Source organism: Aulostomus chinensis, chromosome 6, assembly GCF_037954235.1.
Source record: "Aulostomus chinensis isolate RoL2024-O1b breed Wild chromosome 6, RoL_Achi_v1.0, whole genome shotgun sequence".
In the NCBI taxonomy this organism is placed as follows: Eukaryota; Metazoa; Chordata; class Actinopteri; order Syngnathiformes; family Aulostomidae; genus Aulostomus; species Aulostomus chinensis.
Window position 1 is genome coordinate 23,023,985 of NC_141325.1, and position 144,179 is coordinate 23,168,163.

General features: G+C 40.1%; 3 protein-coding genes and 1 long non-coding RNA gene across 8 annotated transcripts in view; 3 read left to right on the forward strand and 1 right to left on the reverse strand.

Annotated features, from left to right (window-relative positions):
- Positions 1 to 8,375, forward strand: part of nr6a1a (nuclear receptor subfamily 6, group A, member 1a) — a 91,961-nt gene extending 83,586 nt beyond the window's left edge. For all 3 annotated transcript variants that reach the window (XM_086207075.1, XM_086207076.1, XM_086207077.1), the window contains 4 exons: positions 116 to 370; positions 2,081 to 2,202; positions 2,299 to 2,451; positions 2,975 to 8,375. In XM_086207075.1, coding sequence (XP_086063201.1) covers positions 116 to 370; positions 2,081 to 2,202; positions 2,299 to 2,451; positions 2,975 to 3,105 — 661 coding nt within the window. In that variant the 3' untranslated portion in view covers positions 3,106 to 8,375. The remainder of the gene's footprint in view (positions 1 to 115; positions 371 to 2,080; positions 2,203 to 2,298; positions 2,452 to 2,974) is intronic.
- A 28,652-nt stretch (positions 8,376 to 37,027) lies between these two features.
- On the forward strand, positions 37,028 to 60,040 carry LOC147260472 (nuclear receptor subfamily 5 group A member 2-like). The gene is made up of 7 exons (XM_086207080.1): positions 37,028 to 37,229; positions 38,801 to 38,919; positions 39,269 to 39,410; positions 40,048 to 40,703; positions 52,992 to 53,111; positions 54,467 to 54,614; positions 56,908 to 60,040. The coding sequence occupies exons 1-7, from the start codon at positions 37,136 to 37,138 to the stop codon at positions 57,159 to 57,161; spliced, it is 1,533 nt and encodes a 510-aa protein (XP_086063206.1). The 5' UTR covers positions 37,028 to 37,135; the 3' UTR covers positions 57,162 to 60,040.
- Positions 59,841 to 103,085, reverse strand: adgrd2 (adhesion G protein-coupled receptor D2). 2 transcript variants are annotated; one of them, XM_086207079.1, is made up of 25 exons: positions 102,849 to 103,085; positions 102,553 to 102,610; positions 102,081 to 102,323; positions 101,343 to 101,972; positions 96,677 to 96,799; positions 95,588 to 95,682; positions 94,043 to 94,330; positions 92,489 to 92,600; positions 89,166 to 89,300; positions 88,678 to 88,786; positions 87,549 to 87,654; positions 87,408 to 87,463; positions 87,096 to 87,222; positions 86,768 to 86,871; positions 86,434 to 86,536; positions 85,090 to 85,243; positions 81,209 to 81,342; positions 80,224 to 80,339; positions 74,423 to 74,543; positions 68,578 to 68,619; positions 68,359 to 68,412; positions 68,060 to 68,207; positions 66,535 to 66,593; positions 66,398 to 66,428; positions 59,841 to 64,242 (listed from the first exon to the last, which is right to left on the reverse strand). In XM_086207079.1, the coding sequence occupies exons 1-25, from the start codon at positions 102,891 to 102,893 to the stop codon at positions 64,235 to 64,237; spliced, it is 3,201 nt and encodes a 1,066-aa protein (XP_086063205.1). In that variant the 5' UTR covers positions 102,894 to 103,085; the 3' UTR covers positions 59,841 to 64,234. The 2 variants fall into 2 exon arrangements, with proteins under 2 accessions (XP_086063205.1, XP_086063204.1); XM_086207078.1 differs by having other exon boundaries at positions 96,677 to 96,802.
- A 20,255-nt stretch (positions 103,086 to 123,340) lies between these two features.
- Positions 123,341 to 144,179, forward strand: part of LOC147260474 (uncharacterized) — a 25,185-nt gene continuing 4,346 nt past the window's right edge. Inside the window, exons 1-3 of one of the 2 annotated variants that reach the window (XR_015116296.1) lie at positions 123,341 to 123,561; positions 141,949 to 142,039; positions 143,585 to 143,852. This is a non-coding gene — a long non-coding RNA (uncharacterized LOC147260474). The remainder of the gene's footprint in view (positions 123,562 to 141,948; positions 142,040 to 143,584; positions 143,853 to 144,179) is intronic. The other variant, XR_015116295.1, reaches the window with a different exon arrangement.

The following is a 144,179-nucleotide window of genomic DNA, read 5'->3' on the forward strand; positions in this document are numbered from 1 at the left end:
TTCCTATATGACACATGGACCTATTTTATGTGAAGACACTAAAATAATAGGCACTGGTTAAATGTGAACGGAGAGTATCTCTCACTCTGCTCTGTTGACTGTATGTGTGTCCCAGGTACAAAGTGACACAAGTGGAGCTCTTTGCCCTGCTGTGTCGCCTGGCCGATGAGCTCCTTTTCCGCCAGATCTCCTGGATCAAGAAGCTGCCGTTCTTCTGTGAGCTTTCCATAGAGGACTACACCTGCCTGCTCAGCTCCACCTGGCAGGAGCTCATCCTGCTCTCCTGCCTCACCATTTACAGCGCCCAGATCTTTGGAGACCTGGCTGATGTCACTGCCAAGTACACGCCATCTGACGATGAGTTGCAGGGGTGAGTAGACTACCAGTATGTAGTATTGTGTAGTGCATAATTTTTACTGCAACTCATTTTCCTTGTTATGGATTGATTTTATAACCAAAACTTCAGAAATGAGAGTAGAAAAATAATAGAAAAACAATGCTGAAACAATTACTTGTCCCACCGTCCTCAGAGTCCTGCAAGTATTTTTGTTTGCCAATTCAGCAGTTAGCATTGCCATCAGTTCCCTCTGAAATAAAACAATGGGACTTTTTTACACTATTTTGGATTATATCCAAGTTATGCTCAATGGCAAACGAAAGTGCATTAGACTTGTTCCGGGTAATTTGTTTTTTTAAGCATAAATGCGATTGTTTGAAATGCAAATCTCACATTATTCTACAACACCAAGCCTCTGTGTTTTGTGTGATGATGTTTTGTGAAAGTGAAATGTGAAATTCATGGGGAAGTATTTATTGACATTTTATGCCATCGAACAGAATGTTTAAAAGATCAAGTTTGTTTGACGCGTTCACCTTGTGTCAGGCATTTAATTGAAAACACTGTCAAAAACCCATTGACTTAGGATTGAGACAATGGAAAATGTTCAACAATGCTAACTTTATTTCCATGTTGTAGGACTCATCCTGCTCCACTTTTATTTACAGCAGTAGGAACCTGCACAATACCTAATGGCAGAGAAGGTTAGCCCCTAGCTAGCGGCTAGAGTCAGCTCTTTCCCGCAAGATTTGTGTTTTATAAGGTGATGATGCAGGATATTAGTCTATGGTTTTCAGGTGTGAAATATAACCACAACATTGATGTGATACATTTATGAAGTTTAGGTTTATTTATCCAGGGACCATGTACAAGAACATTAATGTCATTGAAAAAATGAGAGAAGATGTATTTTTACAGATTATAGAGAAATAGCTCACTTCCATCTAAAGTCCCTGGACAAGGTAATATGAATATGTCACATATTAAAGCAAATATTGTTAAAAAAAAATAGTCCTCATGTTGAATGTTGGATTCATCCTCCTTGAATATTGCTAACTAATATTTCACTGCGAATGAAGGCAGATATCAGGACTTAAACTTGCCTAGTCTTTACAGCGATTCTCTGCAAAGGCCATGTGTTCCACTCTTTTAATTCAGTATCTCCAAAAAAGGTTTATTATGTTCTCTGTTACAGTCGGGAATGTATTGTTGGATGGAGGCCAGTGAAGTGCACCATGAAAAAGAGGTCTCCTCAAAACAGAGCTGTGGCTAGCACTGGCTGTCTGGCATGTGATGCTCATGTTCCCACTTGTGGGTGGTAAAGGGAGTGTGTGTGTGTGTGTGTGTGTGTGTGTGTGTGTGTGTGTGTGTGTGTGTGTGTGCGCGCGCGCGTGTATAAATCAGACTGGTATTATCTGACCTCATGACATACATCTTCCTAATATATGGCTCCAATCTGCTGCTGCAGTCAGTTTACTTACAGTTCAGGGGTTTTATTAGTGGATATCTGATATATGGTGGCAACTCTTGTTGTTGTGATGTTCCGCTCTGAAATAAATTTGAATTCTGAGAGGCTTCATTAGTAGAATTTGACTTTTTGCATCTTTTAAAGTCATTCAAAAATACAGTGTTATCAACAAAACTTTGTACTTTAGTTTGAATTTGTGGGCAGCAAACCTGGAAGATCGATTCCATACTCAGAGAATAGAGCTTTAAAAAGGATGGCTGTGTCTTTTTCTTTAGCTTCAGCGAGGATGGCATGGAGGTGATGGAGAGATTGATATATTTGTTCCGTAAGTTCCACCAGCTGAAGATCAGTAATGAGGAATATGCCTGTATGAAAGCCATCAACTTCCTCAATCAAGGTAACAGGACAAGCATTATTTTCACAGAATTCACGTTTTTGTTTTTTTTATTATCTATACTGTATTTCCCACATGTCCTACCATTCCTGCCTGCAGATATTAGAGGACTATCCAACATCTCCCAGCTTGAGCAGCTGAACAAGCGCTACTGGTATGTGTGTCAGGATTACACAGAGTATAAGTACCCACACCAGCCCAAACGCTTCCCTGAGATCATGATGTGTCTGCCGGAGATCCGCTGCATAGCAGGTAAGGCTTGCATGACAAATGCAATGATCGGTACATGAGAGATTAGTAGTTTGCAAATGTTCATTTAATAACAGTGGACTCCATGAGTTTATCTGCTGTGCTTTTGTCACTTTATGTTTACTTGGAGAGAGAAGACGGAACATTTTTTTTTTTTTTTTAATAAACAAAGTTAGAATCAATGAAGCACAGTATGGCTTCACTATCAATCTTATTTTAATCAAAATCGCAAATGCCCAAGAAAATGAAACCATTTTGATCAAAATATCTTAAGTGATTCAGAAAGATGTGTGTGGATCACTGTGTAGGTAGCACAGGTTGATGAGACACAGACATGTCAGATGTATGTCTGGATACACCCTTTATTAACAACAGAGAAAAGTGAAAAGTTTCCATTCATCCAGGCCTTTTTCTTGGTCAAAAAAACAATAAAGGTAAGTTTAGGTAAAGAAAAACAACTTTCCACCAGAAGTATGGGAATAAAGCTAAACTAATCCTGAGCGCCGCATGTTGTGTTTGTTTGTAGGGAAACTGGTAAATGTCCCTCTGGAACAGCTCCCCCTCTTGTTCAAAGCAGTCTTGCACTCCTGCAAATCCAGCCTGACCAGCTACAGGACCGGCCCGTCGCCCTGCGTGACCGCCTCCACCGGAAACTAGAACCCTCCCTGACCTACCCCCCCCACCCCCCCACCCCTTTCCCCCACCCCTGAGGCGAGGGACTGGTCTCTCCTCTTGTGAATGTGACAAGCAGCTAGTTTGTTTTTTTTGTAACTTTTTTCTTTATATATTTATTACACGACAGAGCTGAATGTATGCTGATTTACACTGTGCACATGCTTCTGTACAAAACAAATGCTCGTAGATGCATTGGTCTTTGGAGTTTACAAGTGTGTATCCAGTTTGCTCAATGTGTCAGTGTTGCCATTGTTAGAGCTAGACTTTAAAAGAGTTTATTTTATTCAGACGGAGGCAGATAGACACATGTGATGAGTGTTTCAAGACTACCTCAGGAAGATGTTGTTCAGGTACCTTTTCATGGTGTTCAATGAAGAGTTGCCCAGTCTAAACCCAAATCCCTGTGGATGCTTTGACACCTCAATCAGAGGCTGAATGTGCAAAAGAGCTGCGTAAATCAAAGATAGAAATAAGTGTTTTGTTACACTGAAAATGCAAAATTTAGCTACTTTATCTGCATGGACTCTCAGACATCCTGCTTGTTGGAGGCGGTCTTGTCAATTTAACATTCCATGAGTTAGGGTGACAGTTTTTTGGATCTGTGGGATCTTCATTGAAAAAGGAGCATACGGGTATTTTTTACAATCATAGACTGGGGATGTAAGGCTTTTTTGCAAGGGAAGGGGAGGATAGTTAGGTTTGTTTTTAGTTTTATTGGTTTCTTTTTTGACCAAAGTGTTATGCAATGCTTTTTTCCAACACCCATTGATGGGTAAGGAGCTGATAGCTCAACAAAAAAAAGATTTCTTATCAATGAAGGAACAGGATAAGAAACTAATCAATCTGTGTCAGGGGGGAGACCCTCTGCTGGACAGATGAGCTTACTGCCGGATTTCATTCTAAATGCTGCTAAACCTGCGCACATTCTTGTGCACATCAATGTGCACAGAGCAGGCATGACTCACAATCTTTTCCTTTCTGCTTTTTGTCAGGTGGCTCATTTTTAGGGGCTCCAACTGCCTTTAGTGCCAGGAACTTGGTGCATTGTAGCATGTTCTCGTAAGCGCACTTAAATATGAGATCCCAAATATCAGCAATGTTGTTAAAGTGATTATCTGTTTTGACAGCTAGTGGTCTTCAGTGGTCCTGCCCTACTAGAACCGACAACCACTGAAAGTATGAACAAGAGTCCATGAATGGAAGCTACCGCTTTGCTACATTTGCTGTTGTATAGCATTATATCCTTTAGCTCATCCAGGTCATGTTAATTATTATGTTTCATTGTAGAACAGTAAAATTTACCACAACAGCTTGCAAGATGACATAAATGAGTTACTTTCCCTATTGTACTCTTCTTAGGTCTTGTCGGGTCCAATCAAAATTTTGCACACACCCAAGACCAGAGGCAGTTTCAGTTCCAGCTGACCCAAGGATTCCTAAAAAAAGTGTGTTCAGTGGGGTCAGATTGAGCACAAGACCTCTACAGACCAACATAGATGTCTAGTTTGAAGGCCTGGTCTCAAGTTCAATTCCACTGCTGTCACAAAAGTTAGCAGATAATCACTTTAAGCTGTATAAAGGTGGATTCAGTGTGATTTATTCGAGCCATGTCTCAGTGAATCAAGTTGTAGAGAAATTAGGTGACTTACTTCCGGCTTGCTTGCCCTCTGTGACAGATATGCACATTGTTTTAAAAAGCCATAGAAAATGGTCTTTATGTTTGAAGTATGAGATGATCATTTCAAACTGCTTGAAGTGTCCTCAAGTTTTTAACCGTTTCACGATGTGCAAACCATATGAAATGCAGATGAAATGCAGTCCTTGCAGACGACTCTCTTTTTTGCACACACCGGTGAGGTTCTGTGACCTTGACCTCGACCTCGGCCACTGCCCACCCAGTGTGTTCCTCTCTCTCAGGTCCCTGCCGACCTGTATCTAAACAGGGTAAAGTGAGTGTTATGTATTGCTTTCAGGAGTTACACAGTGACCATACTGATGTACTTGTTGTATTAGTAGACGTAGGTTAAGGGACATAGTAGGTCCTCTATAGAAAAGTGTTTTCTCTTCCACTTTATTTCCTTCCCCCTTCATTCAGTGAAAGTTGCTGTCGTTTGAAGGTTCAACACACAGAGCAGATTTTGGATACTTGTGATTAACAAGGGCAGATGGGAATATTGGTCCCGTGCTGATGCTGCAGCTTCTCACTGCTTTTTTCAACCACTTTGCTGTGTGCAGCCTTAACAACAACATTAGTCCAATGCAGTGTTCCTCCTTCAAAGGTTTCAGATAGCCTCTTTTCATCTTTTGATTTTTATACATTTTCATGTACCTTTGTAGTTATGTGTTGGGTTTTTTTTTCGCGTATTCATTGTCTTTTTTGAGTTAAGACAACCCTTTATTTTTGAAACTTTGAATTCTTTGTTTTTTTTGGACATGATTTAAAAAAAAAAACTCTCATTCCCGTGTGCACAGTGGTTTATGAAATATATTTCTTGGGTAATATCACATTTTATATGGACAATTCTGACATCTTGGGGCCTTGTACGTATTATTTGAATCATGTATTTTAAAGCTGTTGTTGGTTCTAAACTTCGGGGGAAATTTCAGGTTTATCTTTCTCCACAAGTACAATGTGTATCAGTTAAATGGCAGGCTTCGGAGGAACAGCTTCGGCACTAGGTGAAATGGTTGTTTTGCATAAATTACAAAAGGACATACAGTATTTTCTTATTTTCCTTCATATGGAGTTATATTTGTAGGGATTTTTTTTGCGATCAAAGAGGATTGATTTGTAATCAGAAGATTGATTTGACAACAAAACTATCAACGCTGCTCTCGACTTCCTCTCAAATATTTTTTTTTTCCTTTGGAAACTTTTCTAATTATAAGGACAGAAAAAGTAACCACATGCGTTGCGTCAGTGGTATGTTGCCTAATAGATAGAGTTGATTTTGCAATTTCTTTTCTTTTTTAACTTTGGCAACTGTCTCACAAAACAAATGCAAATCAAAAACTAAGCTAATGTTGAGATATGGGACTCAGAGATGGCTCCCTTAATACCAAAATAATGGAGGTGAAATTTACTCCTGATAATAATTAAACATTTGTATTGGAACCACTGGAATACCTGATTAGAATTCCAAACTACCAGTTTGGACTACCTTTCACAACTTTTGTGATTTGTGTGAAGCAACTCTTAAAACCATATCATCTCAGGGCTATTTACTTAAATGAAACATAAATGTGAGGAAAAATCCCCTAAAATATTCAAAAATACCACATTTGATTTCAGATTTAAACTGTAGTCCTGTTCCAGACACAGAGGCCTATCACCTGACCCCAAACAATCTGTGCAATGTAGGATGCATCTGAAGTAGAAACATGCAGGGTGGCCAACAACAAAGTCACAAACAACTCCTCATTTCAAAGTAACTCCAGGAATGCATTGAACATCACAGACTGCTGAGATCTGACCATGGACAAGGATCTGAAGGGGGATTTTTCCTTTAATGTAACAGCAAAGAATAATCTACTAATAATGCTAATCAACCAAAACATGGATAAATACAATAACCTCACCACCGCTACCTTATTTCCACTTCCTGTCATATTTTGATACATATGCGCTGAGGAAAGTGTTCTTTTTTTCTTTGTCTATAATTTTTTAACACGAAAGGAAATGTCATTTGCAATTTCTGTACTGAAACTACCTCTTAATGTCATCATTTTGCTTACTTTCAAATAGGTGATTTTTTTTTTTTTTGTCTTATTTATTGGTTTCATTGCACCAATGTTCTGTTATTTTGTGTCTCTTATTCACTCAGTCACCTCTCGGATTTATACCAAACGTTAACGTTAAATCTGTTGTATCTTTTTTCTCTCTCTTTTTTTTTTTAATGCTTAAACATGTTGCCTCATATTCCTCTCTACCTCAGACTCGCCTGCTGTCTGTCGCTGTCAGCAGCATTTATTTTCTGTGACCTCCAGCTGTAACATACCAAACATCCTTAATGTCTCTTTCTAGGGAAACTTTTCCTTTCCCCAATTTTTTTTTTAACTGTTAAATTAGTGTAATCTTTTATTTCACTTTTTCCCAGTTATCGTGAATACAACACCAAAGATGAAAGAATGACGATGCCGGTGAGCTGATAAAGAATTCACATGATGCGTTCTTATTGCAGTTCACTTTATTGTACTGTGTTGACCTTTTGTGAATATGTCGCGTTATCTTGTGAATGGCTGTTAGCTGTGTAGATTATATTCTCCACATCATGATATGCCAGTGTTTTCTTTATTTTTCATTGTGCTTCATGATTGCTGTTCATTGGGTAGGCGATTCAAGGTAACACAGTGCGTTATGGGACTGCTATCATATCTGACTGTCAATGCTGCTTGTGATCGATTATCAATCGGAGAATGTAACTGTGGTCAGACTGACATCTCCTCCTGTTTACATGCTTTCGCTCACTCATGTGACCCTGGCACTATGGCACGCGACCACAGACAGACTACTGGAGCGTTATCACTGGGTTTGGACTCAAGGAGCTTTGAATGCAAGCAGCTTGCAAGTAAGCAGCTTGTTTGCTTGCTGATAGTGATATTGACTGTTATTACTAATGATAAGCAGTTTTGTTTTGAAATACAATTTATTTACTGACATCAGGAGACATACAGTTAAACCACTCTGAAATGAAAGTGCATATTAGATATTGCTTAAATTGGTGAATATAGATTTCCAATAAATCTAGCACTTTCTGTAGAGGTGTGCATATTTTTCAGTTTTCCAAACTACTGAATGACTATAGCAAACATTCCTGCTGCTTTCAAATAGTAATAAAATAGCTATAGCTATATAAAAACCCACTCGTATTGCCAGCCACTAAATCTGAGTGATGTGACAATGAGACCTTACCAACAGGAATCGCTGCAGAAAAGCAAAAATATTCCCTTTAGGCAAACCAACTACCGCTCATACAGTATGTGTCCAAGCCCAGTTATGAAACACTATCAGAAGCCTGTTGCAGAGGAGCACAAGGTGAAGAGAGTTTTGGGGAAGAAAATAGAAAAAAACATGACATATCTCAGGGAATGAAATAGATTTACATAATGTCATCACTTGTGAACAGACAATTGAAACGGCTTCATGTTTTTCTCTTCAGAAACATCTTGTCTGCTCTTGTTACTTTAACTACCTGTGAAGAATGTGATCCATTACGTGTTAAAAGCATGTTTAGAATGTGTTAGGACTTAAAACCAAATAAATGTGAATGTTATGCAAGTGTATTCAGGGTTGTCCTTGATTCCTCAGTACTTTTTATCAAATGTACTGGCAAAGCGAGGGTGATCATAAAAACCGGATCAGGTGATGTTTTGTTCTGGCTGTCATTCAGAGTTATTAGAGGATATCTGATCAGATTGCATGTTGAGCTAAAAGATAACAAAGGTTGGACCAAGGAAAGGTGCCAGGATTTTAACACATTTGGTCCTTACTTCTTGCTTTGCATACTGGAGTATGTCTGTCTTCCAGAATCATAAAATTTCAAACTGTGGATATTTTCTCGGGAAAGTAATGGCAACATACTGAAATACATTATTAAGGGAAAAAAAATTAAAAACACAGATGGGATTTTTGATTTGTATACTCTTATCGCATTCAGCCCAAGGGCCTTGCTAAGTTGACCACTGATGTAGTCAATTCCTGTATTGAAATCCTGAACTACTGCCACCAGAAACAATTTTGTCCAACTTATAAAGGTAAGAGATTGGTGCAGTGGTAGTGTCTCTCCAACTAAGGAACAGATTTTGTGATACATTGCTAATTCACCATTTAATGTTAACATGTAAATACTAACAAGCTTGCACAGCACACTTGCTAGCCTTCATTCTTGTTTTAGGGTCCTTGTGGTCAGAAAGGTCTACATGCACACTGTCCAGGTCTAGATACTGATATGGAAACAAAATTCTGCTGTTCTTGCTGAAAACAATGACAGACCACAGGGCTCATTTTGGAAGTGTATATTGTAAAGGTTTTGTGTGAATGCATATGTGGTGTGCAATATACACCTTTCATAACATCCCTTCAGTATTCACGGTAGTGTTGGCTATATTAAACGGTTGGGACCAAAAGTTCAAGGGGAAACTGAGTGTGAAAGGAATAGAGAGCGAGGGTACAAAGCCTCAGGGGTTGCTTTAGGGTCAAGAAAAAGGCAGCAAAATACTTAAGTATTTCGACATATGCTGAATATCCCCTTCAGTCGGAACTCCATGCAATAGATTGTTTCAGTACCTTGAGTCAGAGCATGTGTGATGACCACTGTCACTTGACTGATGATGTACAAAGCCTCAGACGTCACTGGTGCTTCACACTTTTTTTTTTCTGTTGAACATCTTTACTCCCCATTGATCTGTATATGCCTCAGAGTCACTTAACAAGGCTGGACTTTGAAGAGAGGAGAGCATTTGATAGACATGACAAGCACTACAGGAGTACAACCACATACTGCCCCTCTCCACTTTCCCCCAGATCACAATCATTCCTCAAAAGACTGGTAAATCTAACTTCCATTTACATCAACCATCTCAGAAAAAGTGTCCATAGTGGATATAGAACCTATAGGTCACAACCAAAGGGAAAGAAAAGTAAATAAATGCAATGGAAGCAAATTCCATCCATCGTCATCTTCCGCTTATTCCTACACATTAAGGGTCGCGGGGGGGCTGGAGCCTATCCCAGCGTCAACGGGCGAGCGGCAGGGTTCACCCTGGACAGGTCGCCAGTCCATCGCAGGGCCAACATACAGAGATGAACAACCATTCACACTCACATTCATACCTACGGTCAGTTTAGAGTATCAGTCAGCCTAGTCCCCAATTGCATGTCTTTGGACTGTGAGAAGAAGCCGGAGTACCCGGAGAGAACCCACACAGACACGGGGAGAACATGCAAACTCCACACAGAAAGATCCCGCGCCCGAGCCAGGACTCGAACCCGTAACCTTCTTGCTGTGAGGCCACAGTGCTAACCACTGCACCACTGTGCAGCCCTTGGAAGCAAATTAAACAACCTTATTTTTTATTTTAATACAATACATTGCAGTAGTGGTAATGTGTACATTCATTATCATATAAATAAAGAAGAAGAACATTAGTGGATTGAAATGAACACTTATGTACTTTTCTTGAAACATGGAGTTGTTGAGCTGGTGCCTCAGTTCACTTGAATAGCAGCCATGACCTCAAGATGCCACCAGATGTCACTGTTCTTACTGAGTATAAAACACAAAGGCTTGAAGTTGGGTTGTTGTTGTTGTTTTTTTTTGGGGGGGGGGGGGATAGAGAGAGAGCAGCCAAAATGAAGTACTGTATATGTAGGTGACAGATAAATATTAAAGGACAATCTGATGGACAGTAATGCCACATCTGCATTGTATCAGATTCATATTCTGTGGCAGTCACAGTCTCTTGTTCTCAGTCCAACTGGCCAAATATGGATGATTTTTGGACCAATGTGCAAGACCACTACAACATGAAAATGAGGGAACAACCTTGGAAGAACAAGAGTAGGCAAGCTTAGTTAAGGCCAGACCTGGATACATACAAATTGGTTTATGTGTTGATTGGTAGTATGCAGCAACACCTGTGTATTTTATCAGTAATACAGCAGTGCCGTTTATGCAATTAACTTTGATTCCACTGATTGCTATGAGTACGCCAGTGATGAAAAAGGGAAATTGCAGAGGGTTGACCCTAAGTTAAAAAAAAAATTCTTAAATTGCTAAATATGTTTTAATGAAAAAAACATGCATTTATGTTGGGTTTCCTGTAGTTGGAGCATAGTAGGAGGAGCAGATTACAGCATTAAATCTGTACCACTTCCACTTTATATTCACTAGTTGGTCAGTGTTCACAATTCCGTACTAACCCCAGGCAGGCAGGCAGGCCCCCAAGCTTGTACCCATCCATCCGTCCGTCCATTCATTTTCTTCCACTTATCCCATTGAGGGTCGCGGGGAGGCTGAAGCCTATCCCAGTAGCTTTTGGGCAAGAGGCGGGGTTCACCCTGGACAGGTCGCCAGTCCATCACAGGGCCAACATACAGAGACAAACAACCATTCACACTGACAGCCACACCTATGATCAATTTAGAGTATCAATTAACCTAGTCCCCAATTGCATGTCTTTGGACAGTGGGAGGAAGCTGGAGTACCCGGAGAGAACCCACGCAGGCACAGGGAGAACATGCAAACTCCACACAGAAAGATCCCACGTCCGAGCCGGGACTCGAACCCGTAACCTTCTTGCTGTGAGGCCACAGTGCTAACCACTGCACCACCGTGCAGTGCCCACGTCACCCAATTGTCTCAAAATCTACCTTGGATGTCTGTGTAGTGGTTAAATATATCAGCTGCAGTGAACAAACCCAGGACCAGACAAAATCAGCTCATCCTCAAAAGGACGTCAGTGACATCAGCATCCACCCTGCTAGTGCCACCTTCAGCTCTAGAGTGAAAATGACAGCTGCGTTTCAGTGATGGGAGTCAGTTAGGTACTAACATGTACACAGGGCCAAAAGTTCAGTCCTACTCTTGGTTCCTTTTTAATTTAGTCACACATCTGTAATGAACCATGATCAGTCTGTAGGTGGGACAAATGTTCAGATGTGAAATCTCACTGCAAGTTATGGATTTTACCTTCAATATGGAACTTTGTCCATTGCCAAAATTATACAACAAGCTAAGCTGTTGTATAATTTTAACTCCCAGGCACGCACGCATGCACGCACGCACACACACACACACACACACACACACACACACACACACACACACACACACACACACGTACACACACGTAATATTGTCAGAGAGTGATGGTTGTCAGCCGGTTGACTGATTGCATCATGAGTACAGCAGGCTGGAGGTTCAGGAGACATCGCTTTATCTACTCAAGGCTGACAGAGTGGCTTTTGACAGGCTGTCCTACCCCCCCCCCCCCAAACCCCCACCCACCCACCCCCAAACAAGCCTCTAATCAGATCAGAGCCAGTCAAGGCTGTGGATCCCCCTGGGTGCAACAACAACACACATGGGCAGGGGTGAGCCATCGGAGGATGGATTTCATACATGATTATATTTAAAAGTTCAGGACCTGAGGTTCTCTATCAGCTGGGCGATAGCCATCTTGCAGGAGAAAAGACATGTTATCATCACAGTGTTTATTTGCTTGGTTTGTTGGTGTTTCTGGCCTCACCTTGGCACGCATCATCAGATGCTGCCCTTCACAAATGCCAACCTCTTCAATGGTCTTATCTCTTGTACCAAATGTCCAACATCCTCTTTCTCTGTGATTAAATAGACTGATGTTTTATACACAGTGATAAGACATAGACTATGTGTCAAAGTCACAGTGAGACCACTGCTTTGATCAGAATAAGTAGTGTCATGATCGATTACTGTACCAGTTAAGGTAGGTGAGCAACAGCAAGTGTGACTTATACCTTTAGGTCAGTGGCCATGTTCACATGGACAGCAATATTCTGATATTAACCTGACTGGGACAATACACCATAGAAGAACATGCCACAGCATTTTCAGGCAGCCTTAACCAAAATAAGGTCATAGTCAAAGGAAGCTATAACCAGAGCAAGATGTGGAGTACTTGCATTATTGAAGTGCACTGTGGACATTTTCACACCGTGATCACACAATAAGTCCTATGATATTTTTGAAGCATTTTTGCAACTCACAGAGTCAAACTTTAAAATCATGATCCAGCTTCAAGTGGGTGTTACAAACCTGGCTTAGTTTTTGGGGGATTATTAGTAAAAAATAAAAAATAAAAACATAAAGAGCAAAACCCTCATGTTGTATGCATCGAAACACGATAGAAAATTTTAGGTCAAATTCCGGAGGGAAACTCTGATTGATGCAATTGACACTGCTCAACACAGGAATGTCTGCCTTACAATTTTTCAATATGATGTGAATTTTCCTGAAAGAACAAGCAGGGGGAAATGCTGCGGGCTCTGCTAGCAGAATTCACCAAACCAATCAGAGCTTGCACAGTTGGTATTTCTTTCTTCTACAAAATAATTTCTTGTCAACTCAGCATATTGTGTAAAAATGTGTTGATTAATGCCAGTATTCATTAAATTGTTTATATAGCTATTGGTCTTTGTTGTAATAGGACCTTATACACTGTGTATTGTATTATTATGCTGGCCAAGAAAGTTGCAATTCCTCATATGTCTATTTAACTCTCTGTCTGACAGCAGGATTACAAAAACAAACAAACACTGCATTACAATTTCTGTTAAACTTTGAACAGTCTATTTATTTGTCCTCACGACCACAATTTTTTCATATATTTCCCAGGAACGTAACCAAATTTGTCTTACATTACACAAAAAAAAGACACATTTTGCTCTATGACCCTCTGAGTATAAAGATCGACCTTTAGCTGCTCCAGACTCTTTACTTTCAGAAGGGATTTGTAATTCCATTAATGTTTGACACAATATGTATACCTCTGATTATAGAAAAAATTGAGGCAATGGGAAATGTCAATAATAAGTAAGAGTTCAACAGGAGTCTCTCACCTTCGTCCCTGTTTCACTCTGTAGAGGCTGCTTTTAGCATCACCATGACAAAATCTAACTGCAGTTTCTCTACCTGATTCAACTCAACATGTCATTTATTTTAATGAAAAAGGAGAGATGGATAGGATTCAAATCAGTTCATCACTGATGTCATCAGTTCCCTTAATCAACAGGATTTTCTTCTGTAATTTGTAGCATTCTCAGCCAGATTTGTATGTCTCCAGATTCGGAAACCAAACACATAAACACATCTGTACCAATCTGGATTGTGAAAAAGAACACTGAGTTAGCCCTGATTCTAAAGTGCCCACAAATACATGAACCTTAACTTAATCAACCAACTTTTGGAACAAATGCTAAAATTAATCTCTGACACGAACATCATTGTAATATTCCCTAGATAGACCATAATATTCAGAATAATTTGAGCATGGTCTTGACCAGGATCTAATGATTGGTCTTCTTGTACACATTGTCACACACAAAGTCCATATGCATAATATAAAGTTGAATCATGTCAAGCAATGAAAACTTTCATTCGAGTTTTCTTACCAGCTAGTACAGTGGGTTGTATGATGACGTCACAAAACATGTCCTGACTGTCAATCAAGATCCTGACTGTCATTTCAATCATACGGTCATTTTGTTAACAAATAAATCAGCTACAGATGCAGCAGGATTGGGTTGTGGCAAGACACTTATGATAGATGTAATGGGGAGTTGACAGAGATATTTATTCGACTAGGTGGCACACCCGTGATGGGTATGTGCTCAGTGTGTAAATAAATACTGCGTGATTGATGAATACCAAATTGTGGTGCTGTTTCATAGATACACAAGTAGTATCTGTGAGTTGAAATATGGCAATGTGCTATAATTTCACTAGAAATTTTGGTGTTGATTCATTGTCCCTGCTTTGTATTGTTAAGTAAGGATCACTGAGTCTATGCCATTTTCTGTTATTTCAGTAAAAGACGTTGTTTACGATGAAGGAAAGTATCGTGTGACTCGTGTAATGGAACAGCTCAAAAATACAATTGTTTCAGCCGAGGGATAAAAACCTGGAGAGGGTTGTTTATAGTATAGTTTGTACCTCATTAGAAAAATACAATCTCTTTGAATGGCAAATATAGTTACAAAGGTCATGTTTTTAACGAGCTTGTATTTAACTCTTAAGCTGACTGTGATTTCAAAGGTATGTACTAATACCGCAAAGGATATAAAACATGTTTAGTTTACATACTTTCAATAGACAATATTTCTACAAATCTGCGTTAAATCCATCATCCAACCCCCTACCAACCCTGCTGTCGTACACAAACACACATTTGTTTGGTTTTGGCCTACTGTATTAACGTCACTCGGGACACGTCAAGGACAGAACTGGCAACGCAGCTCTGCCTAAACTCTTCCTCTCTGGCTTGTCTTGGCTCATGTGCTCAAGAGCGTGCGCTCCACCACGCTCCCGAAGCGTGCCTTCACCAGGTGTGGTCCTCCTCCCTTCACAGACCCCCACCTTGTCCGCCCCTGCTCCCCCCTCTCCCTCTCATCTTATTCCCCTTGACCCTGACACACTGGAACCTAGATGCTGATAACGGGACAACAGGCCCACCATTGCTCACCCCTCGCCAACTGACACACTTCCAGAGGGGGATGACCTTGCTCCTTCACATTTCTCTGATGCCTCTGCTGCCATTTTCTCTGTGCTCCTGAGTTTGCTCTCTCCCTCTAACTCTTTCTGTCTGCTTCCACTCAGTTTTAATTGCCAAGTCATGACATATCCGTGGAAATGAATGTCCGCTTTGCAATTATCACCTGTTTATAAAACCACAGTAATTCATCCCTAGATTTTTTTATTATAAGAACCAAAGAAGCATTTCTTCAATCGTCAATTATTTGGTGTTCAATTTATGTTTTTAATTGATGTAAATGTGGATTCACTTTCTGGCATTTTTTTCGTTCATGTTATAGAAGAAATGTATGCATTTGTAAAATGGTTGTTTTTTTTATCATACAAATAGCATTTAGTAAATATAAGAGGTCCATTGTCTTTTCATACTTACATTACACTTTCCAAATTTCTAGCATCTAGCAATGTATAGCATCTAGCAATACAATAACAACAGTATTAACTCTGGTTCATGTTTGTAGTCATTGCATTTTTAATTACCAAGCATACAAGCTACACAACAGCAGCTTTTGTTTTTCAAATTTGGTGCATTTTAACTAGATTTGATGTGTCATTGTCCTTCTGAAAACAGGATTGAAAAAACAAAGGTCCTAAAGTCTGTCTTTGTTGCTCTATTCATATGCATTTAAGGTGCAAAACAAAAACCAACAAGCGATAGATATGATTCCACACATTGTTTGAAAATGTCATATTGGTTTGTCACTTCTTATATCTTTTCTTTCTCTTATCAACATTTCAATGTGATGCATGTGCTTCATTTCAAGGCCTTGATATACACCACAACATACATGCAGACAGATGGCAAACAATCACAAGCAGGCAGTTGTAGCTCAAAATTTCCACATATGAACTGCCTTAAGTACATTTTCCTAATGTATCCCTGTATACAAGGACATTCACATGCATCACTATTGGGCCGGATATCCTCCACAACATGTAGTTCTGTTCATACATTCGCACTTTCTCTGCATGTATGGCCTGTACGATTGTACATTTTGAGCTGTATGCTTAAGGCTATAAAAATATGAACATTCATCTAGATCATATTTGAAAAATGTATTTTTTTCTGCCTTTATGAGAGAGACAATATAAAAGACAACACGAAAGAAGAGGATAAAACGGTCCCTGGCTTGACAGAAACCTGGAATGTTGTTAATGGTTGGTGCCCAAAAGAAATAGTTCAACAGTTATGCTTTTATCATATCATGTTTTGTCCCTTGTAGCTCTTGACTGTCCACTCTGGCTCAAATAAATACAGATGGTCCACATTCTCATTAAATTCAGCTAAATACTCTTTAATTTAGAATCAGTCATTTGTGGCAGTTTCTCTGTCTCCGATGACCGATTGTCTGACCATCTCAACATGTCAAACCACTGTCCCATCAACATGATAAAGAAAATTAAACTCAAATTAAGGATCCTGTCCTGAAAATACCACTCTGAGCAGTACACAAAAAAAAACTGTAGGTTTAAAGATTTTGATATAGAAAATATTCCCTACACGGTGACCCAACACGCTCAGGCAAATTAACTTGAAAAATCGTCTAGTAAATATTTTTGTGCTGGTTATTTTTGGACTTTGGTTCTCTCACTGTGTGTAAAACAATGTGGCTGTTTTACAGTTAGGGGGGCAAACTTGTCACCCAACAGTTTCTATAGTAAAGCCTGACACAAAAAGGGAATTTCACTGCATCATGTCCATACTGCAAGATTACTCCTGCCTAGTCTCCCTCCTGTGACTCATACAATAAATCTTGAAACATTTGATTCAAGAGCAAATGCTGGAGCCTATCCCAGCAGCATTTGGGGCGAGAGGCGGGGTTCATCCTAGACAGGTCGCCAGTCCATCACAGGGCCACCACATAGAGACAGACAACCATTCACACTCACAGTCACACCTACGATCAGTTTAGAGTATTCAATTAGTCTAGTCTCCAATTGCATGTCTTTGGATGGTGGGAAGAAGCTGGAGTACCAGGAGAGAACCCACACAGGCACAGGGAGAACATGCAGACTCCACACAAAAAGATCCGTGCCCGAGCCGGGACTCGAAACCGGAACCTTCTTGCTGTGAGGCCACAGTGCTGACCACTGCACCACTGTGCCGCTGCGTATTGAATACATGAGTGATGCAAATGCTTTTTATTGTGGGAAGGAATTAATTGATATCACAGTGTTCTAGGTAATTACAGAAATTCAGAATGTGTCTATGTGAATACAAATATAAAAACAACCAAGACAAGGGCAACTAAGACCAACAAATGTCCCCTGACTGCACTGGATATATTTGCATGAACCAATATGGAATTAGAAAAAGAAACAGTTAATTGATTTTAATTGAGTTCAGATTTTGCTGTAGTGTCTTGTAAGTATTCAGCATTTCCTATTTCTTCTCAGAGATTTCTCGTTGTTCTGTCTTATGTTCATGAGCAAAGCCCCCCCCCCCCTTTTTTTTTTTTACAACAAATTATCAACTAGCCTGCTGTAGCCTTGAGAATGAATGTGGCTCTGGCATAAATCTACACTTGAACATCTGGTGTCCAGGTACTAAAATCTCTCAGCACCGGGCTCTGAATGAAATACATTTTGTTCAACATAAATGGTGAGATATGACCGGCAATTATTTGGGGAGAATAGATTTGAAAAATAAATATGTCCGATTTATTTTTCATTTTTCGTTGTTATCAAATGTATGCAAATACTTTTAAGATCTCTTTCCAAATTATTCGGAGGGAGCAAGGGTCAAGGATTATTTGAGAGGACTGGGTGGTGCTTGGCACAGCCTGCAGCAATATTTGCAATGTGAGATGTCTTCAACATTTAATTTCTACAGACTTTGAAAGGATAGGTGTTGAAATTGTACCCAATGACTTAAGTAAAAGATCTGTTCATATAAAATGGTTCATCATGCACTTTGTCTTATGAGGTAAAATGTGTGGTAACTGCATTAATTAGAATGTTAGTACACATTTTAATTCGACCGGACACAAACAGTCCTTTTTAGTATTTTTTTTAATTCTCCTTCAATGTATACGCAAGAAAAAACAAACAAACAAACAAACAAGGAATTGTGTTGTACGTCGCTTTGGACAAAAGCGTCTGCTAAATGAAATTGTAGAATTGTAGAATTGTAAAGTCAAGGCTGATCACTTCAAGATGACTCTGTTTAGTTAAATCACCAAGAATGAAACCCAATAGTGGAAATAAATACCATTGTATATGACATTTTCAGGGCTGCACGGTGGTGCAGTGGTTAGCACTGTGGCCTCACAGCAAGAAGGTTCCGGGTTCGAGTCTTGGCTCGGGCATGGGATCTTTCTGTGTGGAGTCTCCATGTTCTCCCTGTGCCTGCGTGGGTTCTCTCTGGTACTCCGGCTTCCTCCCAGAGTCCAAAGACATGCAATTTGGGGACTAGGCTGATTGGATTCTCTAAATTCACCGTAGGTATGAATAATAATAATACATTTTATTTATAAGGCGCCTTTCAAGGCACTCAAGGTCGCCGTACTGCCGTACAACAGTTTAAAAAAAACAATAAAACATGCACAATTTAAAAGAACAACAACAGAAGTCTCTAGCAGAGCACAGAAGAGGGCATTCAGCCATACAATGTGAGTGTGAATGGTTGTTCGTCTCTGTATGTTGGCCCTGTGATGGACTGGCGACCTGTACAGGGTGAACCCTGCCTCTCGCCCGTAGATGCTGGGATAGGCTCCAGGCCCCCCGCGACCCTTACTAGTAAGGAATAAGCGGTAGACGACGATGGATGGATGACATTTTCAGAGATAACACAACAAAGCCCAGGATTTATTTCCATTTTGCACCTTCATGATCCATAAAACTGTCCTCACCACAACAAGATGGAGCCAGCCATACAACAGCCATGACAGGGGATGGGCGCTCACGTCATATATCATATCAAAGTAAATGTTTTCAATCTAGAAACTGAGTGTTACCAATGATGAAGCTAACAGCCTCTGACCTTTTTCTGAAGGTCCTGTACATGAACAAGACCTTAACTGTCATCATTTTGTACAGGTTAGCTACACTAGCTAACATGATTAAATGGCTTCTTCAGACAAAAACATTGCACTGTGGCTGGACCTTGCTAACGCATATGGGTCAGTACCACGCCAGCTCATTGCCTTCGCACTGGACTTCTTTTACATCCCAGACATAATCAAGGCCATGGTTAGGAGCTACTCCAAGGGTATGCACATGTGCTTTGCAATGCAAAAATTCACCACTGACTGGCAGCAGCTGGATTAGGGATTGCAATGGGACGTTCCATCTCAACCACCCTTTTTGTTGCAGCTTTTGAAGTCATCCTAATCGGCAGGTATTGGGTGGGGTCTGTCTGCCTCCAGACCGAAGGCCCACTGAGAAGCTATATGGATGACATCACCTGCCTGCTGTGAGCTGCACCATACACGTCCAGGGTGCTGAAGAGACTTGACAAGCTGATCACCTAGGCAAGGATAAAATTCAAGCCGCAGAAGTCAAGGAGTCTTTCCTTGCAGAAGGAGGAGCAGAATGATAGGGCCATCTTCACCATTGGTGGAGAAAACATCCCCTGCATCATGGACCACACATCCAGCCTCTCAGACAAAGAGATGGGGAAAACCATCTATCAAAAGCTTTTAGCAGCACTAACTGAGATCGAGTCAAGTCAAAAAACATTTTAAAAAATCAATTAGATAAATCACCATTCATTCTGCTTCCAAATCTTTTCTTTTGATGCACCGTGGAGATTTTTACTGTCTTTTTTTGTTTTTGTGATGGCAGTTTTTCTGGTTACATAAAAATTAGTATATGATTTTTCCATTTCCAGACAGACGACCATTCACACTCACACCTACGGTCAATTTAGAGTATCGATGAGCCACGTCCCCATTTGCATGTCTTTGAACTGTGGGAGGAAGCTGGAGTACCAGAGAGAACCCTTGCAGGAACAGGGAGAACATGCAAACTCCACAAGCCGGGACTCGAACCCTGAACCTTCAGTGCTAACCACTGCACCACCGTGCCGCTTTCATTTCAAAACATACTCCATGTCATATACTGAAGATTTCAAATAAATCTGAATTTCACCTGAGTACTTTAATAATACTTAAAAAAAATATGACTCTCACACTCATTAATAAAAATGATGTAACCTATAATGAAATATCATACTGAAACCTAGTGCATCAGACTGACATTGAGTAAAGATAAAGCTTGATGGTAAAAATTCCTCAATGGACTTTGCTGTCAGATACTGATGTGAGTTTTACTCTCAGGGTCAAGTAAATTCCCAGCTGTGGCAACAGTGTTGAGTCAAGGAAAGTTTGTTTAAACTAACAAAAATGCGTCTGTCTTGCAGAGTTATCATTACATTGGTTCTCTAATTCCTTCATGATTAAATAAGTGTTTACAGTAAATCAGCTGCTTAACATGCACTTATAAAAGCCAAGGAGTTCACCCAAGGGCTTCTTCTGACATTACGATACAGAGGATAAATTTAAGAACAAGCAAGGTTACAATTGAGTTTAACCTTAAGCAACAGTGTTTTCCTATTGTTAAAAAACACAAAAGCCCAGCTCTGAAAACAGTGTTGTCAAGAATAGAATGTTAATAATCAGGAACCTTGTCAAGGACAAGAAGTCGTGGTGATTTATTATGCCTGCCACCCCTTACACCCCCCATCCCCACACAGCAATGGCAATAATGCTTTTATTTTTATTTTTTTACCACATAGTACATGCTGCAGATTGTGTTGGTGCTGCTATTCATTTACCACATGCCCTAATAATGTATTTCTCAAAAATGTATTAAAAAAACACATCTTAAAAATGTTCACTGTAAAAGAAATGTTATTGTTAATAATAATGACAATAAACTTTATTTGTATGGAACCTTTTTTTACAAGAAATGCAGAAAGAGATTAAATGCATTAAAAGCATAATACAAAATAAGAATATAAAAATAAAATCAGGTAAATAGCAGTAAAAATAAAAAATAGTATTAAAAGATCATGTATGATCATTCAGAACAGTGTATTCAGAATCATAGTAATGACGAAAAATAATTAAAAGTGGAGTAAAATATGAGGTGGCACGGTGGTGCATTGGTTAGCACTGTCGCCTCACAGCAAAAAGGTTCCGGGTTTGAGCCCTGGCTCGGGCACAGGATCTTTCTGTGTGGAGTCTCCATGTTCTCCCTGTGCCTGCGTGGGTTCTCTCTGGTACTCTGGCTTCTTCCCACAGTCCAAAGACATGCAATTGATGACGAGGCTGATTGATACTCTAAATTGACCGTAGATGTGAATGGTTGTCTGTCTGTATGTGTTGGCCCTGACTGGAAATGACTGGGATAGGCACCCCCCCCCCCCCCCCCCCCCACGACCCTTAATAGGAATAAGCGGAAGAAAATGGAAGCATGGATGGACACATCAGTCACGGGTGACATTTTTTTCCTCCTGAAATACTGCTTTGTGACTCCAGAATGATAGAGCTAGCCACATACTGTACATTCATAGCTTTAAACTATTGGCTAACCTGGCCACCAACTAACAACAGCACAACAGCCCTAAAATGTTGCTTGACAAACTCTCAAGTGTAGTATTGTAGGAGTTTATCAACATTAAACTAACATTTTAAAATCTCAAGTTCCCTTTCAATAGCAAACAGAAGTTCCTTTGTGTGATGAAGTGATGAAATCAGTATCATCCTCAAAAGTAATACATTGTAATAGATATAAAACATTAGACGTGTTACAATGCATAAATAATTCTGGTACGCCACAAACGACTTCCCTAATGCCTGACTCAGTGCCATTAAGTTGCACATATTTTCTTTTTTTCAGAGTTTTTAACCAAATATTACCTATATCTTTTATTCCATTCAAATTCAACTTTGTCAGTAATATAATATTTTCAATTACCTCCGTTATTCCCAAAATTTCCATTACTGCTTAAATTGTAGGTCTATTTTTCTTAAGCCCATATTGATAGTCTCTCAATTATTTATACTTGTCAACAGCAACACATAATTGCTTAACAAAAAGTGTCTCTAATATTTTTGAGTATTGAGGGAGTAGGGACACAGGTGTAGAATTATCTGTGTAATACTTATCTCCATTTTTAAATATTGGTATTACCTTTGCTGATGTCATATTATTTAGGAAATACCTTGTTGGAATGACTGGTTGCACATACAATTCAATGGCTGGACAATAGAATCAATAACTTCTTTAATTAATTTCATATCAATAGAATTTATATCAGCTGATTGTTTTTTCTTAGTGTTTCAAGCACATTGTCTGCTATAATAGTCTGCTATAATACACATCTTCTTTACCCAACTGTTTACTCATTAAGCCTTGAACACGTCCAAAATCACACAATGTACAATGATAACAATCAAACAACGATGATAATGCAAAATATTTTGAATGTATAAATGTGTTCACATTGTGAAGTATGCCAAAATTCAGTGCACCCCAGTGGCAACTCAAAGCAGTTCTATGTTGAGTGGGGAACAATGGACACAGATCATCCCTCCTTCATCAAGTAGCAATACTGATGCGATATGAAAAACACAAAATAAAACATTTCCCTTTAAGTTAATTTTTTTTTTACATGTTACAAAATGATGCTACAGCATGTGGACCACGAATTTTTCCACATTACTACACACCTCATGGTAATCGTCATATTTCATGAGAAGATAAATAGAGCACAATAAAAGCATCACACATCCCAAACCACTGAAGAAAACGTATGAAAATAAAAACTTATCTTACCATCATTGTGAGCTCTGAGCCTTGGAGGATAAGTATCTTTCAAATTATGCTGACAGTGTGGCCAGTCCGGCATCTCCTCTTCCCCATGTACTACATGTGTGTGTAGAATGTGACTGTGACTTAACTGCTGGACAGCCATCCGACTTCAGTGTGTAGAAGGAGCCCCTTGTGTTCCGCAACAGTACAAAGTTTTTCAAACAAGTGTGTGTTCAGCAGAGATGTTTTACTTCGTTTGTGATTTCAACCAGTCATTCATGACCTGGTTTAGCTTCGGTTAGAGGCCCTTGTTAGCCAGAAGTTCAAGATGAATAACAAAATGAGAAGCCTTAAAGTGTGGGGCAAATTGTTCTATGAAGGTTTTCCAGTGCAAACAACCCAAGGCCCAAAACAGGTCTGAGGCCCGGGGTTTGGCGTTCGCTACACTGCAGCACGCACTAAGTCTACAGTCAGGTCTGTAGGAGCTAATCACTCATGGATAATGGCAAATGCGCATTAAGAAGGAAAGAAGATTCAACATGTTTGACCGACCTTATCACTAACATGAGAGGAAAAATATGAAATTGTTAATGAGTCCCAAACCTCAAGTCTGAGTCAAGTCTGAAGTTTTTGATGTCAAGTCTGAAGTCACTGTGTGTATGACTGAAGAGTGACTTGAGTCCAAATCGCAAGTGCAACTCCCCATCTCTGCTTCCCTGTTCTACAGCATGGTCATATAGCATTATACCTGGAACAAATTAGAATGCTTTTTCATGAAATTGTTGTCTCTTGCTCCTTTAACTTAACTTAAAACCCTTTCAAAGTAAAACACTGACTCTAAGACAAGCAAGCCAGACATTCAACAATGTTGACTTAATACTTGGTTCATTCCAAAACTTCTCTATTACAACGATGGCCATTTCAGGGCTACAGAAATGCCTATTGTAACGATTTGCCTCCTGCCATGTGGCACATCGCCTTCATATAAAGTTGATCAGGTTGTGAATTGTGGCCTGCGGAATAAGTACACCTTTTGCAAGCACTGGAACACACTGTTGTACACACCAATCCAGCATCCAAAAACATGCTCGATGAGAGATGAAGTTTTCCAGCATCCAAAGAATTGTTTGCAGCACGGGGCCATGGGTTATCATGCTGCCATATGAGCATAAAGTGGTGCATGAAAGGCCTCAGGATCTTGTCATGATATATCTGTACGTTCTGTACCTGTGATCATTGTACATAGAGCTTATCCCTGCCCATACCATTACCTTCTCTCCATTGCAGGTGGCACTGAAGGGGAGCATTTGCTCACTCAACAACACCCCAGTGAGATCAATGAGATCTCACATCAGCTTCTCTGATGGTTTCTGACTTAATTTGTATCAAAATTCTTTGATTATGCAAAACATCTGTTGAATGAACTGGTTTGTTGGCTGGTCCACTTGGTATGACAGATAAGGAAGCTTTGTTTGGTGGTCCTGGGTGGGCGTGGTCACATGTGGCCTGGATTGGGGTGGTTTTGAAGTGGACACTGAAGTCACAGGCAATGGCCAAGAGGACATTACTGCAGTCAGCATGCCAAATGCACTGTCCCTCCAAACCTGTGACATCTGATTCTATCATATTATAACAGAACTGCACATTTTACTCACCACTTTACCATTCATAGGATTCATTGGGATTTTTGAATCTTTCTGTGTGGAGTCTCCATGTTCTCCCTGTGCCTGCATGGGTTTTCTCCGGGTACTCTGGCCTCCTCCCACAGTCCGAAGACATGCAAATGGGGACTAGGCTGACTGATACTCTAAATTGACCGTAGGTGTGACTATGAGTGTTAATGGTTGTCTGTCTATATGTGTTAGCAACCTTTCCAGGCTGAACCCCGCCTCTTGCCTGAAGGCTGCTAGGATAGGCTCCAGCCCCCCCCGTGACCCTTAACAGGATAAGCGATAGAAAAAATGAATGGACGGATGGATGGATGGATGGATTATTCTATATCAATGGAAGATCACTTCTAAATTAGCCAGCTACATTAATTGTTTAAAGTCTTGCCTACTCCAAAATCATGTCATTGATAGAATAAACATCTCTCTTCATTCACCTTTTAACCATTATTTTGAATCTGATCAATGTAAATCCTCTTGACCATTACAAATACCTGGCGCTAACCGTGTAGATTAAATTAACAGGTTTGAATGCAGCTGTAATTGTAGTTACTGTAACTGTTTTTATTAGTATCAGTGCTAGTTCTTTAATGCTGTTGTTAATGTTATTGTTTGTTGGGTCTCAACCCGTCCTGTCCTGTGTCCCTTTATATTTCTCTCTGCTCACCACTTTCCTTGTCTTGTTCACGTCACCTGAATCCCTACCCCTTCTTTCTCACTTTTAGTCTCTGTCTCCCTTTTTCCTTTTCTGCCTCTCTCCCTTATCAGTCTTTGTCTCTGGCCCTGTTTTCTTGCTCTTTCCCCCCAACTGATCAAAGCAGATGGTCTTCATCATTGAGCCTTGGTCTGCTCACCATACTGCCCGTTAAAGCGTTTTCACTGCCACTGACACAAGATGTGCTGGCTCGTGGAGAACTGCTGGGTATAAATGAATTGAAAGAGTGTGGTGGTAGACCTGCTCTTCATGTAAAGTGTCATGACATAACTTTGGTTGTGATTTAGCCCTATAGGAATAAAACTTACTTAACTAACCTTTGGTATGTTATAGTTTTACTATATCAGTTTAAACCATGGGGGCGACGCGGTGGTGCAGTGGTTAGCACAGTTGCCTCCCAGCAAGAGTTCCGGGTTCGAGTAGGGCACGGGATCTTTCTGAGTGGAGTCTCCATGTTGTCTCTGTGCCTGTGTGGGTTCTCTCTGGTACTCCAGCTTCCTCCCACAGTCCAAAGACATGCAATTGGGGACGAGGCTGATTGATACTCTAAATTGACTGTAGGTATGAATGTGAGCGTGAATGGTTGTCTGTCTGTATACTGTATATGTTGGCCCTGCGATGGACTGGCGACCTGTCCAGGATGAACCCCGCCTCTCGCCCAGAACCTGCTGGGATAGGCTCCAGCCCCCCTGCAACTCTTAACAGGAATAAGCGGAAGAAAATGGATGGATGGAGTTTTAACCAAGTCCAGCAGTGCTGTAAACACAAATCCACACATGCATTCATGTGTTTTTTTTGTATGCAATTGACAAGGCTAATAATGTAGATCAGACATTTGATCCAATATCATAATTAATGTGTCTCTGACAGCTTGTTTTCTTATACTGTGGCTCTCATTGTTTAGTTGAATACTGATAATGTTTCTTTTCTGTCACAGACATCACTGAAGCTGGAGTGCAGTTCATGGCTCATTCATCCAGACGTCTTCCAGCTGTCACATGATCACATGAAAGTCTAATGTTGCTGAGCTACACGTAAACACAAACATTTTAGAGTGAGAAAACAACCTTCAGTAAAACTTTATATTATTTGTGATAATAATAACAGTGCAATGCACATTAATCTGCATTTTAATATTTTATTTTTTGACATTCACCCGAGCAAAAAAAAAAACTTATGAAACTTAAGTAGTGATGATGAGGGGATAGGGAAATAAAAGAAGGACTGCAAACTGAGGTGAGGTTGCAGCTGCTCCAGATTGGGACGCATCTGAGAGTCTTCAGCTAGACAGAGGTGCAAAACGTCTTGGCAATTTTGGCAAGAATGTCTCTGTTCGAAACTTTGTGTTCCTGTGCAGCATCTCATACAGAACCACTCCCAGTTGCAACACTGTTGTGGGACCGGCTCTGTAAGTAGCATGTTGGTACCACAGAAGTTCCATTTGAGATTCTGTAGGATGAGGTCTTCTTTGTGAAGCAGCTTAGGCCAAAATAAATCAGCCTCAAGCGTGGGACTTCAGTGTCAGTCTCAATCAAAGCTCAGCCAAAGCAGCTTTGGCTGCCTAGCGAGCAGCCCAAGCTTCATCAGACTTTGCTGCAAGAACACTTGGCCTTGTCTCACCATTCCACTTCCTCTTTACTTGAGGCAAGTTTGTATGTAACAGAAACTACAAAACATTTCATATATAATCAGTAATATAAAAATATATAGATATATGTTAGCACACATACAGTTCTGTTTTTCATATCATAATTTGATCCATCATCAGTGATTTGTCTGTCATTCTGACTCACTCAGACCATTTTCTCAATTGCCTCAATGCACACACACACACACACACACACACACACACACACACACACACACACACACGCACACACACACACACACACACGCACGCACGAAAGAGGGCAAGTGTATTTATATAACATTAAAAAATACAACCATAAGTATGAACAAAGTGTGAAAGACATTCAAAATAAATAAAATAACAGTAACTCTACTTTTTAATTAGATGTATAAATTTACATTCAAAAGATGATCAAATTGAACTAGTTACATAGTATAAATTGAACAATTATTTACATAGTGTTATTACATGCTACATTGATGTTGTTGATGATCTACTGTCAAAGACAGGGAGACTTGTAGGTTCTGGACTGGCACCCTTCCAGTGCTATTAGTTCTGAGATACCATAGAAGATTCAAAATGATGAGGTTGAAATCAATCACCCTCAAGCGTGGGACACCAGGGTCGGCTTCACCCAAGAGCAGCCTCTTCTTCCTGCAGGGACCCTTTTTTTGACCTTCATGTACTTAACAAGGCCAGTGACGGGGATTAGCTGCTTTGGTGGCCAACTTCCTCATCACTGCAACTTCCAGTGGGAGGGTTGTCCTTTTCAGAGTTATGTCTTTGCTATGGGGAAATGATCTGATTTCCTACAACCAGCTCAGACAACTGCATATCCTCATCAGATGACATATCACAATATGTAGAAACAGTACTGTTGCAACACTGGTGGAATAGAATGAGCTGAAGTTTGATAATCTTCTTGAAATATTTTTTGAAAAGTCTATGACTATGGCAGTAGGGCTTGATTTAGGCAGCTAATGGGGGTGTGCGTCTCACCCACTGAGACCAATTAGCTATATCTTGTTAAATCCAAATACATTTCAGTCTACGATTCTGCACAATAGGATTCAGTCCTGTCATGATACGTCTCAGTACATGAGTACATATGTAATGAAAAACTGTGAATCTTTAGATTTTTGAGGGCTACACTTCAAATGTGTTAGAGGCGTGAACATCTCATTAGAAGTCCCACTTATGCTGTAACCTATTCTTTGTTTATAATGAACTCTCTCTCTCTAATATGAAAGATAGAGTTTGACCATGCAAAGAAAGGGGGATGTGAGGGAATCTTTTTTTGGTCTTTTATGCTTGAAGCTGCATGTGACATCTCTGGATGCGGGTTGAAAAATTTGTGACTCTATTTTACTGATTCATCCTCACTGATATACCAAGCCTTCCGCACTTCTTCAAAAATAATATTCATTTCAGTTTAAATGACAGAACGCCTGTCACGGGTGTAGCAATAATTCTGACAGGAGCAAAGGTGGAAATTATACGACAATATGATGCAATGACAAAGTCTGAGAAAGGAGGAAAATCAGTGAATCAATGTGATATTCATTAACGCAGAGGCTCTAAAACGTTTTCATTCCAGCTCCACTGGTGTAACTTTATGAAATTATTACCTCAATTCATCATTTGCAAGTGGCAGATTTCATTTATTTACTGATGTGGCAGGCCCCTACGGTCGTTTATGCATAGTAGAAACCCTGAAATTGACTGAGATTAATTCAGTTTATAATTAATACGCCTCCTTTTTTGGAGCACATTAGGCTCCAGTGCTGCTTATATTTTATGCATCCAGAGAAACATACAACCACACATACAAACGTTCTTGTTCTACAAGCCCACAATAATTTTCCCTGCTATAAGTGACCAGCAGGTGGTTAGTGAGATGAATCTGACAACTGCTAAGCTACAATTTTTCTTCTTTGTTCCCCATTGTTAATAACGTTAACTGTTATTAGTCCTACATATTAGGTTGGACACATAGCATTAGCCTTCCTCACAAAGTGCAGTCATATTGATATTATGCTACTTTTAATTAAGTGTTACCTTGTTGCTGGTCTTCCGCTGTCTGAGTGAAATGGATGTTCTCTGTTGAGAAACTGCAACATGGAGGAAATGCTGTTGTGGTATGTTAGCTCAGTCTTACAATGGTCACACTATGATGTTTTCTTTTGTTTTTGAAATGATCCCAAACCTTTCAAATTTTCTTCCACTTTCTCTGGCTTGTTGCTTCTTCATTTTGCTCAGTTTTCACTCCTGTATTCTGCAGACCATAGACGTTTTCTATTGCTTTCTCCAGGTTGTTACTTCTCTTCACTGAGTTTGCTCATTGTCACTGTTAATGTTTTCACTCCGAGCGACTTACGTTAAAAATGAATGGATGAGAAAGAATTTGGTGATGTCTTTGAGACTGAATGAACAAGGCTTTGAGGCAGACAATTTTGCGAGATAATTTTTCAGATCAAGGTAAATGGGTAACTGAAATAATCATGACAGATTGCCATTCTGAGTTCATTTTCATTTCAGTTGTTGATGTGATCGGACACCAATCATATCAATAGTTTGGTTCAACCTTTACTTGAAGGTTAACTGAAGGTCAGACAGTCCAGAAAAGTACAAGAACTTTGAATGTTTCCACAAGTGCAGTCACAAAAATCATCAAGTGCAACGAAGAAACTGGCTCATGAGGAGCATCCCAGGAAAGGAAGACCAAGAGTCTCCTCTGCTCCTGAGGATAAGTTTATCCGAGTCACCATTCTCAGAAATCACAAGTTAACAGCACCTCAGATTAGAGCCCAGATGAGATAAGAGTTGTAGTAGCAGACACATTTCTAAATCGACTGTTCAGAGAAGACTGCATGAATCAGGTCTTTATGGTCAAATAGCTGCTACGAAACCACTATGAAGGAAAAGCAACAAGCTGAAGAGATTTGTTTGGGCCAAGAAACACAAGGAATGGACATCAGACCAGTGGAACTCTGTGCTTTGGTCTGATGAGTCCAAATCGGAGCTCTTTGGTTTGCACCCACCGTGTCTTTGTGCGACGCAGAAAAGATAAAAGGATGGTCTCTACATACATGGTTCCCACCGTGAAGCATGGGGGAGGAGGTGTGATGGTGTGGGGGTGCTATTCTGGTGACACTATTGGCGATTTATTCAAAATTGAATGCAAATGGAACCAGCATGGTTACCACAGCATCCTGCAGCAATGCGCCATCCATCCAGTTTGTGCTTAGTTTTTCGGGCAGAACAATCAGTGATCCCAAACACACCTACAGGCTGTGTAAGGGCTATGTGATCGAGAAGAAGAGTGTATCTATCTATCTATCTATCTATCTATCTATCTATCTATCTATCTATCTATCTATCTATCTATCTATCTATCTATCTATCTATCTATCTTTTTAGTTTAATATAAGTCTACAGCAAAATAATACTAAATAAGATCCATCCATCCATCGTCATCTTCCACTTATTCCTACACATTAAGGGTCGCGGGGGGGCTGGAGCCTATCCCAGCGTCAATGGGCGAGAGGCAGGGTTCACCCTGGACAGGTCGCCAGTCCATCACAGGGCCAACATACAGAGACGAACAATCATTGACACTCACATTCATACCTACGGTCAATTTAGAGTATTCAATCAGCCTAATCCCCAATTGCATGTTTTTGGACGGTGGGAAAAAGCCAGAGCACCTGGAGAGAACCCACGCAGACACAGGGAGAACATGCAGCCTCCACACAGAAAGATCCCATGCCCAAGCCAAGACTCGAACCTGGAACCTTCTTGCTGTGAGGCCACAGTGCTAACCACTGCACCACCGTGCAGCCTCTCTAAATAAGATTCTTATTTTATTTATTTTTCAAAAGGTTTTAGTTTGTTTGGGACAAATGTGAATGGTCCTGGCCTCAAACAGAGCAGACGCCTTTTAAATGATCCGCAGTGCTGATCATCTGTGCCTGAAACCTATAAGGAGAACTCGTCAGTTCAGTGGTTGAAATTTACCAGCAGGGGGCATGAGTCAATCAGACAAGCTGTGATTTACTATCCTCTTAAGACAATCCATCGCTGCAGGACAGTTGATAAGATGAAGATTCTTTAGTGAATTTGTGAAAGCTGTGCATGTAACAGGGATCAGAGTGATAGATTAGGTTTTTTTTTTCCCTTAACCTTGTATGACACTTAGGAAAACCCCTGCCATGTCTGTTTCTCCATGCTATTGTCGTTGTTCTACTTAATTTCCCTTTTCTAAGTGGTTTGTTGTGGTTGCGCCCCAGTATGGTCAAGGACAAATGTGAGGACTCTGAATACAGGCAGTTTAGCACAAAATCTCACCATTCTTCTTTTTTTATTGTGAAAAACAACACTCTAAAGCTCTCACCTGTTCAAATAGCTCTCCTCGCCGGTGTAGATTGACCAACAAGTGAAACATAAGGTCGAGACTGCACCAGAGCTGGAGCACGTGTCTGTCTTGGGGATTTGGAATATTATATATATATATATATATATATATACATATATATATATATATATATATATATATATATATATATATATATATATATCCATATACGGATGGATGGATGGATATTTTGATATAAACATAGGATTGCATTGGATAAATTATGTACATTGAGAATCATTGGATTTATGTGAAATAAGCAAAAAAAAATTAAAATGTACATAAATACAAGGGACCAGACATATTTATTAAAGAATCACGAGTGCTACTACATTCATCAGTGACAAGTACACTTTTTTTTTTAATTTTGTTTTTTTCTGGTGTTTGCATTAGTCTTAAGGGTGCCATGCTGCATAAAATATATTTTCTGATATGTGTATATATGTATAGGTATATGTGTGTGTGTATATATATGTATATATATGTATATATATATGTGTATATATATATATATATATATATATATATATATATATATATATACACACACACACACACACACACACACACACACACACACACACTGCTGCTGTAGCTTTCACCCGGAATGATTCGCACTATCATCTCTTATCCACAAAGATCCTGTTGGTCCAGGTTGTGGGTTGGGGGACACAAAATGTACAAAAAAACATATATAAATGATGAAGTCAAAACATCAGCCAGGCCTTATCCCTTTCCGTTTATTTATTGTACAAATATATCTAAAGACAGAGACAGAGCTTGTCTGATGCAGGGGCTCCGCTCTCCTGTAGCCACAGCACACTTGCAAAACAAAATCCTGCAAGAGACAAACAGCAGATAGACCATATTTCTTGGCCCCAGTGACAGAAGGCACAACTTAGCAGGGGCCCCCTCCTCCATTCAGCCTAGCTTGTTTTCTGGTCTGTGCTCTCTAATAGTTGGCAGTGCAGATCAAGACTAATTGAGAGCCTTGCTGTGACTTGCGGAGGTCAGGGGTGAAACAGATTGATAGATTGAACTTCTCTCCCTCATAACCCTGCAAGTATCTTCTGCTGAGCACACAGTTTAAAGGATGATATGTGCTATGCCCATTTTTTAAGAGACAGGACAACTTTGACAGCATATTAGTAAACTTAAAGATCCCTTGCAATTAAAATGAGGTTTTAACCTTCTTATTATGTCGGAGTAGTGTCTTTCATATGATATGAAGCAGGACCATGTCTGAGCACGTCCCTGTTGCAATTGCTGAGTAGCCTACCTTGTCTTACAACATGAACAAAGTTTTGTATATTGCGCATTTTGCAGACCTATCCTATCAACTGGTGGCACAGTGTTTCCATTGCTTTCTATATCATTGGCATGCTGCGCTCAAATGAGTGGTATCAGGAGTATTTTGACATTTTTCCAAAGATGCTGAACTTATCAGTGTAACATTTTGTCACTTGTGAAATATAAAAAAAAAAAAAACGGCTCCCAAAAACATATTTTAAACGTCACTGATGAATATTTAGCTCATTTTAATATGGATGATGCATTAAGTGTCACAGTAGGCTACACAGATGGAGGTATTTGAGGCTGATGGCGCAGGCTGGTATTATCACAGACCTCTACAGAGATGGATGTGTATTTCCGGCACATAAAAGATTTCTCCAGCACAGATGTTTGAAATCCACTGACGGAGTAACAATCTTATACGCATCCATCTCTGAAGAGGTCTGTGATAATACCAATATGAGTCAGTCAGTAGTAACAACAAGCAATTGTAGACAGTTGTCCCCTATGTTATTAGCAGGCATCATGCAGTCTCACTCAAGATCAGAACAAGTAATTTTTGTCCCCTATCAATCATTTTGACCCAACCACATGGGGAAAAAATATTTGGGTTAAAAAATACAACAATTATTTAGGATTAAAACAATTACGCTTGCCAAGGTTGTCCATGCACCATACACAGCAGCAGGAGGAGGGTCTCTGAGTGCCTCATATTGATGTGGATGGCTTAAAATAGGGTCAAACTGGCTACCTGGTTCTATGTGTGACAGCTGCCTTACTGAATGGTTGGTGCTTGCGCGAAGGCGGGGAATAAAGACAGCGAACCACACTCCTGCCAATCCCACCATTGATAATAGCTAGCAGAATGTTTATTTTTACTCGATTACACAAATTCCCATCCAAATGGGAATCAGTTATAGTTTTTACAGAGAGAAACCGGGAAAATATCCGCCACTTGGTGTTTTAAAAAGAACATTCTAATTACCCATGAATATAGACGCTGAAACTGTATAGAAAGGCACAATGTTACTTATTTGATGTCCGCATGAATATCTACAGATAATTTTCACTGTGTATATTTTAATATTACAGCAGATATCCACACATGGTTTTATGTGGAAAAATGGGCAAGATTACTAATCTCTAGATGGTACGGTGCTGAAGCACTGACCATCAGCTGCTTTATATCCAAATACAAAAGAGTGCTGATCTATATTAGACACAGAGGCTGTGACAAAGTTTTACTATTTTTTCAGTCTGGGATCCGGACCATATTTTAAGTGCTAATGTAGTCACGCCAGAACATTTGTGAAGTGCAATATGTAAGAAAAAATGCCTTTCTGATGTATCCATTTGTAAGCAACCCCAATCTTTGGTAACTAGCACACTGGGAAAAGTAGCTATTTTTGACTTCTGACGGTCGAGGGTAAGCAGGTAAGCATCAAGCTGCAGATGAACCGCGGAAGGGGGAGTGGAGGTCAGTCTAAACCATCTTAAAGTCTGAATGTATTCTTTTTTTCTAGAAAAATAAAATGCAATCAATTTTTAGTGGATAGAATGGACTTATGTTTCATTGTTTTAAGGTTCCTGCATTTAATACACTCAACAAGAACATAAACACTTTGGGTTTTCTTCTCAAGTTTTAATGAGTTCAAATATAGACCTAAGATTTCTTGTGTGCATACAAATGTGTTCAAGTCTGTGTCAGTGAGCACTTTACCAGGAAATCCTTTCACCTGACACATAGCATTTCGGCATGCTGATGAAACAATTTTTGTACAGGTATGTCTTCGACTGATAAAAATAAAACAACGTTATGAAATGTGTAGTTTTATCTCTCAGATGTCACAAGTTTTGCTGGAGGGAGTACTGGTCGCTGACTTCAGAAATGCCTACAAGAGCTTCAAGTGACCTGTTACATGCCACTCAGCTCTTCATTTCTCCACCATAAGCCGTCTTCAATATCATTTCCAAAAATTTGGCAGTGCATCTCACAACGTGTAACCATGCCAGCCCAGGTCTATCACATCAGCCGCCTTCACCAGCCAAGCAGACAGCCGTTGCAACAATTGGTTTGAACAATCAAAGAATTTTGGCACTACGTTAGAAACCATCTCAGGGAAGCTGAGCTGTGAGTTTGTTGTCCTCAAATGAAAGTTCAAAGTTTCGGGGGCTACAGGACATCAAGATATTTATAAAAAAAATATCACAACATCAACTCCAGTTTCTCTCAGGGTCACACTTGTGAATTTTACTACAGTATAAGTTCACAGGGCAATTATGCAGCCTTATAGTGTTATAAGATAACAGTGCTCAAAGTATTTCACAACGTTGCCTCTCATTTTCATCCAGTGACAGTGCACTGCCACCCGAGATGCTGACCCGCTCTTCTTGCAGCAAGTTGGACATTAATCTTTTAAGGGAAGATCATAGAACCTGACCTGATAATCTTATGTTGTACTACCACAGACTTGTCATGATATTAACCTCAAAGCAGAAAGAGATACTTGGGATAATTTAGAAATGGTATCACAATAACAACAAAGCACTGTCAACAACAGCACTGCAGCAAATGGCATCAAGAATGTTGTTTCAAGCAACAGTCCAAAGAGATGAACATCAAAATTGATGGCAGTCCAATCTCACAATGAATCAGTTGTGTCTTTTAAATGGGACCAATCATGAAAATATGCTTTATGATTAGTTTATCAGATTCTAAATATGCCCTCAGTTGGTTCTAACCTGAATTACAACCTCACCTCTGGCTGGAGTGGATGTATATTTTAGGGGCCATGTCTTGTTGGTGAGAGAAAATTGAAATATGGGTATGTTACTTAAACTGATTAACAGGGCGATTGCATTAGGATATTTCAAATAAGTTGCGTATTAAAAAAAAGTATTTTGTAGCCATTATCTCCATGGCATGATTAGTAAACTGAAATGCAGGAAATTGAAAATGCATGTATCCCACAGCCTCAAGGCCACATTTTACTAAGAGTGATGATACTAACATAACAACGAGTTCTGGAGTCTGCTTTTTACTACAGAGACTGAAGTCAGTTGACAATCCAGAGAGACAAAATGAATAGACAACCATTTTGAATTAAGTCATAGTTGTTTTTCCCTATCTTTGAATTTGTGACACGATCTTTTGTTAAGGACCCTCAGCTTTGTTCGTGTTTCCACACAATGACCCTCAGCAGCCTGGCGGATCCTCAGCAGCCTCCCACTGCTTCCTCTCCCAGCTAACAATAGACAATTTAACTTTCTGTATTGCTTACCAAGCAAAATGCCCTGTCATAGTCATGATTAATATTAATGCCATTGAAACATATGCTCATATTGTAACTCCTCTACAGTTAACCAGTGCAGACATATATGGACGTCTCAGAATAGTACACAGCATATAGGCCTACGACCAGCAGCTGGTAAGCCATAGGGTTCATAGTCCTTTTTTATGCTAACTTGCCAATTCATCAGTCACAGTATACAGTGTATATCTGTGGATATTCTCAGTCATCCAGGTCATGGTAAGTCTCAAAAAAGCATAAAATATGGCAACTGGACTAGAAGACGGAGAAGAAGAGTAGTATACAGTGTAATAGGTTACAACAGGTCTTCGATAAATCTCCTTCATTCTGTCCATTACATTTATATGAATTAGATTGGAAAAATAGAGACACACCTCAGTATAAACCGGGGCTGCTGTAAATGTTTGAATTCATATTTTTTCTAGGCACACTTCATAAATTAGAAAGTGAGTGTGTTTTTGTTTCAATCAGGGCCATTTAATGTACAACAACAACAACAACAACAATAATAATAATAATAATAATAATAATAATAATAATAATAATAATAATATTAATAATAATAATTCTTAATAAGATCTTTTGCGGCAAACACATAAATAACATACAAGCTGAACGTTTTTTTCTTCTTCTTCTTCGTCTACCTTGTCATGAGTGTGCCACCTCCATCAGCACCGCTTTGCTTTTCTGTCCAGGCATTTTACTGTGAGGCAGCGAGCGTCAGTCACGTGACTCACGTCCACCAATAGCGGTATTGCAGTCTAACTTTGTGATAAGGGAAGCTCAGTAAAGGGCGAGCGGGCTGAAGGAGTTTCACTCCGAGCTCTTCAATGGTCATCTTCGCACGCGTTCTACCGGCCCGGCAGGCTTCTGAAGCAACCCTGTAAGAGACTGTGTTCATCCGGATTGTTATTGCTCTCTTTCGCCTTACCAGCCCATGCAAGGCTGCAGTTCCGCCTACATTCAGATATTAATTATCAGACAATCATCACTGACAGGCTGCCATCAAATGTTGGGAGACAAGGCTCACGGTAGGTCTGTCCACTCTCCTTCCGTTTTTTCGCTCAAAGCTTATTGCAGTCACTAATGATGGGCATGGCAGCAACGAATCCCAACAAATGCAAATGTATTTTAAAGGCTCCGTGGAACCATGGACACAAATGCATCCACAAACCTGTTGTGCACTGTACCGCTAATTGTCTGATGAGGTCATTGGGCAGATGCTGCAAGGCACTCTTTTAAGATGTCATACAATTAACCAAACAGTCTTAAAAATGATGCATTTTAAATCTCTAAAAATGTTTTATGGCCGTGATATTTTTAGAAGGTGAAAATTCAATAGAAAGGAAAGGATACAAAGATGGAAATCATAGTGATTTACAACAAAAAGTATTAACACTAAGATAACTAATAATTCAGGAAAGCCTAAAATTGTAAATACTAATAATCACAACAATATTAATCGTCATGACATGATAATAAAAATCATGACAATAAATTAGGTCTATGTTTTACTTGAATTTTCCAAATGTGAAACTCTGCATGTTATGATAATAATTTAACAACAAATATAATTATAGTACGAACCTTTTAAGTGGCGCGCATTGTTCCGTCTATTTCCGCACATCTGCCGCTAAATCATTGCTTTCTCTGCATTATTCCAGTCATGTTAATTTATGAAATATCTTGTCAGTTCATTGTTTTTCCGATACATCTACAATTGGTTCATAATCTATATTTCACACACGGACCGTGTTGGAGGCGCTTCACCGCGTCATCGGCGGGACAGCGAACCACGTGTGGCTCAGCGAAATACTTTTTTTTCTTTTATTATCATCGTTATTTATTTTTACTTTAAGCACAAAATGTTTTTATTTTATAAACGCGTCGAGTAAGTTTACTTAAGTTTTATCTTCATCCGTAGAACGGTGCCTGCAGTTTAGGCTGAGACAAAAAGTAAAATGAATTTTTGGTTTTGTTATGGGCTCGTTTTAAATCATATCCACCTTATTATAGTCTCATAAATCAATGAAAATAAAAGTTATGCTTTTAGAGAGCGGTTTTACTCTGATGGAACTGATGACTGCAAATATAAAAATAAAAAGAGGGAGAGAGAAAAAAATAATTCCGAAAATGTATCAAATAATATCGACAGTGAGACAGTATATAAAACCCATCGTGTTTTTAATGGTATTCGATTTATATTGAATTTTATTCAGACCTAAATCGATAGAAATATAGAATGTGTATGCAAAAAGAATTATGTAATTTTTGATAGTTTTTGGTACTACAAATACTTTCACAATGTAAGTCCACGTGGGAAAAAAAATTGTTTTTGTTTTGTTTTTATTCAAATAAAATAGACTTTATTGACAGAATGCATTGGACTATTTATTCCGCAAAAATCCGTATATATTTTTTGCCTTTATGTGAACATATTAAATATTCTTATGATCCAATAGGCCAGTTAAAAATTACGAAAGACATTGAATTGATCAAATTTAAATAGCAACATCGTGTATTTGGAATTTGTGACTTTGGGTGTGTGTGTGTGTGTGTGTGTGTGTGTGTGCGTGTTCGCGCGCGCGTTTCTGTATATCAGGTGTGACATTGAAGGTTATGGAATACACATATGATGATGACCTGGAAGAGCTGTGTCCTGTGTGCGGAGACAAAGTGTCTGGATACCATTACGGTCTGCTCACCTGCGAGAGCTGCAAGGTAACCATCCAAACTACCAACAGAAACACACACAGCTGAATATATCTTGTTATATGAGCAGCGGCGGCTTCTACTCCCATAACTATGTTGTTTGCAGAGCTTGTCAATAACTGACTCTCTTTATTGCCATAATAGCCCAGAAACGAATTTCTCCCTTGTGTGTTTCAATATATTTAATTTTTTCCGGTTAATAAAATGACAAAAACCTTGAACTCATCTGATAAAACAACTCATTTTGTGCAACCGAAATTAATGCGATGGTGCCGTATTTCGAGGACGGACTTTGCGCATTTAAAGTAAAGAAAAGAATTCTCAAAGTGTCTCACTGTAATGTGTCACCCGTGTTCAGGGCTTCTTCAAAAGGACAGTGCAGAACAACAAGAGATACACGTGTGCTGAGAACCAGGAGTGTAAAATAGACAAGACCCAGAGGAAGAGATGTCCGTTCTGTCGCTTCCAAAAATGCCTCAACGTCGGGATGCGACTTGAAGGTATTCTTTTTTTCTTCTTCATAAAAACAGGATTAGTAGCCTATACTATGATACAATTTCATTAACCCAATATTTGCAAGGAACCAAAAAAAGGAAGAAAAAAAAAGTTGAATTGTATTTTATATTAATCAGTGATTCAAATAAGGCTAGGCCATCTTCTGTCTGTTTTCTTTTTAAATTCCATTTTAACTTGGACAAACATGTATACTAGGTCCTTCAGCCTTCTTGATTTGTTGGCTGGTAGCTCTCATTGCTCCTTATACACATGGGATGAGATTAATTCCCAGACAGCAATGCAGGAAAGCACCTGCTTCCATAACAGAGAAAGGACACATTCTGGACTCACTGATAAAACCCCGGAGACTCCCTGTTTTAAATCAAAAGCTCTATTTAGGCTACAAGAAGGAATGGATTTACACAGACTCTGGGGATTCTTCTCAGCCCCAAAAAGGAAAGAAAGTATGTTCAGCATGTCTCCCATTTCGTCTGTTTGTAGCAGTAATTGAAGATATTTAATGTATGATTCCATAACAATACTCAACAAGTTTCATTTGAAAAGATCTTGCAGTCAGTGTGGTGGAGTTCAATCTGTGGTTCATGTCAATCTGTTTTTCCCATCTTGTCTCTTTTGTGACAGCGGTGCGTGCAGACCGCATGCGAGGGGGGAGGAATAAATTTGGCCCCATGTACAAGAGGGACAGGGCCTTGAAGCAGCAGAAGAAGGCTTTGATACGATCCAACGGCTTCAAACTGGAGAGTGCAGCTCCTCCATCTTCCTCCCCTCTACAGAATGACTACGGCTTCAGCGGAGCCCTGCACAGCTTGCCTACCATCTCCAAAAGTCTCCTCCCCTCCACCCCAAGCTCCATCACCCCCACAGACTACGAGGCCAACCTCTATGGATCTCCTTCCCTGGGTATGGCCATGCAGTCCCATGTGCCCCTTACCACGCCATACCAGTACACAGCCTTCCCCAGCAGGGTGATAAAAGCCGAGTGTCCTGACTACACAAGCTCACCTGAGTCTTTGACAGGATACGCCTACCCAGAAATGTACACCTCAACCTCACCGCAGCCCCCTAGCCTTCCACCACTGGTGCTGGAGATGCTGCGCTGTGATCCAGATGAGCTGGTAGTGCAGAATAAGATTGTCACTCATCTGCAGCAGGAGCAGAGTGGCCGAGGTCGGCAGGACAAACCAAGCACCTTCAGCCTCATGTGTCGCATGGCAGACCAGACACTGTTCTCCATAGTGGAGTGGGCTCGGAGCTGCATCTTCTTCAAGGAGCTCAGGGTGAGTACTGTGCATTTTATCCTGTCTTCATGCTCACATAATTGTTTCACTATTCACTGGTGCACTCTACAATTAATGTTGCTTTTAGAGACATTTCAGCTGTATGCTCCGTCCAAAGACATGCGATTGGGGACTAGGATAATTTGATGCTTTAAATTGACTGTAGGTGTGAATGGTTGTCTGTCTATATGTGTTGGCCCTGGTGACCTGTCCAGGGTGAACCCTGCCTCTAGTAGCCCGTAGCCACTGGGATAGGATTCCTTAATAGGAATAAGTGGAAGAAAATGGATGGATGGATGGGATTTTTCTCAAAAGAGATGACTCATTAACAAGTGTTTCCCACAATTGTGACTTTAGACAAAAAAGGATAATTGAAAGTGTACGTAATGATTCATTGTAAAAAGTCTTTATGATTAAAAAAAATGTTTTTATTCATGTTGAAAAAACACTGGCGACCTGTCCAGGGTGAACCCTGCCTCTCGCCCGTTGACGCTGGGATAGGCTCCGGCCCCCCCCGCGACCCTTAATGTGTAGGAATAAGCGGAAGATGACGATGGATGTTGAAAAAACTTACACTTGTAGTTGAATGTGACCTAATTCAACAACTCTGCTACCTTTATAAAAATATTGGTGTTTTGACTGACATTGTTCGAGAAGTATTATTTTATAATTTATATTGAGTTTCTGTGTGGAGCTCTGCATTACATTGATCCGTTCACCTATAGAGGGGGAGTATTGGAAACAAAATAATACAAACCTGTACAACACCGCCACCTTATGACCTCAATGAAACACGTGAAGTAGAATTATTACTTTTTCTGACAGCGTCAAAAAAAAGAAGGTAAACCCCATAGAAGTAGAATTCATGGCAGGTTCCCCTTCAGTATTAAGTTTTATACATGCTTCTAAGGGTGCATGCTCCAAAAATAATTTCGTTTTATGGCTCATTTTCAGGGTGAAAATGTTGCACAATCCTTTGACTCCTCATGCTCTTTATTCTGAATGTAGCACAGGATTGCTACATCAATCACTACTGCTCTCTTCTGCTTGTCAACTACAACGCTGTCTAGATGCGAAGAACCAGTTTGTCGGTGTGTTACGCGATTTCCCACTGGAAATTAATCCATTCTCAGGCGTGTTTGGTGGTGCCAGTGTTTGTTTTCTTGGTTAGCATCTTAAACTGGCCTGACAAACATAATTAGCAGTGAAAAAAAGAGGCAAATACAGGATTGATGGTTAATCAGTAATTATTGAAGGGGATTTACTGCAAATTGTATCGGTGACAGGATTGGGTTTTTAAATCATGTGCTTTCTTGATCATATACATTTTTGGTATATTTGCTATATCTGAAAATATGTATTTTAAAACTGTACGGTCTTTGTATTGCAACTTAGAATAGACTCCACCCACCCTCCAACATCTTACTAAACTGTCTAGCGGGATCTGAACAGCCCCCAGCTTGGGTCTTGCTGTGGTAGACCCAGCCTCAGATGATCTGGTGCTAAGTGCATGTTCTTTGGCCAAGTTCATACCAATGGTTCCCAACACAAAAAAGTTTTAGAATCTTCCAGTGAAAACTGGTGAAAGTAGATGCATCACATCTGCAGATTTAGGACGTTTTCTAGATGTTTTGGAATGTTGTGAGTTGCATACAGTCTGATTGCGACTCACTGATCTGAAGAGGGCATACTGCTATGATCAGAACATCTACACATTTCCTTAAGCCAAGCCTTTTCAGGCCACTGCTCGGATTTCTTGATAGATTTCATGGAGGGGCTCTGTCTTGGATAATGTTCCATCTTTTTTCCTCACCGCATTTTCTGCCTTCTCTTCTCACGAAGCAGTTAGTCTCGGAGGAACCCTCTCTGTATGGTGTACTAGATATCCTTGGGTGTCTGATGACTGATGGTGCATATGTGTTGATGGCTTTCATTCCACACCTAGACTCAAATATGTCTGCCCCCTGTTAACTGCACTAATTAAGCGATTTAAAGTTACTATACAATACTGGAGAAATGAGTCCTAAAACCTGGAACTAGATTAATATTGTTTAGTGTCTTGTTGCCTTGTCTCAGAGTCAATGGAATTCTAAGTTCTACATAAATATATTGACGATTTGTTCTCCTGAAAAACAAACCGTCAGTAAATAACAAACTTGTGAATTTCGAAACATTTATGTGTCACGCTGAATGAAATATATAAGCCTCGTAAAGCCTCGTATACAGAGGTTCTTTTTTGGCAGTGGTCACAAAAACTATGTCAAAATCCCATTGGCTTCAGGTCGGGGGAACCCATTGCAATGCTAAAGTAGCCGTTGGCCTGAACTCAAGGGTTGCATTTAGAGTTAAAATTTAGAAGGGCATCAAAGCAACTATGTCTACGCCACCCAAAGTAGTAGCCCCTGATTATGCTCACAGTCAGTGACATTGCTTGTAAAACACAAAATGGCGTTTCTCAAAGCAACAAGCCATATCATTAACATTGGTAGATATATAATAAAGGCTAAACAGAGCTGCAAAGGCAGTTATTGAAGAAATAGTTTCAATTACATCAATTGAAAAAGAAAGCATGGGAGCATGTACTCGATGCATTAATAGATAGAAAGGGGTTTTGCCATTCTTTGGACATTTTACTGTATCAATTAGCCACAAATTCCTTCTGCCAAGGCCAGAACTCTGCTCTCTAATGGTGGTTTGAGATAGATCCAGTAAATCAGGGCTTGTGAGATTCCGCACTATGTCTTTGCCATCACAGCAACTTCACTTATGAACATGTATATAATTTGTCTGAGGGTCCTCAGTCCTGTGCAGAACAGCAGTGGGGATGGGACATTGCCTTGGTATATGACATGTTTGATCTTTGCTTTTTGGCTGACAAAGAGATCTTGATTGACTCAGTTTTTTGAAGTCATTCCATGTGTACTGAGGTTGGTCTGTCAGGTCTTGGGTGCTCTTTGCTGATTCCTTGACCCTGTGGTGTTCAAGTTTTATGCTGGAGTTTTCACTCGTACTGGCTCTTGTGTGGCGGCACGATGGTGCAGTGGTTGGCACTGTCGCCTCACAGCAAGAAGGTTCCGGGTTTGAGCCCTGGCTCGAGCACGGGAACTTCCTGTGTGGAGTTTGCATGTTCTCCCTGTGCCTGCGTGGGACTCTTAACAGGAATAAGCAGAAGAAAATGGATGGATGGATGGCTCCTGGTTGTATCTGAGGGATGGAACAGTTTGCAGATTCAATGATTGGTTCATATCACGGTTTTAGGGTTACCTTTTTCAGTTTGGTTCATTTTCGTTGTTCATTTAACCACAACCAAAAAAACCCATATATCAGCAAAAAAACAAAACAAAAAAAAGTATATTGCCTGATAATCCAGCAATTAAAGGATTTTGAAACTCAGTTTTTCTCAAGGACATGTCACATTGTCTAGCGATGACCATTTCAAGCACTGGGAACTCATTGACAATTCTTCCAAGGCGGAGCCAATGAGCCTTCCATGAATGTGTGTGAGTGTGTGTTTGTGTGTATGTGTGTGTGTGTGCGCGTGTGAGTGTGAGTGTGAGTGCACGCGCATGCACATTTCCAGTGGATACACACAATCTGAAATAACTTTTGTTTCCCATATGGAATCCAAAAAAAAAAAAAATGCAGTTCACATATAGATCAGGGATACTCAAATACAAATCCTAAAGGGCCCCAAATATTTTTTTTCAATGAGTCAAAGGTCCATTTATTGAGATCGGTCAGGCCATATGGGATAATACTGTAATATTGTAAAAAAAAAGAAAAAAGACAAAAAAAAAGCCCTTTTCATTCAAAACAACAACAAAAGTACTAAGATAAAATGTTATTTCCATTTTGACATAAATCAAAATAAATATTTGAATTAAACAAAACCGACCCCTGTCATGAATCCAAAACAATATGTCAGGAAGGGGTTGAGGTCTTAGGTCTTTTTAAATATAAACACAAAGAACCACAAGGAAGAAGGAAAATGTATTTCTCTCCAATGGTGAATCATGGATCTCAGGAATTCCAAACGAACATAGATGCTAAAATCAAACCAAATTTCCCTTTCAGTTTAGCAAACTGATTAAAAATTTTTTTTTTTAATTGCACTAAGGCAAGGCAAGGCAAGGCAAGGCAAGGCAATTTTATTTGTATAGCCCGTTTTCGCAAACAGTTTGTCTCAAAGGGCTTCACATGGCATCTAAACCCAACCAAAACACACAGTGAAGGAATAACAGTTCGAGGGCCACAAATAGGTGGAGAGTGGGCCGGGTGTGCCAATCGAGGATCATTTGTATAGATAAGGCATCACCAAATGGCTGACCGCTGTCCCAGTGACAGTTCTGTCCGGGCCCGTTACAATTCGAATATTATTAAAAAGATAAATCATTTGTGCGTGCGTAGCTGATCCAGTTAATACAACAGGAGCGTCATCATAGCCAAGTCAATCAAACTGATTGTTTACCTTTCATCACTGGAGAATAGCAAGAGAGAGGGGGGAGGGGAGAAAAAGGCTTGCTCAAAAATGAGGAAAGTAGAAGGTGAAAACCAATCTTTTAAAGATGAATGGACAGACTAATACATGTTCATACTGCCTGCAGCCAGTTCAAAACCTTTGTGTCTCATGTGCTGTGAAACTGTGGCGTTAATAAAAAGCGGCAATGACACGGGTCATTTGAGGAAAGGTACACGCAGAAGTCCGCGATGAGGGCAAGTAAAATTATCGAACTGAAAACACGGTATGACAGGTCTACCTTAAACAATAGTGTAGTCTATCGTTTTCTGTTTAAGTGCCATACAAGTTCAGACTTCTTCTTCTTGTTGTTGATTTTATTTTCATCGGGGTAAACTATTTCGAGTGACAATATAAGATTTGGACCTTTGCTGGGAGGAAATTTTAGTAACTGGACCTTTAGAATTTTAATTGAATACCCTCTTGTATAGATCCTCGGTTGGAATGACAGGTAATCAGCCCGGAGTTCTTGGGGAGATCCTTCATGAGCCAACAGACATCAATCATATCAGGGTCTGTCGTCATCCAGCTCTTCATTTAGTGACTCCCCACTGCAGGTTTGCCTCTGTCATGATGCCGTATACCTCTCAAGCTATCTTGACCCAATTCTGTGGAGTCATTGCTGGCTTGAGGCTTGAATCATCATGGTAAACACTGATGATTTTAAATATTTCTATGATGGCTAGCGTATATGTGGGATTGTATATTCTTGGGTGTAATCATTTTACTAAGTTACAAATACAGCAACGGAAACACATCTAAGCTACTGTACATGTACACGCATGCACTAAAACTCAAACACACACAGTAGGTTAAAGATTAGACATCCATCACTGTCTCAGTGGATCATCTCCTTGGCTGTGATTACCTTTGTACGTTGTGCCACAGATAAACTGTACTATGTGACAGCCTGGGTGATTTACTAGGGCAGTCAAATTGAGGTATTATGCTGTAGAAATCGATACTGCTGTTGTGGTTAAATGTGGCGGTGCTTCCAACAATATAGCTGAAAACACCAACAGCACCAAGAAAAAATTTAGGGTTATATTTTTCTTCTGACAAAACAGATGGGTTCTGCAACAGGAACGAAAATATCACCTCTTTGATGAGTCTCAATATAATCCATCTCTGCCGACAATTATCTGTAGACAAGTCATGTTAAAACTGATTCTACCATTGGAACTGCTTAACTTACAACAACTGGCTGATTTTCTTTTGCCGTGGTGAGATTGCTTCAGGTCATTTGACCTTTTTTATCCTACTTTTTTACTCAGAGTCATCTTTGGACGTTTGGTCACAAGGCTTTTTCCTCATGTCTCGGTTCATTTACTTGTTAATTGTGTGCTTAGTATGTGTTTGTCCAACCGTATTTTGATTCTTCAGCTGGGAAAACTATTTCGCAGGATTCAGACCAAGCAGACCCTAATGAACAGAGACTCAACATTAGTCGTCAATGTTTCGAATTCCTCTGGCATGACTGTAACTTTGTCTGCTTTCTTTCAATTGGATTCTCTGCTCGTGTGCATGTGAACACACAAACAGCAGCAGTGAACACACACACACACACACACTATATATAGTGTGTGTGTGTGTGTGTGTTTGTGTGTGCAGGTACTTAAAAACAACAAACCAAAACCTTGTCAGAGCATATTGTACAGACTGAAACTGAATCTTGAAGAAAAGCATCAACTATCAATCACTATTATGTTTTCTACCGAGGATCTGACTGGTTCTGGTTGAGAAAAACAACACAATCAAAAACCCCTTACATTTTTTTTTTAAAACATTTCTTGTTTCCCAGCAAGGAAACTTTCACCATTTTGAATGAAGTATATGAAATACAATATATTTTCATCCAGGCTCCTATGGTTAAAAATCCAACCTGCTAAATTAAATGAGGAGTTTATAAGTCTTGGTGGAGGTTTGCAGTCACAGTGGCTGATCTTGATGCATTATAAGAGAAGCAGTAAAGGCTGTTTAAGAATATGCTTCAGTGATATAAAAGTGTTGGCCCACCATGTTAAAATGTCAGGTTTTTAAAAAAATTTTTTACGACAAACACCTCTCCTATAGACAAATAAATAAAGCCTACAAGTAATTGGACATGGCTTTTTACCAACATCTTTTGGCAGCAGTGTAAAGGAGTTTTTGTGCGAACCATTCACAGTATTAGCCAACGTTTTTTTGCATCGGGGTAACACAGAAATCAAAGAGAATGACATCCAATCTTCTTTGCATGGCGCAGTTGCGCTCATGTGGTGTGGGGAGAATACTGTTCATTCACACATGACCACTCAGCCTGTATTCTTAAATGCCATACAGGGGTCCCGGTGTATGTTTATGCTCTTAATATTTCTGTTGCAAAAAAATAAGTTATCAAGTATTAGCAAATTTAGTTCCATTAATATTGATTTTTTTTTTTCAATTTCTGTTTGCTCTGCAGGTTAAAGCTGACTGCAACTGATCAACTCTTTTAATATGTCATGGTGTGGAGTGATTAGTGTTTTTACTGGTACTTTTGTAATGTCCTTGTCTCTGACACAAAGACCACATTGTAATGTTGACGATATATGTGCCTTCATTCTCAGGCTAACAAGGTATCTTTATGCAGATACACAGTTGAAACACTCCTCTACATCAGCATCTAGATACCATAAAGGAGAGAAGCACAGAGTCTGCTCATCTTTCATTCCCACACATTTGCTACATGAAATGTACATATAGATAAGATACTATAATTAACCCCCCCCCCCCCCCAAAAAATAAAGATCTTGAATAATTTTTTATGTACGAAAAATTTGCTTGATGTGTTTTCATGTACTTGTTAGGGGTAATTTAGATCAGAGAAAAAAATCCTTCAGTCCACAGAAATAGATGTATTAAACACACAGTTGTCAACATAGCTTTCAAGCCCGTTGGAGCATCGTCATGATGCTATTTCTTCTTGGACACTGCGATGTTTCATTCTGTTTTAGAGTTGCAGGCACTCATGACAAGCCGTTCCAAATCTTCAACCCGTAGAGTCCATGCGGTCTCCTAGTGGTTTAGGCTTTTCAGCAATGAAAAGTGAATATGACCTGTCAATGGGTGAGACTATCCTAGAACGTTATTGTTTTTTTTTTAAATATTTGTACTTTTGACATGCATAATACAATGCTATAAAAAGTTGTCTTTCTTTCATATCTATTTTTGAGTCTTTGATTGCACAATTAAAAAAGATACACAGAGGACAGAAAAATAACAATAATATGAAGTACAGAGGGAAGTGAGGAACTCCAGTGGCATATGAAGCCTCCACCTAAATAAAGTTTTACAATTTTACTGTTTTAAAGAACATAAAAATAAACAGAATATAATGTGACTTTGTAAAGGTGATACTAAGCTAATAGAATACACATTATTACGAATGACTAGACATGTAGCTGAGGATGTAAAAAGAATTATTGATTACGGTTGTGTAAGAATCAATTGTAATCTCTTTTAGAGTAATTTATATTGAAAGAAACAGTGTAGAGAAGTAGAGAACAATAGAGATGAACTACAACATATTGTTTTGAGGAGGTTAAGATGAAGGTCACAAACTTTTATTTCTTCAGTTCATTTACTTCACACGGGCAGTCTGAAACCTAGATGGGCCGGATCCAAATTAACCCCAGGTAATAAAATAAGATATCAGGGAAAATGTTAGGTAGGAAGGTGTTTGGATAAGAAATTAATTTAATGGTTAAATGGCAAAACACTAGAATAATAACACTGAAGAAAAAATCAGAGGGAAAAAATTGGAGTGTCATTTTGATGTCCAGTTGAATTTATAGAAGAATGAACATTACCCTGTCTGAGAGCTCAGACATGTAGGATGTCATTATATATTTAAGATACATTAACGTACAACATGTACTTAGGGTTAGACAACACAAGAATTGAAATGAAAACATATTTAGCCATATATTCAGTGTTTTGAGTATGAGTAAGAATACATATTTTATTAGATGTTATCCTCAGAGCTTCATGTTGTATATGAAGTCTAGACAATTTTTACAGGCAGTCAGCAGCCAGCATGCAGTGAGAACAAAGCTGTGGAGAAAGAACTGTTTCCCTGGTCTGGATAATTACATTCCATGCAGACGATAACAGGGGAATGTCAGCTCTCTACTGCAGCTCTGCTCTCTACTCATCTACATTGTTATTAAATTGTGGGCTATTGATTTGCACAGTTCCTCAGAGGTGGCCTTTGTCATGTCTTGTGTTTGACCTTCCATTCACCTGTTGAACATGGCAGATATTGCAGAGGAAGTGTACACAATCAAAGCATAAAGGGTTGGCTACTAGAGGCAGGGGGCTGCATGAAAGGCAATTTCAAAGTAGCGGGTTTCAAGAATTTGGCAGAGCTGCAAAATAGAACTGCACTTTTGAAATAGAGGAACAGTATTTGTTCTTCTGTTTTCAAGATTTATTAAAGGGGACCTACAGTATATGCCCTTCTTTTATTTTCTGTCAAATGTATGTAATGTTAAGATATCAGATTTTTATATTCAATTCTGCAGAAGTTCCAAACAATGAGGTAAAAACATATTAAGTAAACCCCGAGGGCAAGAGGCTGAGACTTTTCCAAACTCTCAGTTTGCAACATTTTTTTCCACTGCAGTGTAGCTGTTTCTATGTGGTCATTGCCGTAGGCGCAACTGCCCCTCCGCAGACTTCCAGAAGTTAGCCAATCAAAATAGACTGAGGGAGGCCTTAAAGAGTCAGGAGTGGTAACAGCTTTTTTCAGACAAGATGAACTGAGGGGTATCACATGTAATAAGATAAATAAGATTGGGTAAGATGAAGATTTACATCTGCTCTTTAGTTATGGTTAGAGGATGATTGTAACTTTCAGAACTTTCAATACAAACAGAAAAGGGAAAGCAGTCCGCTACAATGTGCTCTCCTGATTAGCACTTCATTTGCCATCATTTTAAATCTGAGGTGATGGGAAAATGGGTGATGACTCGAAAGGAATACCCTGGCTCCTTCTGATACACTTGGGCACCACACTGGTCTGAGAGATGCCAACATATGTCTTGCAAATCTTTTATGCCCAGCCTCAACACTTAACAGAGCAATTGCGGACCAGCAGTCTGAGCCACAAATTGACCCATTTTTTTATGTGTCAAATCGGCCATGCAAGCCAGTGCACATGTCAACGGCACTTGGCTGCCTTGCTGCACTTTACAAAAACCCTCCAGCTCAAAGACAGGCCAAAGGCGAGCACTGGGTACTGAGTCCTGAAACATGACATATTTCCTGCATGATGGATAAATGGGGATGTGGAACTAAATTAAAGGCCATTATCATCAACACTGTACCTGGTGACAAAATGATTTTAGTAACATTTTACCTGAAATTGCAAGCCTCACTGCCCCCTTATGAGGCTTTGAGACCAGCCATGGTGTTCTCACTGCATATGCAGTCATTGGAGTTGAGTCAATTCCCACTGTATATGAAGACTTCATACTGCATATTACTGCTGCCTATCTGTTCGTAGGTTAATTGAAAAAGTTACTCAGCACGTTTTCACTGAAATTGATGGAGAGCTGCTGCACGGGCATGCACTGTTTGTGTGTTTTATGTGTTGCGTACAAGTGTAACCTAATAGTGATGGTTACAACTAGAGTATCTGATCTCAGCGTTACGATTCACACAGCTAGGAAGATAAAGGCTTACCAATCCTGATTGAGGGATTGTTGCTAATATTAGTTAACGCTAACCCCTTATATTACGGAGCAAATTATGTTCACATTTTTTGGGCGGTATTATTGTGTCATTATGACATAAGTTACAATCATTAAGATTATGAGGTTTGATAGTTATATTGCATTTTTTTAATCATGTAAACAAAAGCAATACAAATTTTGGATTGCATTGCATTTGGTCAGTGGTATGACATGTTTATGTGGTGAATAATCAGAACACTAGTTAACAGTCACACCATCTTCAAGTACTGTACTTAAATACAAGTTTGAGATACTTTTGCTTTTTCCTGTCAATTTTGTCTACAAATATATCAAACTGCTTTAGAAATTCAGATTTCTGCACAAACATTATGAAGTTTTAACCATATTATGTTTGCACATGATATGAACAAAAGTCCAGATGTGGTCAATTCTATCTCTATCAGGAGATTTATTGAAAACAAATTAACTAACCAGATCATTTTTTTAATGGAAAAACAATGTTTTTTTCTTTTGATTATTTTGATAACCAATGAATTTTTAAATAATTTTGAAGATGGTCCACAACAAACATTGGGAAGGAGTCACTGTGGATGATCGTGATAATAGTTGGATGCAAATCCATTGACGGAGTGTTGTGATTTGGCGCAATACAAATACAATTGACATGCCTTGACTTGATCAGTATTTCCTCTGCAGGTTGCATTATGAATAACCAAGGGAAGGGTGATGAGATTCTAGAAAATATTGTAAACATTCTCCAGCTTACGTCATCTCCATCTCTTCCTTGTTGAGCACAGTTGTCCGTAAAACTTTTGAACTAAACATTTCTAATGTCACATTTCCTCTGAAAGCTCTGTCAGCCACTGAGTGGGGCCTATGACTAAGATTATGATGCATCCCTTGAATCTTCGACAGCCATAAATGTTTTCCTCTATACAGTAGCTGTTAGATGATATGAGAGGACCTTCTAAAATGTGGTTCCTGCAGGTAAAACATGATACTAAAGAGGTTTATAACTCTTGTAGTCCAACATGCACTAAGACTCCATGTGAAGTCTAAAATGAAGATCCTCTCCTCACATCCAGCATGTTTGAGGAGTTTTTCAGTCATTCTTTTGGCTGCAGTTGAGAGTCCAACTCCTCTTGGAGAGGAAGCGCAGGAGGTCGCCAAGACCTCTTACTTCCTTAACCCCTTCCTTTATCACTCTACACCCAGACCCCGACCACTGCACCATTTCAGATGAGTGTGTAGGAGATTGGACCCTCTCTTCTGCAACTGATATATGGTTTGATTCAGATGGACAGTAATTCTGTCAGCTCCATGCCAGATGAATGTGTGTCTGGGCCTATTAGGAGCTGCAGAATTATTGACTGCTGTGTCCTTCACTTTACAGACAATATTGCTACGTGTGTTTGTGTGTGTGTGTTTGTGTGTGTGTGTGTGTGTGTGTGTTGGGGGGGGGGGGTGGTTGTTCAATTTGAAAATTTGAAGATATACACACCCATCCCCCAGAGCAGAGCTTAAGGTTAGGATGATGTGAGCATTGTGAAGACGCACTTGTCAATACAAGACTGTGGACACGGTAACACAACAATCATCAACCGTCTCTTTTATGGTCAACTCTTTTTTTTTTTTGTGTGCTACTATTCTTCTGAGATTAGTGACAACGCACATCACAGGAGGGTGAAAAGCTAATTTCTCACACTTATACAAATTAAATTAATTCTTTAATTATCACCTATAGTAGAGGGTGCTCAGGTGTGTGACCTGCTTCCACAAACCATATTAACTGGAGCATAAATGAGGATCACTAAACTGAAAAATACTATTTGAAAAGAAAACGTTCATTTCCTTGATTCAATATGAATCCAGAAGCTGTGAAGGACATTTATGGATAAATAATCAGGGACGTTTTAGTTTTTAATGAAAACTGACTTTCAGGGTTTTGAAAGCCCCAAAAAATGTATGAATGTACGAACAAAATCCTCAAATTGAAGGGTTAATTTAGTTACTGAATTTCTTTTTTCTGTCTCTCTGTCTTTTTGCTTCCTGGAGGTGGGAGATCAAATGAAGCTGCTCCACAACTGCTGGTCTGAACTTCTGGTCCTGGATCACATTTTCAGACAAGTGCAACATGGAAAGGGAGACAGTATCCTGTTGGTGACTGGCCAGGAGGTAACAACTCCCCCGCATGACTTCCCACCAGCACAGTATCAAAAAGTGCATTGCTTCATTCACTAGCACTGCACTTCCCCTGCACTCCGAGCCACACATTGTTATTTTGCACCAAAACTCAATGTATAATGACTCTGTTGTTGTCATCTGAACCACTATGGAAGCACACAAACATTGATAGAAGAAATGAGGACTCAAAAGATCTAGTTTAGGTAGTTATAATGCAATAAATTATATTAAAAAAATTATATAAATGTTACATAAAAAAAAGAAAAATGAAAATGGATTTTTTTATAATGCATTTCTTTTCTAATAAAAAATATAAAAAAAACACAAGTCTTAAGGATAATGGAAAAATGCATGTTGAAGTACTTCCTTCCACAGCTTAAACATTTAGTATAAGTAACAGATGCCCTAAGTAAATGGAACATGCAAAAAAATACAACAAAGTGTGGATGAAAGAGAGTGGATTAAAAGTCTGCCTTGAACCTTGAGTGGTGATTCAAAGACAATGTTTAGATGACTCGTGATACACATACGTCACACCAGAAACATCCAGAAAAGAGTATAGAGGAGAATAAAGGGGCTTATTTTTAAGACAGTTGAATTGTCTCTTCAGAAACCCACACAAATACATCTTGATCTGCTTCTTGAGCAGACCTGATTCCTTAATACAAAAAAAGAAATTGTTGAAATCTTTAAAACTGTTCCCTCCCTGTTTACAGCTATGCGACACGGGGACGCTCCACTGCTACAAGCTTGATTCAGTAAAGGATGTTATGGTCTTCTAGCATTTTAATTCAACCTCAGTAAAATGTATCTTTCAAGTTCTCAAACACACAGCTCACAGTAGAACTCACCGTGAATTATTACTGATGTTAATGAGGCATCGATTTTATTATATTATGAATTATATCCTGTGTGTAATAATTATTCGTTAAAATAAAAACGTGGTCCCCTGTAGTGCACTGCTTGTTTCGTCAGTTTCTTTGCTTAGAGTTCAGTTGCTCCTACAATTAAAATGGTATTTTTAATACATTTAATTTTTCTACAAACTAAAAATTGAAAACTTCATATTAGATATTAGGTTCAAGTTATGTTTAAAGACAATTTCCCTGTAAATGATTGGGAGTACCAAATGTAGCTGTCATTTTTTAAATTATTTTTATTATTTCCACATATTGACGACATTGAAAAAATGCCCCCCCCCCCCCACAACATATAATACAGAAGAAAATAATATGAAAAATCCGATCCAATTAAACCATAAAATAGCCACAAGACTAAAAATGCTTTATTGGTGCTTTATGAATCAAGAGAATCAGAAATTAACTGCGCGGCTGTGGTGTTTTCAGGTTGAGCTGTCGTCCATCCTGTCCCACGGAGAGGCGACTCTGTCTAGTCTCGTTCAGAGAGGTCAGGAGCTGGCGGCGAGGCTTCGGGCACTGCAGGTGGACCGCAGAGAGATCGCCTGCCTGAAATTCCTACTCTTGTTCAACCCCAGTGAGTCAATCTCTAGCTGGAGCGTCATGATTGTGATATTGAATGAAAAAACAACAACTGATAACTGACTTCAGTCAGCATGACGTGAAGACATTTGTTGAGAATGTTACTGTAGCGGGGCGGCACGGTGGTACATGGTTAGCTCTTTCGCCTCACAGCAAGAAGGCTCCAGCACGGGATCTTTCTGTGTGGAGTCTGCATGTTCTCCCTGTGCCTGCTGGGACTCTCTCCAGGTACTCCGGCTTCCTTCCAGTCCAAAGACGCGCGAGAAGGGACTAGGCTAATTGGACACTCTAAATTAACCGTAGGTGTGTGGCTGTGGCTGTGAGTGTGAATGTCTGTCTGTCTATGTGTGTTGGCCCTGCGACGGACTGGCGACGGGCTCCACCCCTCCCCGCCGCCGCCGCCAACAGGATAAGCAGTAAAGAAAATGGTTGGATATTGTTGGAGTTTATACGGAATAGGCTATCTGATATCTATTCATTGTAACTGTAATTTGGTATTGAGTTTGTCAGGCTGTATGTCAAGTTAGATCCACCAAGTCCATCAAGCAAAAAGAATTTTTATAGGCCTGCAAATTGTATATTTTCAGACCAAAGTAGCAGGTTTGATGCAAAAATCAATCAGCTTCATGCCACACATGCTTCTATTCAGCAGAATCTGAATAGCAGCTGTCACATTTGCTGATCATGTGTTGTACCTACACTATTTATCTATGAGGATAAGTGTTTTCCCAACTGGCCTTTTTTCCTTCCTATAAATTCACTTAATTAAATTCTTAGTGTTGAGAAAAGCCAATATTAACAAAGACATCCTCCTCTATTGTCCACTAATGGCATTCAAAAGAAGAGTAATGGATGGGTCTATCATTTGATGGCAGGACTGACATTCATGTAGCGGCTTGTGCAGATGGAAAGAGCATAGATGTGGCTTGCCCAGATTCCCAGAAGTGTTTGCTGTTTAGCGCTAGCAAGACAGGGAACAAAGAGCTTTTGAATGGGGAGAGCACTTGTCATAGGCAGAAAATATTTGCTGTCTCTGCCGGCAGCTTCTGTGTACGTGGTCTCCTTCTCCCTCGTCTTTAGAGTCAGATTTGTCGGGGGTAATTTAATTGCCCTTAAGCAGTTTGAAAAGATGATTCAGAACATTGATTCAAAACATTTAATTACTGTGTGAATGGATTTTCCAAGATGGGCTCAGCTGATGCTGAATGGCAGTCCACCGAAGGGTTCGCTATTGTTTCACTCTCTCTTTCGCTCTCTCTCTCTCCCTTGCCCTCTCTTGCTCTCTCTCTCTCTCTCTCTCTCTCTCTGTTGCACAAATACAGACGCACACATATACACAAGCACACACACATGTATGCACATGCACGTCATCCCATACTGTTATACCAAACATGCGCACGCACGCACGCACACACACACACACACACGTCGCATTAGTTATCATTTGTACAAGAAATGACTGATTTGCATGTAATGTTCAAACTTATTTTCGTCCTTTCATACTCTGAAATACAGGAAATTCCATATCACCGCTGATAAAATGAAATGCCCATGAATTAGAAGAAAATGATGGACTTCCTCGGAATGGCAGCTTGGTGTGCAAATACATCTCAGCATTCAAAAACCTGAATTGTTCATCACAATGTTGCACATTTTTTAGCAAATACAGAAAAGTCTCCTTCACGAAGGCCCATAAGCACAGCAACAGTATAGAATTTTTGGCATGTTTCAACACATCCCCGTGTTCTGACCCAGTAACATTCATATGCACAATTTGAATTTCTTGAAGAATGTCCATCAGCTAGTTTTGTGTTGCCTTCACTTCAGTACTGCTGTGTGGTGATGCTATAGCCTAATTTTCCTTTTGAGTTACGTTGGTGATGGAAATGTCCTATGACCTCCACCATCCACAAGATGTGTCATGCAAATAATCTGTTCTGTTTGTAAATTTGATATGTGCCTTGTTAAGGATTAAGTTATGAATGAAATGCCATGGACGAGGAGCAGGAGAGTTTCTTTAAATTCACTGTAGTTAAAAGTATGTTGAGGAAGTACAACCAAGGCACTAAAGTGAAGAACATGAAATGCCTGCATTACATGGCTTATTCACATCCAGTATTTAGTGCAAACAGTGAAATCTTTACTCCTGAATAAGAATTTGAGAGTGTTTGAACAGCATTTGGCAGCACAGGATGGGTTTGTGCTGCCTGAACCACCCTGCTACAGCTGAGATTCTAACTAACCCTGTTTCCCTTCACTAAGCCATGATTCCCCGTTCCTGTGTGCAGATGTGAAGCTGCTGGAGAACCAGCCGTTTGTGGAGGGTGTCCAGGAGCAGGTGAATGGGGCTCTACTGGAGTACACCCTGTCTACCTACCCACAGTTCCAGGAGAAGTTCAGCCAGCTGGTGATGCGGCTGCCGGAGCTCCGCTCCCTCAGCACGCAGGCTGAGGACTACTTGTGCTACATGCATCTGAGCGGAGAGGTGCCCTGCAACAACCTACTGATCGAGATGCTGCATGCTAAGCGAGCATGTGTGTGAGAAGAGTACAAAGCATGGGGTTTTTTGGGGTTTTTTTTGTCTAGGTGAGATTGCGTGTGAGAGGGAGAGAAAGTGTGAGTGAGATTTGAAAAAAAAGAATTCAAGTGAAGACAGACAGGTTCATTCTGGCTAATCTTTGTGAGGCTTTTTGTTGGGAAAAAAAAGTTCTTTTGAGTTTGATAAAGCTCACTCTGTATTCAAGCTAGTTTTGAGATTTTGAATGTCAATGTTTTCATATCCTGCAGAGCTACATTAACGCGACCTTTTTAAACTGGATTTGTACCCTGTTTTCAAAAATCTAAAATTAGACCAACCTGTAGAGTTACAGAATCGAATTTTTAACGCAAGAAGCACACGAATCCAACGCCGAAGAAAAGATTTTTCCAAACTCACAGAGCTGCCCAGGGGAAGAGACTATAGCCTGCAGCAACAGAAAAAATGCTGCCTTACATGACTGTGTGGCTGCGACCTGCATTATTTTGTAACACCAAATATCTTCTGTGTCAAACACTTCTTTAAGAAGTTTTTATTGTTAAATGTGGTGCTAAGTGAGCCAACGCTGAACTCTCGAATTACAGGTATGATACTGTTCACATGGAACCATCTAGTGGATGATTACTTCTTGAGCTATGATGGAGTTTTTTTCAGATGGATTTTATTGGCTCTTTTTAGAGCATGAAAATTGGAAATAAGGATTTTTTTTTTTTTTTGTAAATCAAAAAGTTGGACGTGACTTTGGTATTCCAGAAAATTCGTATTTTATTTTTATGACATTCTTGAAAGAGTGCGGATCAATTCTCTCAGTTATAACCTTCTTAAAAATAACAATGTGGTCCAGTATAATTTTGATGTCACTATATTGATACTTTACGCCAAAAGACAGAGATGGTAAAACAGTTGTCCTTCTAAAATATTACAAAAAAAATCAGAAATTTTAAGAAAAAGTGAGATTTAAAAGGTGAGGAAATAAATGACGATAGCATTTTGCTGTATTTCTTTTTAAGGAAAGCCAAAAAAAGCAACAACAGCAAAAAAAATCTTGAAGCCCTTCAGTTTTTCACTACATAGACATTCCAATCTTACACAAAGAGAAAATATGTTGGTGTCAGTATTTGATTTCAAGCTTATTTCATTTGTTTTTTGGAAAATTTGTATTGATGGATTTAAGTCTCCAAAACAACGGACCCTTAGATATAGGTAGTAGGCAGACTTTTCAATAAAGTTACGAGATGTGGACAGCAATTCAACTGATATGAGATTGTGACGGCTAACAGAATTATATTTGCACTAAATTAACGGGGTGCTGGCTCAGTACCGTCTGAATGTATTACCCTGTCATTGGCTCTGACCCAAACTCATTGGTTCTGAATAACTGTCAATTTTTTTTAAAGGATCTCAATTCTCTGAAACAGTTGGGCACCATTTTTTTTTCACCATAGTTTGTCAAACAGGAGGAATACAGCGTTCCTGTGGGGGAAGAAAAAAAAAACTAATCAAGGGAGTAATACAGCATTTATTTTGGGGTATTCCAACTCAAATTACATTTGATTTCACTTCCATTACTGGTGGGTGAACGATCAACAAATTGCTGCAGTGGTTAAAGGATTATATTTTTGTCATTGTCGTCTGAAAAAAAAAAGACTAATAACTGATGTTGATAAAACTGTCAATATTCCCAAATGTCCTCGTCACATCTGTGGTTCCCCAGGCCAAACCATGTCATGAATATGTCCTGTAATTTCTTTAGAAAGGCTCAGTAATTTCCTAAAACTATGTGGGGATTGTAGTTTTAGCTGTCAGAGGAATTTGTGCACTTGTTAGGGACTATTTTCAGCAGCAGAATGATACACTTTTTTCGTAGTACTATATTCTAGTATTTCAGGAGTATTTCAGGACCAGAGTAATCTGTATTATCCTGCAACAGAAATTCACTTAATTTAACAAGCGTCAGACTTATGTCAGCCAGTTTCTAGTTTTGGAGGTTTGTCATTTTTTTGGGTTATTTGTTTTCTTCACCAATAAATAGTTACTGGTGAATTACGTGTGATATATCTTGAGTCAACACAGTAGATACAGTGGTGGTTGCTGGGAGCAGGACATGTCTGGTGACATATTGGATTTGGAAAGCTAAATGATGGCTCAGAGTATGGAAATAACACATTGGACTTTGTCTTTCTTGTGGCCAGTGTGTTACCTGTGGCACTTTGTGTTGAAAAGCAACCATTTGAGTTATTTTTTTTTAGTTTATTTGTTTTTTTCCCTCCCCGAACTCTTATCATGTATTAAAGCTCATCTTAAATCTCTCAGCGATGATGACAATGTAAATGACATTCACTGTCACCAGGATCAACTGCAAAACAAAGACACAGTTAATGCAGTGTTTGTAATATTGTGCAGCTCAACTTTCTCACTGTGGACATTTGAAATCATTCCTTCAACGTCGATTTACATGGAGGTGTCAAGTCATTTCAAGGTGTCGTAGACAATCACTCCGCCTGCCTTAACTAAATGTCTGCCTAAAAACACACACAGACCTACACCAACACCTTGGTTTTTCCAGTTGAGACTGTTGTGTGTTCACATTCTGTACAGTATATTTATGTTGTGAAGTGAATATCTGCTGCAAGATGAAGATACATTTCAACACTGAAAAAGTTCTCTGCTTTATGTTAAGGTCAAATTGCTACTGTTGTGGAACTAAATCTCTTGATATTGCCTTTGTTGTTTTTGTTTTTTTGCTCGTTTCACTTTTGTTTTCTTGTGGGTTGACAGTCGGTCCTATCCTAATCTCCCAAATGAGAAAGTGACCAAAGCGTTTTGTTTCTTTTAAATATATTTTATTGTAATAGTATCACACCAATAAAGTTCAATAAAATATAGCTCAACCTGTGTGTTGGCTATCATTCATTCAATTTCATGAATTTCATGCTTATGTACAAGTTGAATACAGCAGTCGTGGTGTGGCCATTCACTAGCCTTGTCTGACGTAAAATGTTTAAAAAAAAAAAACACTTGATCATTCACACCAGTTACTTTCTAAAACACTAAAATCTGCTTTAGAAACAAGTCATTGCTAGAAATTCAAAATGTACTGCCTCTAAAATAGAGTAACCTTACTGTCAATCGTAATAGCCTCAATAAAATATAAAACCCTTTATTTTAACAACAAATGATGACATTTGGAACATCTGGACATTGATAATAATTCTATTCCTCAAATCTCCATCCCCAAATATATGGATGAAAACTGTTGTCTGCAATCAAAGAGACAATTTGTGAGCACTTGAACAAGCTAGCATCGGTCAGTCGTGTTCTGTTACATTACCTTGTTCTGTGAGAGGCAGTAACCATCCTCCAGAGGATAAATTAGCTCATACGACCAGAAATTTGGAAACAAAAATAGTTTTATGCCCCCAGATGTTTACTGCCTGGTGGCCAAGTGTCTTTTATTGCCTCCGTATACAGGCCACTCTAAGTGGAAGACTAACTCTGGACGATGTATGTGTATCTGTCATCTCACTCTATGAATCATTATGCAAGGTTTGTCCCATTAGTGAAGTGCAGCACGAAGATTTGTCCTGTATCTCAAGCGAAGGAAATTCATATTTTTAGGTCCCGAGCACTCAGCAAAGCAACAATCGTTTGTCCTGTTTCTTCGAATATGGGCGGACACCTTAATGTTCTGGTAACATTACTGCCCCCCAGTGGATTGGAGTGTGAATCACTAGCTCGTCTCAGATTGCTACAAATAGTACCTTTAAGAGAACACATTTTTGACCCTCTGAGAACTTCTGGAATTTTGTCGCGAACATCAACACTTTACAGTTATGCTATACATCACCTACTACATGAGTCCAGGTAAGCCGGGCTAGCTAGCTAGAAACCGCTTTTGTATTCACAGACACTCAGCATGTAGACAGTTTGTCAGAAAGATGTTGGAATCAACATCAGATATACACTAAATTTTAGTCGATGATTAAAATCAGGTTAGCATTAAAATCCAACACTCATATGACATTGAATGCCAACATTGTACTTGTAGAGACACTTATCCTGAAAAATGCATTTGCCTTTCAGGTACTCACAAACTAGAGTTGTGAGCTCATAAAAATGTCTTTTTTTTTTCTTCCTGCGTTACTTAAAAGACAGCTGCGTATATTCAGCTCGAGCTAATACATTGCAACTGACTGCTAACAACACAAAAAACTACAAAAAAATGTATAAACTTTTAACTAGTCAGTTGCCACTACTGTTATGCTAAATATTTGTGACTGGCTTCTTTTGCAGTGTGGAGTCACACAGAAGCAATGCAAGTGGGGGAAAAAAAATAAAACAAAACAAATCTATTTATGAGTATTTGAAAGACATTTTTATATAAAGTATAACTATAAACTTACTAAATATCAGAATTACAAGTTGTCCAAATTTCAGGTTACATGGATGTTAACATTATGATGTTTGGAAGACAGATTTTGGTTGGTTAACACCGCAATTTACTTAAAAACAACAACAAAATATCAGTGTCAGCTGTTGTCAGGCGACATGATTTGTTCAGCTGACTTTATGACCTACATTCAGCATAATGTAAGGATGTTGCTAGCCATATTGGAAGAAGCTTTTAGTGCTCACAACTGTTGGATAGAAAGTGCAGTATCAAAATGGCTGCTACTCGTACTATTACAGCGCGACAAGAATCTTGTATGATGCTAACAGAAGAGAGCGCTACTCTTACAGAAACACAATTAGCACACTTTCCAGCAAGACATCCATGATGACATTGCATTTAAATAGTACCAATCACCAGTAATATCATGTATTGCGATCGTATGCCTATTAAGGCTGCTATTTTTTATGTAAAAAGAGAGTTTTCGTTTGAGGAGAGAACAGACATTTGCACAAACAAAATCACGGAGGAAATGACATGTTCCACATTTTGTAGCAACCATAACAAGGTACCATCATCATGGAGGTCCAGTAGAAAACTCAGTTCATGGTCAGATAACTGTCTTGAGCGTTAAATCTGGTAAAGCTGGTGCCTCTGTTGCTAGGCAAGACGAAGTATTCGATAAAAGCATCTACAAACATATCTGTCTGTGCAGATGCAGCAGCCTGACTTTATTGGGACCAAGCAGTAAAGTTATGGAGATACCCCGTTGTGTTTTTGTTTCCTTTTGTTGGGCTACTGCGCTTCTTTTTCCTCAGCTTCAGGCTAAAGTGTCTACTGAAGCTCATAAAACCCTGTAGTAAAAAGCACAGAAATCTGAATTGCTTCACCAAGTTTCATGTCTGCACCTTGAGCAATTAGGCAGGCTTGGGCAAATGAGGAGTGGGTGGGGGGGGGACCATGGATCCAAATCGGAAGACATGAAGAGTACGAAAGGTGTTCTGGGTAGGACAAAAATAAGTAAAAAAATAAATAAATAAAAATCTCAGAATCAATCTTTTTTTGTTTTTGTTTTGGAACTGAATTGTTTTGAATTGCTCTTACAGCCCTAGATGATCAGACTGGAACATTGAGCCCCACAGTTGTTCAACCTTTTGCGTCAGGACTTTAGGTAAAGACGACAGCCTAAACTTGTTTCTGTTGTAGATTCTACATATGTAGCACAGTATTCCAGGGGAACCTGCCCCTGTAGGCACCCTTACCACTGTTTCTGCTGATAAATAAAAGAAAGGATTTGGCTAATGTAGCGCAGAAGGGACAATGTGTTTTTGTAGGCCAACCTGTAAGTTAGCACTGCAATTGGCTCCCTCCAGCAAAAGCAAACAGGATTTTTACACTGGATTTTGGTGTTTCGCAAAATATTCCTTGTGTTTGGGCAAAAATTAATGGGACACAGGTTTTGTTTTGCAAGATAATCTTCAGTAATTAACACCACTTCATGTTACGAGAAGTATGAATGTCATTGTTTGAGGTAACATATGAACTACACCACAAACACATGATGTAACCGCCGCTCATCTTTACACTTCTTTTGTTTTTGGAGAGACACATTTTTATTTGATTACAACAACCTCTGGAGTCTCATTTAACCATTTGTTAGAAACCACTAGACTAAGCTCTGAAATTCATGGTGCGGTTGGTGGTTGTAGAGCAAAACGCATAAAAAACAAAAAAAAACACTGATATTGAGATGAGGAAACCAGAAATTCAACAACACTGACCCCTACCAATTTGATGGAAACTTAAGATGCTCTTCGGAGGTCACCTCACAAAAGTTATTAGTTTAAAATTTATTAGAAGCATAACCTTCACTCAACATCCAAAAAGTAAGTGCTGGTGTATTTCAGTGATATTTGGATGTATCCGTAGTATGACTTGGTACGCCTCCCCAAGGATGTGCAAAAATTCAATGTCATTTGACCAATAGGAGGTGGTGCAGAGAGCAAAAATCTTTGGTCATCTGACAAAAAACTTGGTATCAGTGCTTAAAGCTATTATGACTACTGTTGCCTGCTGAACTGCTTGGCCCCTCATGGCTGACTGCAGCTGTATTTACGGTTTTTGATTCCTGTTGCAAATATCTCTCCCTCCACTCGAGGGCAGTTGAGGTGACTGGAGTTTCATTAAGAAAAGCAACATTACATTGATCATTCATTTGGACACGTATACGGTACTCAGTGATGTATTTCTGATCAGGTAAATCTGTTCCAGTTTACTGCTGCAATGAGCCACTGTTCTAATCGACATGGCAAATAAATCTCACTTATGTACATAAGTTGTAGAGCTGAGAACTTCAAGTGCGGCCGAGATAAGAGTTTGTTACATCAGCCAAATTTTTGTTGCAGGACACAACAAAGGCCGGGTGTTAAAAAAGTTTGAGATCAGCTTGTCTGTGTGGAGATGAAGGGTTTATTGTTGATCTGATCTGAGAACAGAACAGCTGCAGTGAAGAGAAAGGTTGCGCTCACGTCTTCATCTTTCCATCAGTCGGACTTTCCATACATCAGCAGAATGTTGGTGTGTGTGGTGGTGATGCACTTCGGGTGTGCACACATGTCCAGTTTTACCCCCCTTCAATGTGATGAATTCTTTAAGTGTATTGAGTATCAGGATGCGCTCCATTTGCAGTTCAACAACCTGTGTTGAAATATAGAGAAAGGTATTAGCTAGGACTGCATCGGAACATTTAATGTTTTAGCATCGCAAGAGAGCGTTTGTGTTCAAAAGAGGAAAAAAAGAGGGGAGAAAGCTGAAAGGCAGAGTGAGAGAGAGCGCAGGTGTTCGAGTGGTTGATGGCTGATGGTGTGAATAGCCAGACACATCCATTCCTGATTAGGGGAATGAACTCTGTCTTTGTCTCATCAGTCAACAATGAACTCCCAGCACCACTTAAACACCATCCATCAGGCGTTCTTCACAGACAGCAAAATATTTAATGAATGATTTTAAAACTTCATTCTTGTGACTGCCAGGCAATTGAGAGCCATTGGCAGTGACTTAGCCCTCAGGAAGATATAGGGACCATCTGTTGTGTGTGCCTGTGTATTCAAATCAACAAAATTCATGCAGGTCAAATGCTCTGCACTGCACAGGTACATCAAGACAATCATAGAAAAATAAACCAGTTCAGTTCTTTGTATCAGTTGTTAATGATAATATCCACTCACTCATCCACTCTTTGCAATCCCCATTTAGTTGTAGAAGCTCATTATATTCATATTGAGTCCTAAAGAAATACTTTTTCTACAGAGTTCTTAGGGCTTTAAAAAAAAAAAATTTCACACTTGAAAACTTGAAAAACCTTGTTCAGTGCATTTTTCCAATTTCCTGTCATATGAATCTCATTACTCTTATGATTGCGAGTCAAAACCTCTTAACAAGTAGAATCTCATTTCGATAAATGGGCTTGTTTAATAAAATTATCAATCACCTTATGTCAAAACATGTCAAGACTCAAATTGTTCTTTCTACAGATCATTTCTTTATTACTATAACCTAACAGCTTTAGTGTTTTTGGAGGTTTTTAGGTTATTTCCTTTATTGTGTTTTGTACTGCTTGTACTGTTTCTTTAGCCATTTAAACTGAAGAAAAGAGAGGCTGTCTTTATTCATTATTAATTTTCCATGTACATAATAATCTTCTTGCATGCAATAAGACTGAACTAACAAGATTACGCAAGCCTACAGTAGCTAAACTGGACTATAAAATATACAAGAATTGATATATTAGTGCTGGACAGCCCTGGATCTGTGGACAGTCCTTCAGTCATATGTGATGATAAAAACTCCACAGAACTGTGTGAAATTTAATCAATTTAGCAGATAGTGTCAATTAATAAAATCAAAATGACGGCTCCTCGGGGTGGCTCGTGGTGCAGTGGTTAGCACTGTCGCCTCAAAGCAAGAAGGTTCCAAATTTGAGCCCCGGCTCGAGCACGGGATCTTTCTGTGTGGAGTCTCCATGTTCTCCCTGTTCCTGTGTGGGTTCTCTCTGGTACTCCAGCTTCCTCCCACAGTCCAAAGACATGCAAATGGGGACTAGGCTGAGTGATACTCTAAATTGACCATAAGTGTGGCTGTGAGTGTGAATGGTTGTTTGTCTCTATGTGTTGGCCCTGTGATGGACTGGTGACCTGTCCAGGGTGAACCCCGCCTCTCGCCCGTTGACGCTGGGATAGGCTCACCCCCCCGTGACCCTCGATGGGATAAGCGGAAGAAAATGAATGGATGGATGGATGAATGGGTACAAGCTTGGGGGCCTGCCTGGGGTCAGTACAGAATTGCGAGTGCTGACCAACTAGTAAATATAAACTGGAAGTGGGACAGATTTAACGCTGTAATCTGCTTCTCCTACTATGCTCCAAATACAGCAATCCCAACATAGATGCATGTTTTTTTCACACACCCCCCCGCGACCCTTAACAGGATAAGCGGTAGAAAATGGAGGGGGGGGGGGATGGATGGACTGCTTCTTGTTTCAGAGGCAATGTGAGGCATCAGAACTACATCATGTGTGCTTACACTCAATATCCTGATTAAATCTCCTTAGCAAACTCCTCAGATCCTCTATTTTTTTCTTTTTGTCTAACATGCTGATTGCCCCTAAAAATGTGTTTAAAAATTTGGTCTTTTTTTTTTGTCTTCAGTTGCACACCAGCAAAGCACCACCAAAGAGATTGAAAGTAAAGCCGGGGTTAAATCAAGCACCTTCTGTGCCCTTAGTCTCTTTTCTTCACAGAAATTGCAGATACATATTTTCCTCAATAGTCACAAACAAGCATTAACATCATACCTGATGGCTTGAATGCAGTCAGCTGTACCACCTGTGAACATCAAAAGGACTTATGCAGCATTCAGTGAACAAGACATTCAAACACCATGGAATGTCTTAACACAATGTACTGTAAGCACATGATGTATGCCACTTACTTGGTTTCCCATTGCCGGTTTAAAAGTGAAACTCACAAAACTCTCCTTTCTGAAACTCTCTGAAAGACAAAAATGCAGCAATTCGTCTTTCATGTTTGCATGTCTACTTCAGATACAACAAATTTGTATATCCAGCAACAACAACAAAATCAGACAAAGATGTACAAGGAGCACCAGGCACAATACAAACAAAGCTTCATCAAATACACAGAGAAATAAGTAAATAAAAGACAAAAGAGGGCTTTAATTCAATTTATTTCGAGTGAAAAAATTTATTTAAAGCTTAAAATAAAAATAGGACTCTTCCTTATGCAGTTAATTTCATTAATTATGTGTAGAACTAAACACAAAAACTGAAAACTTTCAGCTTGTCAGTAGGAAAATTGCTACTGTTTTCACAATTTGAAGTAAAATTAATTAGATTTTTACTTCTGTCATCCTTAACACCTCTCTCCGTACTTCTTGCCCTGTCTCGTAAAACACCTGTTCCATGGACCTGCCAGCAGGAACAGTTTGAAGCAATCATAGTGGGTGACTAACGGATGCCAGAGACAACTAAAAGAAAGACATCCTCATCTACAACCTTGGCAGTGAGAGATGGTGTATATTTCGGACTCTCGCACCCATGTACCCTGAATGTGTCACGTTGCAGTTTCCTGTCCCACAAAGAGTTATTTTCCAGCCTCTGTACATCTGGGGTGCTGGTAGATTAACAGATAACAGACACTAAACTATGGGAAAAAATATGACTAATTACATGTTAAAGCCCATTTTTTGTAGCGCTAGTGTTGGAACACATTTTTAAGATGTTATTTGCTCAGCCTTCCAAGGTATGTGATGCATTTCATGGAACAGAAATGACAGGTAGGGGCACAAAAACTGTTGCCATGATACACTGATGTACAGTGAAGTTAATTTGTCTTTTCTTAATTTCAAAGATGACTACATATGCAGGTGCAAAACAAAAAACAGGAGAAAAGTCTAATGATCACATATTTGTTGTAAGAAATAATTGGCTTGCTTCCCTGTCAAACAAACACTGACTTTTTGGCTTTTTAACAGGGAGGGTGGGATATGTGTCATGTATTCACAATCTTTTACCCATTACCCATTACCCATTACCCAAGATTCCATAAGCTTCTTTCTTTCATGTCTCAGCCGTCATCGTATTTTGAAGCTTGACGAGCTGTGAAATGACAAATGTTCATTCACTGCTCCCGGGATATTTACTCTTACGTGACCAGTATATTGAGACAAAGCGTGGACTCGTCATCCTTTAATGTCTTATTTAAGACTGAATTGGATTTTGGCAGTTTACGCTTTGAAGTCAGCACTTAGAAGGAAGACAGTGATTCACCATGAAATCAAGACAGGGCACTTGAGACATACTGTAAACCAAGTAATGCAAGGAATAGAAAAAGAAAAAAAAAACACAAATGAAGCCACGTCACACATACTGTACCCCCCCCACCCCCACACACACACACACACACACACACACACATGCAAAATGCTGCAGACCTACCGTTCTTGATGACCAGTGAAGTAGAGGAGGAACTGGGGGGTCCAGAAGTCTCACTGGTCTCAGGGCTGGAGGGAGTTGGTGGACTGCAGCCCCAGGAGGTTATTGGGGCCCTCTGAGAAGGCAGGAAGGTGGTTGGCTGGGAACAGTTCTGCAATGCCAGGAGCAGAATGTGAGGCATAAACTACAATAATGCAAACCACCCCCAATAAAAAAAAAACAAACTTTTGCATGGAGTAAAATTATTTCATGTCTAGTTGTGATATGGTGAAATCTCTGCTATGTGCCCTTTACCCACTCACCGTGAACGACAAGGCTTTTCTCTTTTCTTTAATCCTCTTGATGGCATTCCTCACCTGAAAGATAATTGCTTTTCTAATTCCCAGGATCGTCCAAAAAGGTTTGCAGCACATACCATACAAAGGTACTGTACACTGTTAACACTGTACTACTACACTGTACTTCTATGCAATATTTGGAATGTAGTAGCAACAGTTACAGACAAAAAACTGTCTTCTCACCTCACTGTTGTAAACAGCATAGACTAAGAAAATATACAGGCCCTGTGGAGAGGCAGAGACATACATTAGGATGTGAAAGTGAAGAAGTCAAGGAAGTCATTCAGTTCTTATTAATAATATGGATATTCATCAGGTCAGTTTAATGGAGGTTTTGTTATTTTCATGATCCTGGTCTCGAAAAGTAATGTCTTGTTTTATTTTGGAATTCCCTTCCCTTTGATTGCTTTACATCCTGACAGTTTCTTGTCTCTTTAGCTGTTCTGTTCCAGTTATGAACTGAGCGTCAGCCCTCTGCCTGTCCTCATGCTTTGCCACCTGTTTATTTAGATTTTGAGATTTCGAGTTTTTGAATCTCAGTACTATGGTTTGTTTTTGCTCTTCATCGGATCTTCTTAGCTGCTCAGTTCGTCAGCGGGGTACAAAAAAACATAACCTTGTCCAGAAGTCTATTTTTGTTGTTATTTTTTCACTGAACAAAATCTAACTGAAAAATCTGTCCCTCTCTTCATTTTTTTCAGTCCAATTCAAGAAGTCTGAATACAAAGAAAAACAGCTTTTATTTATCAAAACTATTTTCTCATTCAACATGTTTTTTTTTGCCTATCATATTTTTCGACTTTCTTGAACTAAACATCCTTGGAACACATCTTTTGCATGTGATATTTAAAAAGCACAAACAATTATGAAACCCTCACAATTCCCCAGGTCACATACTAAATAAATAAAAAGTAAAAAGTCTGAAGCTTTGTTTTATATGGAGCTTCTGCGTTTTTTTTCTTCTCTTTTTCCAAGAAATACAGCAGACAGAATGTCCCTCTGTCTTCTAATGCTCTCATAAGAGGCTTCACTAATTTCTCTGTGACCAGTGCGCAGTGGATGGGACTTAGATTATCATGCCAGTGCAAACATTCATGGGAATGTCAGTATTGTTCAGTTTTTACTGTTGTAATGACTTTTTCTGTTGGTTTCGTTCAGACTCAAGACTTTGTTTAGGAAGATAACTGTGTGTTGTGGTCAAGAAATATTAGAAAATTTAAATTTGTATGCGTCACCATAACTGAGAGGGATGGGAATATTGATAGTACATCAACTAAATCAGTGATATTCAACCTGATGACAAACTGGCTGATACTACAGATAAATCTATCAACAAGTAATCATTAATTGCATTTCATTGATCAGTCAATGGCGTGAGTAAATTATATTACAGAAATCATCACAGGATTTTTGAAACATGTTCAGATGTGGGTGGACTCCTTGTCACTGGTTGTTTTATTGATATTGATCTTGATCAGTTTGGATCAGATTGAAAGTTTTATGTGGTTAGTGGAATTAAACCGTATGTCCTCATGTCCTTATGTCTATTTAGCTTGTGATGGATGATGATCGATGGTTTGAACCACCAACAAAGTACGATATTTTTTCAAAATGTCTTGGGATGGTTTCATGTTCCATAAAACAAACCATTTGACCCCCCTACAGGGACCAGCCCCTTGATGCGTTGAACAGACTCTGTAGTTCTGATATAACTGATGGAAAGCATCAATGCAAAACTCCAAACCGATCCCCTCGAAGGATGCAGACCCTTTAACTTCAATTTCAACAGTATTTTTGACTGCTTTATCAATACGTATGATGTTAACAATTGGTATTTGTCTCAACTTAAATTGAGATTTTTGAAACCTGCACTGGATGGCTTTACTATTAAGATAAAAGTAACCTCGTTATCTGGCCCTCAGTGAAACCTCAGTGAAAAAAACACAACAACAAAAGAACTTCTTTTGTATGTGTGTGTGTCTGTGTGTGAAAAGAATGAGACAGAATGGTTCAGCATCATCCTCCTACCGACATGAGGAAGAACTCCTACTGTCGTGTTATATGCCCTCAGTTGGACACGTGCAGTAAATCTAAATTAACTAGCTAGCTCTGTGAGGGTCACCCAGGGGCTAGCTCATCTTGATTAATTAAAGATCTGAGGGGGAGCACAGAGGGGTAGCTGAGGTAAGAGAAGAAGAGAGACAGAGACATAATGTGTGGTAGGTATAAGCAAAACAGGGTGCAGGAAGAGTGTGAGAGAGAGGAAGTGGGTGTTGTGTTATCAGGGGAGTAGAGCTCGAGGTAGATGTGGTATGACCTGACTGTAGTCTCCCACACACACACACAAACTTGTACGGATTCACACACACACACACACACACACACACACACACACACACACACACGCGCGCACGCACGCACGCACACAAATACACAACCAAAGTTGTACAAATGATCATGATGTATACAAAATTTTCTATCTCAGTTGACACACAACTCCTACACCACTATACACAGGGGACACTATTTTATTGATTAGCTCACCAAGTAGAGTTCAGATGGACAAAGTTGACATGAATGGATGAGCTCATCACAAAACACATCAGAAAGCAAAGGTCTGAAGCTATAATGAATGATAAAATTGCATTGCAATATAATCTGTATTTTTTAACTCTTGTTATACTCTGGGTATTACTGCATTTATGATTTCTTTGCATTGACAGACTTACAGCATTACCTCTACATAACACTCGGCAATGAGGGCTCATTAACACAGGGTGATCAGCACCCTGCCCAAGCACATGTGTGCCACAAAGACTGATGTGTTTGAGTTGTGTGATCACGCTGTGCCACACTCAGGCACAGTATACTGGATTGACCTTGGTACAACTGGAAGAAGTGGGTTTCAGCACGGAAAACGGGCAGCAGCCAAATGTATTTGTGCTGGACATACAGTGGGTGAACAAGCTTCGTCGCGGAGGGGGCAAAAAATTGTCAAGCTACACAATATAATGATTAATGTCATGTGCTGCTTGTCTTTTGCTCATTATTTGATTGTGCTTTGTATTTCAAACAAAGTAATGAACCTACTGTTTTGAGTGTAAATTTGTCAACTTTTGGTAGAGTATTGTGGTATAGCTTTTACAATAGAGCCTGACACAGGAAGTGATTTTCCTCCTTTGCCTTTAAGATTATCCCTGTTCCGTCCCAAATAAATCCCAACCACCAGGATTACAGACCAAATCTCAGGCTCTAAAGTGCAGTTCAGTGATGACGCAAGTGCTCGAGCCAGGTCATGCCGAGCACATTGCTAGCACAGTGCATCATGTTCGACGTCACAAAAGCAGTCTCTGCCCTTGAGGTGTTGTCAAAATAGTAGTAGTATTATCTTCAGCCTGTTCATACGCACTTAAAAAAAAAACAGCATGGAGTTTTTCAAACTCCACCCTGAGTGACGTGCGTTCCTGCTTGAATGCAGATGAGTTAAATTAGTGACATGACAAAAATGTACTGAAGTTTCTGGCGAGGGGGACAAGCTTTCATTGCCTCAACCACTTGTTGTTTGTGGGTCTGAGATGTTTAGTGGCAGAAATGACCAAAAAGGACCATATTCACCCAGCTTTTGTGTTCCAATTAATGCCAACGGGAGCCGATAAAAACCCGCCTCTATTAAAGGGTCATTTGACCTGGGAGTGAATGCCGATTAAACCTGTTCCTGACTAATGTGAGGGAGGTTTAGGCAAACCCCAATCTCTGATCCATCCCACTTAATCAAACGGCATTTCTAGAGCCACTGTGTTCACTGGAACGCATGACTTAGTCAGAGGTATGACTGCAAATCTGGAAATGTCAGCTGTGGGGGATGAGAGGCAATGGAAAGGAGTTGTACTGTTCACCACTTATCTACAAAGCTCTACTCGTCTGTCAAACTGCTCTCTGATCATATCTTTCATTTCAAAGCCAGTTTTGCATGTGTATGTACTTTTTTGCATGCTTCTTTTCAGTAGTTCTGTTTTCCCATGTCAATACAAGTTTAGCTTCTTACTGTGCCCAGGTTGCTCTTGAAAAGGAGATCTGTAATTTACACCAACTAAAACTTTTAAAAAAAGTCCCCATTACCTCCTAGATCCATAAGACAAAGTATTCCATTCAAGCTGCTACATGTATGTTTGTTGTAAGGAATCTTTCAGATTATTAGAATGTTTTCAATTGGTTTGTACATTCAAAGTCATTGTTAAACATGAGTGGGTAGTGGGTGCATTTCTATTTGTCCAGATTTTTTGAAGTTGGGTTGTGTGATGAGTTCAGCAGAAAAAAACGAATTTGTCTACCTAAACAACCTTATTTTTGTTTATTTATTTGGGTGAATTTTTTTTTCTCCCTCCAACCCCATTTGTAACAGTATACTGCCAAGCACTGAAGTCATCTCTGCAGACAGTATCTCTGCATATAAAATCCAAATGTACTGTTGGTAAGACATATAGATCTGGATGACTGCCTTGTACAACCCACTTTAAAAAATTGAACCATACCTTGGTGGCTGACAACTCTATAGAAAGGTGCTTTGTGCAGAAACTGTGCCATTTCACACTAAAGGTAATATCCACCTGATTAGAACAGGTGACGGAAAATAATAATGACTATTCAAATGTAGCCAGGGATAGTAGACATCACTATCTGAAGGACTGTCTTCTCAGGTCAAAAGACCCTAAAGTGGTGGAACAAATGCAAACTCAAGGACAGCACAGAATGGGATTTCATTATATGTGCAGAACAATATGCAATATTGAAGAGATCAATCTACTGTCCATTTCACAAGGACATGTGAGGTACTGTTTTTTTATTGTGTCAATTCTTTCTTTCCCTTTTGGATTTAGAATGCACCCTTTTTACATTGAAAAGTTACATGCTGTAGTTCTCTTTAATAATAATAATAATAATACATTTGACACGTGCCTGCTTAGTGCATAATGCAGATCATCTTAAGAAAAAACAAACAAACAGCTTATGTCGTAAATAAAAGTGCTCCATTGAAATGTCTTCAACCTCAAGATCACTTTCAAACTCAAATCACCAATTATCTAGAAACTCAGAAAAACTTGGACTTTCCCTGATCCTACCTGTTCTTGTGCCTAAAAATCTAAATTCACTGTAGTCTGTCACAGAACATCAATATTTTTCAACAGTGTTAAATGATCTCTTTGAACAGATTATTTCTAATGGGGGTGCCAGAGTGTCGGATACAGAAAGGACAGAATTGTGGAAGAAGTGGCAACAAGACGGCAGAGGAAGCGAGAAGAGTGGTTCAGCACATAAGGTGCCTTGAATTACATTTGCCTTTAGAGTAGATAGAGGGTTTGTCAGGTGAAGTGGGCTGGCTTGAGACAGCAGACTGTCACTTAATATACCAGGGTTGCTATGCTAACTACCTGAGCTAATGCTATGCTCTGTTTTTGAACAGATGGACTATAAAGTTCTTCGCACCTGGAATTAATCAAAATAAATGAACTGAACTTCTAGTTTTGCTCTTTTTGTTTTGCACTGTTGCCATGCTTGTTTGGGGTTTTTCTTTTAGCTCTTTTTGCTGCGCCTTTTGTCTAAAGTGTTACTTTGGATTTCTGTCGTGGCTGCATGTGTGTGCAACTTTTGTCTTGTCATTTTGGTCTGTATGTATCTCTGTAGTATTGGTTGAGTTTGCTATCTTTTAATACCCCTTTTTTCCCTTCCACCTTTTTCCTCAAGAAGTTCTTGCCTTTTTTGAGAGCCCCCTTGTAAATAAGAATTTGTTCTGATAACTTGCCTGGTTACATAAAGGTAAAAACATATAAAAAAAACAAACAAACAAACAGGAAAGCATTTCATAACTTCATGTTCCATGGCAAAAAAAAAAAAAGCTGGGAAAACATCATGTTTTTTGATTGACACATGACTATAATGGTGAAAAGAGGCATCATCAGAATAGTGTTTTGTCATAAATCAAAGAAAATCCTGACAATGGCAAGAAAAGACATTATGTGCCGATGTTTACCTGAAAGGCATTGAGAGCAATGAAGATATAGGCAACTACGACAGATAGATGAACCAGGACCCCACACAGCCAGGTCAGACCCAGGACGGGCAGCAGGATGAGAACTGGTCGTGTCACAGCCCTGCAAAGTTAGAACAATGTGTATAAATCGTGTATGCACACACTGGGTACCTGAGTACATATATCTGACAGGCAGTGATTCCGGTTCACAAACTCCCACAAGTGGTTTTGGGGAATTTTTGGGGGGGGAAATTGAAACAAGTCAGAAAAGTTAAAAATAAAGAATATTAGGAAAACTATAAATACTTTCAAAGGAAAATATGTGAATACTGCAATAATTTTTGTCTTTCTTGTAATATTTTTCTGTCAGACTGCTACATGGACATATTCATTCACATGACACACATTGTTGAAGCACACAGCCGGAGAACCCAGCTGTAACGCAATTCACATTCTCTTGCAAAGGTTAGCAACAAATAAAGCAAGACGGTAAGGACATGTGACCCACGTGATCTCCCACTTAGGTTCACTTTGATGGAAGAAAAGCCAAGGCCCCAGGGTATGTATGTGATGAAGTTCTTGCAGTGAATCCATGAATCCAGTACACCTCAGATGACACCGACTGTAACACTCAGGGCTGAAAGACAAACCGCTGGATTTTTTTTCTGATAGAACGCAATGTCCTGAAGCAGTCCAGGTCCACGATTCAAATATGCCACCCCAGTAACTCAAGGGCAGGTAATTTGGCAAGAGGGACTCATAAATCACAACCTGGAGACAGCATGAAATAACCCTGAAAGCAACAGTCACCAAGCTGATCCCAGATGAGCCAAAATGCTTCTTCTTCTCTGGTCACATCCATAGAATCACCACATCCAGCAGTTGATCCAGCAGTTTCTTCTGACTGTAAGACACATTTTAACGCGTGTAATTCTAAAATTTTCAGGTGCATGTCTCGTAGGTCTTTTTGAGTATCTCCTCTTTAATTCTTCATAAAACATCTCTGCACAGCTGTAGATTTTACGGTGTATCACCATCGACTTTTCTCAATCCACTATTATTGTCAAACTGCTGCACCTGGGTGATGAAATTGAGTTTTTATACTGCGTTGTGTCTGCAAGGACAAAGCCAGCATTCACTTCCCTTTGCTTTTATTTTTGAAATTTATTTCCCACTACTCTCCTGAATTCACATAATGCTCTTGTTGGCACAGACATCGATGTTCAGCCTGTCTGTGAAGGAATGAAGAGACAGGCTGAGGGGGAATAACACTGTATTATTTCTGTTTGGCTACCACAAATGCACATGAAGAAAACCCCCCCCCCCCAAAAAAAAACCTGGATAGGTGAGAGTTGTTGCATGTTGAGATGAAGGACTTTTGACAGAATATGAGATTCTTGTTGTCATTCATAAGATACATGTACTAACTTTTACATTGGCCTCTAAAAGCACATTAGTGCTCAAAGTAAAAAGAAAAAATGTGTATTGGATGGACGTAGTAAGATGGGTGGGTAGTGCAGTGGTTAGCACTGTCACCTCACAGCAAGAAGGTTCTGGGTTCGAGCCCCGGCTCAGGCACGTGATCTTTCTGTGTAGATTCTGCATGTTCTCCCTGAGTCTGCGTGGGTTCTCTCCAGGAACTCCGGCTTCCTCCCACAGTCCAAAGACATGCAAATGGGGTAGTAGGTATGATTGTGAGTGTGAATGGTTGTCTGTCTATGTGTGTTGGCCCTGCGATGGACTGGCGATCTGTCCAGGGTGAACCTCGCCTTTCGTCTGAAAGCTGCTGGGATAGGCTCCAGCCCCCCCTTCCTCACCCCCGTGACCCTTAACACGATAAGCGGAAGAACATGGATGGATGGTGTATTGCATGTTAATAATTTAACAGGTATCTTACAATATATGTTATCTTTGATAAGTGCAAGCTGCTTACGTGCCTGTTCTTCAGATGACTTGGGGAAACAAGTATTTCAAAAAAATTAAAGATTCAATTGACTAAAATTGCAACAAACATATCTGGATACCACATAATCTATTGTCAGCGATTTCTGATAGTACTATTTTTGTGTTGACTATTCAGGGTTGTGTTATGTTGTGAATTTAGTCAAAAGACATTTAATATAAATACGTTTGCTTCAAAAGCACCACCTGCAGGACCAATGGAGACCTAAATCGCCTCGAGGTATGATGTGAGCGTGCATGGTGGTCTGTCTCTACAGTCCCTGACAAAAGTCTTGTCACTTATCCATGCTTTTATGAAAGGCAAAAGCATCTTAGCAGCTCACTGCACCAAAAGCAGTAGCAGCTTACTTCAGCCAAAATATAGTTGCATCTCATTCCTTGATTTTTATCCTTTAATTAGGACAGAAAGTTCCGATTTTGCTTGGACAAAGGTCTTGTCAAATACAGTAGGAATTCAACCTTATTTTCAATTCACAGACATGCTACAATAACACCAGATCATAAAGTCATCGAGCCTTAGGAAAAAGAATTAATATTGTTTATGATTCCCATGAGCTTGAAGGACTGTATCCATGCATTCCGACAATGACTCAAATAACTCATTGATGAAGTCATCTGGAATGGCAAAGAAAGGAATCTTGCAAGACTCCCGGAGTTTGTCAAGATTCTTTGGTTTCATCTTCCAAGCCTCCTCCTTCACCTTACCCAAGACATGCTCAGTAATGTTCATGTCTGGTGACTGGGCTGGCCATTCCAGGAGCACCATAAGCTTCTTCGCATTCAGGGACTGGATGTAGAGGCTGAGGTATGACATGAGCGCCATCCTGCTTAAGAGTTTTCCCTCTCTTGTGGTTTGATACGTAATGAGCAGCAAGAATTTCTTGATACTTCCGGCTGTTGATGTTGCCATCCACTCTGCAGATCTCTCGCATACCCCCTTACTGGATTTAAATCCAAAGCATGATTTTTCCTCAACCAAACAACTTTTTTCTGGGTGAACCTTGGGTCCATGAGGGTTCCAACAGATCTTCTGCAGTATTTATGTTGAGTGGGAGGCTGTTCAAAGGACAACCTTGTGCCACTTTTCCACTGTCCATCCTATCTGCAAGCTGTGGGAAAATGCAATGCATTTTTTGTTGTCGTTGTTGTTGTCTTCTGTTTAATGCTGGTTTGTGAGCACTAATTCAGCCATGGAGACCACTGCATGAGAGAATTCCACAAACTGTTTTCTTCTCATGTTGCTCTGCTGCAGTTGAAAAAGGGCTGGCCCTGGACTCCCGAAACAACAAAGGGTCCTCTCGAACAGTTGTCTTCCGGGGTCTGGCTGATCTGGGCTTGTCATGAACATCACCAGTTTCTCCAAAACCTTTTTTATCCTCTCCACTTGATGTGTTGACACATTGAAGATGTCTGCCACTTCAGCTGCAGACTTGGTCTTCAGGCTCTTGATGATCAGCACTTTGGTCTGTGGTTGGTTGGTTGAATCATTTAAAGACAAGACAAGACTTTTGTCCTTGCAAAGACGGATGTTATGGGCTTTACCAGGCTGTGAACACCGGGACACTTTTTGACAGTTTCATTTTGCACCCAGTTATTAACGTGAAAGCCCTTCACATTAAATTGGACCATTTATTCTAACAACTGATTGATAAGAAAAAAAGGTTATATGCCATTTTACGTTACTTTGTCCTGATTTGACAATTCTGTCAATGACTGTATATGTAGCCCTGTGATTGACTGGTGACCGATTCAGGCTGTACCTCATCTCTTGTCAAATGACAGCTTGGATGGGGTCAAGCCTCACCGTGACCCCGAAACAGGATAAGCGGTTGCCAATGGATGGATGAATGGATGGTTGTCTGTCCCTACATGTTGGCCCTGTGGTGGACTGGTGACCTGTCCAAGGTGTATCTCGCTCAGTGACAGGCTCTAGCCCCCCATGACCCTGAACAGTATAAGTGGTATAGGTAATGGATAGATGGGCAATAGAAAACAGAAATAAAGTGTTTGTAATGCTAACTGTTGTAAAGATTTGATTTGATTTTATATCCTCCAGTTTACTGGGGTGAATGTGCGCTCCAGATTAAAAACCTTGAAAAAAACAAAACCCTTCACCTAGATTATAACAAAAAACAACAATCATATCAATCTACTATCTGGAAACAGGAACAAATCATTTTGGGTTGAACAAAAATAGATAAAGAAATATTTTCATACACCCCTAGTTGACGCACATTCTGTTATTGGTTACTATGGTTACCAAGCTCCACTGAAAACCAAATTGGGTGACAGAACCCCCATGGAGGATGAAGACTGAAGACAGGCCAGTGGACCTTGTGTCTGAAGGTATCTCATGTCAGTTGCCTATTGAGACCATCATTAATCATACTTATACACAGCCCATGTTATCCAAATCTACACTTATACATGCAGTGGATACTCTCTGTGTCAGATGATCAATCATGAAGCTGTCAGCAGAACAGAGCTCTCAGCTCTTCTACTAAGAATATATGTTGTCAGCGCTCATTATTACATTCCCATGTATGATTTATCACTTTGCCACCCATGCACCATCAGATTCTATGACTGTCTGACCCACTCATCAGCCATGTTGTTTGGCTCGTATCTTTACTGTCCATGCATGACTACAGCACATGCCCGAGCTGCAATTAGGCCTCTCCTCTTAAAATGTGGCTGATATTTTGTTTCCGTGAAAAATGTTTCAAAAAAGAACAGCTAGAGTTATTTTCTCAGTCTTACATGACTCCAATTGAATTATCATTTCAAGCATTGTGGGCAAATGTTAACACAGGTATCAGATATGGGTCACTTTTAAAGCTTCCTGCAAAGAAGCAGTAGAAAAATTAATATGAAGTAGTGGAAAGCAAATGTAACTGCACTGTGATGCCAGTGATGACTCCTGGAACACTGAGGTAAGAAGTCATCTCCTGCCTTTGACTACATTATTTGCAGATAGCTTGGCATGACTCATGTAGAGAAGCTGTCTAGTGACCAAAGACTTGCTAGTGTCCTTGAGTAAGATACAGACACCAATACTGCTCCCGATGAGTAGACTGGAACTGTTCATTGCTGCCTCCACCATCGGTGTTTCAATGGCTGAATGAGGCAACATTGGAAAGTGCTTTTAGTACCCAGAAAACAATAAGGAAAAATTAGTCCACTCTGTTAACAGCACACTGATGTGAGATTGTATTGTGATGAAATTTGTAATTTAATAAATTTGAGTTTTCATTTCAATGACTTTATCTGCTCATGTACCCACATTATGACATTTCTGTCTGTACAGTGGATAGTTTACCCAAACCAAGCAACACTTAGATGCTAATCTTTAGCAGGACCTCAGAAATTGTGTCTTGCCACATTTGTACATTTGTCTTAGGTCCCCAAGAGGACTATGGGTCCTGATATATACGTGTTTAATCCAGGAAAGGTTTCAAATTGGAAAGCCAACTCTCTGTCTGTCTGTCTGTCTGCCTGTCTCTCTCTCTCTCTCTCCTCTCACACACACACACACACACACACACACACACACACACACACACACACACACACACACACACACACACACAGAGGCACCAGGTGTTGAGCTGATAAGCCCCTACTACTCCCACAGCAGCTCCCATCTCTCACACTGTCTCTATTGACTATTGCTGCTGAGCCCAAAATGAAACAACAGGTTTGTGTGTGTGTGAGTGAGTGAGTGAAAGAGAGAGAGAGAGAGAGAGAGAGAGAGAGAGAGAGAGATTCATGGAAGAATGTGCACAAAAAATGGGGAGAGAAAATTATAGAGAGAGCTTTAAGAAGTCGTTGTTTGTTACCAGGTAAGGTCAAAGGTTTGCATTTTCGATGCTGAGCTCGGACTGAGCATCTTTGCACGACGACGAGCACTGGAAACAGTCACCATGACAACCCGACACAACACAACTGCATTGACCTGCAGGCAGAGGACAACAACATCAGCATGGCCTTCAATGAACACAAGACACGCTATTGCAGACCCACTTCTGTAGACAAGGGAAAGTCCAAAGATTTACTCATAATATATTTAAGTAAAAAAGTTCTGTACACTTTAGATTCATTACAAGTCTCAGATTTCAATTCTCTGCCAAGTTTTCAAACAACCTTCATCAGTGCTGGGATTTCCTCTCAAGATTGCAGCAATAAATTAAATGATAATAACAATTTATAGCAGATACGGTCAAGAGCACATGCTACATTTGAAGTGGATTTAGGATGTGTACAATCCATTCATAATTAATTTACAATGCATAATCTGGCACAAAAATGTGTAGTTTTCTTTTTTTTAGTTTTAATTATTTTCTTAAATGTTTCAGATGTTCATACTTTATATTTTGCCGTGTAATGTACTTATTGTGATTTATGCTCACAGTTTTGAGCACTTACAGGATTGACGTTACTTCCCACACCATTGCGGTGCTATTATGCTGTATTGCAGGTCGTTCTTGATATTGTCTTTGGTTCTTTGAGTTATTTATCAGCTGTTAGTAGGGAAGCTTTGACAGTTTACAGTTGCCATAGTAACATCTTGGCTGGCGGAATAATTATGAACAAGTGATTAAGCTTGAGCCAAACTACTTGTGCGTATATCAGAGGTTAGTCAACACCCTGTCAGCCAATCAGAAAAGAGCATTCAGCCTGACCATGGTATAAAAACATTTAACTAGCAAATCTAAAAATTATGAAAATAAATGTGAACAGACAAATGAATCTCATGAGAGGAATAGGAGTTACATATTACACATCTGAAACATCCATGTAAACACACACTGATTATATACATACCGCAAGCACAAAGACCACAGGACCCACAAAAGACCAGATTGTGTCAGTCTTCACATTAAGCCAGCAGTGATCATCGGCCTTGTACTTGTTCACTGACACTGTCAGCGTTACGCCAACTATTAGAACAGGTAGTCCTGAAACACAATTCAATAAAAGCAAATTTATTGTGGTTGTTGGGCAAGAAAAACAAAACAGCATGCCTGAAGATCTATTTACAGAACAGTGGCTGCTGTAGATCGAACTATTTAGTCTGTTCTCTTGTCTGAGTCTATTTAGTCTAATGAGGAATGTTTGGCACATTAACGTAGCTCTAGCAGAAAGAAATAAGAATACTGTGGTGCTTATTTACACTTTGATCTCAGCGAGTTAAACGACATAACATAGTGACACACTTGTAGACACAAACATGTAGAGTAGCACCTGTTGGATGTGTTGTGTTTACGCTGCAAGAAAATTTAACATCAGAATAAATAATCAGATCAGTTTTGATACATTGGGAACATCTAGTCTGGATGAAAAAGTCCACAAGTCAAACAACCCAGTTAAAAAATATTGATGATCATACAGTATAATAATGTGGGGCATGCCCTGATTCTAGGATTAGCAGACAGGTGATCATTTGAGGGCAGTAATAAAGTTTGGAGGCCCCAAATGATTACTGATAATGTTAAAGAGAAGTGGCTAAGGTCAATTCTCTGGCGCCTGTAAAAAAATTTCTGATGTTTAGGGCTCTTGTGACAGATTCCAGCTGTATAAATGTATTTTTTGGAATGGTCACATGATTTTTGGAAGAAAGATGGGTTGAAAAGTCATGCTTCTACATTTACAGGCTGGTATGATGTTAGTAATAATGAATGTTCTGACTTGTTATTTGTGTTCAGTGGAGGTCATCTTATTTAAAAAGTGTAAGGTGTCTGAAACCCAAACACATCTGAAGGCCTAAGCATGTAATTGATTTTTCTAAAGCTATAGAAAACTTAAAAAAGTCAAAATGTACAGGGTCTTCCAATCCCAGGCTGTTTGGAACCTCAGGAAAAAACTGTTCTGTCAGTTGGTTTGGACAAAAATGAGAAACAGGCCTTCTTCTGCCATCTGCCCAGCGCAAAACAACCTAAAGGTAAGGCTGTCACCATTGTGTTCTGTTTTACATGCTGAAGTGCCATCTGTAGATTGGCTGGGCTCTAGGGATGTCACTCAAAGTGTGAACGATAGCACAAAGTCAGCAGGGAACACTGGGCACATGATGTCAGTGGATTTGCATTTATTATCCACAAAATGATTTATGGGAAATGTTTTTTTTTTATTGAATTATGTACCTTTTACTGCAGTGGAAAAGAAGAGAAGAGAAAAGCAGAATTCTTGCTCACAGCTGTGTCCCCACCTGAACTGTCCCATATCTTTTATCAGAGAGGAGGCCAGCAACATGTGCCAGCCCTCCACAAGCTCACCCTGGCAAATGCCAATGCCACTGTCAGTACATTTGACAAGTGAGGTCATCAAGGACTGCTAGACACACTGTAAATGTGAGCACTGAGATACTGTTACGTCCTTCAAGATAACTGTGCTATAGTAAAATGTTGAATAAAGTCTTGCTGTTTTTTTTTCACTTCATTGTTCTACATGTTTCTGTTTTTGCCCTTTTTATTGTTGTTGTTTATCCTGATGTGACAAAGTAGCTTGTAAAAGATCTTTTTTTTTTTCCTGCTCACATTGATATGATGCACAACCAGCAAATAAGACATCAAGCAGGAAGATAAATGTTTGGGATTACATTGACAGCCACATATTTTATCTTCTCTGAAGAGGCAGTCAGCCCAGTCACAAAATGACAGATAAAAGAGCGAGCTGTATATATATATATCACGGTTTTTTGAAACATTTTTGACAGTTAAAGAATGCCTAATTACTTTCATGACAGGATGTCCTTTCTCACCGTTTTAATTTTTATTCAAGTGACTGTTGTCAACGAGCTTTCAAACGATGCACAGTTGAATTACTGAATATAATATGATCATGGTATCAAATTGATCGTGATTTAAATGGAATCACAATCATTATTTTGTAAGACATGACAGTACAGTACTAACTTGTCCAAGTGATACGCGCCATGTGTTATGAAAGTGTTGTTACACAAACTTACAATTGGGCTAGAAGTATATTACTTTTAAACCAGTTGGTACAGTATATAACTTCACTTGTAGTACAATGCACAGTATAGACACACTACAAAAAGCAATCTTAAGACAGTTTACAACCCCAGAACAATGCTTAAAATAGAATTTAATAAATTCAAAAAGTAGACCTTGCAGTATGGTTTTATGTGTACTTTCATAAAGTGAGCCAGAAGTATATAAACGGTAAACTAGCAGTCCACTCACAGAATAGTTCACAGTATAATTGCAGTGCAGAATGGATCATAATATCTAAATTAGCTTAAATGGGTCTGTTCAGTCCCTGAAAGTACTGATATTGTAAAAACACAACAGTACAATGACATTAGTCTGGTCTAGAAACAAAAAGAATATTTGGGATATATACTGAAAGGGGACCTATTGTGCTTTTCCAGCTTTTCAGACATAAATATTTTTAAAATGTTGGATACTTCTTCTAGGGGATGTGGAAGTGTCATGTCAGGGGGTAGGCATGTGTTGAAGTAATCCCTGGGGGCAGTTTCAGGCAGCACCACACTGCTGAAAACGCTCGAATTTGGAGAGTTTTTTCCAAAGTCTCATTTTGCAGCATCACAACTTCAGGGGAAGTTCCATATACGACAACTCACCTGGTTCTGGTCTCAGTGCCCAGTAACGTTTCCGCCCACCTCGCTCTGCCGTGAAAGCATAAGGTGCAGACTACAGAGTTACTGTGTTGTCGTCAAAATGGCTAACAGAAAGTGCTTTTTTGGGTGCAAAAACTTCTTATCTTTGCATGGACTTCCCAAAGAAGACAAATTCAGGCAGCAATGGGAAGATTTTTTATTTTAGGGGGAGCCAGTAACACTTTCGCCTTCACCGCTTGTGTGCTCTTGGCATTTGACAGACAGCAGTTTCCTAAACAAACCTCGGTTTGGTGCTAGATTTGTGAAAAAGTTCATCCAAAAGGCAACTGCTCTTCCATCCCCACATGATCGTGAGGAGGACACCGAACCACAGGATGTATGTAACATTCTGACAGTGTCTTGTCTGTTTTTAGCTCTGAACTGCATGAATTGCTCACAGTATAAATACAAGCAGCAGGTACACACAGTACAGGGTTAGAGACTTTGCTGAAGTTTTGTGTCTGGCCACTGACTTAAAAATTGGAAATTAGCATCAGTGTTTTTTACGTTGCATCCAACCGTACAATGATAATATGCGATGTGGTGGAATTTAGCATTTACCATTCAGAGACATCTTGCAAAAGTCGTTGCTGCAACAGAGGTTCAGGTTGTGTATTGTTGTTGTCTGGTTCAGATTCGATACAACCATACGTTTTGTTGACATTTTTAAAATGCTAAAATTGTAAACAAGCCGGTTACCAGGTGGGACAACTTCCTTGCATGTGAGAGGAGGCGTGTTACTTTGCAGCAGGGGGAGCAGGCCCCTCAATACATTGACCAATCTCAGCAGAGTAGGTGCGGTAGGGGCGTGTGTGTAGGGGGTGGGGTTCTGATTCCGAGTGTTTCAGAGGGAAGCAGGAAAGAGGCAGTATAGAGGAGTATAAAGACTGTGATATGCAGTAATTATGGAGTTTGTTTTATTGATCAAATCTTTCATTAGTGCCCCACTGGGCTCAAACACCGTATTAACAGCCACTGAAATGAGCATAATAGGGCCTCTTTAAACTCAAGGTATCTCAACTAAAATCTACTTTATCTGTTGTGAGGGAAGCGAGATAGGAATTACCCCAGCCAATGATGTAGTAGAGTTTCATTCGGCGGTCTTCGCTGATGTTGACAGACACGACTTTGCTCCAGAGTAGCAGACCTTCGACCAACATCCAGGAGAAGGACGCCATGAAGAAGAGATGGAGTAATGCAGTCACCACAAAACATGCTGCCTGTTGGGTTCAAAGTATACAAAAACAATGATGTCTTAATGTAGTGGCTGGTGTCGAGCTCACTTGGGCTGCAGAATGATTTATTTCTACTCATCTTGACAATGTTGTAGTCAGGCAATAATATGTAGTATTGAGCTCTAACCTGTTGAAAATTACACTCCTTTTAGTGTTCAACATCTTGTTTCATTAGAACTTTACACTGACATGGTGAACCATTCACCCGGCAGCTATTTTGTTCCACATCTAGCAGACAGAGAGTATCATACCAGAAGGCTATCTGTCTGTCAGCAGGATTACACAAAAACTCCACCAAACTTGGTGAAGGGATTTAGTGTAACCGTCAGGGGAGAATCAATTAAATTGTGCCAAAGAAATAAAAAACAAAAAAAACAAACATTATGAGGTATGTATGATGTAACCGTAACCCTTATGGGTTAAGCAGATTCCCCTCAAATTTAGTCAGAAATGTCTGAAGAACTTGGTAATGGGTTAGGGTTAGGGTTAGGGCAAGAGATTTTGATATTTGTTCCACGGAACATAAAACTGTGGCAACCGGGCCACTGCTGTAGTCAGATTTTTTCCAAAATTCACATGTTTGAGAAGAACCCTATCTTAAAGACAAGCTGAATTTAAGTCATTGTCATAGTGCCACCAACTGTAGTTGTTACAGAGAGTAAACCTGGTGTAACAAACGTGCAGTACCTAGTTAATGCAGGAAGCACCATTTGCACCACAGTACAGACATTAATTTGTTCGAAATCCAAAATCCAAATATCATCAGGATTCCAATCCCTCATGCACGGGGTTTTGAAGTCCACCTTTGGCTAATGAATTAATTTGGGGGCAAAAAATTCACCTTGGCAGAGGTGTGTTCTCTTAGTGCTTTCTAGGTTAGCGTTGTTTCTCTCTCCAACTGATGAAATTAAATATTATACTCACTGTTGTTTTAGAACTGTGCTGGTTCTCATTAAGGCCTGCATATGTCTTTTTACATGTTAAATGTCCTACTATGTCCCCAGCCTTACAATTACAGTCTGCAGCCTATCCCAGCTGACATTGGGCGAGAGGCAGGGTTCACCGTGGGCAAGTCGCCAGGCTGTCGCAGGGCCATCACAAGCAATTAGGGGCTCAGTATCTTGCTCAATCGTTCAATCAATTGCTCATCAAATTAAGAAAATTTAGAGTCTCACCTTGTTGGCAGATGCCCACTCACTGCACATCAACAGCAGCTCAGCAATGCCCAGAGCAACAATCAGGTTCTTATGGACAGTGGTACGGTCTGATTTAGGGACCCTGTAGAAAAACATACATATGTTAAAGCAATGAATGCAAAAACACATTTGACTGCAAGATCTCACTGTTATATTCAGGATATCTCAGAAATATCTTTCTGTGGTGCTGTTCACAATCTACAAAACACAATATTTGTTTCTATTTTTTTATCTATGTGAATCTGTCAGGATTGTATGAAATGCTTTTCACCCTCTGTGCTTTACAGAGTACTCTGTGATGTTTGTGACTCACCCCACAGCAATGAAGAGTATGAAGGTGAAGAGGAGGCCACACAGAGACACTCCACAGCCAATGAACGTCAGCACCTGCAGAGCTTTTTCATTCTCTGGGCTGATCTGAGAGACACACACACACACACAAACACACACAAACGCACACACACGCATGTGTGCACACACACACACACGCACGCATGCGTGCACACACACGCATGTGTGCACACACACGCATGTGTGCACACACACGCACACACACACACACGGGTGAACTTTAAATAGCAGCACATACTGATAAAACTCTATACAAAATACAGAGTGATAACTGGGAAGAGGAATGTTACCTGGGCTTCATAGACCTGAAGTAGCAATGCAAAATTGGTGGTGTGATTGCAGTAGCACACAGTGTATCCATATTGTTTGGACACTACCTCACACCCTCTGGTATTCCACCACCCACCAGCATCTGGACTAGTTAGACACAAATATCACATACTTACATATCTAGATGCACAAAGAAATTCCAAGAATGAAAACATTCTCTCATCTAATAGAATCTGTCAAATTTTTTGAAAAAAAACTATAAGACAGCGGCGTTAACAAAAGAATCCAAGACCTCCAAAGCGCCAATATTTTGACGAAAAGTCCTTACTTACGTGAGATTAAAATCCCAGAAGGCACACACAGGCTCATACATAGTGCCAATAGGATTCTGTGAGAAACATAGATTCATATGATATTTAATTAAGAGAAGAATGATAAATACATGACTAGAAGTTTAGAAAATCTTTGCTAACCTTTATTCTGTGATGAAGCTGGAAGTGTACAGCTGTGCTGACCGTCTGGTCATCGCCCAGCACGGTGGTGGATATGACAGAGGAGCCCAGGACAGTGCCAAGATACCTGGTTAGATATAGAAATTCCTACATTGTAGCGATGCACACAAGAGCAGGCTACATCGCAGAGGGAGAATGTATAGGACTGGAAGAATAATATGCTAATGAAAGGCACTACAGTACAGTACAGATACAGCATAGAACATACAGTTTTGTCATATAACACACACGATTTTCTGTAACAAGTACAAAAACCAAGACTTGCCATGTTTCAGGAATTTCATTGTATAGAAATTGATTCACAGAGGAGTTTCAAACTAGGATAAGGCAACTTTGAAATTTGTGGTCACAGTGATTACCTGTATTGCTCAATTGACAGATCTGCACTAAAACAATCAAGACTGTATAAAAACATATTTTGTGGCAAACTATCAGCATACAGAAGCAGCCTCCAGGTATCTGACACAAACACTGTTTCATTGGCTGATGATGACAATGACAGTTTTATACACTTCTCACTCCTCGTGTCTAAATCTTACCAAACGAGTCAACAAAAGGAACAGATAGTCATAGGCAGAGAAGGTTATTCTTGAAAATAGCATAAAATGATGACACTGTCTTATTGTCTCATTCATCCAGCCATACATCCATCCTTTCATTTATCCATCAACAGCTTATCCAGGTGGTCACAGAGGTAGCAGGTTTTTACTCAAGTCAGTAATACACATATATGAATATACATATATATATATATATATGTGTGTGTGTGTGTGTGTGTATGTATGTGTATGTGCCTGATTTGAGATAAATCCATAATTCCTTTAAAAAGTATATAGAGATGTTGTACTATACTCAATACTGTCAGCGGTTGTAATGCTTTTGCTGATTGATGTAATTTTCACATTGAAAGGCTTTTTTGTCACAATGAAGATATGGCTGATTAGTTTTAATTTTTATGTAGCAGCTCTTGAACCCACAGGTCAATTGCAAGCTGTGTTCCAATATGTCAAAACGTGCTATAATGTGACAGATTTGGTTCAGTGGAAGTTGACGAAGTACATTTCCAGATCTACTTATGCTTGTATGTTACCTCTGGCTGCCATCAGTGACAGTAGGAACCATGGTGATGTTCTCTTCAGGATTAAAAAGAGGCCGCAGAGAGCCATACCACGTGTTGACCAACGTGAGCTTATGGAATCCTGCACATTCAAAACAACAGGAGGATGAAGCTTTCCTCAGCTTGCATCACACAGGTAAATAAAAAAGGACTGAGATACAGTTAATTTAGGATCTCTTGTTGTTCAAGATGAATAGTCGTTGCAAAACCCAACAATGCACCTCCATTAGCACTTCACGGTAAGGCCTTGGGAGCATAAATAAGTGAACGCATTCTACACATTCACAAGTCTGTCAGTGTATTGTCCACAACATTCTCCTGCAAGACTTAAGTTAATAAAATGCACCTTCTTTCTTTGTAATCACTATGATAATAATGTGTTGCAATAAATACATCTAAATAAGGTACTGCAAAAAGTGCAAGTAGAAGACAATGATTAGTTCTGATTGTATTTTTCCTACCATTGTTTTGGAGATCCCGTATCTTGTGATGTGGGACTGATATACAATCTATGATGGTGTGTTTCTCTGTCTCAGGCCCACAGAAGCTTGATCCCCTGGATCCCTCCTGCAGATTCTGCTGCTGCACTGCTAATTCTACACATGACAAGGAAGGTTAATGATTTTGAGGCAAAAGCAATACTTCACCTGAAAATTGTATTTTCTATCAAGTACTCAGAAATAGGTGTCTTGTTCTCACAAAGGCATTTTTCACTCATGAATTATTTTCTTATGACTCCAGAATGCAGAGAAAGATAGCCATGTCTATATAGCCCTAAGCTAATGTTGAGAGACTGCTAACAGAAATCCAAAAATGTACCTTTGCTAACTCTCTAAACATTACGCACTATTATCTGCTTGGTCTTCTTTATCCAGCTGTATTCTCAGCAACCCACAAACACAAAAAAATATGGTACCTTTGGGCTGGCGGTACCTTGAACAGGCACATGGAAATATACATATTGGGTGAAATATTGCTTTAAAGATAACAATTCACAATGTGCAGACATTCTTGCACTGAAAAAATAGGTAATTGCTTCGCTATGTAAGAAGTTGAAAAAGACACATTTCTGCCTCTCTGTACTGTTCGGCTCCCTTTTCTCTGGACTTAACATTCATTTTAATACATATGATATTAAACAACAAAGATGGCTTGGTTTGCAATCCCGACTGATTAGCCTCTGTTGGTACAATGTTGCCATGACAACTATTATCATATTTTGGCTGGAGCAAGAGAACCTGGCACATTATCATGTTTCAGGAATCCACTACAGATTTTTTTTTTGTGCAAAAAAACTTCAGCAGATAATATAGATATATATCTATATCTATATATAGATATAGATATCATATAGATATAAATTCTACCACCAAAAAAGAAAACCAAAACCCTGAGGTTTTATAAGCCATAGATGAAAATGGTGGATGATGGTGGAAATACAATTAGGTTTATGGTTAATTTTGCAGACGTAGCAGATAACAAGAAAGTAAACAAAGATTAATCAATAAGTGTCTGACACAGTATCAGTCAGTACAGGATTTACTGAAGGGCTATTGTATCAGTTTGCGCTGAATTGTATAAGTATGCTTATGAAATTGCACAGCTTTCATTAATATCTTTGTGTTGCTCTTTGTATCTCATTCTGTCCAGAATAAAGTCAGTATAGCCTTGGTGCAGGTTGGCTTTTACATTCCTGTAGCAATTTTCCTCTGATTTCAGGTCTAATGATTAAACAGAATTAACATGCCAGAAAGCATATGCTTAGGAAAACTTCAGTTCACTAAAACTTTATTTTGTGCCTCAATATTTACAGTAGAAAAGGAATTACTGATCTTCAAAATATGGCAACATCTCTTAAAAAGGCAACAAGCTTTGTTAACCTTCACTTTAGTTGGCGGTCAAACTGAAAGTGGGGGCACCAGACATGTTGCTCATAAACCCACACTGTACAAGAAAACTGTCCCTGCACAACATTGCAACAGTGGGTCAGAGTTGAACTGTGTTCTTCCACATTTGACACCATCCCAGCATTCGCAGGGAGATGCCACAGATCACCATTCAATTGAGGCTTCTACTGAAAAGCTAACAAGGCTTTCAAGTAAAATAATTTATCTTCTGAGGTGTCGTTTTGCAGGTACACAATTCTTGAGACATGAGATAAGTGAATGGTTGGTTGTTCACAGCAGCATATATTTTATCCAGTAGCTGGTCCTACTCTTCAAAACAGCAACCTTTATTGTAGTGTGCTATCATTATGATTATTAAAAAAATTGTGTATCCTGTATGGTTACTTTTTATGTACTGATCAGAGAGTGACTTAAAATTATTGAAACACCCAAGTATATTTGATAAATACTAGCACTTAAAGTCTATCTCTCTCATCTAACTCTGTTAACTACTGTATAGTATAATTCATATATATATATATTCAATATTATTCTTCGTGATTCACATGGGCTAAATGATTAGTCAATTTCATTATACATCTCACCATTTTAAAGCAGATGACACTAAATTTTATACTTCAGTAAAACCAAATGACCTTGGCAGTTTTGCCACTCTCTGCAGGTCTAATTAAGGACTGGATGCAATCTTTTTTTTTTTTCAACTAATTCTGGAACTCAGAGCTCTACATGGCATTAGTTACTGTGTTGTTGGGCCACTTTCCCTAAGATGTTAAACCTGAGAATCTGGGAATCATTATTTTACCATTCAATGAAAATGGAACACCATTTAAACCAACTGGTTAATGCCAGTACGGTTTAATTGAGAAATATTACAAAAATGAGTCATTATTCAACTCTAAATAAAATTAAGCGTCCGTTGAATTTAGAGCAACATTGTCATGGAATTGACTCACAGAATGGTGGAGTTCCATAAATTTTGCAAAAGCACGACCAGATAAATATCTATAATCTCTCATTTTCTTCAATTGTGTGATGTCCAGTGATAGTAATTGAAAAGCTACTTGATAATGGCATTATTCCTGTTCTCTTTCCCCACAACCGATCAAAGCAGATGGCCATTCCCATCGAGCCTGGATCTGCGCGATGTTCCTGCCTGTTTAAAGGAAGGTTTTTGTTTTGATGTGCTTGCTCATGGAAAATTTTTGGGTGTAAATTCATTTAAGGAGTGTGGTGCTAGAGCTGCTCTACTTGTAAAGTGTCATGAGATAACTTTTGTTGTGATTTTGGCGCTAGACATATAAGACTGACTTGACAAATTGAAATGATAAAAAGGATTTTGTGGAGAAGGGAAAAAATATCTAATTTTGATGCCATGTGTCAGCTCAAGGTTGATGGGTTGGTTAAAACAGGGAGTGGGTTCTCTGTATTTGAGACAAACCAGTTTGTTCTAATAATGAAATAAACACTGTGACAAAGCAATCATTATCCACTTCCATATCAATATTAAATCACTTGTGAACTTGTGTTTTCCAGGCTAGGTGGGAAGGCTTTCCAATGAGCGACAATAGTTTATGTTCAACCTTGATTAATAAGGCTTAATAGCAAAAACTGAAAGAATTTAATGGGTAATTAGGCAGGACTAATGGATATTTTGGTGCATAGTATTAATTTGTACAGAAGACATTGACACATTTTTAAAGGAACAGAGACAGATGGCAGGAAAAACACTTCAAAGTAAAATTCTGAAATGGAACTGAGCTTTAGCTGCATAATAGCTTTCTCCTTGTTGTAGCCAGTTTTCTAGAGCACCTGGGTGATGAAGGAGGACCTGGCTCAAACAAATATAATATTTATATCATTGTGTGTATGAGGCTCACTGATGTTGGGGCTTTGAATCGTTAGGTGATCAGTTTCTGTCATTAAGCGTGGGCTGAAGCTGGTCACCATCTGGTCAATACTCTTGACCACATCCATGGGGCCGTTCACCACCTAAAACACATGGAGCACCTGCATGTCAACGGCAACACTCAATCACTCTGCTATGCTAAACTCTCCTAAAACAGAGTACACTTTTCAAAATGACCATTCAGATATCACAGTTAGAAAATGCTTTCAGCATTGTTATCCGTTCTCCAGATTGTGGGAGCAGTTTTGCCGAGGAGGGCACAGAGTTCAATGGATATGCCTATAATGCAGGGTGCAATTTCGCCATTGTCTGATTTGAAACCTCTAATTCTGAATTCAATGTGCCCATCTAAGAGCTGAGCCTTGGATATAGAGCTGGCAGCAGAGCGAGGGATGTTTGTGGAAGAGTACAGCCACAGTTTTTCAAAGGGATTCTCATCCATTGAGTCTGGGCTGAGGTGGCCTTGGAGTGCTTAGAGGCCTGGGGGAAGGGAGGTAAGTGCTGATAAAAACACAACACTTTTCATGAGGCAGCCTCCGTACAAATCCACACACTTCAGGCGACACACATCAAGTGACAAAACGATGCCCACTGGCACAGTGGTTGGAGAATAGCTCTAGGTTTGAACCTGCTGGATGGCTGGGTAGAAGTTGGCTTTCACATTCCTGTGGCAATTTTCCTGTGATTTTGTGACTGTGGATTTTCTCCGAGGTAATGTGCAGAATATGAATGTGAAAATAAAGTTTTGTTGAGAAATATATTTATTAATAATGAACTGTTTAATGCAGTGAAAACACTTATCAGCCCTGTATCACAGTCTGATTAACCTCTGTTGTCATGTATGTATAGAAGCATACTGCCCTCTAGTGGAAATAAGATATTAAAGCAGCAGCCTCTTCAACCTCGGTTGTGGGAATAATAATGCTTAGGTGTCAATCAGTTCTAATTAATCCGGCACAGATTTTGAGTCGGGCACAGTCAACTGTGTTAGGTCCCATATTAACAAAAACTATCCTTGTTTTTTTATAAGATTAAAACTTACTCCCAGGCTTCTTTGGTGGCATTTTTTTGTATGTAGATATTCTTGTTTGTAATGCTGTTATTTTTTGACCCTGGAAATCACATTTCGTAATATATAAGCTTTGAAGCATTAACTTAACAAGCTTGTATTGCTTCTGTTATCAAATAGTCATTATCTGAAGAGTTGTTCTAAAATCAGAGATTAAAGATTACATTATGTAATTTTCAACTCAATAAAAGCATAAAAATGGGACTCATGGTTTAGCAGTTATGATAACTAAGGTAATCTTTTTGACAGTTTTTACATGCATCGATTCTTAAGGTAGATTTGTGCAGGCAAATCCTTTATCCTGTTAAATACATTTAACAGATTGTAAAAATGCTGTTCATTTTTGTGTCTCTTTGAAGAAAAAACAAATTTTAAAAGACATTGCACATTTACAGAGTCATCATGCAATTAAAAAAAAAAAGAAAAGATGAAAAGGTGCAGTGCTGTGTGTGCTACCTCTTTGATGGCTTGCCACTTGAAGGCATTGTCCTGGCTGATGATGCTGTCGGCCACACTGATAAAGTGATGACTGAGCTCCTGGATGTTCTCCTGGCTGGGGGTAGTGGCATCAGAAGGCTGTACAGGAGCATCAGCAGCCAGAGAAAGGAGCTGGATGAGGGACACCATGTCTGATGGCTGCAACCCATCCTGCTGGGAGTCTTCCAAGGCCTGGACTGACACATCCAGCAGGGCAGACGCCTCAGCCAGGCTGCTTAGCCCTACAGGCCGCTGCCCCAGTACTGGCTGAAAATGGTGACAGTGGATTAAATAGAAGTACAGATCTGCCTACATTGTTATGTTCTGAAAGGGAGGACAAGCTATCTTAACACTTCTTAAGCGCTCTTAAGGTTAGCTAAACCAAATATGTGCAGACAAAGACTTTATCACGTCTGAGGTGTTTTTTCTTAAAATCAGAATATGAAAAACTGTAGTTTTCAAAAACATTACAGTATTACTACTGCAAAAAATTGCAGATATTGGTGATTTTTTAAAATTTTTTTGGCCCTCTTCTCAACTCATCTGTAGTTCAGGATGAGTAGGCAATAGAGTAAATGTAAAGTTAATGGTAGTAATTAATACTTTTGAATTAAAGAAAAGCATTACTTGCTCAAATCCACAATGTTTGGATATGTTTTTCAGAATATCATTCGTAAATATTGGCAAAAAAAATCGAACAATGTGCATCCTCAAACATTTTATCTTTAACCCTGTATGTTTTCATCATAATTACTTAATAGCTAATATTGAAGCCAAGAGAGACCAAATACAGCAAATATCATTTCATGATTTTGCGTAGATTAAGAAGTTGTGTTGTGGAGTTGAAATGACAGCTCATGTTAAAAAGCCAGCATTTCTCAGGAAGATTCAATAAATATTATTTTATCTCTAACCTTTAAAATGATTAAGTGCAACATATACACATCTTCAAGACTTGAATGGTGAATTTAATTTTCCAACCTAAATGACTCTTAAGAACTCTGGTTGAAATACAAACATGAGACACAGTTGTCAAATGTGGCAAGTACACTAAAAGCCATTTGAAAACTGAAGAAGGAAGAGCTGAATGTACTCTTTTTAATCCAAAATATTACATATACTCCTAATTGAAAAGTTCCGAATTATTTCTAACTTCAAAAGCTTTAATGACAATTCATAGTCAAGCTAATTAACAGTTTTAGGCGCTTAAGCATAGAGTTTCACTTTTTCACACTTTCTTATATTCCAGACCATGACTGACCTCTAAGCTGTTAGTCAGGTCACAAATCACGCTCATAGGTATTCGCCTTTGGCTGAGATTTACAGTCAGCACAGAGAAATGTTAAACAGATGAATGTGAAAACAGCCTTCTTAAGTCAAAATGCACATAAATCATTCTGCAAATTGAAACCCTTAAATGATGTAACAGCAAATAAATGCCATTATCAGTTAGTAGAGACGAACCAGAAGCCAGTCAGTAAAGGGGGAGAGTTTTATTCAGATGAATATATGTGTGTTGTCTACCTGGCTTTTATTGGAAAGCTTCATCAGATGGTTCATAAAGGCCGTGGGCTTGGAGCTCTGGGAATCACTTATCTGCTTCATCTTCAGATAACGCTCTGTGCCAAAAACAACATGGCATCAGCGCAGGTGATGTAATAGCCGGATGCTCTGCTGCTCAGAAAGCACATCCTTCAAGTGGAGGAGTCTGTCCCAGAATATCACACTGAATAACTGACCTCCGGTGATCTGACTTATAGCATCTTGTTCAGTTTTTTTACACTTTTTTTTTCTTTTCAGTCACTCAAGCACGTCATTCAAGTAACTATATTAATAGCCATCCTTCAGCAATTGACCAGTGAATAATGAAATGGTACAATAATGAATATTTCCTTTAAACATCTCATTAACTCCCTGTTATGTAGTTTCCCAATGGACAAAAGGATTTATCACTTCACTTTGTGACGCATTAGTTTTTATAGCCTCTTGTGTGTTGTAGCATAACGACAGAAACTGGTAGTCCCTTCATGAGGCTGCAATGTTTATGGTAATTACAATGCAACACTGAGCACGAAGAGATTTCAAACCCTGAGTTATTTTGTTATTTTTGGGAAAAATAAATCAGAGGGAGCTACGAGAATGTATCACATTCTACGCTCTCTACATTTAATTTATGCGTGATGGTTTTTTTTTTTACAGCCCAATTGCATATTTAGGTCAACAACAACTGAATTCAGTAATTTAGTACTGAACTATAACTTGGCAGTATGGATGAGATCATGGAAAACCAATCAGCCACATCAGTGATTTCTTAAGAAAAATAAGGTCACTATGTGGATAAGGAATGTATACCCTCTCACTAAATCCTGGCAAAAAACAAACAAATCATCAGATACAAATATAGAAAAGTAAATGACTACACAAACATTCAATGTCAAGTCAATGTCGGTCAAGAGACATTGCTCAGTACAAGATTTCTATATTACTATAAATGTTTGAAAGCATAACCATGTACAGTAGTGCCAATCATTAGGCCTAACTGACTTTTGATGTGCAAATTTTTTGAAAATTGCCATAGCCTGATGTGTTCTGTTAATACAGGTTTAGACTAACCTCTGCTGCTTATACAGATAAAGGGAAGTGGCATTGAGCAGTCTGCCATGCTGAACACTGGAAGCTGATCTGACCAGCTCTGCAGCATCCTGCAACCCTGTAGCTCCATCTGCTGGTGCACAGCTACTAACAGAGTCACACAAACACACAAACAGAGAGAAGCAGACAGGAGTCAAACATCAAGCAATCGCACTGTTGCAATTACATGCCAGTTGAGCACAGGTCAAACTCAGATTCACACTGTGTAAAAAGACTGGACAGATCTATCATGGGGAAATGAGCAGGTGAGTCACTGTTAGAAGCTGTAGTCCCTCCTCCACCTCCACCACCATCCCTCCATTATGTGCTGTCAGGACATAAAATTCAACAACTACAGTTATGACTGGATGTCACAAGAGAAGATATGAGTTGAGACCCCAAAAGAGAGATACAAAAGAATAAATGGAAGCTGCCCTCGAACATTTTAAGTGAAAGTCTGGACGTCTTTAACAAGAAGAAGCAATGTTCATGGTCAATTGTAGAAATCATAACTCCATAACAAGAACACATTATTCCAAATTATGGGGACATGCATTCCAAGCTTTTAAGATACAATATGTGTATTCAAGTCAATTTTATTTTAAAGTGCCAAATTACAACAAAAGTTATCTGTATTTTGTATATGAAACGACCTGTTTTTATCTTTTACAAAGGCAACATTCCTGTGGCTCATTTGGTTTGCGATTAAACTAGTACTGTAAATCCAAATACTTGAAAGCCAATCTACCTCTTGAGCCACGCACCCTATTCTTGTCCAAACTCCAATGCAGGAATGCCACATTCATTTTTTGTTGATCAACCCAGAATTTAGCATCACCAAATGTTCCTTCCTCCAAAACCCGATAGGACTTTTACAGCTGATTTTTGATCACTGCAGAAAATAAGCTCCATGACTAATAACCATTTGAGTTTTACAAGATAAGTTCTGCACATGTCTGTACTTTCATGATTTCTGAAGTGTAAATGTAATAGTTTCAGTTACACTAAAATTATGTACAAAAAAAAAAGTGGGCACTGGAATTCAATGTCACCACAACTTGCTTTGTGCTTCTTCAGTTTTTAATGTACTGCCTATTAACTTAAATTTTTTTGACCTGGATCCATTTATGCTCTTTTTTAATCTATGTGAATAATAATAACAACCTGAGCACATCAATATGAAAAGCATACTGTAGGGCTGCTGACAGCTATGCCTTTACTTTATGCTAAAGCGATTTCAAAAATGGTCACTTCCATTGCTCACTGAGGTAATAAAAGTTCTGAAAATAGAACAGATTGAAAAAAAAAATGACATTATCCTTTTAATGTCCGTGACAATGTTGTCTTACTTTGCCATATGTTTGCAACCTTTCTTAGGACAAATGAGCACCTCAAAATTCCAGAGTGTGCAGCTCAGTGATGCATTTTTGCCATAAAACAAAGTGTTATGTCATGTCAAGCTGCCAAGGACTGGGGACCCGTCCAAGATGTACCCTGCCTCTTGCCCAAAGTGAGCTGGGATAGGCTCCAGCCCCCTTAACTGATAAGAAAAATATAGAAAATGGATGGATGGATGTTATGTTTAGCTACGGTGAACCACCTACCTTCTTCCAAGCAACAGAAAAAAAAAGGAAAAAAGAAAGCCTATTCAATGATCCCAATGAATCCTATGGATGGTCATAAATTGTGCAGTTCTGTTATAATATGATAGAATCAGATGTCACAGGTTTGGAGGGAGAGTGCATTTGGCATGCTGACTGCAGTAATGTCCTCTTGGCCATTGCCTGTGACTTCAGTGTCCACTTCAAAACCACCCCAATCCAGGCCACATGTGACCACGCCCACCCAGGACCACCAAACAAAGCTTCCTTATCTGTCATACCAAGTGGACCAGCCACCAAACCAGTTCATTCAACAGATGTTTTGCATAATCAAAGAATTTTGATACAAATTAAGTCAGAAACCATCAGAGAAGCTGATGTGAGATCTCATTGAGCTCACTGGGGTGTTGAGTGAGCAAATGCTCCCCTTCAGTGCCACCTGCAATGGAGAGAAGGTAATGGTATGGGCAGGGATAAGCTCTATGTACAATGATCACAGGTACAGAACGTACAGATATATCATGACAAGATCCTGAGGCCTTTCATGCACCACTTTATGCTCATATGGCAGCATGATAACCCACGGCCCCGTGCTGCAAACAATTCTTTGGATGCTGGAAAACTTCATCTCTCATCGAGCATGTTTTTGGATGCTGGATTGGTGTGTACAACAGTGTGTTCCAGTGCTTGCAAAAGGTGTACTTATTCCGCAGGCCACAATTCACAACCTGATCAACTTTATATGAAGGCGATGTGCCACATGGCAGGAGGCAAATCGTTACAATAGGCATTTCTGTAGCCCTGAAATGGCCATCGTTGTAATAGAGAAGTTTTGGAATGAACCAAGTATTAAGTCAACATTGTTGAATGTCTGGCTTGCTTGTCTTAGAGTCAGTGTTTTACTTTGAAAGGGTTTTAAGTTAAGTTAAAGGAGCAAGAGACAACAATTTCATGAAAAAAGTACTTAAAAAGAACAAATATAAGAAAAGTACATCTACAGAACTTCTAAAAGAAGTGCAGAGTGAAATTTACTTGAAAAAGAAGTATTGGGGTAAAATGACGTGTTATCCATCTCAAATACTGTTGGATCAACAAAGGAACAAGACAGGGGTCTATGTTGGTCTAAGCTGAAAGAGCTAAGGGGGCTGAAGCCATTCTGAGGTGGTCACTTTCCTGCTGAACAAGTAAGCTAACGTTTGCTAACTAACGATGGCAATTGCATGAGTTCCTAACTTCATCCTCTGACAGTTTCCAATTGTTATTGTAAGTGTGTGACTTCACTTCATGAGATGTATAGACCACATCAATTGTCTGTCTTATTACCTGGTAACCAGTAGAAGAGATGAATGCAGCAAGAGTTGGTGAGACACCTACAGACCAGGAGGTATAAATGCTGACATTGCACTTTTAAAATTTCTGCATAAATTATGTGCCTCAAAGTACTTTAAGATTTTAATTCAACAGCATAGTGAATACATCACTTTTGATTTTCCAAGCCTTTGTGGGTCTTTAAGAACATCAATTTTTAAAAAATAACGATATTGAAAAAAGCAGGAGCTCTGACAAAAGTTGTGGTGACGTTGAAGTCTTGTCTACCAGGTATAATTACTTCATAGGATAATGCTAACTTTAATAACTCTACCTCGACACGGTGGTTAGCACTGTCCCCTCACAGCAAGAAGGTTCCAGGTTCGAGTCCCAGCACGGACACGGGATCTTTCTGTGTAGAGTTTGCATGTTCTCCCTGTGCCTGCGTGGGTTCTCTCCTGGTACTCCAGCTTCCTCCCACAGTCCAAAGACATGCAAGAGGGGACGAGGCTGACTGATACTCTAATTGATCGTAGGCGTGGCTATGAGTGTGAATGGTTGTCTGTCTATATGTGTTGGCCCTGCGATGGACTGGCAACCCATCCAGGGTGTACCCCGCCTCTCACCGGAAAGGTCCTGAGATAGGCTCCGCCCCCCACCCCCCCACGAGGATAAGAGTAAGAAAATGGATGGATGGATATCATGTTTGTGCTTTAAAAACCTTAAGAGTGGTGTAAATTTGGGAATATTGTATTTCAAAACATAAAGTGTAAATGTGTATATCTCATAAACTTTGTTTACTCCTGAGACATTCTAAATCTAAAATCGAACTTAAAAAAATCCTGTTGCTTTTGAGTAAAGGGAACCCATGATGATTGTAACTTCTGTGTTGGACTCACTGCACAATTTTACTAGATAGAATTTCACATTTTAGAATAATCTTCATGGTGACCTGTTCAAGGCTCCTCTCTGCAGTTATCCAGCTGTTAAATCAGTATGCTGATATGCCGTTTCTGTCAGGTGGATTTTGGCAAAGTTGAAGTGCTCACTAACACAAATTTTTACATATTACAGTGACTGCCTTCTTCAGACAGATCAGAGAAAAGCTGCAGCTCCTCCTCATGCTGCAGTGACTCACGTTCAACTCAAAGGAACACCTCAACGGCGGCTAAAATGGTCTGCTTTCATCCATCCTTACATGCATGGTATAATCCACCCCGTAACCTAAGGAGCATCACAGTATCCTCTTCAACACTCTCTAGGGACTGTAATCACATAGGACAGAACACCTGCTGTGTTTTGAGCAATCCAAGGCATACAATTATAGTTTTCTGATTCTCACTAAATTGTTACTTGTGCTTGCTGATGACTTAATGTTTTGGCTTTATAACCCAAAGGAACATAGATCCTACTATCTACCATAGATTGTTAAAATATCATAATCCCCCTTCCCCTCGGACCAATTCAAAAGAAGTGAGTGTATTAACTTTTATGTCCTTTTATGTTAAAATTAATTTTGATGACCTGCTTCTTTATTTTAAACTTTATGTTTATTTTGACCACTGACACTTTGAAGCGGAGACAACACAGAAATAACCAAACCTTACAGTTGCTCTGTTTAAAAATGAACAGGAACATTGTGTTCAAGTTACATACGTGAACCCTTGGTGACTCATAATGTAATGCAGATTCCACAAATAGTCAGCTTGGGACACGAGAGGTGCGGAATGTGGCCTTACCTGGGCAAAAGAGAAGAGCATGCACCTCTTTGACCACTGGGTGTCTGCTCAGATGGTCAATGCTCCAGCTGAAGAGCATGTCCTGGGTTGTGACTGAACATGCATTGAGGGCACGGACATGCATTGTTTCCAGAGAAATATTCCAAACATTCAAGTCAGTGATATTCCCAACAAAGGGCTCGGTGAAATTCCCCCCAAAAGAGTCTTGGTCTTGGCCCAGGATGAATATCCCATCACCATGGATATCTCTTGAGGTGTCCATACCTGAGCCCATGTCCTTCTTGTCCCCATCCACATAGATAGCCCAGTGACCACTGCTCTGACCCCATGTGACACAGACATGATGCCACGCCCCATCATTTGGGAAAGATGCCTTATATGGTAGGTGTTTCCCATGAATGATGAGTGCAAGTAGAATGCGTCCCTGCATGTCCTCTTGGCCTCGTAGCTGGAACTCATTAGTAAAGACAGGAGCAGCATAGGAGAAGATGGTAGACACCTCAGTCCATGCTGGGTCCCACTGAACACGAACACAAACACTGATGGATGACAGGGCGGGAAAGGACATGTTGATACGAGCAAAGCCCTCATGGGATTCCTTTGGGAAGTTCAGAGCAGAGAACTGTAAATCTAAACACAAATATAATCATTCAATTAGATATTTATGGGGAAGGATTTAGCCTTTATATTCAGCATTACATTTCAAAATGGACCTGCTGTTCCACATATCACACTCACATTGCTTGGAGAGGGCCAAGGGCTTGTTTGGTGCTGATCTACTGGGATCTTTGACCCAAAGGTTCAACTGAAGTCCAGCCTGGTGCAGTAACTCCAGGGCTCCCTCATGGTCCTCTGATTGGTCCAAGGAGGCAAGGGAGCTGAACTGGCTTTTGCAGAAGCTGTCAGCCCTTGAATAGGCCAGTGAGTCATTGACCAGTTGGAAGGCCCAGTGTGACGTTAGGTGAACCAGTCTGGACTGTGCTGGAAAGACAGGAACAAAAGCATTTGGACCCAAGGCAGCCATTATTAATTATAAAAGAGGGAGGTGTAGATCTGATATGGATAAAATTAATGATTATCTTAGTTATTGTGAGTAACTGGATGGCAAAGGTAAAAAGATTGGGGGTAAAGAGATTGAAGGTTGGAAGACAAGCCAGTGCAGTAAATTGAGTCTGCTGGTGAATAAAAGTGATTAATATTGTTGGCTCACCATGTGAGTCTCCTTCTCCGTCTGTCCCAATATTTGTTGGCTCACTTCCACACACCACCTATGGGAAAAGAAATCAAGTTTACTTTGTTTTTCAAATAGTTGTATAAAACAATCTCCCAATATCAACTATTGTTGGTAGGCAAGAACACATCTCTGTTTGGGCCAGAACACATATATGGATGCATTATTAGACAAAACAATTCACAGAATTAAGTCATATGGCCATGTGTAAAACAGAAAAAAACAGTCTGCATGATTGTGTTATATAATGCATTACAGAAGGAGTAAGCCATTACCACAACAGAAAAGAGTATGAGTCCGGTACACAGGGCTCCTGTCATCTCTAAATCAGTCTGGAGTCCAGCTGAAATAAAACCTTTGATTGGCTTTGGTATGATGAAGATTCCTCGAAGTCCAGATGTACGGCACTTCAGGAAACAAAATCCAAAACAAAAAACTTTGTATCTCTGACAAGAAACAAAGTGAACTGAAATCCTTATTTCTCAAAAAGCCATTTGGAAGAATCAAAGCAAAAAAGGTAGATTTCACAAATATAACCCAGAGAATGTATATCCAAAGATACTGTCATCATCAGATCCCCCCCCCACCCCCCACCCCCACCGCAACAGAAGAAACTAAGTCCTTAAGTAATCTGGAAACAATTTCCACATGTAAGGGAAAATCGAAGGCAAATCCATCCAGACTTGTCTTCCAGTACCTCAGCCTCAGTCTCGAGCATATCCAGTTGAGCCTCAGAATCTTCAGACTGGGAGAGAATCAGCAATCCCAGTGTCTCTGTTTAGAGTCCCAATCCATCGCTTCCCTCCTTCCTTCTACCTCCCCTCAGACCCCCATACCCCTCCCTCTTTAACACCGTGAAGCCATCTGCTTTGTCATGCAAATGCAGTCATTTTTTAAAAGAACTCTACTTACGCAAGCAGTGTCAAGCATTTGGTGCATAGAGTTCATCAAAAGCAGCAGGGTGACAGACATTTTTACCACACAGCTCTTATTTATGTCTTCTGCTGGGCTCTCTAAAGTTAACTTGAACATCTGTTTTTCTGTTTTGCACGCTGCACTTCTTTGTCAATAAAAGATGAATACTACCCATGCTGTCATTGCACAGTAAACTGAATTTTGACTTATGTTTTGTGCCACATGCTTTAGAAAGCTTCTTTATGCCTTTTTACGTCTTTGTACAATTTATGTTAGAATACTTCAGGCAGGTTTTACACAAAGGCTTGCAGATTGAAAGACTGTGTACTATGTCTTTGCAAATCCTCAGTCTAGACTGCTCATAACATCTGCCTGGGCTTTTTTCGTTTTACATGTAACAGATAGTAACAGACAGAAACAGATTTACTTTGTTTTATGCATTCAACTGCAGGCCAGAGACATTGTTTTTGGATTGTCTGTCCATCTATTCATCTCATTCTCAATGACACAATATCTGAGGAACACAAGAATTTCTTCAAAGTTGGTGAGAATGGCCACTGTGACTCAAGGAGGGATTGCAGAGACATACAACAGCGATGCAGTATTTCCAGTACCTCAATTGTAATTGTTCCATTTAACATTTCAATCCTCTTATTTGCAAGTCTGTAACCTCCTCACCTTCAATGTGGAGAAAATTGGTATGGGACAAGATCTCACCTTCAATATGTGGTCCATCCATGGTTTGCACACAAGCAAAAATAAAACTTTTTTTTTTAATCATTCAATAGCACGAATACAGGATGAATCTTAGATTTGAATATTTTTTAATGTTTTTTCAGAAAACATTGTATTTTGAATACCTTGAGAGCAGTCAGAAGCAAACATTTTCACTGTTCACCATTTTTTCTAACTGAGCTGTTTATTTTTTCCACACCTTTTGATCATGATGTCACTTCTCGTGTGTCTTACCTTGTAATGACTTCTTTTTAGCATTGCGGAGCTCACCTTGGTAAGTGTAAAATTATCTCAACATAAATTATTATTATCTAGTCAAATTTAAAACTGCGCACTCTAAAAACTGATGTATGAGTGTTAGGCTGCTGGAGTAAGATCTTAACATTCCCATACCCACAATCCAGTGATCCACACAAAGACTGATAGAGACAAAGCCAGCCATTAGTATTCCACCTCGTATCCGCTCAAAGTGTGAAAATCTGGACAAGAGCCCCAAGAACAAAGCCTCTTCAAGGCTAAGACTCATGGACATCACTCCCCGCATGCTCTCCTCTTAATTTCTATCTCAATAACAACTTTCTCTCCCAGTCATGCTAGGACTTGCTGTGAAAACCCTTGTAGGTACGTGTTTAAATAATTGGTCGATAGCCTGAAATCCAGAGATGGTTTTGCAAAGTCTAACAATAATGATGATTTTTTTTAAAGAGTTTCAATTATAAATGCAAAACAAGCTTTTAGGTTTCTTAGCTAAATGTTTCCTAACAAATGCAGACAGCAGTCCTACGAGGCCACCGTCACCGGCCCAGTGACAGTTCACTCTGTATGGAGCCTCCACCAGCATCTGGGCTCCAAGTCGACCCCAGTTGCAAAACAAATGTTGGGGCATATTTTGGATTCAGTAGCAAGCTGGAAAAGATGAAAAATATATAAGAATAACACAAGAAACATTCACAATCACTTTACTTGATAGCACTCTTAAGTTATAGCCCCTGTTAAATTGGTAGATCCAAAAAACAAATACAAAAAAAAATATGAAACCTTCATCTAACAGTTAAAATCAATGTAAGTGCATGCACAGGAATTTTCACCTGTGAAGACTTGCGCCCTTACAGTGTCGTGGAATACATCTACTTTCGAAGATGGTGGATTGACTTGAACCACACTTTGTCATATTTTTCCCAAGATGGAAACAGTAGAAACTGTGAGGAAGTTCTGCTGACCAAAGAACTTGCCAACCCATTGTATAAATGCATTATCAGAGTGATCATGCCCATTGCTCTTTCACATGCTGCTATGTATGCAGATGCCTGGTGTGGTATATTATATTGATCTTCCCGCTGGTAATGAAGTGATAGATGAAATTTGGGGCTCACTGCCAGCTTGAACGACTGCTTGTGACTATGAAGTTGTGGACACAGCGTCTGCACAAAGAGGATCCAAAAGTAGAGGATGTACCTTTAACTAATATGCCACTCACATCAAAGGATGAAGAACCACAGATGATGATCTGAAGAACCTGAAGAAGGTGACGATTCACATATTCCTTAAGAAGTGAGTTCCAGGATATTTCTGAGGGCAAAGATAGACTTGGCTGTGGAGAAGCTGCAGAACATGATAGATTGTCTGGTCAATCTGGGGCAAACTGAAGAGGCTGGAATTTTTAAGTATCTCCAAAAACATTTAAAAATTTTTGACAAGGCTGTTTTCAAAGACCTGCTAAACTGATGAGGCTCTGTCAAGGGTGTGACAGTGACGACGAACATGGATGATGCAGCTGTTATAGAGTGCATCTTCTCCTCGCTAAAGCACCATCTTGTAAAACAGCTCAAGTGCGCCGACGTTCAGAGGTTCTTTTCCGCACTGGGCAAAGTGATCTCTAGGCCCTTCAGAAAAAGAGGCAGGGTCACACCCATTTACCTGACATATTTGCTAAATAAGCGAGTTATTAAATGTTGTAAGGACAACGTATTTTACCATGTGATAGCTCAGCAAAGAATAACTAGCAGCTAGCTCAAAAAGGACTTAAGCTGAGATGTACAGTATATTACAATTTTTTTTCCAAACATTTAATTGTTTTAATTTTTTATGTTTGACATAGCACATGGTTCTGATCTGAATGAGTTTTAAATCTAAGTAGATTGTTTCCATTATGAGGTAAGGGAACATGTTAGGAGACAAAGCTCAGGGACCTACCAAAAGAACCAGAATTTTTATTTATTTATTTATTTTTTTTTATCATGGCTGCGATTCCAGAAGACATACTACAGATGCCCAAAAACAGATATATTTATTCAGGATGCTGCAAGAATTACAAGGTTATGGAGGAATGTAAACCCATAAACAGTACAACAATGGAGGGTAAGGCTGAAAGTCCGGAGCCAGACTCCATTAGGACTATTGCTTTCAACAAGGAATACACACCAGGAATAACACAGTTTCCAACACCGACTTAGGATCAAACCTCTCCAATACTCCATTAGGTAAGTGTTTGCTCTAGGTTATTAGCTGAAGCAATGTTGACTGGATACCTGTGTCTGTGATAGTTTCATCAACTGAATCAGGAGATGCTTGAGAGTTTCCATATGTTATGTAACCCGAAGTCTGTATTTGTATTTGTTTCTTTTCTTTGTGCTGCAATTGTTTATGTAATTATTTACCAGCTGCGACAGGGCAATCCCCAGGAGCTGTAGTACCTCCGCCTAGTCCTTTGTTTGTCTTCTGACTCAGCTCTCGTTTCGTAACTACTATGCGGTGTAAAAAGTGTTGGTAAAATGTGTTTGTTCATGAGAGGTCTCTGAAATTCTTGTACAAACTGATTTAAATGTATTTCTTGTATGAAATTTACTGTTCATTGATCTCTTTTAAAAGATTTTTCGAGTATATAGATAAAAAGGTATCTTAAGGGCGAGACATTTATCAAACCCAAGTTTTGTATTCAGTCCATGTGGGGAGAAGAAAACAGTTATATTTTTCATGATAAATGATCAAAATTCCCTGAGCTACACAAAAAAAATTACATACATTTTCACCAGGCAAAATTACACGTGTGTCTGAGCATGTTAAGGCCCTTCAATAGATGACAATAATTCCTTGTGTTTTAAATGGGTTCCCTCACTGTTTGGTGCTCATAAACAAAGAAAAGAGTGACTTCCACCTGTTGATACTTGCATGGACATTTAATGTTAACTATTATAGCTCCTCACTTTCAAAATGCATTTTATTATGACAACAAAGGCAACATTTTGAGCAGAGGCAGCATGAGACCTGGCTGAAGCTGTCAGTGGACAGCAGCATTCTACACCTCAGCTCTGCTGTTTCAATTCCCATAAAGAATGCGTTCTAACTAATATTTTGGCCATTGATTATTTCTTATTTCATGACCCAGATCTGTGCCAGTCATCCTCGTGTTTTGATATGAATTACTGATCCAGTGATGAAGTTTCCTCAGGGTCAGCACAGCTGTCCTACTGAGCAGCTACTCCTTAGTCACTGGGGTCAACCTTCCACAGTTCAACTGCTGGTCCCATTTTGAGCCCTCAGGTTTGCCCCCTCCCTGCTGTCTGTCAATCATGGTGATTATCATGGAAATTACTAATGTAAGAAGTAGAAGTAGCAACTTTAGGTATTCCTTGATGAACAAACTCATATCCTCTCAGGATTCTGACACTGGGTGGCATGGTGGTGCAGTGGTTAGCACTGTCGCCTCACAGCAAGAAGGTTCTGGGTTCGAGTCCCAGCTCAGGTACGTGATCTTTCTGTGTGGAGTTTGCATGTTCTCCCTGTATCTACATAGGTTCTCTCTGGGTACTGGGGCTTCCTTCCACCGTCCAAAGACATGCAAATGGGGACTAGGTTACTTGAAGCCTCTAAATTGACTGTAGGTATGACTGTGAGTGTGAATGGTTGTCTCTCTGTATAGGTTGGCCCTGCGATGGACTGGCGACCTGTCCAGGGTGTACCCCAACCCTCACCCGAAAGCCACTTGGATAGGCTCCAGCCCCCCTGCGACCCTTAACAGGAATAAGTGGAAGAAAATGGATGGATGGATTGATGAATGGATTCTGACACTTACCTTTTGAAACAAGATTTGATATAAACTGCATAAATAAGGAAATGAAACAGCAATTTTTTCTCTGTAAGACAGAGTAAGACTAGACCTTGACTAGAGCATAGACCTAGAGCATAGACCTTTCCAGGGAAGCTGAGGAGTGTGATCCCCCGATAGTTGGAACACACCTTCTAGTTCCATTTCTTAAAGATGGGGACCACCATCCCGGTCTGCCACTTCAAAGGCACCGCCCCGATGTCCACGCAATGTTGCAGAGACATGTCAGCCAAGACAGCCCCATAACATCCAGAGCCTTGAGATACCCTGGGCAGAGCTCATCCACCCCCGGAGCTCTGCCACCATGGAGTTGCTTAACTGCTTCGGCGAATTCTTTTTTTTTCTTTTTTTTTAACCTGTCCTGTTCAGTAGCTGAGGCAAGCAGCATCAATGTTCCTGGTGCCTTGTTGTACTGAAGCAATTTTTATTCTGCATAGGAGGAATCTGATAAACTCCTCCTATTGCCATTTATGTTTAATTTTATTAGGAATGGTATTGGTTCATTGATAAAGCGACCGGACTGAGGCTCAGGAGTGGACAGGAAGAGAGAACAGTGACAAGACAGTGAAGACAAGGGGGAGGGGAGAGACAAAACAACAACAACAACAGCAGAAAACAACAACAATAAAAAAACACTAAAAAACAAAACAAACAAAAAATAAAACAAAAACCAAATAAACAAACAAAGAAAAAGTAACAACAACAAAAGAAAAAGAAAGAAAAAAAAACATTGGTTGCAGAATTTCCAGTGCAGGCTTACCATTTGGTTTAATATAATTTTAAGATAAATGTCTGAGGGGCTGCATGGTGGTGCAGTGGTTAGCACTGTGGCCTAACAGCAAGAAGGTTCCGGGTTTGAGTCCCGGCTCGGGCACGGGATCTTTCTGTGTGGAGTTTGCATGTTCTCCCCGTGTCTGCGTGGGTTCTCTCCGGGTACTCCGGCTTCCTCCCACAGTCCAAAAACATGCAATTGGGGACTAGGCTGATTGAATACTCTAAATTGACCGTAGGTATGAATGTGAGTGTGAATGGTTGTTCGTCTCTCTATGGGCCCTGCGATGGACTGGCGACCTGTCCAGGGTGTATCCCGCCTCTCGCCCGTTGATGCTGGGATAGGCTCCAGCCCCCCCGCGACCCTTAATGTGTAGGAATAAGCGGAAGATGACCATGGACGATGGATGGATAAATGTCTGAGTGTGTGTTTATGGGTCAGTTGTGCGCCCCATGTGTGTATGTGTGTATACGCGTGTGTATGTGTATGTGTGTGTGCTACGGTTTGTCTTGGATGCTGTGCGTAGCTGGCTGTAGCTGATGTGGGGGGCCAGGACATCGCACCCCCAGTCCAGGATAGCAGGTAGGTCAGGACCAGGTCACCAGAGCACCCCGAAACCCCCAGGACACGGGGAGCCCCAGCCCCCCCCTCAGGAAACAGCCACAGGCCCAACCCATGCCAGGACCCATAGGAAAGAATAGGAGCAGCAGCCCCCATCCAGAAGCAACCCACAGAGAGACGGGGCAGAGATGACCCTAGTCCCGCCGGGCACCCCCCCCACACACACACACAGCATGAGCAGAGCCCAGGGGCACAGGGCCCCTCTGGCCCGAGACCCGACCAGAGCCCCCCAAGGGGTCTGCCAGCGGCGAGGCTGACTTCTGCCCCAGAGATTGGATGATGCCCCTCCAGGTCAAGCTGTCATTGCCCACGTGAGGGTTGAAGTCCCCCACTAGGACAATGGAGTCCCCAGTCGGGGCACCATCCAGCAACCTTCCCAAGGATTCCAAAAAGGATGGGTATTCTGAACTCCTCTTGGGCGCATAAGCGCACACAACAGTCAGGACCCGTTCCCTGACCTGAAGGCACAGGGAAACAACCCTTTCATCCACCGAGGTAAACCCAAACATACAGGCAGAGAGTCAGGGGGCTATCAAAAAGCCCACCCCAGCCCTACGCCTCTCACCCGGAGCAACTCCAGTGAGGGAGAGAGTCCAAGCCCTCTCAAGGACTTGGGTTCCAGACTCTGAGCTATATGTCGAGGTGAGGCCGACTATATCTAGCCGGTAACACTCAACCTCTTCCACCAGCTCTGGCTCCTTCTCCACTGGGGGGGTAAACGTTCCATGTCCCAAAAGGCAGCTTTCATGCCTGGGGATCAGACAGCCTCGGCCCCTACCTTTAACTGCTGCCCAAGCCACATAGCACTGGACCCTTCCAGTTCCTCCTGCGGGTGGTCGGTCCACGGGAGGACGAGTCCATGTATCCCTTTCGGGCTGGGCCTGGCTGGATACCACACCAGCCGCTTGCCATCGGGCCCCTACCCCAGGCCTGTCTCTACGGCTGGGTACACAAGCTCCTTGACCTATCTTCCATTAGGGGTCTGTTGAACCATTCTTTTTCTGGCCCTTTGCCTAGGACCAGTCTGCCTTGGGTGACCTACCAGGGGCAAAATGCCCCTGACAGCAAAGCTCCTAGAGTCACGAGGGCACTCAATCTCATCCGCCACAATAAGGTGATGGTTCCAGGAGGAGAATTAAGCCACTCAAGAAAGTCTGTCAGGGAAACGTATATGTTAAGGTTTTCATTTGGTTTATGACCATTCATTCACACTACAGTCATCTGAGCAATGTAACAGAAATGACATTGAATTAGCTGCTTTAATGCAGCAGGCTGAGTAGAACAGAGCCAGAAACTGTAGTTTAAAATTCCCAAAGCTGAAGTCAGAAGGTGCTCTTAAGATCCATCTATCCATCCACCCATCCATTTTCTACCGCTTATCCTGTTAAGGGTCACGGGGGGGGGGCCTATCCCAGCAGCCTTCGGGCATGAGGCGGGGTTCACCCCGAATGGGTGCCATTCCATCGCAGGGCCAACATATATAGACAATCATTCACACTCACAGTCATACATATGGTCAGTAGAGTGTCCAATTAGCATAGTCCCCATTTGTATGTCATTGGACTGTGGGAGGAAGCCGGAGTACCTGGAGAGAACCCATGCAAGCACAGGGAGAAAATGCAAACTCCACACAGAAAGATCCAGTGCCCAAGCTGGGACTCAAACCCAGAACCTTCTTGCTCTGAGGTGACAGTGCTAACCATTGCACTACCCCTGCTCTTAAGGTGATTTATCATTTCCATTGCATTGTTAGTAACTTTTGATAGAGTACAAGATGAAACACCTCAAAAAAATCCAGTACAGTTCAACAGTGACAAAAATCGTGGCCTCAAAAATGCTTGTTAGCATAAATTCTGATTCAATCAAAGTATTCTAATTTTGAACAGACAAAAGCCATCCAATGGCAAGTAAAATACAGAAATGTATCCTCTGTTTGAAAAGGTCAAAGGAATCTAGAAGGAACACAAAACACCTTTTAAAACCTTCCTTTGAACCCTAACATTACTCATGGCATAGCTAAGTCTTTGAAAACCCAACAGCTGGTTAAAACAGGGAGGCGCTGGAGTCGGTCAACTACAAGCCAATGAACTCGGTCATAAAAACAGTGGCAGTCAACAGAAATGCAGAGCAAGAGATGCTAAAGCATTTCCCTGTGCATCCCTGAGCAACACCACATATAGAAACAGCCCTGACCTACTTAACTATATTCAACAATTGGAGGATTTTTATCGTACAAATGTATCAACAAAAACACAAATTATGAGCCTACACATTCTGTACTGAATCTGCTTACAGTCTTATCCCATTTCCAGGCATAATAGCAACATATCTGTATTATTATTTAAGCTATCAGCCTTCAGCTCAGGGGACAGGTGTTTTTTTTAGGTCTTTCACTGGCTTCAAGTCAATACTACAGTCAAGTCAATACTACTCTGTGCACTTTTCAGTTCAAGACTACAATGAGTGAGCAGGTGTTTAGTAGACTATTGAAAACAGTCAGTAAAGCCACATAAATCTAACATTCTTAAGCCATGTGTTTAAACCACATGCAAGAGTTGCCAGTCTTAACAGGGCTCCTGCATGTTAAATAGTCCTTTTTTTCCCTGGCCATTTGAGTAATATGCCGTACTTTTTCCCTGAAGTCAACAAATGCTTTTAGCTAGAGCTCTTTTCATCAACAGACTTGGCGGCAGTGAGCCACTGCTCACAAAGAGGCCAGGCTAATTGACCTCTTCCCTTTGGTTCCCTCTACCCTCCACTGTAACTCTGCTGCCACTGCCACCCAATGTATTTCCATGACAACCTGGTGATTGTAAGAATGGTATGGAAACGTCAAACACTTGGTGGGCTTCCACCGAAGCACACAAAAGGCCAGTGACCTACATGTGGTGTAAGGATGAAGGCTTTTCCCAGAAGGACAGGCCCAGCAGAGCACGAGACAGAAACACAACGAGACCCCCCCAGACACTCACACACACACAGCTCAGTAACATGATATATGGAAAAAAAATTTCATTGGGTATTTGAAATGATATTATATTGTATAAACTATTAATATAAATTGAATATAAATCACAACCATCATATATAGCAAATGGTTGATAATTTCAACCATCCATTCGCTCTGTACTTGTCCATATATATTTTCTTCAAGGCCAACAAGATATATGCTGGCAAATATGCGGACAGAAAACGATGCTTTGTAAACCAACATTCTTGGCTGGTCAGCAATCAGGGGCCATGTTTGCCTGGCCCAATCTGGCAACCACAGATAGTCTTTATAGCCGACCCCTGGTCATCAATCAGGCCTGCTACTGAGGGCCTGGTTGACAGCAGCAGGGGTCACACCGTCGCCACAGAGACTGTCTTTAAAAGCAGCCATATAAACGATATAGGGGTTTGGCATGTAACAAAGAGAGAATGACAGAAGGAGAGAGGAATGGGTAGACCCAGTGTTAGCTGTGTCCTCTTTGGCTCCACCTTGAGTTAGACAATGCTGACCTGATTCAACCCTTTCCTCTGTAGACAGATTAAAACCATTTCACCCAATATAAGAAATAATATATTTCAGGATATTTAGTTCTGAGGTTTGGGAGAAGTTTTAATAAAATCCTGGAAACAGGAATTTGGAGGCACAATTGAATCAAATTCATTACCACTGTGAAAAATGGCACTAAGTCTTGACACCACTTTTTCATGTCCAACATGAAAACTTTAATATCTAATGATAGTCTTTTAAACAACTAAGTAGTTAACAATCAAGCCATCTAAAATAAAAACATAATCAAACAGTGAAATGAGTATTCCCCTCACTAACATAACTCAGTTAGGCAATACTGCTGCTTTTTTTTTTTTGGATTATTTTCAAACAAACCATGGAGTCATATTTTTGATTTGTCTGGAATACCTAAATATTTGGGAAAAAGTTTGAATGTGCAATGTCAATTTTTTCCCAGTGGTAAATAGTCTATATGATTCAACACTGAGGGGTGAAATACACAGCTTTTGCGACTGTTAAAAAACAAAACACAAAAGGTATATGTGCAATGTGTAAACAGAATATGGAAACTGTTACTTAAGTCAGTAATTATTGTGATAAATTGAAGCAGCCACACAGATCATGCTTCCTAGCTACACTGACATTTGCTTGACAACCTGCACTCAAACTCCTGGTTATTGCTCTTTATTGTTTGGGTTAAACAAATTTTGTGTAAGCCTATAGCATAAAGTTTCCACCTTTCTGTGAGATGTTATTTTTGTTACAATTAAACACTGGCTAGGATAATGTACATTTATTTATAATATTATATCTTCCCTTCTGAATAAACTGGAATGTTGATTTTAACTGCTGAACCAACATTTTCAGGATCAAGGAATGCAACCGTGCTACAAGGCTTTATCACATTAATAACCCACACATGCATAAGTGGGTCAAAAATGACCTGGTGAGGTTGTTTTCTTGCAATATCATTGTAATGAAAAGTTGTTTGCATTTAATATCCCATGTTCCTCAAAAGCCATGTATTTTCTATCATCCCATTCAAATATACATCCACAACATGGGTAAAAAACTACACATCACAAGCAGTTGGTCAGCTCAAGGAGACTCAACCTTTGTAGAAAGGCTTCTTTGGCAGTTTTGCTCATGGTAGTTTTTAGACAAGCATGGAACACATTTTCTGTCCAGCAAGATTTGTGGTATCTCCCATCAATTGCATGGGCATCTCCAGGTGAGATCCAGGTGTTTAGCCTTGTCTTCAGTGCATTACTATAGGACTTTTCCACAGCATCTTTGAGATGTTTACCTGCATTCTCAGTCCTAGTCTGTTACAGTGGATGTCCAGTGTTCTTTTGGCAAAAGAACTCTTCCTTATCCAGTGAATTTGTATTGTATCGTGTGAATGGCAATGGAGAACCAGATAATGAGGGGTCCAGCTCAGCTGTTGTGTATTCTGTGCTTCTTCTTCTTCTTCTTCTTCTCTGTCCACATTTTTTGGTTGTGTCCTGTAGTTAAAGCTTGTGCATTGAGGTCTCTTGCATATTGTATTTCAACCTTATTAGTTGCACTTGAGTGACAGACACAATGCCAGACTGCCTACTCTGTGCACATTTTTTTCTGGTGTGCATTTCTCCAGTTGCCTTTGTATTTGGACATAGTCTGCATCATTCAAACTTGTCCTCTCTTGAACTACCTGAGGAAGGAGCCCATCGGACTCTAATCTAGGGTGTTTGACTAGGACTCCTTTTTTTTTTTATAATCAGACTGGCAGAAAATGCACTGCTTCCAGTTCATGTCAGCTTGACATACCCCTTCTTTACCTCGTGACTTGTCATTCATGCTTGGCACCTGTATCGACATAAAATAATATCAAGGTAGCTACTGTTATTATCTAACTTCAAAGAGTAATTTTATAATAATGGCTGATAACACATGCTCTCAACATAATAATTATGAACATAGGCTACATACAAAGTGAGATAGTTTGTTAGCTAGTGTTAGCTAACTGTAAGGTAAGCTAATTTGAACAGGAAAATTCTCTTTCAAAGAGTCGTCATTCATGACACTGACATATACTATACAGTAATGTTAGAGACCTGTTAGCAGCAGTCATAAAGGTATATGTTGTTGAAATATAACATTCGGAGGTAAAAATCTGTCTGTTTGAGAAGCAAAAGTCTTTTATGACACAAACCATACAGTTATATTAACTAGCCTAGTTAGCTTCAGTCGTATATGTATGAATATGTTGTTTAAATATACAACATATTTTCTTAGGTAAATTGAAGGTAATAGTTACTATAGATGTGTGAGATGCTATACAAAACAATGTTCTTAAGGGATGACACTTCTGATATAATTAGATTTAGGAGGAGGCTCGACACCTCATTGCGGATAAAATCTTTAAACAGGAACTACTTAAGACTGTACATTTACATACGCATATATTTAAGACTGTACATACTCCACTGCTGTACATACTTCTTCCTCTTGTACTTTGTGTATTACTTGTATATATTACTTGTTTTTACACATTTGCACGCTTATTTTTTGTACATTTGCACTATCCCTTATATTTATCTTCTTACATTCTTCTTCTTCTTCTACTTATCTTCAAATACTATTTATGTTAAATTCTCCTTTGTTCTTGCTGCTGTAACAATGTAAATTTCTCCACTGTGGGACGATTAAAGGTTTATCTTATCTTTGTGTGTGAATCACTTGCAGCACCCATTCGAGTAGGTTTGCAATCTGCATATCTTCGTAATCATTCCCACAATAAATATTAAATATTTTCGTAAGATAAGAACAACTGGAATATTAAATGGTAACTTCTCATGATAAAGATATTGCAAGAAAATAGCCACACAGGGTCATTTTTTACCTACTCATGCATCAAAAATTAATATGGTAAGTGTAGCTGGCATCATTGGATTTCCTGACCCTTACAGTGTGGATTTAGGAGTAAAAATCAACATTCCCGTTTATTCAGAAGTCAAGATATTTCAATTTAAAATTTTACTGCGGATTTTTTTTTTTGATTATTTTCAAACAAACCATGGAATAATATTTTTGATTTGTCTGGAATACCTAAATATTTGGGAAAAAGTTTGAATGTGCAATGTCAATTTTTTCCCAGTGGTAAATAGTCTATATGATTCAACACTGAGGGGTGAAATACACAGCTTTTGCGACTGTTAAAATACAAAACACAAAAGGTATATGTGCAATGTGTAAACAGAATATGGAAACTGTTACTTTAGTCAGTAATTATTGTGATAAATTGAAGCAGCCACACAGATCATGCTTCCTAGCTACACTGACATTTGCTTGACAACCTGCACTCAAACTCCTGGTTATTGCTCTTTATTGTTTGGGTTAAACAAATTTTGTGTAAGCCTATAGCATAAAGTTTCCACCTTTCTGTGAGATGTTATTTTTGTTACAGTGTGGATTTAGGAGTAAAAATCAACATTCCCGTTTATTCAGAAGTCAAGATATTTCAATTTAAAATTTTACTGCGGCCATTTTTAAGCTCCAATATGGCTGCCATTTAGACAAATGCAAACACTGATTTTCTGATTCCTTACACAATAATCTTTGCAAAAATGTATAGTTTAGCAAATCTCTAAAAAAAATTTCCACAAAGATTAAAATTTGATAATAAGGAACCTGACTATGAGGAGTAATGTATAATTTAGCTACCACTTTCAGCATGCCTCACTGCTAGCAAGGCACTGATGCTTTTTTCTGAGTTTGCTGTGAATAATCTCATTTACTTTCATTAAAAACTGCTGCTCCCAAGTGTGGAGTTGGGAACAAGAAAAAAGTATACATGGCTTTATTGTTACTATTGAGTGTGTGTTCAATCATCAAATGTATGTGCATTTTAATAATCAACAAACAAGAAGGGGAAAAATGTATTTAAATAAATAAGCTGTAGTTTGTAGTAGTTTCTGTCATATATCTATGTGTACGAATGGCGACAACACACTTTAAATCTTCATATTGGTGTAAAATGTTCATTTATACACATTGCATGACTTCCCACCTGGCTAACTGGTTTGTTGATGTACATGCATTTTTTGAAATTGTAAAAATGTAGTAGTTATTTGAATTGGCATTGCTGCACAACATTTGAGAGCAATTGATTATAAATTATAGTCCAAATGCCAGTTTAGTAACGTGTGTTGTTATTTTGTTCCTTGCGATGACATCAATCTTGAATGGTGTCTTGGTCGAGCATCAGCGAATTGAAGACAATTCTTCCAACATCTAATAGTTAAATATCTGAACGATGATTTTCACTTGCAAACTCCACACAGAAGATCTTACGCCCAAGCCGGGACCCGAACCCTGGACCTTCTTGCTGTGAGGCAACAGTGCTAACCACTGCACCACCGTGCCACCTAAGGACAAATCTTCCAAAACCTAATAGTTAACTGTCTGATTGTTTTTGCTTAGTGGAATATTCTTAATTTAGGTAACACTCCCCACTAGCAGGTACTGCTAGTATTAGCATGCCTCAGTCCTACCAACTCTTTATTCCAAATTTGCTGTGACTAATTTTCCCTTATTTTTCCTGGAATAGGAAGCGCTGCGCCTTGTCTAAACAGAAGCTCTTGCATTGGATTGTTGATACCATATCTCATGCATACAGGCTCAGAGGCCTCCAGATCCCCCTAAAGAAATGTCATTCGACCAGGAGTGTCTCCATGTCATGGGCTGCTTTGAAGGGCCTTCCACTGAATGACATCTGTGCCTGTTCCCTATCCTGTGGCGATGGCTTTATTGGCTGTTCCTTCAGTCGGCAACTGAGTCTCAGAGAGTGCAGATTCCTGCCCCCTTCATCAGGTTGTTTGCATCACCCAGGTCACATGACTTTGTTGGTATTATGTCTTCATCTGCGCATGAGGCTTATCCAAGTATTTCATACAGTCTGTGGTGGTCGGGAAAAATGAAATAGAACAAGAGTTACGGATGTAACAAAGGTTCTATGAATTCTGGATGAGTTCATTGTCACTTGGAATCTTGATGAGAAGATTCTGTAGGAGAGGATTGCTGGGTGCCTGCCCCTTCATCAGCTCGCTTGCTTCACTCAGGTCACATGACTTTGTCGGTACTATGTTTTGATCTGCTCCTGCGGATGACGCTTATCCAGGTATTTCATGCCATCTCTGGCGGTCATCCAGAATTCATAGAATTTTAGTAACACCTGTAACTCTCGATTTTAATATTGTCAAGTGGAATGGCTCATTCATTTTTGAAGGGTCGTTCTGTATTGAGTTTGAGAAACATCGCTCTGTTTGAATTCCTGATGAGGTGCCAGGCTCTGAAACTCTTGTGACAGTTGACTCATCCCTGGAGGCAACGAGGGTGAAATGGTCAGTATTGAGCAGTATTACACTTGCAAGCTACCAAAAATAAACGATTACAAAAAGAGTTGTAGTGAGATAGATGCATCACTTATTTTAAGCATTATCCTGTGTGAGGCAACAGATGTCAGATATTATTGAGGCAAAACATGAAAAAAATGAGCGCTTCTAATGTAAGATTGTGATAACCCTATAGATGCATTACATCATGGATGCAGTGTGGCGGTCACCAGATAATGCTCTCAACTTTGGCCTCTACAACTCAAAATACTTTGACGCCAGAGCGTAACTACTAACTATGCATTAATAAGCACATGATTTCCTTCAATCTGTCAGGCTGTATTTTTAGATCAGATACACTAACTCAAAAACATCTTCTCTGTAATCACATTCAGACCTTCCTGACCACAAGAGGACCTTGACTGATTGTGGTAGGCTGCAAAAACAGTTGTTCTACCTCAAACATCAGAACATACAACAGGACCATTTCTGAGTTTCTGACCATTTTGTTTTATTCTAATGTCACACAGACGTTCCTCGATGGCCTGGAGCTTGATGACCTGGCAGAAAAACCTGTACCTGTAGAGGTAGATCCAACTCAATGTATAACACTGGCCTAAATTCTCCAGCATCCTTTTATAACATGATGCCAACAAGTAAGTCCCATCCAGTGCTTAATTTGTAAATCATAAGGTACCGGGATGCAAAGTACATATGACACCCCAGCAGTGACGTGATGGACACAGGTCCCGGAACGCTAAGAAAAACAACATGTAAAACCATTGCTTAATTTGTAAGGTGCCAGAACGTGAGAAAGTACATATGACAGCTCAGGGGTGAGAGAGGGGCACAGGTCCCGGAACGTATACAGAAAACAACATACAAATGCCCACTTGCCATGATGTGGGACTTACAAGCCTCCATTACAAATAATATCCATAGTATCAATGTTATGACGATAATTCACAGTTATTTAGCCTCTGCGCAGCACAGGTGAATGCCCACATCACCACAGGTGGGACTTAGAGTCTACAGTCAGCAATTCGTTTCTCAACAGGTCTAACTTGTAAAACAAGCAAAAAAGAGCTCACAATAAATCACACAAATCTTCCATTATTATTATTACTACGGTATTTAAAGATTGGCACGGTGGCCTGTTATTAGACGGTATGCTCACTATTTAGTTGTCCAAGACACCCCACATCGTTAGACCCGGCTTGGCTAGCTGTACTGTAGGTGAACCTGGCTAGCTGTGGCGGCGCTAGCCTCGTCAACATGACCGCTGCAGCTGCCCTCGTCACCGCTTGTGGAGGCTTTTCTGACTCGTTTTAAGCGTCATGCGACTCTTCCTTCTTTTTGAAAAAAACAGCAAATTTGACTGTCTTTTTGACATGTTGGCGTTGAAATAGTAACTATTTATTTCCTCTCTGCTTGCTCCTCAGAGGCGGCAAATTTCGAAAGGTTATTTGTTTGTGTCAGGGGCGTGGTTTGTTGGCATCAGTGCATCAACAGATCTCCGCCTCTTTCGAATGACGTTGAATCTTAATAAACAACATGAAATTCTAAGGATTCGGTCTGTAAATTTATCTATGCACATTATTACTGTATTTTAAACATTTTGAAAACGTTTTCATATATTCTTTTAATACAAGAGGTTCTGGATCTGCCCAAATAATTACCGAGGTACCGGATCTGCCCAAATAAGTACCGGAATGCAGGGAGGCCCAAATTCAGAGGTGCCGGATAATGTTACGGCAGGATCCGGCTCAAATTAACCCCTGGTCCCATCACCAGCTACCCACCATGACAATTTGATGCTGTCCGTATTAATTCAGTGCTGATATGGAAAAAGGTTGTTTCACTCAGTGAATTTTTGTCTTTCAGGGTTGAATCCCACTCAGCCTGAATCACTTCCAGTTAAGGAAACTGTGAGGAGGCCATCATAGCTATAACCATATTGAGGTGAGTTAACCTGTTTCATGTTAAGATTTTAGGCTCCACTATCCAAGCTAATTATCCAAACTAATAAGTCTAGCAGTAACATCTGGTCTTAAATTTCTGTTGTATTTTGTATATCTGACAGTTAAGTTATTTCTAGGTCTAATCATAAGCTGAATAGGCTAACCATATAAGGAATTAGACTAGTTGATGAGGAAACCTATTGTTGCTACTGTTCTCTTTTGTACCAATAACAATTTGACGTTGCTAAAATCAAAATGACATTATTGATCGTAAAGCTGATCATAGTTTAAACTGGTAAAACTAATTAGCCTAGCATTAGCACTTGACTTTATATTTTCAGTTTGAAAGATGCTTTGTGTTGAAGACTTAACATATTTTTATGCATTTTGTCAAAAATGGCTTAGTCTCCAATTTTGTTATATGATATACAATGACAATAAAGTCTATTCTATTCAGGAGTCAATATTGAGATGACATTGTTGGCAGAGACTCTTCAGTTGGAGACAGTAAGGGCATTGTTAAAACAGTAAGAGGAACAGTATGATTTTTAAATGTGGTTTCATTCACTGCATTACAGCTATGGGGTGCCGTTTGTAAAGCAGCCCATTGTAAAAAAACAACAGTAGTATTTGGTCACATTTAGCTCAAAACAACCGTTTAAAAAGTAATGTGAATTTTTGGAAGTCATTTTTTTTCCACATTTACAACAGCATTTGTAAACAGAAAAATAAATTGATAAATCTAAATGTTAAATCTAAATGTGAAATGTTAACTTTAAATGTGAAATGTTAAATCCAAATGTTAAATTGAAATCTAAATCATCATCTTCCGCTTATTCCTCACTAGTAAGGGTCGCGGGGGGGCTGGAGCCTATCCCAGCATCTACGGGCGAGAGGCGGGGATCACCCTGGACAGGTCGCCAGTCCATCGCAGGGCCAACATACAGAGACGAGCAACCATTCACACTCACATTCATACCTACGGTCAATTTAGAGTATCAATCAGCCTAGTTACCAAATTGCATGTCTTTGGACTGTGGGAGGAAGCTGGAGTACCAGAGAGAACCCTCACAGGCACGGGGAGAACATGCAAACTCCACACAGAAAGATCCCGTGCCCGAGCCGGGACTCGAATCCGGAACCTTCTTGCTGTGAGGCCACAGTGCGAACCACTGCACCACCGTGCAGCCATTTAAAACTAAATGTTAAATCTAAATCGTCATCTTCCGCTTATTCCTTACTAATAAGGGTCACTGGAGCCTATCCCAGCATCTACGGGCGAGAGGCAGGGTTCACCCTGGACAGGTCACCAGTCCATCACACAGAGACAAACAACCATTCACACTCACATTCATACCTACGGTCAATTTAGAGAATCCAATAAACCTATTCCCCAAATTGCATGTCTTTGGACAGTGGGAGGAAGAGAACCCACATAGGCACGGGGAGAACATGCAAACTCCACACAGAACGATCCCACATCCAAGCCAGGACTCGAACCCGGAACCTTCTTGCTGTGAGGCCACAGTGCTAACCACTGCACCATCGTGTAGCCATTTAAAGATAACTGTTAAATCTAAATCTTCCATGCAAAATTAAATATTTAGCTAACATGCAAATTCACACTGCCTGGAAACCGGAAGTACCAAAATAAAAGCTTGAGAAGGTTGGATTGTTAATTCTAGGATTGAAAAAAACGCATTAAAACCTATTCATTTATACACATTGCATGACATGGGGGGTTTAGGGTGACAATATCACGATAATGACTACCTAAATTAACAAAAACGTGTTTGCAGAAACTTCATTTGAAAGACTCTGAGTTTTCAATGACCCATCTTGTTTGGCGCGGGATACTGTATTTGCTGTACTGACTACAGCCAGCCACTAGGGGGCTCACTTTGGCTGAGTGGTACCCTGCACCTATGCACTCTACTGTGTCGCTCGCGCTCCTGCGCTACACGGAGAAGGGACATTGAAACCCATGCAGGCACAGGGAGAACTTGCAAACTCCACACAGAGAGACCCCATGCTTGCACCAGGAGTTGAACCTGGAAAAGTCTTGTTGTCAGGCGACAGTGCTGACTACTGCACCATTGTGCCGCCTCATTTATTAATTCAAATTCCATATTTGATTTTGAAGGGCCCCCCCTTTCTAAATGTTTTTTAGGGTGGTTTCCCAACGCCCGTGGATGTTTGGTGCTCCAGGAGAAATAAGGGATGTATGTACCATTGTTTTCGAGTGTCAATGCCGTTTATTGAAATGTCCAATGTAACCAATGTAAGTAACAAATACACAGAGGCAGGGCACTTGAGGAAGGTTTGCAGGTGACAGCAAATGGTAAAAACAACATAACAATCACTTACCAGTCATTTATCAAGGTAAAATACTGACATCCACAAGGCCAAGTGATGATAACATAGGATTTACCTGGGTGTATGTAAAATGTGAAAATAAAACACAGGTACGTTTTTCTTCAGTTAACACAAACTGCCTCCCAAAAGGAGTACCTCATACTAGTTAAAAAAGAATGGCTCATAAGCCAGAAAATAAGTTAACGGTGAGCTACAAAATGCAGAATAATCGCGTAGCAGATTCGAGAGGCACCCATGACAAAAACTGCACAAGTGTTTCTTTGCAGGTACTAATGCAGGGTGGTCATACACAGGCTGCTGTGATCCACAGCCGAGAAGAGGTGGCTCCAGGGGAAGACGCAACTAGTAACCGAAAACAACTGTTAGCGGTTATGTCAGCAACACAAATATGCAACCATTCCAGGACCATAACAATAATTGAGCAAACACAGAAACTTCACTTGATCTCAGTGTAAATTTCAACTAAAGATCTCATCATCAGGACACATCAAGATTACTTCTCGCAGTCATATATGGAGGATGTAAAGGACAACTAAAAGCTGTCAAGGGTGAAGTTGCTCACCTAAGAAGAAGAGAAACAAGAGCTTGGAGGAGACGTCTGTTGGGAGCATTGCATCCAAGAAAAAGTAGTAGGTAACACACAAATGTCACAGAACATTTAGAAAATGGATCACTACAGCAGCAATTCACCTTCTGGTGAATCTGTTTAAAATCAAGCGTGTCAAGAAAGACAACAGGATGTCTAGGAAATACATCGCTAACAACCTTGCCTCAAGAATTGTCGCTCTTTTTTTTCCCAAGTTGTAAAGAATTACAGACAACAAAGCTCTGCTGATATATTTGACCACTATCTCCAGGCCCCTTAGATGAAGATACTGGGTCCCATGAGTTTGCCAAATAATAAAATGTAGTCAGGGCATCTACAATTATTGCAAGTTAGGATACAGCAAAATTCTTATTTTTAAATAATTTAAACTGATATTATTAATTGTAAAGAGAAAAAAATTCCTACATTTCTATATTCTAGTACCATGAGTTTTTTGTTTTATCTAACCTCCATAAATACAATGAAATACTACTTTTTCAATTTTATTATTCAATTATTCAATTTCTTCATCAATTCCTTCCTTCCTCCCCTTCTCTGCTAAGTCTTAACCATAATGGACTAAAAAATTACAACAATAACACAACATATTTATCACTTGCAGGCGGCACAGTGGTGCAGTGGGTGTCTCACAGCAAAACGTTTCCGGCTTTTCTGTGTGGAGTTTGCATGTTCTCCCTGTGTCTGCGTTGGTTCTCTCCGGGTACTCTGGCTTCCTCCCACAGTTCAAAGTCAAGTCAGTTTTATTTGTACAGCGCCAAATCACAACAAAAGTTATCTCAAGATGCTTTTCAAGTATAGCAGGTCTAGTCACATGGTGCGGCCCAACCACCACCAGAGGGGAGCCACGCCTGCTCAGAAGTGCAAGAAGGCACAGAGCCGTCTGTACTTCCTCAGAGGTCTGGCGTCCTTCAACATCTGCAGGAAGCTGCTACAGATCTTCTACCAGTCTGTGGTAGCGAGTGCCCTCATGTAGGCCTACGTAGTGTGCTGGGGGGGGCAGCCTCAAGAAGAAGGACGCTGCACGCCTGGACAAACTGGTGTGGAAGGCTGGCTTGGTGGGTGGCACTGAGCTGGATAGCCTGACATCGGTGTCAGAGTGACAGACGCTGAACAGGCTCCTGTCCATCATAGACAACCAACATCATCCACTGCACAGCGCCATCTCCAGGCAGAGGAGCAGCTTCAGTGAAAGACTGCTGTCACTATCCTGCTCCACGGACAGACGGAGGAAATCATTCCTCCCCCACGCCATACGGCTCTTTAACACATATCAGTAGGAGCCCTGGACTCATGACAAACTAACAACATGCACCTAAGAACCACACGCACTTTACACATCTCTATAAAGGTCTTGTAAGTGTGTACAAACTGCCCTTTGCACTGCTTTAAACCCTGCATGCCTCTTTACTGCTCTTTTATCTTCCCTTGTCGGGCTACTGTAAATGCAAATTTCTCCTGGAGATCAATAAAGTATCTATCTATCTATCCATCTATCTATCTATCTATCTATCTATCTATCTATCTATCTATCTATCTATCTATCTATCTATCTATCTATCTATCTATCTATCTATCTATCTATCTATCTATCTATCTATCTATCTATCTAGTACCACGCTCCTTCAATGAATGTACACCCAGCAATTCTCCATCAGCAAGCACCTCCTGCAACAACGGCAACGAAAACCTTCCTTTTAACAGGCAGGAATGTCGAGCAGATCCAGGCTCAATGGGGACGGCCTTCTGCTTTGACCGGTTGGGGGGAAAGAGAGCAGGAGAGCGGGGCAGAGACAAAGACAGATAATGGAAGAAGACAGATATACAGAGGGAAAGAGAGGGACAGAAATAAAGAAGGAGAGAAACAAAAAGAGACTGATGGACAGATGGGGACATCAGTGCTACAGGTGGCGGCGTGAGCCTCTTCAGGTCTGTAGCCTCCTCCAGCAGTTCCCGGGATCTGGGATGTGGGGAGCCTGAAGGCTCCGGAGAAGAAGATGAGTTAGTGAAATAGACATGCAGGTTAGGTTATTTGGATACTCTAAATTGACTATATGTGACTGTGAGTGTGAATGGTCGTCTGTCTATGTGCTGGCCCTGCAATGGACTGGCAACCGTTGACAGATAAGCGGTACAGAAAATGGATGGATGGATGGATGATTTTCAGTACAGTTTCCGACACTTGTAAATTTTACTCACTTCTGCCTTAAAAATAGTCTGAACCATAACAAAACTTATTTCTAGTTGAACTGTAATGTATTTCCTGTATTTTTAACTCTCCCCAAAAAGTCTTTACTTCTGGGGCAGGCGGCATGGCTCAAAGGTAGAGTGGCTGTCTAGCCTTTGAAGGGTCGCTGGTTTGATCCTCACTTCCCCTAGTGACCACCTTGACCAACATACTGATTCCCCAGCCCCCCGTGCAGTCCTTAATGGATAAGTGGTATGGAAAATGGATGGATGGATGGTTTCCTATGTTACAACAAAAATTTCTCAAGTGTGAGGTAGGCCTTCCCAGAGGGGCTTCTCATAGTTTAAAGGAATGTAAAAGAAGTGTCATCAAAGAACAGAATGTAGGACAGTTTAAGATTTGGGGGAAATTTTATACTTGTCTTTGTACTCTTGGCTACAAGACACATGTCGATGTATTCTGAAGTTGTGTAAAATTGCAATATTCAGCTTGCTTTGTTGAAAATATTTTCAAAAGATTGCATCACTAGGTCAGTAGTCCATTCTTTTATTGGAGTAGTGAGCAACATTTTCATTTCACAAGTGCCTGAGATGGTATTGAATTTTCCAGTTAGTAGTCAAATACTCAGGTATAACTATGTAGTCAAATACTATTATTAGTAGTAGTAGTATTACCATGGAGACAGAGTTATGGCTTTTGAAATAATTTAGATTTGATTGCAAAAACTCTTATTCATGGTATTTATATTGTGATGGTGCAAGTAGGGTATTGTTTTATTTATATTTTTACCAATACAAATGTGATAATTTTGGGCGGAAGGCGGTATTGTGTATTGACTGTTCAAGTCTCTCTGCTTTTACTTTGTCATAATAATTGCACCAGTGAGGGCTCAGTCCTCACATGACTTCATTTTGTCATACTGACACCCTGTGGCAAAATGATGCACAGCTCGGCCTTATGCTGTGGTGTATCATCATCGAGACCACAGTTTTCATTTCACGCTCTGTTGTCTCAATATGCTCTCATGGGATTGCATATAAATAACCCAGTTACAGATCATCCATATCAATAGCATCCATAATATCTCTAATGTATAATGCATTGTGTATTTTTTTCAAGTCCATCGCTACATATTTCATTCATGAGATAAGAATTCTGTGTCATTTTATCTGTTACTCAGAATCCTCATGATATACGTTATGCCTTACAGGTAGAATGAGTATAATTGGAATTTTTTTCATTCTCATAAAAACTGTGTCAGTTTGGACAATTTACATGAATACATTGGAACACAAATGTAATCTTTTACTGATTATCTAAAAAGTCATTACAACAAATAATGATTAAAAAAACAATCTCAGGCTCATAATTATTTTTCTAATTTTCTTAAAAATTCAACTGCTGTATTTATGTTTTATTTTATTTACTCTCCATTTTTCCAATCATGTAATTGAATAAAGCCTTTGGGTCGGCAGTCAGGTAAAGATGCCTGTAGTATTCTTGTCACAAACAATGGAATGATATCTATTGGAATTCTTACTATTATTATTTGACATTTTCAAAATTCCTTTGGAGAAAATGTATAAGTTGACTGTTTGTCATTTAATGTCTGGGGTATTTAATTGACCTAAAAAAAGAATAAAAGTTGAGGACTGCAGTAGTTCACATCCATGCAAATTACTGTTGCTGGCCTCAGACAAGGTTGCAGACAATCAGGAATCAGCTGTGGTGCCATTAGACCATTCTAATGGTGCTTATCAGGAAGCCCTGATAGGGATCTGTGAGTAGGAGACAGGCCACACTATTGTAGCGTAGGATTCATATCATGTCACTGACACTCTCAACAGTTAGTCTATCTTTGACCACAAGGTGGTGCTCTAGTGTAAGAGTTAGAAGTGTTTTTGTGTGTGTGTGTGTGAGTGTGTGTGTGTGTGTGTGTGTGTGTGTGTGTGTGTGTGGGTGTGCACATTTGCGCACGCATCCCACTAGAAGCTGTCAAAATATCTGTCCCAGTTGTTCCTGCATATCCCCACTGATCAGAGTGCAGACGGGTTTCCTCGTCCTGTTTTACCTGCAGTCACCTGCTGCCAGATGACTGAGGAGAAGGCAATTACTGGAGCAAGCTACGGGAAACAGATGTGCAATTATGAGAACAGAGGTTTGCACTTAGCCCACTCATTGCCCCAGCATTGCCGATGCAATCCACAATGCAATCCATAGAAGCCAAATCCAAAAACAACTAATTAAGTCCTCACCACACCTAGAGAGCTGCAAGCACTGATCATCACAAACGCAACTCACAGTCGAATCCTCTGCTCATCATGATGTGCTTCATCAGGGCAAACATCACCTTTCATTACACTGATGAATTTTGAGGGATTGAATCTTAATTTGAAAGGCTGTGTTGGTAAGGAGCACTTTGGCTGCCAGCAATTAAATTTCCACTGGAACTCAATGTTATTCAACTGCACAATGAAATTAGTTTACTCTTTGGAGGATCAGGATGGTGAGTATCCCAGCAGACACTGGGCAAGATGCAGAATTTATTCAGAACCAACTAAGACCAGTTGGAAAAGTTCACGGTGAAATCTTATGTAGGTGGCTGGACATTAACTTGTTCTGGGGTGATGGGATGCTAAACACTTGCAGCATCCTCCACACCCCCTTGTGGATACTTAATGATGCAGAGGGGAAAAAAAAAAACAGCATTAAGTTCTCTGATACAGTTCCTTTTTCCTAATTTTAATTGGAATAGACTGACTGGACACTTTAATTTTTATTTAAAAGCGGGAGGCCCTTCAAGGGACTCACTTTTTTAATCAGCAGCTTTTAAAAGTAGAAGACCCTTTTTACATCAACAGTTTAATATACAGTATCCCACAATAACTTGGTCATTGTGGCATGCTACTAACAACAGCAAAACTTATGAAAAACCTGAAAGGAAGCGGATTCAACTGCATACACCAGTTTGTCACCTTTGACCATGCTTGCTCAAAGCAGCAGCAGACTGGAAATGCTTTATTTTTTGCTGAAGTCAAAGTGTTTTTGAATTACTGTGCATTTGGCAGGATAAAGACAATGAGGATTATTCTGGTCAATGCAGTTCAAACATTTTTGGACAGTTCTGTCGTTTGAATGCAATTGCAATTAGCTCCAAGCTAAATAAACATTGCTGGTTCTTCCTTTATTCTAGAGTCACAAAGAAGCTCTTTGAGAGCTCAATTTCGGAGTACTAGAAAGACAAAATACTATTTTTGAGTGAAGTATCTCTTTAAAGTCCAAAATGACTGTAATTGTTGGAGAAAAAAAAATATGTTATTGCATCACCATGAAAAAAAAATCGCTAGATAAAAAGCTAACATTACGTAAGCAATGGCAGTCTTTGAAGACTTTTACCGGTCTGCATGCCTCATCAGTTGTAATGTCCATTACACAATGACAGTCAGTTCAGTGCTGTCTTTGAAATGGCCTGGCTTAGGCCTTTGGATGAATCAGGGTTTTGTTATTCAAATCAGCCACATCAATTTCAAAATTTGCTTAAAAATGTCCAAATGCTGCAAATGGGTGCTTTGAGAGACAATACTCTTGCTTACTCCACTTAAGCTTTATAATATCACCCCAATGCAAAAGCTGTGTTGTTCTCACGTTTTCTTAGACTGTAATAAAATATTTGTACATCTGTTTCACATAATAAATTTTAAGTGTGACCTGGCAATTTTGTTGGCTATTTAAAAGCTGACACAGCTGTTCTTGGCTTCTCCTTTTGACTTAAGGCATCATATTCTCATCCCAGGTTGTCAAACACTGATACTTTCTCACGCCTCTCTCAATTTACAACCCCTCCACTCCATGCTTTCAGTTCAGGAGGATAAAATCAGACGATAATAATGTATTACAAAAAGTTCGAGATGTTGAAGTAGTGTCTATCAACAAGGACTTTACAGTGACTTGGATTCTCATTTTCATCTGTCAGTCAAAACGACGTTTGACCTTATCCAAAAGTTTCACATATTCAACTGAAATTGTGAGTACAAATGGAGGCCATCACTTTACAACAGTGCTCTCAACCATTTAAAATAAAGAGTTAAACTCTGGCTCTTTATTGAGACACCTAATATAATCAGTTAAGTTTGGAGAACGATGCATTTTGGATTTAAAAATGCATGCTGAATTAAGGTTTCACATGCGTGACTCACATTGCAGGAGCCTGAGCATCTCATATTCTCCCAGAGGGTTTTTACATTGGAGTTAGCTGAGAGTCTGGTGTGTCTCATCAGACGCCAAGGGGTGGCTTGTACGTCGGTATCAGATGCTGAGGGGTGTGACTAAGCGTCGGTATTTGACAACCTGGCACGAGGATGGGCTGCTTATGCATGCCCCTGCTGACAGACAAAACATTGAGGCTATGCGGAATGAAGTGTGCCCCTGCTGATGAGGGAGGGATTGAAGGACCCACATGTGTTTCCTGTGTCTCACTGGGCTTCTGAGGAGATCTGCTGCTTACTCAGGAGTGAAAGCCTCAAATTAAAGTGTTTGTGCTGACAAAGGACAAATGGGATTTTTCCTTTGAGCAAACGGTGCAGGATTGTGTTGGCTTGCTCAAAGTGCCAGGGAAAAATGTCTCCTGGCCGACACCTTTAATGAAACATGCGCATGAAATTAATGCCTGCATATTGCTACCAATGTTTGGATTGTACATGTATAAAAGGTAGAAAGAGATAAGGCAAGACACAAGTGAAGAGAGAGAGAGAGAGAGAGAGAGAGAGAGAGAGAGAGAGAGAGAGAGATGCTTCTCTCCTGTGTATAGATATGTCTTTTGTACCCTTGAAGTGGAAGTAAATTGAATATTCATGAGTGAGCGTGAATAAGTGCTCTGTCAGCCAGTAGTGTCACTGATAGATGAGGGGTGGACCTGCACGATCCTCCATAGAGAGCCACAGAAGTGGGGGCATTAGGTACAGAGAAGCCTTGCCCTGGAAAAAGACATGATAGAGGGGTTATCCTCTATTGATGCATACACTGAGCTCTAGTTTTACAAGGCCATGCCACAGGCAGGTATATCCAATGACTTGACAGTTTGTAACTTTACTGACAGGACAACTACGCTGGAGAAACAAGGAAATGGGGAGAAAAGGCAGATTTGCTGTAGGAAAAGAGACTCTTCTCCTTTTACACATGGCTAGTCTCAAGTCTGGGGTTTCCTCCCCTGATTCCTGTTTTCCAGCCAGTGAGTCCAGTCCAGAAACCCCCTCTAATTTCCTCTGACAAGTTCTCACAGTTGCTTCTCAATCCCCAGTGTCTAACTCCTCCTCCCCCTCCCCTCTCCCTTTTGTAGAAAGAAGGCCGACACACACAGCAACTGATAATTTCACAGCTGATATTTTGATATGATAATTTTATTCATGATGCCACTCTACGGCCGCTGTGCTGCTCGTCTGTTCAAGTGTAAATGAGGAGTGCTCCATGTAAAATGTTCTGCTGAGGGGCAGCAATGAGGCTCTGTGGCCAAAACAAGGCAATATACAAAGTGAGTTGTGTTCCAGTACCCAGAGTGGCCTGGCCCACATCGACTTCAGTCAGCATGCCTGGCTTCACCAACATAGACCAGATGGCCTCATCCTCAGGCAGAGAGAGAGAGAGAGAGAGAGAGAGAGAGAGAGAGAGAGAGAGAGAGAGAGAGAGAGAGAGAGAGACAGACAGAGAGAGAGAGAGATAGAGAGAGAGACAGAGAGAAGGACAAAGAAAAAATGTGACAGCGAAAGCACTGGTGCTTGACTTGTCCCAGAGGTGCCAGGCTCAGTCAAAGTTGTATCCAACATTGGGCTCAATGGCGCTGGAGCTCTTCTATATGAAGACTAAAAAGAAAAGAAAAATGGAAAAAAAATCTCACAAAATTGGCATACAAGGTATCTTTAGTCCATATTTGGCTTCTATTTTCTGTCTTACCACACATGTGGACTTGGTAGGGTTGCTGGTTAGAAAATAAGAATTAAAATTTGATTTTAAATTATACTCATGTGCTTCCTAGTAACAAATACAAACTAAATATTGCATAATGATAACGTAAAAAACAAACAAACAATGAAGCAGGGGATGTCCTTATTTTCACTCTTTTAGGAGGGTCAGCTTAATAGCATCTGTTATTCTTCTGTCCTCTGTCCCACTCGTCATCCAAAGATGTCAAATGTGATCTCATGGGACCACGGCTGAGAACATTGTTTCATGTTCATGCCTTTTTGTTTTCCATGTGGCATTTAACACCTCATGGTGGTATTAAACATGGTGGCCAAGAAAAAAAAAAATTTAATCCAATCAAAACCAAATAGTGCACTGATGTAACAGAGTTCGGCAATCCAGAAATTTAATCTTCATTCATATTTGATGAGGCTGGAGGATTGTTTATCATCTTCCATGAAGACAGAGAAGTGAAGAGTGGTTTATGGGAAAAGTTGTTTTTTTTGTCACCTGATATATTATAAATTATTATTATTATTATTATTATTAGAATAATTTTTTTTTTTAAAAAGTATTTAGAACAAGACCTTAAAACTGGTGTACTGAGTCAGCCCACCTGATGCCAATCAAAACGGAGGATTAGGGTGAGTATCCTGACTTTGGAGGCAAAGAATAGGCCTTCAACAGGACATCAAATATATTTTTTCCAAAATGCAAATCGCATATAATATCTGTTGCACATTTGATCCCAGTGTAAATCTATGTGCTTGTCAAACCTAACATTCCATGTACACTGGGTGATCTGTTCCATAGCATAAACTGGCAGGTGCACCCAAGTAGACATAGGACACAATGTTCTTTTTTGCAATCCAAATCACTAGAATCAGATCCTTAAAAAGATTCATTCAAAAGAGTGGGGATGATGACTCATTTCAGTGCCAGTGGAGGTCTGATTGCATAGTCCAACTCACCTGGACAATAATAGCTCGTGATTATGCCCATGACAATCCACAGCTTCAAGTTCCTTGTTGTTTGAATAGCACAATGAATCTATAAGGGACTCGTTCTTGCTCCGAGCAGCAGCAGTGTGTTTCTTCACTTCCCTCTCATTATGGGACAACCTAACATTTTAAATATATGTTTCTCAGTAAGTTGAAGGTGTGAGTGTAACCATGTTAACAACCGACGGTGATACTGATGCACAAGCATAGTTGATTTTGCCAAACTGGTGAATTGTGCAGTTTTGGATTAGTAAATGAGTGGCACCTGCTGGAGGTCTGTGCCTGCTATGCTGGGATCTCCTGTCCTCCAGTGTGGGGCTGGTATGCTTCAGACTGAGCAGAGTTTGCTGCATTAGATTAACTGGGGACTGTGAATGCTGTTGGTCCGCTGAGAGTGTGTAACATTGGTGCATCCCTGTCTGGCAGAATAGTAATTAGATGAAAACATTTGCTTATAGGGGAGCCCAGCATCAGGAGCATCTTACCTTAATGTAAGGAGTGCCAATGATCCACTTGTGTGAGTTACATATACTATTCTCTTACATTTGCGGAGGAATCTTTGCTTTTTTACTGCACATTTATGTGTTGATTGAAAAGTTATATTTCAGTACAACTTTGCTTCTTCCACATACTTCCCTTAATGATGTTTGAACCTGCTATCTGTAGCCAGCATCTGCAGCTACTACAAATTAGTTGTCAGCTTGATTTGATTGCAAACCAATCATTTCAGTAAGTGATTTAGTTTGTTGACTCAAATCATTTGTTATTTTCCAACAAATAAATAATGAACAACACAACACTACACCTAAGACGCACTGAGGACGCATTGAGCTGGACTACTGAAGGACACCTAATCAATGTATGATCAGATTGATAAACTCAGAGAGAGATAATCTATAATCAGGATCTTTGGTTATTTAGATTCCTGGAAGACACTGAGGAATATACTTAATAGAAGCAGCCTGCAGTGTTTTGCTCTCTTCTTATTTCAATTTCCAGCACAGCAGGTACAGGGAAGCATTGCTATCACCTGCCAGGTGAAAACAAGACAATATATCTGCAACCCTTTCACCATCATTAGTAATAGTCTATACTTCCCCTCTCAGAAACCAGGTAATTAGTGTGAGGCTTAGGATCACTTATTTATTACTTTATGCCTATGTTTGTTTGTGAGTTTCTATGCTTTGAAAAACCATTATTATTATCCATCCATCGTCATCTTCCGCTTATTCCTACACATGAAGGGTCACGGGGGGGGGCTGGAGCCTATCCCAGCGTCAACGGGCGAGAGGCAGGGTTCACCCTGGACAGGTCGCCATTCCATCGCAGGGCCGACACAGAGAGACGAACAACCATTCACACTGACATTCATACCTATGGTCAATTTAGAGTATCAATCAGCCTAGTCCCCAATTGCATGTCTTTGGACGGTGGGAGGAAGCCGGAGTACCCAGAGAGAACCCATGCAGACACGGGGAGAACATGCAAACTCCACACTGAAAGATCCCGTGCCTGAGCCGGGACTGCTAACCACTGCACCACCGTGCAGCCCCATTATTATTATTATTATTATTATTATTATTATTATTATTAAAGCAGTGACTTTCTTGCCATACTAAGCATAGCACATGTGGCATGGCAAGTCATGGGTCAAATCATAACTACATGGCTTTTGCCATCGCTTCACACTTGGAGGGAATATCTCATCCAGATCATTTCTGAAATTGTAACACTTGGCTTGGATAATAACGGCTGTATATGGCTTCTTCCTGAAGAAACCTGAAATCTAGCTTTGTTGTGATTTTGTGGGTTCCTTGAGATTTTATTCATTCACTTCTAAATGTTGGCCACATTTTTTGCTGGGTACATGCCATAGGAAATTTGCTTTAAGGTTTTTATTTAGTCTAATTCCTTATAGTTAAAATTAAAAAGGGGTACTAATATATGTGTTTATTTGCATATGGAGAGAGGAACCCAAGACGCATATTGAGATGTATCATAATGACAGGTATGAACATTGTTATGATTGGCTTACTCAGGGGTCAGGACTCATGTCTGAACAGAACCTGAGGTTTGGTGGCAAATTCTACATGTGTGAAAGATAAACAAGTCAGAAAAACACTACAGCCTCCAAATACAACCTGAGCATGGTTGCAGTTACTTTGTCAAACCATGATATCACAATTAATTTGATCAAATTTACATGTTATTCATGGAGAGAGTAAAACTTCTAGTTATTCTTTGAAGTTTAAAAACTGTCAATAGTCCTTTAAGACAAGGAAACTGAGTATCATTTTCCATTCTTAAATGACTGTGCAGGGCTATTACAGATGGCCCATTGGCCCCTCCTAACCTCCCACTGCTCTTTGTTTTCTTTCCTCTCTTTTGGTGATAATGTATTGTCTACAGGGTGTGTAATGATCCTCGAGAGCAGCCGTATACCACTAACAGGCACTTCTGTCAAACACATCACCATTGCTGTGCTCATTGATTTGTGTTGCCTGTAAATGGGCTGTTTCCTCCATGCCGGGCGCAGCCGTAATTGCATCTTGCTTAAATGATTCAAATAAGGCGCTGTGTCGCTCTTACCTCTGCTTACCCTCCCTCCACTGTCACTGTCACCCCCACTTATTTCATTACAGATTCAGTAGACTTGATAAAACAGCAGGGGTGCCCCATTCCACAGCTCTTAGCCAGCCTGGCCGAGACAAAGAAGCGGTCAAGCGGGGCAACAAATCACACCAAATGGAGCGTTTGCTCTTTGTGCAGCCTAGTTATGGAAAACTGATAGCAGTATCCAGAATACTGAATAGGTGTAATAAATGCTGAAGAAGGGGGACTCTTCTCCTAATTGGGTGGTGGTGGTGGGGGAGGGGTGGGTTGGGGTGGAGGCACAGGCATCCCCCTTTTTGTATCTCAAAATGAGCTCTCTGAAACAGTCTAATAGCCTGTACACAGTTAAAAAGGGGCACCCCCACCCCCACCCCACCCCTCTCCTCAAAGCCATTCCATCCTGTCTTTCGGCTGACAGATAAACATGTTCACTGCTGGCTAATTGCACTACCTGCTTCTACCCACTCTCAGCTGACAGGCTAGCAGTGGCTACGTGAAGCCTCAGATCTCCTGGACCACGCGATGCTGGAGTAAAACAATCAAATATACAACAGCTAAAGTGAGGCTGAAGAACTTCAGGGGTAGAAAGTGGAAAATGTGTACCTTGAAACGCACTGTGCAACTTTCCAAATTAGGAGCGAAGTTTGCAGCTAAAAGAGACAGCTGTTGGGCAGGCGTTGACGGATTAAGTAACATGACAAGTGTTCCAAGCAATATGACAGCATCTGTCTAACGATATCAACGTCAACAAGAGAGGGAACGCAGACTGACTACTTAAAAGATAACCAATGAGATTCTTCTCTTTGCATAATGAGTCTCCTCCTTTTCGCAACGAAATGTACGTGTTCAAAATCAATGTACAGTCAGATACATCAATATACATGTAGCATGTCCCAAAGGTATTCCGTGGAAGTACCTTTGTCTGAATGGGCTGCAAGTGGTCATAAAAGATGCAGGCCCTCAGCTGGACACTGACTCCTTCCAGTCAGATGAATAATAGTACAAAGGGCTGCTAAATCATTGAGACAGCAGCTCTCTACTGTCTAGATTGCGCTGGTCCAGCACAACACCACTAACAGATCAATGCAGAGGACATAGGAGGCATCAAGGCTCACAATCCTCCAGACGATGCCGGTTTGCCTTCAGAGGGAGCAGTCAGAACTCAGGAGGACTTACAGCCAAGCCGTCTGTGGAATAAAAAGACCTAATTAGTCAGAAGCATCAAAACCGATTCCGCATAATGAAAGGGGGGTGCTGTTTTGATACATCTGAAATTCTTGGAATTCTTCGAAGTTGTTTTTTTTTTAATACAAGAGAATTGACAAATGGGCAAATTGGTCAGGCCCATTATGATCATCTTGATGGTGAAAGGGGGTCTGCATGTTGAGGAAGTGAGCCAAATATGGGGCAAGGTCAGTGCAAACCAATTTCATTTGGATGTTATCTACGAAAAAACTCAGAGAGAGAGGGAGAGAAAGCATGTTGTTTAAGTAAAACCCTCAAGAACATTATGATTTATTTAAGTGAGGAGAAAATATGAATAATGTATCGGCTATACGGAGCATGAATCTCTTTTGTATTAATTGTCAGGAAGGCTTGTATCCAGTGTGTGAGGAGAGGAGGGGCTGGAGGACCCAGAGATCACAGGGCCGCTGTGGCTCAAAGCCGCCGGTCCTACAGCCACATTCATTGACTTGCAAATGAGCTCAAGAAGGCTAATTAATGGGGGGCTAATGAAAGCAGTGGTTGGGCTCGAGTAAAGAAATAATCTGGGACCCCAATTTCACTTTCCACCTCTTTTTCTGACTTTATGTCTCTGCCGATTGCTGGTGTGATTGGCCTCATCTCTTCCCACAAGATAGCTTTTTCTATTGAAGGGTTAGGTTGATTGCTGACCCCATCATTATATAAACAAAATTATTGTTGGTGGTGCTGGTGATGGAGTTATCTGGCTTTGGCATATTTTCTAGGGAAAATTGAGAAATGGAGTAGGATATTTGTGAGTAGCTTAACGGTAAGGTACACTTTTTATTCTTGTTTGCATTGGCGAGATAATGAGAAAAAGGCAAATTAGTGACTGCAATGTGGATGTGCATGATTGAAGCAGCGTGACTCCTCCCAATGGTAGTGTAGGAGCATTCACAGCACTCCCTGTGTCTCTTCAGTCTCTTGTCCGCTATCCAAAAAACCTATTAATATCTTTATGTTATCTGCTATGTGGCAGAGTTTAATTGTCATTCAAATGACCTTACAAGTATTGCTAGGTCAGCTCCTGGCTCTGATCAATGTTGACGTGAACTCAAAACCATGGTTTACTGTCCAGCTCTGGTGTGGTATAGTGGCGTAGCTGACAAACTGACAAGGGTAAAGGATATGACAAAGTAACCAAACACACATGGCCCTCTATGCTATTTTCTACTTGACTGTGCTTTTACCCTGTTTGCTGGCTCGTTCATGATGTACAGAAATGTAAACATACCAACGTGAATGCGGGTATATCCGGTGGAAAAAGTGTGGTAGATCTACTGCCATATCTGCTGTGGCAACTGCATGGACATATAACCGTTGAAGGCCTTTGAGATCCCTTCAGCCATTTACCAAATCCAAGTACAGTTGTGGGACAATATGAAGATAGAATGGCTAAGGTTTTAGACTGGCTATTGTTTAAACTGATACATTTTAAACTTTTGGGACTAATGAGTACTATCCTCAGGTTGTGCCACAACTTCTCCCTGTTTTTGCTACCTCATTGAGGTTGAGGCAAGTGTATACACACAAACACACACACACATACACACACACAGACACACACACACACACACACACACACATATACTCACACACACACAGATGGAGAGAGATCAGCTGCACAGATTAGAGAAGCCTCTGTGAATTTACAAAAGCTATGCAAGTTACTGTAATAAAACCTTAAAGCGAACATCAAACCACCTGATCAAGAGTTATCCAGGCATTAAAAGATGATGTTTGGAGGGATTTGTTATGTAATTAAGGAAACAGTGTGACAAACATTTGTATTGCCCCCGGCAATAATCTGGGCTTGGGAGTCTGGGAAAAATAACCCACTCCTGCAGTAGTATATAAATGTACTCAAAGCTGTCTCAAGCACTTTACAGCAAATTTACATTTACTCATCAACACACACACACACACACACACACACACACACACACACACACACACACACACACACACACACACACACACACACAAACAGGGCAGGGCTGGACCAAGCACATTTGGTGCCCTAGTCTAGAATCCCCTGTAAAGTGACATTTTGTAGTTTTGACCAACTACCACCATGTAAAACACAGATAAAGTTCACCATCAATTAAGACATGGATCATTCGGATTGTCATCCAGACTCCCTCTGGGGGACTAGGCGGAAGTCTCCCCATAAGACAACCTGGGGTGCAATTTTTCTCATGTCAGCAGTTCCATCTGGAAGTTTCTAACATTCACCATCTCTCTTGACATAAGAACAATTAAATAATTTCAGTCCTGTACATTGTGAGAAATAATATTGGACCTTTAAATGAAAGGACATGCCTTTATACTGTATCTTAACGGTGCAAGGGATTCAGCATCACTGTCATCACAAAATTAAGCCCACCACTGGCCCCTGTGAACCAACATGGCAAGCATTAGTGGACAAGCTACTGGGAAAATTGAGCCCCATAGAATTGTAGCAAGCTACTGAAAAATGGCTTCAATAGATTAGTTGAGAAAATAATGAGGGTATATTTTTTTTGTCTTTAACTTAGAATTGACACAATAACATTAGCAGGCCTTAGATACAATCTTTGAGCTAATGCTTCATTATTTTAAAATCATTGGTTCATTATAAATTAAGAGAGACCAGTCAGTGTATACTTCTACACACCAGTCTTTCTACTCTCCATGTGCATAGGTTTCATACATGCGGGATTTTGCCATATGGGATTTGACTGCTAGTCCCCATCATGTATTTTAGGTCCTAAAATATATGAGTAGCCTTCAGTCCTTCCTTTGCACTTTTGCAATGTCATAAAATGATTTTATAAGTGCCTTCCACACCATAAACTGTTAAAATTGCAGTTTATTCCAGCTTACTACTTTTTTTTTTAGTTTTAAACATAGAAATACATTTTGGGAATAGAGTGTTTACATTCTGGAGTCATAGGCACATTGTCTACAATAGCTAACTCTAAATAATCATAACTGTAATAGTTTCACTGAAAATTATAATGCTGCTGATGTTGCTGCTGGGGGTTGCATGATCCACTGTAATGGTAGCTCCTTCACTTCTTCTTTCATGCACTGGATAGGCATCAGTGAATAGAAAAGTCACCCTCTTGTCCCTCTCCTCCTTGTTGGGATACTGGGGCATGTGCTTGGATCAGATGCTTTGCCCCGAAGTTGTGTCTTCTGTCTTTGAAGTTGTGTGACTCCTCTCAGCCACCACAGCAGCCCCTGGCGCTGCCACCGTCCGCAGGGTCTTGCTGCACACAACTGTGCTGCCGTTTGAAGACGTGGAGCAACAGCCGTCTCTTCTCGGCCTTTGCTACTGCCAAAGGCAAACACACACATACATACAATACACACATGAATGCTCACACACAACTCTCACTCACACAATCAAAATCGGTCTCAGCTTTTTCTTGTTACCCTTTGATATGTACTCAAGCTCTGACTCCCACCCTCTAAGACCTCATTCATAAGCAGCATAAGTTTCAAACATGTAGGAACACTCATTCAGTAGAGTGACTCATCTTTGGATAGGTAAATTATATGTGGATAGACACTGTTATTGGTGCTTCCAGACTTTTAATGCAAGAATGCTTTGGTCAATGAGCTGTGATGTCTGATAAGAGTAGAAGTACTTGCTTCCATACCTAGTTTACTTTACAATTCACAACCTAACAAATAGCATCTCCACTTGAATATAAAAAAAAAATTGTACCCATGGGTTGAGCTTCCACGGAGGACCATATATTTACCCTCCAAGTTTTTTGCTATAAATCCCAAAGTTTCCTTAGAAAGTTGCATAGGCTGTCTTGCGTGTGTGTGTGTGTGTGTGTGTGTGTGTGTGAGTGTGCGTGTGTGTGTGTGTGTGAGTGTGAGTGTGTGTGTGCATGCACAAACAACATTTATAAGGTCTTTTAACCTGCTGCAATGGCTGTCTGTGTTCCATGCTGCTATCTCCCATCCGTGTCTTTTCTGTAGATATTGTTGACAGTATTTTCAAATATGTTTTTAGCTGTACCTTACGTACATTGATTGTTTGAACGAAAGGATACATACTCACTACACGTTTCACCACAGACTCATATTATGAATGTGGCTGGTGTGTTTCAGCTGTCACTCGCACTATTGACCTCTCTCACACTTTCTGGACTGCATCTGAGCCACCAAACCATTTTGAGGAACAACTTAGTTTGGGATTATTAACTAAAGCAGTCCACTACATTTATATGTTAGTCCAAATATGATTTAGCAGCATTAATGCAACAAAGATTTTAAATAGCGCTACAAAAGAATATCAATAATAATTATTGTTCATCTGTTAACTATCAGGGTGGCACGGTGGTACAGTGGTTAGCACTGTCGCCTCACAGCAAGAGATCTAGGTTTTGAGCCATGGCTCAAGAACAGGGTCTCTCTGTGTGGAGTTTACATGTTCTTGCTATGCCTTTGTGGGTTCTCTCCACGTACTCCGGCTTCCTCCCACAGCCCGAAGACATGCAATTGGGGACTAGGTTAATTGGATACTCTAAATTGACTGGAGGTGTGGCTGTGAGAGCAAATGGTTGTCTGTCTATATGTGTTGGCCCTGCGATGGACTGGTGACCCGTCCAGGGTGAAGGCAGCTGACATAGGCTCCAGCCCCCTCGCAACCCTTAACAGGATAAGTGGTAGAAAATGGATGGATTGATGGATGGATGTAAGCTAACAATGGTAGTGGTTTCTTTGCTAATGTTGACAACATATCAGTCCCCAGTTCAACCTGGGCATTTGTTCACATGCTCAAGCTGCTTCCACACCAAACACAATGTAAATTTTCACGCGAATTTGACCACTGGATCATTTGTTTTCATGAATGCGAATTTGTCGCTCAAGTTAAATATTTTCAACTTGCGCATGGACGCAAATACGCGAAATTCACGTCACCAAATTTTCATATTTGCGCCATGTGCGTCATTCGTGCCGCCCAGCGAGTACATGCACAAATTAGCATCTATTCGCTTCTCTCCATAGACTTTACATGTAATGTTAATGTGCCAAAAATTCACATCGTTGGTGTGAACACATCTTCAGAGATTACAGTAAATTTCTGAGTACAGTGATGATATCAGTAAAAGAAATGATACCTGAAACAATGGGAATCCATGATGTTAAAATGAGGAATTATTGGATGTGCTGGAATAACTCTTTGCTATTGTAACTGCTAGCAAATGCTGTAAATTCACATTTAAATTGTACTACAGTATTTTGTAGTACAATTTAAAGTCAGTTGTACAATTGTATTTTTTACTGTTCATAATTGCAAAGCATACTTCAACGATGATTTGCATGTGATATTCCCTGTGTCAGTTTTCTAATGTTCACAATCTAACTTTCTTTGTGGGGGCCTTTGCGGGGGTTCCTCCCTTCACAGAGTCTCCTGGCTCCAGGGTTACTGAATCATTGGGCTAGTAGAGACCCCTGGCCTGCCCTGCCTCTCTGCAGCTTCTCTTCCCTCTCCCCAGGTGTGTGAGCCCATTCCACCCTCTACCTCCCAACCCCTCTTGCCCCGTCCAGCCTATAGGGGACTTGAGGCTGAGATGGATGGTGAGGCAGAGCACAGACCCCTAGACGGGCTGATTTATGGCATCTCCTTTCCACCCAGGCAGAGCAGAAGCCCCAGGTGTCCCGCCTTTACAGCACTGGGGACAGCCGCTGTCTCAGACCTGATGGCCCAAGACTCCCAGTCCACTGTGATACCAAGTACCAAACGGCCACTCCAGAATAGTTGCCATTCGTCATGTGGGCAGCCGGGGATCTGCCTTAAAGAGTGGCAACATAGAGAGCAGGAACAATGAGAGCCGTTCCCTTCCTCCCTCGCCTCTTCCCACATACATTGATCTCGACCCTAACAATGTATTAGATCTATGCTGTGCACCTCTGCTAGGCTACGGGGGGGGGGGGGGGGGGGGATGGTGAGAGACATCACTGGGCTTTTGTGTAACAGTCAGCGCAATCACTTTATATAAACCAAAATCACAGGCAAATGAGAGAAACCTTTTTTTAAACATAGACTACAGACTCTGTGTTTAAAAAAAGGTTTCTCTCATTTGAGACACCATTGGCTGCTCCACCTGTATACAACTGTACAACAATAATGGAGTGAGAATCATGAACAAATACATATTTCATCATAATCATGTCTATCATCAATGGATGGCTATTTTTTTCTGAGTACTGTTACACCCATCGCCTGCATGACTGGAAGAAACAGCAAACTAATTGAATTTACTTTTATTTCAACAGGAATTTCAGTACAATGGCAGACAATTAGGATCAGCAGATCATAATCTACAACAGTGAAAGTTGAAAACCACACTAAATACCTAGAAAAGTCACCATCAGTTGGAAACTGACCAATTTTCCATTCCCCAGTTTCGCTTTTTCAGCTCTTGATCATCAATTTGATTTAAGATTTGCTATGAACCCTTTTAATTTCGTGTGTTTATTTACTGCTGCGCCTAAGACTATGAAGAATTTTTGGTAATATAACCTCTGATCACATGGTTTGTTCCAACATCAGGGTGGTTGCAGGTACAGTGTCAATTTCAATTTTTATTGTGAAACCAGCTCATTATTTAATATTACAGAATACATCTAAGATTTACAGGAAAGCAACTGGGCTTAAGGTTGAAGATTTTCCACCTGTTGTGTGAAAGGCATCTTCAGTTCAAACTGAATGAAAGGACCAGTTCTTTCATGTTTGAAACACTAGATGGGTTTAAATGGGCTCTAATATTCTGATCATAGTTGGTTTAAAAACCCAAGCCAAATGAAAAACCTCATTTAGAATAAAAAACAAACAAACATCTAAAGCGAATAATTGGTTTGTATTTCACATTTTTGAGAGGAAGTTCTGTACTTCAGAGGTAGCTTGAATCATGACACTGTAGACAAAGCAATGGTATGAATGTGGGACACAAATCTTGGGATTGGAAGACTCAGGCTATGTTGATACTAATATTATGTTCCTCTTTGTCATTCTCTGCTTATCCGGGTCCTGGTCGCAGGGGCAGCAGCCTCCTCAAGGTAACCCAGACTGCCTTCTCCCTAGCCACATCCACCAGCCCTTCCAGAGGTGTTCCCAGGCATTCACAATGGACAGATTTAGCACCCACATCACCGTGGACACTGCCTCAATCTGCATGTCAGTCTCCTGCTCCATCCTACCCTCACTCATGAATAAGACCCTGAGGAACTTCAACTCAACTCCTCCACCTGAGGCAGGATCTCCCCCCCAACCCATTGTGAGCAGATCTACAAAACACATGTGAACTGGTAGGGCAAACTATATATATAAACTATATATAGAGAGTATGTGTTGGTGGGATTGAGGAGTTCCTCAAAGAATTTTTCCACCGTCCAACTATCCCCCAGTTGACTGTAGACAGTGTAACCAAGTTGCCACCCTTCCCCCTGAGGGGACAGACGGTTTGCCAGAGCTGATTGATGGTCATCCTCCATGGCCTCACCGACCCTCCTCCCCCTTGAGTTTTTGCCTCCCTTTCGTTTTTAATCTCAGCTAATGAAAATGTAATCTGTGATAATTTCAGTATAAAAATGTTGAGTAGCAAATCTTTCAGTTTTGACTAAATGCCTCCAACA

Coding starts and splice junctions, on each gene's coding strand:
- LOC147260472 (XM_086207080.1), top strand. CDS start 37,136: ATGCAAGGCTGCAGTTCCGCCTACATTCAGATATTAATTATCAGACAA. Junction 38,920..39,268: donor TCACCTGCGAGAGCTGCAAG/GTAACCATCCAA, acceptor ACCCGTGTTCAG/GGCTTCTTCAAAAGGACAGT. Junction 54,615..56,907: donor CCTACTCTTGTTCAACCCCA/GTGAGTCAATCT, acceptor TCCTGTGTGCAG/ATGTGAAGCTGCTGGAGAAC.
- adgrd2 (XM_086207078.1), bottom strand. CDS start 102,893: ATGACAGGAGCCCTGTGTACCGGACTCATACTCTTTTCTGTTGTG. Junction 88,787..89,165: donor ACGGGATCTCCAAAACAATG/GTAGGAAAAATA, acceptor TTGAATGTGCAG/GATTCCATAAGCTCACGTTG. Junction 68,208..68,358: donor GAAAAGCCTTGTCGTTCACG/GTGAGTGGGTAA, acceptor CTGGCATTGCAG/AACTGTTCCCAGCCAACCAC.